Below are 136,894 nucleotides of genomic sequence, written 5' to 3'. Positions count from 1 at the left end.
TTTTGCTGCATTGTACTCAAAATCAACCATAAAAACTACTCAGTAGTTTATTTAAATGACTTACTCATAATAACCATAAAACACAACTAGCACCGATATGAGTGGGGAATAATTGGTAGAAGACAGGACAGAGCAGGGAACCACAATAACCACTCATACTGAAGACACACAAATATCACAATGGAAGATCTAAGAAAATAAATACTCTTCAAAAAAAACAATTAAATGCAAGGCCAGATGGATTGACCACAGAACATCATAAAATTACACATTTTACAAATTAATCTTTACGACAGGCTAACCCGTTGCCAAATTATGGATTTTTCCAATCTTCAAAATCTTCACTTTGCTACATATACTGTACAACTTGCAGCGCCAATCACCAACAGTAAGCATATCTGGTTTAAATAAAAGAACACAAAATCAATCAGTATGCAGATGACATACTCTTTTACTTAACAAAGCCTCCGGGGTACGGGACGTGATCTTATGCTTTAGTGGCTAGAGCTGTCATGAAAATCAAAATACTACATAAAATATGATGAACATGAAACTGGTCAAGTCACTGTTCAGCCTGGTCTTCCAGAAAATTACGTTCACATTCAACAAAACTGCTTTGTCAATTATGGTTTCCTGGGAATGTGCTTTGACCCGAATTACGTGCGTTTTTGACATCTCAAAAATACTTCTATTCATAGTCCGCAGATGTCTACACACGGAGGAGGTCGGGGTGGCTGGGCAGGTCACACAAACACAGGACTTTCACCCAGGAGACTGCTGTTTGTGTCTAGAGTGAAACCAAAAGTCATCGTTCGTTTATTTTCATTTACGTCCCCAACTTAAATAACGTAACAAACATACTTATTTTAAGTCAAACCATGATGTTTTACTAAACCTGACCATGTGGTTTTGTTGCCTTAACATAATAAAGTAGTTTGTTTGGTTTTTGTTTGGTTTTGTTTGTAATTTATAATGTTAACCACCTGTTTTAAACTGCGACAGGAGAAAATATACCCAGAAACGTGTAATGTGTAATTGAGAATGCAGTTAAGTTGTATGGTAATCTTGTTTTACAGGAGACAGGCATGCACTATTTAACTTTGTGAGTGTTACAATACAATAGTTAGACTAAATAAATGTAATAAACCACACTGAAGAATACAGGCCTTTAAGGGAATTTCTAGAATAATGTCATTAAATACACAAATCCTCAATAAATATTACTAATAAAGGTACCATTTCTTGATAAGACAATTACAAAACACACCCTTTCTTAAACAACGACTGATTTTCTTTGCATATAAGTATCTGTTGTCAAGCAATGAGGTCTGAATCTGACCCGAGATTGAAATCAAATCATCAAGGGCCACATATGTGCAGAAACAAAAGCATTTCTCAATGTGGCTGTATTTTTGCAAACATCTCATTTGACTCCTGGTGTCAGCAGCATACACATGGAGCTGAGTTCGCCTTGATGTGCATGAAGAGAGGCATGTCAGTGCACTGTGGTTGATGTGGTGGGGGGCTTGCAACCTTCTCCCAGGGGCTGTCAGGGAGAGCAGACGAGAGTGGTGCAGGGAGCTGAGACGGGCTGGTGGGTTCGGTGGGTTTCTGCCTCATTTGTTTTGGGGGGTTCAGGGGCTTCTTGTTCTTGTTCCCCTGATGGTGGTAGAAAACTGCCTTTCTAGGAACCTGAAACTCTGGGAGGAGGAGGGGGAGATGCTGGTGTGACTGTCGTCAAAAGTTCATTTTCCTATTGCTTTGTTTCTGATGTTCACTCACCATGTTATGTAGTATATCAAGTGGGAGGAATGTGATAAATGTGTGATATGACTTACTTGTGTTGAATATATACATGAATAAATGCTACTATTAATTAACTATAATTGCTTTTTCTTTTGAATTATAACATTTAAGAAATCCCAAATGTTTTTGTGTAGCGGAAAGCTGCCAGCTGCCATCCAACCATCAAATGACCATCCTAACATTAACTATTTTAACCAAATGATGGGGTGCAACATTTATTTTTGGTGCTAACCCCTTAAAAACAAATACTAGCATGTGAATTCTATTAACTTTTGATTCTCAACCAGTGATCCAAAAAAAGAGGAAACTGATGTCTTACAACCCTATCTCATTAAAGAGGCCACTTTTACACATTCAAGTGAGACTGTAGCTTTGGAAAGAACACACACCACTTTCTTTCTCTAAAAAAGCTGCAGCAACTCCTGTTTTGTATTTCACACATGGGTTGCTGTTGTGCTTCTGTGAAAGAAGGTCACACTCTCTCTGTTCTTTGGAGGAGGCGAGAGATCTGCTGCACAGCAGTTGCTTTCTGAGACGCTAGATTAATGACATCGGCCTATTAGTGTCGTTACAGTCAGCAGCTAGCTCGTGACGTCCGTTCGTCTGTTGTCAGAGGAACAGCGGGTGCTTCAGACATTTTGTGTCCGTGCTTTTCTTTTCTTTTACAAAGCAGGAATTATGGCAAAATGGGGATTGTGTGGCGATTGCTTTAGCCCTGTTTGAATCAGTAGGGAGTAGCTACCTAAACACTGCGGGGAGAGTTTGTAGCGTGTGTGCTGCTGTTGGTTTTCCTGCTAAGCTAGTTTAGCATAGCGCGCATCCCAGAAAACACGTGCCTTACCAGAGTACAATGTACAATGTACTTGGATAGCGCTTTTCTAGTCTTTCTGACCACTCAAAGCGCTTTCACACTACTTGTCATCATTTACCCACTGATGGCAGGGGCTAAGTGCCATCTGCCTATCAGACTAACTCATTCACACACTGTAGGCACAGCTACGGGAGCAATTTTGGGGTTAAGTGTCTTGCTCGAGGACACTTCGACATGCGACTAGCAGAGCCGATCGAACTGCCGATCCTCTGATTGAAGGACAACCCTGCTCTCAACTTAGCCACAGTCGCCCCTAATGTTGTTCTTCCGTGGTGGGAGTGTCAGACAGCACGTTGTCTGTTACGTCGGGTGGGTTGCCATGTTGAGCGCAGTGGCTCCACCGAGAGAACATTATATTTCCCACAATTTAAGCTTCCGCATTTTCCAAATGCAATAGTATTATTCAAAGGTATTGTTCGGTTCGTAATGCGTATCGAACTGTGAGCCTCGTACCGAACGGTTCAATACGAATATGTGTATTGTCACACCCCTAATAAGCAGTGACATGCAACCTTGCTTAATTCAATACACTCAAAGGTTTGGCTGCTACAAATGTATTTGGTCTGGTATGACCAGTGGCCTAGGGTGACTAAAGGTAGCTATTGTTTGTGAACTTTTGATAGATATTGATGTATAACAGAATAACAGAATTACTGAGTCAATTGACTCTTCTTTTACCTGTTCTACTTTGTTTTAGCATTTACAGACATCCTGTCATTTTCAGTTGAGGCCACCGTGGCTGCTGCTCAGCAAAGGTTACATAGTGTTGCTTTAAGATACGTTTTACACATCGTGGGTCATACTGCTCAGCCTGTGAAAACAGTTTCACAACAGTACAATGTCTGCTGTGGTTCTGGAGAAAGCTTTCTAAAGTCTGCAAAATTAGCCCTGATGATGTCATCAGGTGAAATCAAGTGAAACAATATATGCGCTGGAGCGTACCCCTTTAAGTTATTGCAAGGCATGTATGCCGAGTAGAACACATGCAACAACTGAGAGAACACATGCACAGATACCATCATAACACAGAAGCATGATACATTGTTGTATTATATTTTAAGACACAGAACACATCTAGGTGAGTGATATCTGTACTCATTGTGTACTTTCTCAATATACTCCAGAAGAAATAGTGTAGGTGTTTTGTGGTACAAGTACTACATTAAATTACATCATTTGATCAAATGATTACGGAAAGTGAAGCATCAGATTGTCAGGCCGCAGTCTCAGCACTTTGGTGTTTATCTGTGGTGCTGTTGTGGCTGGTGGCTGACAGTGGTTTTAGTCAGAGGACTTCACAAAAGAAGCGCTGTGCCACTTTCTCACGGCCAACAGCTTCTCTATCTTGCTGTCACCAGTTCGCCCCCACCCACCCATTCTACACTCATTTCTTGACAGCTTTTCAATTTTCTCTCATTTTGGTTGGCAAAAGGACAAAGGTTAAGGGCAGTGCAGGGCTTTCTTTTCCTCGTTAGAGAAAAGAGAGGAGAAAAGTCTGAGAGCTTAGTAAGATTTTGATGTTGGTAATGTCTATATGTGTTAAATGTATATATTTATATATGTTGATATATATTTATATATAAATGTATATGATATAATAGAGTCAGTGATAACAGGAAAAAGAGCATTTGCTTTGCAGTACATATGTATAAACTACAAATCTACATCCACTATAGCCATGGGAACCGTGGACTACATTTTCTCTCGATATCACACTATATCAAAGGGTCATGTTCAAGAGCGAAGCCACATCACCATCAACACTGCCTCCCACTGAACAGGAAACAAGTATGTTGCTGAGGTATTCTTTCTTTCTATCTTACAGCTTATCACATCCTCCTACTCTTTTCAATCAATGGCTGTCAGATTGAAAAACCAGAACTGTCAAAAGTTCATGTAAGGAAATAATGATGACGGTGATTATGATGATGATGGCAATGACGGCATTTTCTCAAATTCAGTCAACTGATGGGCATCCTCACTCCCACAACCAGCCAACTCACTGAGAGTTGTATCACAATGCAGGGTGTCAGAGAGATCAGGGGGTGTGAGAACTCCAAAGAGATATGGTACCCAAGGAAGCCACTGCCTACATCTGCAAAATCAATGGTGCTGGTAAAGAGAGAGAGCCTAAATGTATAACCACAAGCCAAAATGATGAATAAATGTATGATTATATATTACAGCAGGCCCACTCTTATTGTCATATTCACCACGACAGCAGCAGAGGGTAAAAAAAGAAAGTCTACATGCTAGCTAGAGTACTTAACGGTGCTTAAGTAACATGAGCACAATGACAACTTGCTGATGTTTAGCAGGTATGCAGGTACAATATGTTTACCACGTTCGTCATAGTTAGTTTAGCATTTGCTAATTAGCTAACAAAGTAAAAAGTACAGCTGTACTCTATCAGAATGACACCAGTTTTGCAGGTATTTGGTCATAAATTCAGTTTGAAATGATAATGACGGTGCTGGCTAAAAAGCTTTCAATTCATGAAAGCTTTCAACTTTCAAAAAATTTCAACTTCATGTTGACACGAGAGGTAAAGTCAGTGTCAAGTGGCACGAGTCTTTGTAAAATAAACAACTTCATGGCAATCCATAGTTGATGAAATACTTCAGTCTCGATCAAAGTGGGCCGATCAACCAATCAGACACAAATTCATCCAAAAACACACTTTATTGGCCAATCCAAATAATGTATGTATATTCCGTGTATTTTCAAAATAGATTGCTTTGTAAATCGAACTAGGCCTACTTCTATTGTTTGCCTCCGTATCATCAGGCCAGAGGATATACTTGTCTTAGAATGTTATTCATGGTCATGTTGTTGGCTCGTGTTTTGAATATTAAAGTGTAACTTCACCCCCAGGTCTACGCCTAAGTCCACCCACCGCATCATATTGAAAAATGCTAAAAAAGGGAGCAAGGGGCTAAGAGGTTCAACCCCGGCCACTTCCAGTTGTTGAAAGCCTAAACACAGCGTCGAAGTTTTGTTTTTTTATGACAGGAACGTGTGAATCTTGTCACATAACACAACCCCACCCGAAACATCCCTGCCTATGGGCACGGTGGTGTCAGTGCCTGTTACTGAGTTTGTGTGTGTTGCAAACGAAGAGGTGTGAAGCCGCAGGCCTTTTCGCAGCAGAACTCTGAAACCAAGGGTGTTGATATCGGCCCCCTTCTAATGTTGAGCTTGCCACACCACAGCCCTGCAGTCTAATTTTAAAGCCATATTTCCCTGAAAGAGATTTTTTTGTTTTTGTTTTTTAACTCCATCAGTTACTTTTGCAGTGAGATCATGGAACCTCATTGTCCTCTTAAAACCAAACCAAACCGACTTTTCAGTAAAATATTTAGTTGTTTACCATGTTTAGTTGAGTCAGCGCCCATCAGCTCTCTGGAGACCAAAACCGTTTTTGAACTGTGCTGTAAACATGTTTGTTTGCACTGTAAAGTTGGGCATGTGGTCTTTTGGGGATTGAGTGTATTTGGAAGCCAGCCTCAAGTGGCCATTTGAGGAACTGCAGTTTTTGGCTTCATTTCTCAGCACTGGAGGTTGCCGCTTGGTTAATAGACAACTCTTTGCTAACTCTTAAGCCATAACTTATCAAAGCTGTATAATATCAGTTTTGTGTTTTCAGTCTGTTGCACTGCGCCTGAGTGGCCAAACAAATTAACTAATGCATGTTCAAGAATATAGTGATTAAATGATTGATGATTTTGATTTTTGATTTTGTTCACAGAAATAAAATGCCTTCTTTGCTGAATCCACAATGTCACTGTAGTCATTGATGTCTGACTTATTAAATGTTTAGTGATGTTTTGTGTGAAAAGTCTTGACTACTATTGGATGGATTGCCATGAAATTTAGTTCAGATATTCATGTTCCCTTCAGGATGAAATGTTTTAACTTCTCTCTAGCACCATCATCAGGTCAAAGTTTTAATTTGTCCAACACTTTGAATTATGACAAAATACCCGCAAAACTAACATCATTCCCTTCGGCCAGTTGCACTTTGTGTTTTGTGCTAATTAGCAAATGTTAGCAAGTTAGCATGCTACCACGCTAAACGAAGAGGGTGAACAAGGTAAACACTATACCTGCTTAACATAGCATTGTCATTGTGAGTATGTTGGTATGCTGAAGTTAGCATTTAGCTCAAAGCTCCACTCTGCTTGAGTACAGCCTCTCAGATAAAGCAGCTCGTTGTCCTGCGTTGGACTCATCAGGACACTCTGAACCCATGTGAATGACTTCATACGCACACAGAGAATCGGAGACACACATGTGATGTAAAGTCTACAACAAAATTGAATGCAGTCAGACTGTTTGCTGTTTATCCGATACTGAAGATTGCACTGCTGATTTTAGCTTTAACAAGTTTCAAAAGCCCAGTAATCCCGGTTCAATAGTAGGTTTGACTTTGTATGTAGCAGTAGGCCTAGATGGTGATAATACCTCATCTAAGAAATTGTCCCTGTCCCTCAAAGTTACGTCCTCACACCTCGTCTTCTTTGTGGCGACAATAAATGCCACTCACTCACTGCTCACCACACCACTTTTCTTTTTTCCTAACCTTAACCTAATCATGACCTTACCCCAACCTTAGACCAAGTCTTCACCCTATAATGTAGCAATTTACATTATGGAAATGTGCATTTTGTCCCCATTTGGTCCTCAAAAGCAAAGCGAGTCCCCACAAGACAAGTAAAATACACATACACACACACACACATTTTCACACTCGCAAATACAGTACAGACACACAGAAAATACACACACCAGCTGTGTAGAGTAGATCACGATGTGGTTCATTGTCAGTTTGAGTCTTTGCTCCAGATTCTTCTTGACCCAAATACAAAGGAAACAGCACCCCAAGTTACATATGACATGCCTTTGCGTTGACACACACACACACACAAACACACACTCACGCAGTAATATAATCAACTGTAATATAACAATGCTCCTGGTCATCAGACCTCTGGAAGCTGTGTGGAGTCAGATGTTGCTGTTATGTGTAACTCACAGTACAGTAACTTCAGCAGCCCCTGCTGGATGATGCTGGATACAACGTTGTAAAACATTTAGGGTTCATGAAAAGAGGCTAGAGCAGTGGTTTCCCCAATTTAGTGAGTTCATAAAATATGACAAAACGTTAAAGATTAAACTACCTAATAAAAGGCTTTATGAAGAAGTTCATTTCGGCACATAGAGCTTCATCTTAACCTGAAGGCTGAAACTCTGAAAGGGGCCACTCTGCATAGAAAGTATCTTTACCTTCGATATAATATATTGTTCTAATAATTAGTATTTTCTTGTGACTGTAATGTCATTTGTGTCTAATATTCCTCTGATGTTTTCCTCAGAGTCCGTTCTGAAGGAGTTAAAGTAAAGGCCCCCTCCCCCCCCGGGGTCGGTCTTGAACGGGCTTCTAGCGCTGAATTAGATTTTTCAGCCACACATCCTCCGCTGCCATGGCAACCGTTGAAAAGCTGTGTGTCGGCCAGCTGAGGAGGAGTTTGTTGTAAGTTTCACGGCAGAACCGGACAGCACCGGAATTAAGTTTGTGTAAAGCGGCTGTGGGCTGATCGGAGGAGAGAGCGGGGAAAGAGAACAAGTTATTTACCCAGGTATGTGAAAGTTAATCCAGTAGCTGTTTGGTTGTGATTTGTATTTTTGACAAGAAGTCGACTTCAGAGATGTTGGCCGACAATGGAAATTGTGTTTGATGTTGTACCATTTTATTTAGTTCACTCTAAATTAGCGACCGCTTATCAAACGATTTTTAAAGGTCCAACTGTGATCGCTAATGTGAAAGCTAAAAGATGTCACGTCTGTTTTTAAATTGGCTCTTTTATGGAATTGTGGAATGGCAGTTTTCCCTGAAAATCTATGTGTTTACTGTTCTATGTAATATTCATAATTGGAAAATAAACTCCCTTACCATTACTTATTAAAAGTTTGATTAGATTTGATTGACAACATAAGCAAACAACCACCATCACATTGTGATTAAAATATTTCAAAATCCTGATCAGAAACACGGAAATCTCTCATGTGAAATAAAAACAAACTTCTCTGTACCACAACATTCATAAGAACAAGCTGATTTAGAAACTATCTTTTTAGGGCAGAGTCCTCTTATTCTGTGACCTTATCAGGAACCTTCTGGATCAGGTCCTGGTCACATACGTACTGTAGTTCAATTGCTGTTGGTTTAACCCGTGGACACTGACAGTGAAAGCCAGACTCATCCTTGTACATCACTTCATCAAGTGCGTAGCCCAGATCTTTCTTTACTATTTCACTATTATTTTTACAGTTATCCCTGTGGGACCCAGAGGTCGCCATGTTTTCCCTGTCGGAGCTGGTGCCTCTGAACCAGCATCAGAGTCGGTGTAAACTGTTGAAGCCCTGGTGGGAGGTCTTCATGGACTACCTGGTGGTCCTGATGCTGATGGCATCTGTCCTGGCTTGTACAGAGCAGCTGTCCAGGGATCGAGTGGTGTGCATTCCCATGGATCCAGTTATCACTGCGAACACCACTAATCACAGTCCTTCAACTATCGGGCAAGCATTGACTCTATCTTCAAAGCCCCTAACTCATGTTCCACGCAACGTCAGCCCAGATCTTCACTCTACAGGCCGGGGTCGACGCACACATCTGGCCTACCAGCAGTACGTTTACATTAGCCAGGTACTGTAATACTAGCCTGAGTCTTTGACAATTATGCAACAGAAGATGTGAAACCCATTAAAATGATTGACTGTTAAGTCCCTTTAAACAGTTATAATCACATTTTGTATTTATTAACAATGGATCAAATGAATACTTGAATGTGAAAGGAGTTGTTCATATTGAGGAACCTAGAGAGAATGATCATTTCAGCACTATGACCCGCAACTTTTCTGTTTTTGGTTCAGTTTCATGGCTCTAGTGTCGTTTTAGGCCGCAGGAGGTGCTTCTTGCGCTTCTTGAAAAGCAACAAAGCTCTAAAAACAAACTAAACGCTATCACTAAACAGCAGATAGATCAAGTTAGCAGCTAGCTACTGAAGCATTTAGCTGCTAAAGAGCTAGCTATTTCCACCAGGAGTTGGTAGAGACCAAAAACAGAGCTAAAAGAGAGTGAAATTGGACTTAAACTCACCAGGTGGTCAGAGACACTACTCCAAATAAGTGATGATGTTGCTTCGTATTGGCTGAAAGTGTAATTGAGTAACTGTTTGCTAACACGTTTGCTTAAAGTATGATGATATATAATATGCAATGTTGTGTTCACAAACTTCAAGTGGACAAAGAAATCAGTTATTGTCGGTTTAAGTGTCTATCTTCTATCTGTCTAGGTGTGCTACCATAAGGCTTTGCCTTTGTGCTCCCGCTTCTTCCCGTACATGGCCATGCTGCAGTCTCTGGTGCTGGTGGCCAGCGGCTCCTTCTGGCTCCACTTCCCTCACACCTCCGCCCGCATAGAGCACTTTCTGGCCATTTTGGCAAAGTGCTGCGAGTCACCCTGGACATCTCAGGCCCTGTCTCATGCCGCCCGGCAGGAGAGCATCCAAGAGAAGGAGGTGGTGGTGGAGGAGAGACGACCGCCCCAGCCTCCTCTCTCTTCAGCTTCATCTTCACCCCCGGTAACCCGCACGAGACGAACAAGCATAGACTCGGGCACAGACAGCCCGCTTTTAAAGAGGTCGGTTAGTGCATCCTATGGCGCCCCTCCCTCCCCGTGCCCCTCTACACTCTTCTGTAGCTCCGCCATGTCGTCGATATCCCTCGGGTCCCAGGTGAACTTTCCTTCCTCCAAGCACTTCATGGTTGACATTCCCAGGCAGGTCATGAGTCTGGATAAAAGTGATGGGGAACAGGCCAGGGCGCTGTTCGAAAGGGTCAGGAAGTTTCGGTCACACTGCGAAAGCTCAGATGTCATCTATAAGGTGAGAGATCCTCTAGTCTAGATGGTTTATATATGATATCATCTATTTGTCTTTTGTCTGTTAGCTTAACTGGTGAAACATTTCCTTTGAGTTTTTTTATCATCCAAAAATGTTTTATGATGTGATGGTATAGGACTTTATAGTTATAGCAACCTGCTGTTTTTTATTTTAAAGGTCAAGTGTGTTGGATTTATGGGGTATCCATTGGCCGAATTTAATTAGAATATTATTAAGTATGTTTTCTTTAGTGCATAATCACCTGAAAATAAGAATCGTTTATATCATTTATATCTACATACGGAGCAGGTCGTCATTATAGTTCCCAGAACGGTCAAATCAAACACTGGTTCTAGATAGGGCCATTTACTTTGTTTTTGTTTTTGTGTCAGCTACCATAGTTCTCCTATACGGGAAAATACGGGGTTCACGGGAAAAGTTTCAGTTAGTTGCTATCTGCAACCTCACCACTAGACGACGCCAAATCTTACACACTAGAGTAGACCTTTAAAAGTGCAGGAGTTTAAACTCACAAAACAAGTCAATGTTTGATCAGGCTTGATCGAATTATGTCAATTTGTTCATTATACCTCCCTTTTATCTATTCAGGTCTACTTGGCTCAGACAATATTGAAACTGCTGATGGTGACGCTGATCTTGAGTTACACCATCCCTCTTCTGAGCTCCCTCTCCTTTACCCACACCTGTCACCCTGAGGAGCAGGCCTTGGTGGGCTACGCTACCTTCGAGTGTATCCATGTGCTCTCCTCCCTTCTACGCAAACTGCTGGTGGCTTACCTGTCACTACTGGGGCTGTACGGCCTGCTTAACTTTTACACCCTCGGCTGGATTTTACACAGGTTAGTGTATTGGTGTCACTCTAACCCAGTATACAGGGATATGTGTAAAAATACCCCAAGAACTGTATATTTTGATTAAAACTTTAAAGCTGCACTAATTCATATATATATGTATATATTTATACATAAAAAAACGATACATTTACTACATGCAGTGTTGAAGGGGTGGTTTGCAATGAAGGACCCACATAGAGTTAGCACTCAACTCTGCAAATTCTGAGACAAGGTTAGCTACTAGCTGGTTGCCAGAGTGAAGCATTTAGCTGCTTGAGGGCCAGATATTACCTTGATGGAGTCGGAGGAGACCAAAACAGAGCTTAAAGGACAGCTAAATAATGAACTTACATGCAACAGGTGGCCAGAAACTCGACCCTAAAATGAATACAAGTGTTGCTCCATGTGTTCTGGAATGCGTATAGATTAATTGCTGTGAGTTTCAACTCCGGACGCATTGATGATCACACTTGATGATGAGCTTTTGAAACGTATTGGCAGCGATTTGTAGTAACTTGGTTTAGAGCATGTGAACTTTTGAATCATTTGAATATGTAATTTGTTGCATATGAACAAAATGAACATGTAAAATGGTTGATTCAAAATGTGTTGAGACTTGAGTGATTGTTCAAAGGGCCTTCAAGGCATACCAGAGGCCTGATAATAGGATTAGAGTGTAAAGCTGTGTTTGGCGTGACTGTGTGATATATTTCTTATTCTGTGCCCTACTTAGCCCTCTACGGCAGTATTCATTCCACTCACTGAAGGAGTTGTGCTCCCTGAGAGATGTTCCTGACCTGAGAAATGACCTGGCCTTTCTTTTACACATGTTGGACCAGTATGATCCTCTGCTGGCCCAGCGTCTGTCCGTCTTTTTGTCTCCTGTCAGTGAGAGCAGGCTGCTGGGGGAAAGCTTGGAGAGGCGCTGGGGGGAGGAGAAGCTGCGTGCCATGACTAGCGTGGACGCAGAGGGCTTCTCCAGACTGCAGCTGGTGGCCCTGCCTCGTCTCCCTCCGGCCCTCTTCACCCTCAGCCAGCTTCAGGTCCTCCAACTGGAGCTCATCACAGATGCCAGGTTCACTGCGCAGGTGGCCAACATGACCTCACTCAGGTGGGTTTCGCAGTGCAGTCAAGCTTCACATATTTTAAACAATGCAAATCAAAAGCTATAACTAGACATTTTGTTAAAAAGCAGAACGCTGTGACGTACATACGCAAGTCTTTTATTGTTTATTTACCCAACAGGGAGCTCCACCTCTATCATTGCACAGCAGCAGTGGATCCCGGTGCACTCAGAGTCCTCCAAGAACATCTGGAGGTCCTCCACCTCACCTTTACTCAGGCGTCAGAGATCCCCAGCTGGGTCCTCTCCCTCCGCAGCCTGCACGAGCTCCACCTCTCTGGCCGCCTGAGCAGTGACGGCGGGGTGGGCCGCAGCTGGGCGTTGGGGAGCCTCCGCCTACTGCGTCACCTCCGTGTGCTGGTGATCCGAGGCATGTTACAGCGGATCCCCGGGGAGCTGTGCGAGGTGGCTGGCAGCTTGGTGAGGCTGGAGATCTACAATGAGGGCACCCGGCTGCTCGTGCTGACAGGCCTGAAGCGCATGGTCGACCTGACCGAGCTGCTGCTGCAGGACTGCCGGCTGGAGCGTTTGCCCTCGGCCCTGCTGGCTCTCGCCAACCTGCGGACGCTCGACCTGCAGCACAATAACTTGAGGACGCTGGAGGAACTGCTTAGCCTGGCTCATCTGCGGCGTCTTTCTTGCCTCAGGCTCGCCTACAACCGTGTTCTGGCACTGCCGGCCAGCGTTGGTGTGCTGCGAGGCCTGGAGATCCTGGATCTATCCAACAACCAGCTTCAGAGCCTCCCCCCAGCGCTCTTCACTCTCCGCTGCCTTCGCAGACTCCTGGTGGCTGGTAACCTGCTGGAGGTGCTGCCCGCAGACGTAAAGGCACTGCAGCTGCTTACAGAGCTGGACCTCAGTGGGAACAGGGTGGAGAGCCTCCCCCCTCAGCTCTTCAGTAGCTGTTTGGAGCTGCACATCCTTAATGTGGCTCGCAACTCTCTTAACTCATTACCTAGGGGGATCGCAGCTTTAAGTCTGTTGTGCAGGTTGGACTTGCGCAGTAACAGTCTGGAGGATCTGCCTGCTGAATTGGGCTGCTGCACAGGGCTGCACGGAGGTGGTCTCCTAGTGGAGGACTGGCTGTTTCTTTCTTTGCCTCCACAGGTCAGGGCCTTCCTGAGTCGTTCTTGCGCCCCCTCTGGTACTCACTCAGAGGGTCATTCCCGCCCAGATTCGGACAGTTTCCCATACTTCTCTCCGACACAGTGGAGTTTCTCTTCCGCTCTGGAATCACAGATATAAGTATCCCAGCATTGATTTGCGGGATTTGCTTTTGCAATGCTTTCGGCAAAATGTTTACCAGCACGTTCTTTTAGAAGGCAGCTTTCCTGTTGATCATTTTAATGTGAGGCTTTAACAACCATTATCAGTACACATTCTGCACATTGATTTTTATACCACACTAATTACTAACTAAATTAGTGGCAACCAAAGGCTTGCAGGAATGGACTGAAACATGCTAAATACACCACCGCTGTTTACCTCATTACTATTTTTTTAGAATGTTTTGCACTTAGGCTACTATAGACAACTTATTTTTCCTGAGATCGATGAGGAGACCATCTGCGGGTGTTGTAGGGTTGAATAATGATTATGAATAAATAAGGAGAAAAAACATTCACAAAGGTAGTATTTCTTGCAGAGTAGGATCTCTCTGAATATAACATGGCAAAAAGATTTGTGTTGTTTGATAACAAAGCATATATTATTAATACAGAAACTACTCAAATTAGTATTGACATGAAAATAAATACACTAATTTATATGTCCAAATAATAATAATACACAGTATAAATATCGGTATTATTCCCACTGAAGAGTGTGAAGTTGTTTCTAACTGCAACCACTAAAGAACAATAAACGTGTTTATTTTTGATGCCATTGTTTGGTCACTTTATTGTGAAAAGTACTCACCAAAAGGGTTAACATGCTATCAAGTCCGACCTGATGCTGGTATAACCATTTCTAGCAGGTCATGGTCTCCAAACCACAAAAACGTAAAAATCAAACTGCTCTTTATTAACACAATTATTAACAATACTGACGTTTCTGTTGTTTGCAATAATCACTCTTATAATGAGTTGTGCGCATTACTAACAATGTTACCGATATTAGCACTGTGGTGTTAGCCAGGAGTTTCTCACTGTGACCACTTGAGGGGAATTTTTTTCCAAAAATATTTGTATTTACCTTTTTGGCATAACAGAAGGAGGGGAGAAGAAACTGAATGAATGAATAAATTCAATAAAATAGATACAAATAAAATGAATACCAGTCACAGTGCTGGTTTTATCAGAAATATACATCATGTACAGTGGTTTCTACAGTAAGGCTTCCATAGTTTATTAAATAAGAAAGGGTTGTCCTTCAGAGCTGAAAAGACTCAAGTGTAAGAATGCTCTCTCTCTCTCTCTCTCTCTCTCTCTCTCTCTCTCGCTCCCTCTCTCTCTCTCTCTATATATATATATATATATATATATGAATTATATATAGTTTATTGTATATATATATTATTGTATATATATATATACAATACATGCACACATTATATATATTGTATTGTATACAATACAATATATATATATAATGTGTGCACAACATTAATGTGTTTATTTTATTTTGCATAATGTATTTATCTATTATTTATCTAACTACCGTGGTCTTCCATACAGCTGTATCCCGCTTTTTTATACTGCGGTGTACTGCGACACACTTTCTGTCCAATCGCTGGCTGCCCCTTTCGATGGTCGTATGAATCCACCAATGATATCAACACCGTTCAGCATGGGCGGGACTTCCGGTTACTCGTATAAACCAACTGAGGCCTCCCCATGCGGTTTTGATCTTCAGGTTGACGCGTAGCTAACACCGACAAGGTAATAATTCAATATCTGTTCATTGTTGCAACTAGAAAGTTCTCAAAACTTCGACTGGCGTCCAGGAAGTCACAAATTAGTTTATTTCGACATTGTGGCTAGCCTGGAATGAAATAGCTTCCTTTATTGTTTGCATTAGAGTGCTAACCGTAACTGAGCTAGCTAGCGTTTTGTAGTCTAGCATTAGTTAGCTTCGTCAGCGCACCCTCTCCCTCGTATTTGCTAATGTTCAGAGTGCGTAGTTATCCTTTTTATATTTCGCATATTTCTTTTTTTTTAAAGTTACTTAATTCACAAGAGGAATGTATGATGCAACCGGTCCATTATCAAAATAATTGCTCCCGTATAGCGCGTTAGGTTGCCACATTAGCAATTGTTATGCAACACAATAGCTTCCCGGTGTTGTAAACGTTTCAGATGATAACCTGTTTGGTCGGCTAACGTAAACTCCGAGGCTTCGCTGGACCAGGTTTGTACGCGAAGGCAGTTTTTTCTTTACATACGGAGCAAAAACTGTAGCGTAAACTTTTATGTGGACCCTCTTCTTTGCTAAATTAGCTAGCGTAGCTCATTCAATGGCCTCACGTCTTACAATGGGCTTTGCGGGTGAACACAACGATGCGAGTGTTTACAGCAGTACTAGTACCACAGTTTACCAAGCTAAACTTATAATGAATACAAACGCATCTTTTCACACAAATCTTATCTGGATGTACTTTAAAACGTGCTGTGAAACCTGGCACAAAGAGTGGCAACAACAGCTGGGCTCAGTTAAAAGCCCCCCCCCCCCCATTTAAACCAACAGGAGAGACGGGGTTCAGCCATGGTATGAGGTGAAGGACCTGATTAAAGACAAAACCCTTTTCTGTTTTCCCTTGTTTCAGACAGACACAATGGCAGAGAATGATGTTGACAACGAGCTGCTCGACTATGAAGAGGATGAGGAGCCTCAAGGAGCCCCAGAGAGTGCAGCCCCCGCAGGCAAGAAGGAGGTGAAGGGCTCCTACGTCTCCATCCACAGCTCTGGCTTCAGAGATTTCCTGCTCAAACCAGAGCTCCTCCGCGCCATCATCGACTGTGGTTTTGAGCATCCGTCTGAAGGTGGGGGACATTTTATTCATTATTTTATTAGAATTCATTTTTTAAATGCCATGTCCCTCACTGTATCCAAGTTACACAAACTGCCTGTATTTGTGTCTCATAAATACAAATATAACAATACTAGCAGGGCTGTCCCATGTCTGCATGCTCTGTTCAGTAGCTTGAGATACTTGGTGTTCTAATGACAAATACACTGGCTTAAAATGTTCTTGTGTTGTTTTTTTTCCATTTAGTCCAGCATGAATGCATCCCACAAGCTATCCTGAGCATGGACATTCTGTGTCAAGCCAAGTCTGGTATGGGCAAGACGGCGGTGTTTGTGCTGGCCACACTACAGCAGATTGAACCCGTTGATGGACAGGTCAGTATGCATATTCAAAACACCAGGTCTATGTATTGGATTAAGTGAAGGAAGCCTTACCGTGGGCTGTCTTCAACTTTAAACTCGCCTGCATTATGTAGAGCCCACATGTCCGGTTGCATTGGATAATATACCGGAATGCAAAGTGTCTGAATCCGTTTCTGTACGTCTAACCCCCAGGTGTCCGTATTAGTCATGTGCCACACGCGAGAGCTGGCCTTCCAAATCAGTAAAGAGTACGAGCGTTTCTCCAAGTACATGTCCTCGGTAAAGGCGGCCGTGTTCTTTGGCGGCATGGCCATCAAGAAGGACGAGGATGTCTTGAAGAAGAACTGCCCTCACATCGTGGTCGGAACGCCGGGCCGCATCCTCGCTCTCATCCGCAACAAGACCCTCACCCTGAAGAACGTCAAGCACTTTGTCCTGGATGAGTGTGACAAAATGTTGGAGCAGCTCGGTGAGGCGTATTTCTTTATTTTTGTGTGTGTTGTATGATGGCTGATTTTTTTTTTCTTTCTTGATTGTCATAGATTCCGCTTCAGGGTATCTGGTTACTCTATTTAATTCTGTATTCATTTGTATCTATCTGGCCTCTCTTTGTGAAACAGACATGAGGTGTGATGTGCAGGACATCTTCAAGATCACACCCCATGAGAAGCAGGTCATGATGTTCAGCGCCACTCTGAGCAAGGAGATTCGACCAGTCTGCCGCAAATTCATGCAGGATGTAAGTGTTGTTACTTCAGGACTTCACAGAACACTGTTTTATCAGCCAGAAAACTGCCTCTGCATCAAAGCTGCTGCACATTTGGATTTGACACGTTTTGCCCACTTGCTGATGATGTAACTAGAAACTCAACAAGTTTACCGAACCGTCTCTTATCATCTTATCCGTTGCAGCCCATGGAAGTATTTGTGGACGACGAGACCAAACTGACACTCCACGGCCTGCAACAATACTACTGCAAGCTGAAGGACAGCGAGAAGAACCGCAAGCTCTTTGACCTGCTGGACGTGTTGGAGTTCAACCAGGTAAAGCGATGGCGCCATCACACGGTGCACGACCAGTAGCATATTACATCACTTGAATTTTTGTTCGCTGTTGTCAAACATAGCAGAATATATTGTATAAGAAATCATTTAATTGTATCACTAAATGCCTGGGTTTCCACAGAAAGTCCCGTAATTTGGGATTACAGAACTAGGAATGTTGCTTTACAAGAAGACTGTAAAATATGTTACAAACGGTAACAAAATCCACCTACCAGCGCCTCCTGAACAACGGACACACATTTCAATACTTTATATCGGAGCACCTTAATAGCTGAATGGCTTCAGCAAATGCTTCTTGACCTCAACATCGCTGGTTAAATTTCGTCTCTTTCCTCCCGTTTCCTGTCGGCCTTTTACTCGTCACTATCCAGTAAAGGCAAACATGGACACACAACCTTTAAAAACATTGTAAAAAGGATGCATGTTTTTTGTGTGCTAGGCTAACCAGCGGAGACTCCAGGAAGGTACTGTTCTAATCAAAAACACAGTCCAGGACACGCATCTCATTAAGAAGCAAATCGTTTTTGTAGAAGGAACGAGCTACAACACGTAAACTGTCTTTTAGATGAGCTGGTTTCCCCGGTTCCAGTCTGCTCTCCTGTTGCTCAGCTAGCTGGCCGTAGCCTCATATCAAACGTGGATTAAAAGATCCGTACCACTTTCATGTCTTAACTCTTGGCAAGAAGTTTGAAGCTTCTCAGTCACTGCGATAACTTCCACTGTAATTCTGCACTTGTCCATGCTCTCTCAGCAGCCATATTTCAATGCCTTTGCTTTGCCTCTAGGTGGTGATCTTTGTCAAGTCAGTCCAGCGCTGCGTCGCTCTGGCCCAGCTCCTGGTGGAACAGAACTTCCCTGCCATCGCCATCCACAGGGGAATGGCTCAGGAGGAGAGGTGAGACACACACACACATCTCCCCACTGATATGCCCACTCTCATAAACATAAGCTCCATTGAGCTCTGAATGCTGAGTATGTTTATGGAGCATGAGGCCTCATCAGTTAACTCAACACATCGTTGCCTTCAAAGGGGTGGGGGGGGGTACGGTCCAGTAATGCCTACAGCAGCTGTGTTGATAACTTCCCCTCGGGCTCTGCCCATTCTTACTCCACAGGCTGTCTCGCTATCAGCAATTCAAGGACTTCCAACGGCGGATCCTGGTGGCCACCAACCTCTTTGGCCGAGGGATGGACATCGAGCGGGTCAACATCGTCTTCAACTACGACATGCCGGAAGATTCTGACACCTATTTGCACAGGGTGAGAACTGCAGAGGAGAAATACAGAGGAGAATACCGGCACACCTTAACGTTTGTTCTTTGTATGAAGCTCTGTGAAGTTCTTTTAAAGAAGGTTATTTTTGAATAGTCTGGTGCCATAAACAGTTTTGTATTAGTTGCTCGTGTACGGTTTTACATTTTTGTGACATGCGTTTCTCTGCACCCGTCAGGTTGCCCGTGCCGGTAGGTTTGGCACAAAGGGCCTGGCTATAACCTTCGTGTCGGACGAGACCGACGCCAAGACTCTGAATGATGTGCAGGACCGCTTCGAGGTCAACGTGGCCGAGCTGCCCGACGAGATCGACATCTCCTCTTACAGTAAGCCCTCACGTTTCCGAATGCCTGTGGGGCTGCCCTGTTGGAATGTAATTTGTGGATAAATGGGCTCAAAGCACTTTGCTGTCGAAACAACTGTTAAATCCAGGGAGATCTTCCCAGCTAAAGATCGCCCCACAGATAATAAGCCGGTGGAACAAACCTTTTAGAGTCATCTCGGCAACTAGAGCCAGCAGTTGGTGCTGCCATGTAACTGTGGGGCTCTCGTCAAAATGGAAACTGCCCGCACGCGTTTAACCTGTTGCTGAAAAGTTGGTATGCTCAGCTGTCGCTCGCTGCGCTGATCTTTTACACGCTCAACTCGTGTCTCTCCTCCTCTCTCCTCTTTTAGTCGAGCAGTCCAGATGAGTCCTCCAGCCAAGCCGAAGTCTCGTCTTCATGGACCTTGATGTTGGAAGTAGACGTGTTTCACCGTTGATATGAAAGCTCTGCTCGTTCCCCAAACCTTTATTTTTATTGTCAGTTTTTGGGGGCGGAGGGGTATGGTCGATTTTAATTTGTCTTTTACTGTTTGTTTGGGGGGGTTGTTTTTGTTTTTTGCTTAATGGAATTAAAACTTTTTATAAAATGCCCTTTTTACTGTTGTGGTCTCTTGTGAGGCTATTGTCTCTACCCCCATATCCATGGAATTTAATCTCAAGCAGAGCTGCAGGGGAACATGTAGAAAAATAGTTCTGAGGAACATGTAAAAGTGATTTTTAGCTCTTTTTTTATTGTTCAAACTAGTTTGTATAGTAGGTTTGGTGTTTTGTCTTTCCCCCCACTGCCGCAGGTCTTTACAAAGTCATGTAGTGACATGACAGTTAATTAATTTGGCTCACGTGGCAGCTCTTTCTTTGAATTTCCAATTGAATGCCTCCAATAAATGAAGTCACTAAAAATCCTAGTGGTGCGTTTGCCAGTTTTGATCATGATATTGTCATTAGCCCCTCGTATAATGAAATAATTGTTACTTAATGTGTATCTGTTGGTATTTTGAGGATTTAAAAATATTTCACTTCAAATTGTCCTGTACTTTGTTTAGTGCTAATTATCAAATGTAAGCATGGCTAACCCCCAACCCGGTTTACAGTAGCATGCCGATATTAGCGTTTAGCTCAAAACGCACTCAATGTACCAAAGTACAGTCTCAAAGCTGTTAGTGTTCAACACTGTGTGGGGAAATGTCTTTATTAAAAATGGAAAATGATGAACTCATTCCAACTCTTCAAAATCCAGCACGTGCTAGACGACCGGTTTCCAACAGAAATATTTATGAGTAACTCATGAACAGGTTTCTTTTTGTTTTTTTAATTAGACCGTAAAAAGCATGACTTTATCATTGCAGATGGTGTTAGAGTACACAAGTAGACATACAATCATCATGCTTTCAAATTGGCACCTAACGCTCAAAGGATCTGAACCCCGCTTTGTTCAGTGCTAAACTATACATGGACTACTTCAGTATAACTGTAAAAGGTTTGGCCCTTATACAGCAGATGGAACTAGAAAGAAGGTAACGATGCATCTGTACATAGCTGCTCTATTGTGTCCTTTAACAAAACTAGACATACAGTACCAAAACCACAGCATCTACAAAGGCAAATAGCAATGACAACATGGCGAACAATTACAATCGCATGTGAAGTTTAGGCAAAAAAAAAAAAAAGCCTAATGTAGCCAAGATGGTAGAAAATGCAAATATTTTCCAGTTTCACAGCAAACTGAAAAAGAACGTCTTAGCCACTTTCTTAGGACACAAGAGAATCCAGGCTGTCTTAAGGTGCGCGAACTTGAACATGAGTCCCAGTTGAGTGAGACCACATAGGCTCTTCAGTCATAGTAAAGGACTATGGCAGACAAATGAGAATACTACAGAATTCCCCCTCCTCCAAATGGTCCTTAGGAATAGGTTTTTGCTGACGTCCGGTCGCTGTGGCCCCGTCCTCATCGGGGCCGTAAAGCTCCTCTCTGCCTCCGTCAGTTGACGTCAACTGACAACACGGCCTTCGGCAGCATTCCTCAGAAGCAGACGCCACTATAAAACATGAAGCATGGACTTTTTTGTTTGGCGTGCTGCTCGATTACAGGCCCAGAGCCCTGCGGTTTTGCCCGCAAGTCACAAATTACACGTTTACCTCATTGCACGCCATTTCCAAATTTTATTTTTACAGCAAAACCGGAGAGTGGCTGATCTTCTGTCGCCGTCAAGAGTCAGGATTCTAATTTGCGCAAGGATCGGGCGGTCGACGTCTCGGCGCCAGAATCCCAGGCTTGTTCTTCTGGTGCTTGCTAAATGTCTCACTTTCTTGCCGAGGCAAAGCATGGGATGAGTCCAGCTGTGTCAACAACCTTATGCACATATTCCCCGCTAATGCTACAAAGCTTCGACCCTTCAGGTTCAACTCTGTCTTTTCCGAGTACATACCTCCTCTTCTACCGTGGCCTTCATTGTCCATCATTAGATACAGCTTTCTGACCGCTGTGACCTCGAATGCGACCCTTGGGGAGGGGTTGGGGGGGGGGGGGGGGTCAAGCCCCGGATCTGTGAGAGTCCTCTCATGACTGACAGCTCTCAGCTGTTTTGTCCCTCTCTTATCCCCCCCCCCCCCCCCCCCCCCGTTCAGCCACACTGGTGCTCCAAACATAGCAGCTCCGCCCTTCCCTTGTGGCAAGCCACCGTGTCATTGCGTCTGTATCAACAATAAATACCAGTGAATAAATACCATAAAAAGACACAAGCTGCGCTCCTGGAAGAGACATCCGAGATGCTCCTCCATTTTCTCGCCGTCACAACCCCAGTTTTTCGCTGTCAAGTCTTCTCCGAGAGTCTTCATTTGGTTTATCAATACTGCGGTGTTGGGAGTGCACGGACGCATGATTCCAGCGTGTTTCATATTTGGCTCCGAAGCAACGTCGGACCAGCTCTCTTAGTGGCCAGTCGGACCTGTTGCTCGGTGACTGATGATGTGAATCAACGCCCCCAACAAGAGAAACACCAACAGTTATGCCTGTGTGTGTGTGTATGTGTATGTGTGTGTCAGCTCTTGCTCCAGCGTCCCCGACAAAAGTCTCAAGAGTTCAGGGGACATTTTTGGTGCACTGCAGCAACATGGCGGCTGGTTGCGTCCATGTTTTGCATTAAGGTTTTGTCACAGTCTGTAGCAGTCTGGCCAGGCCAGAAACAACTCTTTATCTACACTAAAGCAGGCGCTGGTCACTTTGCTCCCGTCTGATCCTCCTTCTTCTCCACGTTCCTCCCGTAATAAGCTCAAAGAAAAGCCGATTCGACTTGTTCACCTCGCTTGCGTCTACTTATAGATACACTAAGGACAGCTATTCTATCATGGGGATCACTATGGGGGAAGTTGATGTCTTTTGTTTTATTGTGAGGGAATGTAGGTCGGGGTGGGAGGTGGGGGTGATACCGCTAGTCGATGAACTTGTGCGTGTCTCCGTAGAGCCACCGCTGAGGAGGCATGGCGGCCTCGTTGAGGTGGTTGCACTCGTCGCTGCACTTGCAGGACTGGATGAACATCACGGACCTGCTGAAGCGCTCGCCGTCGGGGCAGGCGAAGGCCACGCTGGCGGTGCGCGTGCGACGCGGCGAGCAGCAACGGCCGTCCCTGCACACGCCGCAGTAGTTGGGCCTGTACAGGCGGGTGCTCCTGCAGCCCGCGTAGGACAGGCGGTGGGGCTCAGGGGCCTTGTGGGTGCGGGAGCACTTCCTTCCTTTCTGCGGAGGGAGAACAGAAGAGAGGATTCAGTTTTTAGTGTATTATAAAGTTTCAAGGCAATCCATAGTTGTTCAGTCTGGACCAGAGTGGTGGACTAAGTAACCAGTGTCATCCCTAGTCATGCAGTTAAAAATCTTTTCTGTGGTGCAGCTGTGATGCAGGTCGCTTTCCAATGAAACCGCCACACCGCACAGCAAAATGAAATGACTCATCACTCAAGCCCTTAGATGTGAAAATCAAAGTTAATGCAGTTAATTACAGAGACAGGGAAAAACAAAACAAAGCGCCTGAGAGGAACATGCCAGCACATTAACACCCACAGCAGCTCTGCAAACATTGGGAGGAACAGGTGCGTAACAACCCATCAGCCTCACGACGAGAGGCAAAGTGTTTTTGAGGGTGTTGCATTTTTGAAATGCGAGAGAGCAACACAGTGGGCGAATCAAGTGCTCTTCAAATCACAGAGCAAAGAGTCCGCGAGTGCAGCTGACAGCCGCAGGTTCGGCGTGGGCGAGCTCCAAACCCCCACAGACAAATGAGGAGATTTCTTTGTCACTTCTCTAAAAAGTTACGGGATTTATGTAAATTAAGTTTTTGTTGTATTGGAAACAAGTTGAACAATAACTTTTTTTTTTGCAAATAGATTGGGTTTCGAAAAGGCACCCAGTAGAGACTCAGAAGTCACTGCCCCCGCCCAAGAAATGGTCCGGCACGTGAACCCCCTTGTAAAATGTAGAAATGTAATTTTTACACTTTAGGTTTAAACAAACAAGATATACAGTTTTAATTAGCACTGCTTTAGTGCTTCAGAGGTGATGGTAGGCTGATTTTGTCACCTTCCGGACAAAGCCGGCCTAGCAGTTTCCCCCTGTTTCCATTTGTTGTGCTAAGCTAACCGACTGCATAAAAGATGTGAGAGTGGAATCAATCTTCTCATCTAACTCCAGCGGCAGAAAGTTAATACAAGTGTTTCCCAAAATGTGGAACTAATCGTTTAAGCAGCGGGCCAACCATGAACTGAGCAAAGGAGTCGTGGTCTGAAATCGGCTCCGTCGTCACCCTGCTGAGGACGTTTCCCCACACAGCAACAGAACCGTGAATAGAACGAATGGACCAGAAAGGGCTCCAGCAACAGAGGGGGATCCAGGGGCGGGGGGCTGTATACATGCCGTGATATTAATACCAATCTGACCCCTTAAGAACAATCCTTTCCTGAATCTATTCAGCATGGTGCAATCTATCCATCCCTTTACGAGAGTCTTAAAAGGCCTCCACACACATTCCTCACCTTGACGGGGATGGACATGGAGCTGCAGGGCCGAATGTTGCACAGACGCGTCTCCTTGATCAGCTTACACCGGGCGTTGTCGTTGGTGACACGAGAGGAGATGCCCATCCCGCAACTCCGAGAACACTGGGACCAGGAAGTAGTCTGAACCGCGCACTGATCTCCCACCTGCCTCCAGGCTACGAGAGATGAAACAAAGGACGTGTGAGAGGACAATGGGTGATGCGAAACTATGGAGAGTCGGAGAAAGAGGAGCGAGATCGGCAAAAGTAATGGGGGGGGGAGAAAGGGCCAGTGGGAGAGAGAGGGTAAAGGAGAGGTCCGGAGATGCGAAGCACACTAGCCTCATTCACTGAACAGGCAACACTGACGCATAGAGAGGGCGATTACAGAGAGGGGAAAGCTGGGTGACAGAGGTATGTGCTGTGTGAGAGCACCTCTGGTGTGCAAGGAGCCAGTGGAAAACAAGCCTCACGTAAATGCTGACACACACACACACACACACGTAGATGCAGAGGAAAAGGCTCACAGTGAGGCCGTTTGTGCATCAACGGGGCTAAAACGGCTAAAACGTAAACATGATGCTTTACTGCATGGAGGAAACAGACGGCACTCTGAGGCAACACAGCGGCACCCTCTCGCTTACCCGCCATGTGCTTGTTTCCACGTAGCTTGTCCCACTTGCGTCCCACCTCCACCAGCTCGTTTCCCAGGGCGTCCTTCTCCTTTTTGGGTTTGTAGGGGTACAGCTTCCGGTAGGGTTTCGGGTAAGGCTTCGGGAAGGGGTAGGCCGGGTAGGGAATGAAGGGGTAAGGCGGGTAGGCCGGCGGATGAGGTCGGCGGAGCACCGGGGGCACGACGGTGGTGCCCCTGTGGCAGTCGATGGTGAGACAGCACTGGCCTGGCACCTTGACCAAATGTGGGGTGGGACAGGAGGGCGACGCCAGGGGCACGTGGCTGGGGCAGAGGGGCACGCAGCCCACCGCTCCGTCGATGCAGGTGCACTGGTGCTTGCAGCCCGCGGGGAAATTCTCGCTGTTTTGATAAATGCGCCCGTTGTATTCACACGAGCGGCCCTCCGCCTTTGCTGAGGGAAAAGGAAGAAGACGGGCAGTTTGGTCAAAAAACATGATTTTCAGATATGAAGTGTTTTTGAAAGTCACCAGAAGGAAAGATCAAACAGGAAGTGGCTCAGAAGAGAGAGGGAGGGACACACTATCTCCAGATTTATGAAGCGAGCTCTATTCTTAGATCCGAAAAGGAATTTTGACTTGTTTACAACGTCCTACCCCTTCGCTGTCCTGAGTGGGACTCCCCATGCAACACCCCCAGATACCTCCCCCTTTATATAGAAACAACCCGAAATAAACACGCATAAAAAAAAAAACGCAGTGCAGTTTGTGTACACACTGAACTACTTATATAAAACCCTGGAGTTGGCCGGGTTTCAGTCGCAGCTCATGAAGGTGCTCAGTTTTTTTTTTAAACGTGGCACGGGCTTCAAACCTGATGCCCCCCTATCAAAGAGGAACCCCAACCGCTTGGCTCGGAAGTCAGCATCCCCACCCTGAAGTTACACATTCCCTCGCTCAACCCCGAGCTAAACCCCAAACCCGACGTCCAATCTAAACCCAAAAGCTCCCCCTGCGTCTGACCCTCCCTCACCCCTCTCTCTTTCAGCCTTCCCCACCGCCTCTGTGCTACCCACCCCTGCAGATTCCATGAATACGGCCCACATCGTTGCCGTAGTTGCACTCCAGGCCTTTGTGGTGGTCACAGGGCCGTCCCTCGTGGCAATCCTGGTTGAGCTGACCGGCGCACACCTTGCAGCAGCCGCAGCCATCCGGTACCGAGCTGACCCCTGGGGGACAGGATGCGGGCCCTGACGGACACTTGCACACCACCGGGCAGCCGGCAGTCACCTACAGGAGGGGACATAGAGAGCACTTTAGTTACCATCGATGTTTTCCATGTGAGGAAGAACTGGAACCGAGCAGGACAATAGTTTGACTCATGTTACACAGATCACAGAAATTCCTCAAAGTGTGCGAGGCTTAAACATTTGCTGAATACCCAGCACTGTCCCGAACCCCGCAGGGATATCTGTGACCCTCTGTCGCCTTCCGCTTGGCATTCGCCAGGCGAGCGGGGATGAAAGGTACGTCTCTCCCCCCCCCCCCCCCCCACACACACACTGCTCCCATCTTTTGTCACACACACACACACACACACACACACACACACACACACACACACACACACACACACACACACACACACACACACACACACACACACACACACACACACACACACACACACACACACACACACACACACACTCTGGCTGTCCACAGTCAGATCACCTAAAGGGATCCCTTCCTGACTCTGCTGCCACTGTCTGAACCCAGGCCAGGTCCCGGTGTGCCTGCCGTTGCAGCTCGCTCCCGTGGGTCTCGTGTGGGTGATATGACATTACACGATGCGGTGACAATAGCTATCCATTTTTAGGAGTTACATCGTTGGTACTTGAAACATCCCCTCACTAAAAGTCCCATAACACTTATAGTGTGCAGTGAGTTCATATCGGCCTTAAGTGTATTTTTATCTCCATTCGTATCACTGTTGGGTAATATTACTGCAGTGTAATTTTGGACCTACAGAGAGATGGAAGCTCATGTGCATATACTTTGTAAAAGAGGGAATTGGTGACATTTGTTTTCGGGTTAAGATGCCCCTTGAAATACTCGAAACGTTTCATCAGTTTATTTAGATTTTAGTGAGTGTCTAAACTGTGGAGGTGGATTGAAAGTACACATTGCTCAAGTGTACTTTTTACTCCACTTGATTTAATTTGACAGCTTCAGTTACTAGATACTTTACAGATTACAGATTTTACTTACTAAACGTGTGATGCTCTTATAAAACACGATGCATTATTACCGAATAAACTACCCAACATCACCTTGACCAACAACAACAGCGAAATTATATTTGACACATTCATTTATCATAATATAGTACAAAACTCACTTTTTATTCAGTACGAGTAGTACATTTTGCCAGTAATACTTGTATACTTTTACATGAGTGACATTCTCAGAGCAGGTCTTGTATTAGTGTATTTGTATATTGCAGTATGTTTTCTGAGCACCCGATACTCTATTTTGCCTCGGACCCCCTGAGACATCCCTCAAGGACCTCTGGTGTTCCCCGAACCCCCACTTTGGAAGCCACCAAATATTACCACTTATTCTGCAAAAAATGACAATCAAACATTTAGTCATGGACGGAGAAATGAAGTGTATAGCAGGTCATTTATCACTCGTGTGCAGCTGAACAGTGGGCAGGATCTCACTCGACCGCTCCGCTCGAGCTGCTGTTGCGGTTGAGTGCGGGCACGTGAGTCTGTATTCCTCAGTGTTTACATAGTGACAGAAAACAAACTTACCAAGCCGACTGTCACCCCTTGTAAGACGGCGAATAATAGCAGTATCCCCATGCTGTCAGCTGATTCCCATAGAAGAGAAGATGTTTTAAAAAAAAAACACTTTAGATCACAGAAAAATAAATCCTCCACCGGCTCAGAAACAATAGCTTTTGTCCACAGAGAATAAATCCGACATGCACGACGGTCCTCGAATCTCTCCCATCACTTGTAAACTTTCATCGATCAAAGTTTGAGGCTTGTGTTTTATATCAGCCCCGTGCTTTTTATGGCGGCCACGCCCACCGCGGACCTTCCTTCAACCAATTAGGAGGCAGGCGCGCGGCCAAGGTATCCCGACAACGAGGGGAGGAGGAGGGCGGGGCCTGGAGCTCCAACACGGGAGAGCTGAGGGTTCCGGGGAGGGGGGGGGGGGGCGTGGCCAAGCATGAATGCAGTCATTCATAAAAATTCAGAATTACTACATTCCAAAGAGGACCTGGCTTCTGGGTGTTTATTTATTTATGTTTGAGCGAAAATAATATTTTTGATGCTTTAAAGTCCGTTTCACACACATACCTCTGTCCCGGCTGCTGCTTTGTGAAAAATAAAATAAATATACTCAGCTGCTAGCCTGTGCTACATTAATACTCGGGGCCGGCCATGGAAAACAGCGAGGAATTTCCTTCCCCCCGTTTTATAAAAATACTTTTAGACAAGAGCTGGACAGATAAAGTACATGCACAAGGCGAGCAGAGTGTTCCTTGGAGCCGGTCATGACTGCATGATTGAGTTTATAGTGATGTTGAAAATGATTATGATAATCTCCCGCGCAATTGGTCGCTCTCTCTTCCTCCCTCCATATCCTGTCTTTAGCCCCCACATCCCTTTTACCTACTCAGAGGTTCCCAGGCCACCTCTCTCTGCACACACACACACACACACACACACACACACACACACACACACACACACACACACACACACACTCAAGCACAAACAGCTACCCATGTAAACAGAAGATAATTTAGTCCACTTTGGTTTGAAGGTTTTTTTTCATTGAAGAGTGCAGAGCGGAGGTGAGCACCGCCTGGATAATCTTCCTGTCATCCCCGCAGACACGCACACAGGAAACCAGCCATCTGCACTACCTGAGCTGGTGGCTGACGCACACACTGATGCTCTGTGTGAGGGGGTTAAATACGTATTCTCATCTAGGCGCTCTCAAACGTTACATTAAGGCATGGGGCACACGCAGTGGGCAGCCTGTAGAAATTCAGTGAGAGGGCTTGTGGGTGGTTAAATTGTTGTTTTGCCATTGCAGTTTCCCTAAAATGTATCACTAAGCAGAGGCGTGCCTGCGGTTATTTGTGCTAACAGAGATAATGTCGTCCCCCTTCATCCTCTATAAATTGCCCCCTGCACTTAACCAAATGGTCGCATGATGGTGCGTTCAGCACAGACGTACACATACACCCCTGCATGCACCTCTAGCAAGCATATACTCACATTTGCATATCAGCAACACACACTCCAAAGGCACTTGACGCACACATACGAAAGCCCACACACACCTAGCTCCATTCGGTGCCTTTCATGTATTAGACTGAAGCATCCGATGTTTCTACAAAATTAATATCCAGCGATGTTTGAAAAACCCAGACTGTCTCTTAAAAACCCCTTACCGCTGTCCTGAAGATATTTTCAGAATCGTCTAACCACCTGGGTGTGTTGCATAATAACAAATATTTTCAACTAAATTTTCCAGTTGCAGCTTCCAGTTGTAAATTTAATTAAAACATTTTTTTAAGCATTACATATATTGCTAATTGCCAACATCAGCATGGCTGCATGTTTACAATGACAATGCCAACATCCTGATGTTTATAGTGTTAGGGTTAGTTTAGCTCGTTAGCATGCTAACATTTGCTGATTAGCATTTAACACAAAGCACGGCTTAAGCTGACATAAATATCATTAGCTTTGCAGCCATTTGGTCATGATAAAGGATCAGGTCAGGATTAGATAAATCCAAAGTGTGACCTGATGGTGGCGCTAGACAAAAAGTCTGCAAAGTGATTACGTCCATTCAAAATTTAATAACAGTGCATCAAATAACTGTTGAGACGTTTCATTAAAAACCACGGATGTGAACTTGCTGGTGGAGAGAGGATCACCAAAGTCACTAGCATACATCCTCTGGGGACCATGAATGCTCGTACAAACTTTCACAGCAATCGACCCAGTAGTTGTTGAGATAAACAGAAGGATAGAGATTTTATCCATGCCGACAGTAAATACAGTTGCAACTTGAGAAACGGGTGAAAAAAAGTTTTTCATGCCGCAAAATGTTTCCATTCAGACGACTAGAAGAATCTTGAGGATTCTGGAAACACCTTCAGAATAGCAGTTGTTAAACAACTGCTTTTTTTTTCTATGTTTCAAGCTCGATTGTAACGATAATAATACTGACCTGAAGCACACACCGTCTGCTGTGTACAGAATGTGCTCACACAGAGGCCTACACAGGGAGCAAAATTATGTATTCACCAAACTTCCATCCTCTTCCCACACAAACCGTTTCTCCCTGTCAGTCTGCGGAGGTAATGTAACAGGCCTGTGTAAACAAGCCCAGCATGTACAGAGACAAAATGAAGCAAGAAAAAAACAAAAATACCCCGGACTTCTCCGAAGCTTGTGTATGTGTTGTTTGTATGCACCGCCCTCACAACACAAACACACATAGACAGAGAAATATGTTTTTTTCTTCGTATTCATCTCTAAGTTCCATTGACTCATCAAAGAGCGTGTCCTTTTCCACTTCGGTCTCGGTGGCTTCCATCCTAGACATAATAAACAAACATGCAGAGTTTTCCAACACACCAGAGTGGAGGCTTTCATTGGCTCTCGGGGGTACTGGACGCTTGGGAGGTTTCCCCCCCCGCGTGGTGACCTTTACGCTCCGAGCTGACGGAACACGTGTCAACTCGCAACGGTTAAAGTGACACAGGTCTGCTTTAAGAGTTCGCTGGACAACCTCCCTGACGCTACTATAAAAGAGTCATAGGAATGGTGACGGGGGGGGCAGATACAGAACAAGTCAGTGGAAATACAAGACTGGGGGTGAGGGAGACAGAGGTGTAGGCCGCATGCATGGAGCCAAGGAAATATTAGGCAGTGAGAAGAAGAAGAAAAAGGAAGTAGATAGAACAAGAGAGGAAAGTGAGGTCAGTGGAACAAAAGCGGCTCACTTTTCACATCTGATTCTTTTCATAGCTCACAGAAAAGTGGCTTTGTGTGTCTGTGGGGACAGGTGTGGAGTGTTTGTTTAGCAGAGCTCCTGGCCGCACCTGCTGCGACACTCCTCCAACTCTTTTATGCGCCACAAACACACACATAATTATAAATATGTACCACAGGTACACGCACGCACACACACACACACACACACACACACGTACATCTTAAATGGCAAAGCATTGTTATGTCACGGCAGCGTAACAGCCTGAAGCTGCGGCCTCTGTCCACTGTTGGAAATATTACTCTGGACTTCTCAGATGAAAGAGGACAGGTGTCTTTGTTGTCCCTTTGTGGGAGCGGGGGTCACACAAGAGGGGAAGGTTGTTGTAATTTGTTTGTGTCTGACTTTTATGGCTGAGCGTGGGACGGCCTTTTAGTGTTTTCTCGTCCTAAATTTAAACTCTATGGGTGTCCTGTATTCTAATGGTTAAGGTGCGCACCACATAAGCACAATGTCCACAGTTCAATTCCTGTCTCTATCTTCAATAAATATTACATAAAGGCAAAAATTATTATATATGTATAATATATAAAATATCACAGTCTTTCTCGTATTTTCCGATGATTTAGCTTTTAACCCTCATTTAGGCTGTGCTGCTTTGCTTGCGCCACCAAATATTTGACTTGTACTTTGCGTTGAATGCTATTTCGCAAATGTTAGCATGCTAACATGCTAAAAGAACATGCTGTAGCACTCCTGTATTCTATGTTCTTTTTCCACTATTGCCGTATGGTGTTTATTCACTTTTTTATGCCTCCGCGCCGGCGATAGCTTTACGATTTTCGGGTTGTCTGTTCGTCCGTCCGCTCTGTTCTTGTAAACGCGATATCTCTGGATTGTCTGGAGGGAATTTCTTCAAATTTTGGTACAAATGCTCACTAAACTCAAGGCTGAACTTATTAAATTGTGGAGGTCAAGATCACTGTGCCCTCACGTCCGTCCCATTTTCGTGGTATCTCGGGAATGCCTTGAGCAAATTTCTTCAAACAGGTCCACTTGAACTCAAGGTTGAACTAATTAGAATCTGTTGGTCAAAGATCACTGTGACATAAAAAAAAACGTTTTTGGCCATAACTTAATAATTCATGTGCTAATAATGGCAATTTCACACAAATATCTAATAGAATAAAGTGATGATGTGATGAAACCTTTGGACAGACATGGTTGGCAGAGGCCTACAGCCGCGAAGCAGTAATTCTAGCTCTATAAATGTCTCATTGTTGTCTGTGCTTGTGCTTTGACAACTATGCTCTTTCTGAAAATGGCAATAAAACATGTTTTTAAAAAGGAGACAACCACTTTGGCAAAGTGAAGTAAATTTTGTTCTGTTATTACCATCATAGTTATAATCACCATAATTTTTCTCCATGAATCTTCCGAGTATGTGCACTATATGTGCTTGAGTGTGTTTGTGTGCTTGTGTGTAGCATGGACGGCTATAAGGTGACTGAAAGAAAAAGAGAGGGCACAGCCTGTTCCAAAACAAGAAATAGGAAAGAAAAACAAGCAAAGGGAGAGTGCCAGTAAGAAAGGATGAGAGGGGGGATTTAAGTAATTTAAGTCATAAAGTTATTTTTAAACCAAGAACAGGAACTCCACTGTTGACTTCCCAAACACTGAAACACGGATCGGTTTAAGAGTAGAGCTTGGCGGAAAAGGAGACAGGAAGCGTGTAAACTCACATAGCTGTCAGTTGTGTCATCCCATACAAGTGTCTGCGTCCGCACATCCAAACACATTCCAGTCAGTGTTTGCTACGTTCCATGCTCACAAATTCACACTCTCATCAGGACGTGTTGGCTGCGTTCTTTCATGTAAGCCTCGGTGTGTAGCGCTGCGTTTTAAGATATTCAAGACGTCAGAACTTCAAGGACAGATGAAAAAGGCGTTCGTTTGAATTTCTGTTTGTGCAATTCCTGTTTTCCCAAGTATTTATATATAACTACTGTATATATATGTATATGTATGACTATAATTGAAGACATGGTGTACATAAAGAACATAACTCTCAGGATATCTCAATTACAGGCCAGTGGTAAGCCTCGACAGAAAGAGAGGCGTCACAACATTTAAAAAAAAGATGACCAGCAAAAGGATGTGAGGAGACTCACAAAATCACTGTGGGTACAGTTTCACACTAATTGAGATAAACACAAGGTCATCAACTGTAATTTTCCATCTTCTTGGCGCAAACTGCTCAACAACAGGCTTTAAGCTGTGTGCTTTTCCACCACCGGGGTGTTATTGTCAATTAAAGACGTCTGGGGAGTGAGCTGGGACAACACTTCACACACAAAGGCAGGTTGGGGGGGGGGGGGGTCTGTATACGCAAAAGAAAACACACCCTGCCATTCATGCGTGCTTTGTCCCGACGCCTCAGCTTCATCAATGGCTGTTGTATTCCCAACTCTTGCAGCTGAGACGGGAGCGGAAATACACAGCCACAGGAGGACAGCGATCAGGTGCGGCAGTTACGACGACCCCAGGAGGTCATCGTCTGTTAGGACAGTTTGCCGTGCGTCTCTCAGAGTATAGTTTCCTCTCGACCTTTAGCCCGGGGTCAGGGTCCTCTGTGATTAGCGAGGTCAGCTTTAGCAAGCACGCCGCGCCCTGATGGGGTCAAAGGAAACTGGGTCACCTGTACCTGTTCGTCAGTGGATATGCTGATGCTGCCCACTTCACCAACCACCCAAGGCAAGGTCACGCCCTCCCCTCTGGATCCCCCCCCCCCCCCCCCACCGACTCCGTCCGCGTCTTCGCCCTCCCCTCACCTCCGAGGTGTCACAGAGAGCGCCCTTGTTCTAGTCCTCTCCTTCTTTCCACCGGACCCCTCAAAAATCCCAGATATCCCTGCAATTTCCGGTGCAATGTTTATTTGGCGGAAAGAGGGCTGGGGGGGGGGGAAGGCAGGCCTTGAAAAAAGAGCCTCACTCACAAACAGTTTGGGCTGCGTTCGAGGGTAAACATGTGCGGGAGGGGTACGCGCGGGCGAGCGGTAAGCGGGACTGAGGCTGGTGTGTTCTGGTCCTGAGACACAGATCCCACCTCAGCAGGGACACAGAGCACCGCTCTGTTCGGGCCCCAACGGCCACAGTCTAATAAACATCCCCCCACCGCCTCCTGTGTGTTACATGCACAGCGCCCTCTGCAGGAGAGATGAGAACGTGACACAGAAAAAACAAACACCAAGAGCCTGAAATAAACGTTTCTCTCAACGCCGTAATTACTTAACAAGTAGGACTTGATAAGTAACTTCATGCATCGCAGTTAATACAGAGGACAGATGCACATAAACGCTTCTAGAACTGTGGTTCATAACAAACATTACTTTTTGCCTTTTCACAATTTACTTTAGGCTAATTTTAAGCTAACTAGCTAGCAAACTATTTATTCTCAACTTTTTATCCATTACATTTCAGGTCCCTCGAACTCTATTTTTTCTTCAACTGTTTATAGACTGCTTTCAGCTATTCAGCTACTTATTTTATTTTAGCCTTTTGGCAACATATACATTTCAACTGTTATCCACGGCTATCTAAAATGTGGAGCCATTACTTTTGGCTTACAAAAATGTGTAGGCTAGTCTTTAGCCTAGCTATCTAAAATGTTTATCATCTTTTACAAAACAAATTGTGTAGGCTTTTCATTAGCGTAGCTACAGTATTTAAAATGTGTATCACATTTAGCTAACAAAATAGTGTGGGCTATCCGTTAGCCTAGCTATCTTAAATGTGTAGGGTCCATCCATTACGTTTAGCTAATGTACATGCGTATCCATTCATATCAGCTACCTTAGGTGTATCCATTACTTTTTGCGATATATTTAAACCATTTATAAAGTACTTTTAGCTAATTGATTAGACGTCTTTGCTCACTTGCAAACTATTTGTCATGCCCTTTCAATTGCAACACGTGTATTACAGTTGTTACAACTGAATCAATATCGCTACATGTAGTCTACTGCAGAGGTGCAAGTAACCCTGGCTGGTAGTCTCTGCACATAGGCTAATGCAAACTGTTTAGGTTATTTTCCCCCTGTATGAAAAATTAAAAGTTAAAAAAAATATGTTAGGATTAAAAAACATAACGCAGACACAACTCCACAAAACCTTAACATCTTCACAGAGCTATAATAAACCAGATTGCATCAGACTATATAGCTGTTCATGTTATTGTGTCCACCTTGATTAATCCAATTTAAAAACTGATTAAATGAATGTATAGGAGAACAATATAGTGGGAAAAATTAAGACGGCATGGAAATATTTAGTAAGAAATAAGAAAAGACATAGAATTAAATCAAGAACCCGTTAGAACATAACAAGACTAAAACTCAGATCAGTACACAACCAGAGCCTCTGAACCTGAGCGAGTCAGTGGCCTCCCCTCTCTGGCTGGTCGACAGCCTCTCACTTCCTCCTCGACGAGAGCGGCTGCAGCAGCGGCACGGGTAGCTGGTGGATGGGAGGGTTTGGATAGGTGCAGGGTGAGGGCGGGGGGGAGTTCTCTGGGAGCAGGAGAGGCACGTGCAGCAGGGAGCCCGACTGACAGAGGGGAGGTAGGAAATGGGGGCGTCTGTCTCGCCTGTGGCTCGCTGCTGTCCCTTGCTCTCTGCTCACCCCGCTGCGTCTGGATGCAAATAGCCGCTGCTGGTCCTTTGGAGTGACAGAATCTCCCTCTTTGCTACCTGCGAGGCCCAGACTTTGTAACCACTCACAGAGTCTGGCATCTTCCTCTTTCTCGCTGTGTGACGGCGCTGCATATTTCTGTTTGCCTGTGCAGTCCACCTTGAAGCTCCTCTTCCTCCCCTTTGGCTGCTGCTTCTCTTTGATCGCAGGATCCTCTGATGTCTGAGGCGGAGTCACCCATCTGCCCTGTCTGCCCCTGTTTCTGCCATTGGCTCTTGCGGGCGGACAGAGGTGAGAACACAGCTGTCTGTCCTGCTGCTCGCTTTGCACCTGAGTGCTTGCTGACGCCAAAGACCGTGTGGCAGCAAAAAACCCTGACCTGAACACAGCTCCCGTGTGTAGATCTGAGTCCACTTCAGGCTGATGTGCAATCAACGCTGTGCCAGACTTAGTATCCTCTGAGAGTGGGCGCACAATCGTACCAGCATGGTTGCCCGTCTGGATGTTCGTAAAGGCATGTGCATCCGAAGCTTCGATGGGGTGCACGTTTGCAGGCAGCACAGCTCTGGACCTGCAGAAAATAGAGCGGAGTCGTCGGTGTGGGGGCAGACCGGCAGAAGGACCAAGCGGTCCGATGCTGCGAAACAGCGGAGGAGGCCGAAGGGTGAGAGAAGGTCTAGAAATTTCAACTTTCCTCTCAACGCTTTTACTCATCCTGTTTAGAAGCCTTCCGATCCAAAGTGAGGGTGATCAAAAAGACCTTGCACTGAATTTGTAGAAGCAATCTTCTTTCCAGCCCCGCTTTCCAAATGGAGGTTGTTTAGTTTCCGCAGTGGCAAAATGTGGCACAAAGAAAGACAAAACAGAGGGAGTCTGACTCTTCATCCCTACAGGATACTCACGGTTGTCATGACAAAGGACCATGCCTCTTGGTAAAAATGAATCAAAGAACAGAGGCTTCTCCTCCGCACTCCTGTCCTCATCTCTCCAGTCTTTTTGAGCCTGACTTCACTGAGCCCTGGATGACAACCATCTCTATTCCAAACAGCCCACCCACCTTCCATCCCTTTCATCCTGCTGCCCTCTCGGACATGAAAGGCGCAGTCCATCGACCATTCCATCGACCATTCCATCAACCATTCCATCTCAATGAATTATGAATTAATCGCAAGCAGCGGTCAGGGGACGACATTCATTTACGGAAGAAAATAGGATCCACACACAAGTTATTAGGCCACTTGTTTATTGTTTATATTCATAATAACACAAACAATTTTTCTTCCTTTCTTTCTTTCTTTCTTTCTTCAGACCGTGTTATCACAGGCCGGTCTTACAGCAACAATGTCAGTCTACAATTATATTGTCCTGCTCATGTCACGAGGCAGTGCCTGACATAGAAATTAAATTGATGGCCTATAAATTGACATATTGGGAAGTACTCTAATTTGCCATAATGAGTATTAGAGGAGAGGATTGATACCACTCTCACATTTATGTGTGCTATACATATGGAGCTAAACCTAGGAGGCAATTAGCTTAGCTTAGCATAAAGCTAGGTTTTCGTCAAGAAAGAGTTGCAGCATGTAACTTCAAACCAAAAAATTGTTGTTTTTACATTTCTGTTTGTGCGTGGATTACACTAGCAAGATATAATGTATGTTTACTACTAAGTTTAGAGTTGTTATTATATGAAGCTACTGGTTAGCGTAGCATAAGACAAGGGGAAACAGCTAGCCTGGCTCTCTCCGAGGATAACAAAATCTGCCCCAACACTTTTGCGGCTCAGTGATTAATTTGTTATATCTTCTTAAAGGAAAATATACAATCTAAATATACTATTAATTAATTAAAATAATGAATTTGTCAGCTTTAATGGTGTTTGTAGGTGGATTATGTCTTCTTTACATTAGCCCAATGTTTTAGCGGTCAGGTCCTTCTGCCCAGGATCAATCTGGGAGAAAATAAGAAAAAAAAAAAAAGTTCTGCAACACAAATCTGTATTCATTTTATAGAAAATTTTACATTTTAATTTTAAATAGTTATTTAAATGAAACCATCTGAGAAGTTTAAAGGGGAACTGTCTCTTTGGTGAAACTCCTAATGACTCATAGACATCTTAAATGGGACACGCAGCCCCAACCAGACACTGTTTTCTCTAAAGGGTCACAAGTAAAAAAGGTTGGGAACCAATGGTATCATTTTAAACAATATATTTAATTTTATAAAGTTATCATATGTTCTGTAATGTAAAATGTTTAAGTTTAAGTTTCAAGTTTATTTAATTTATATAGGACTTTAAAAAGCAAACAGGTTTAGACATAAATGTTTACACATACGAGCATAGAGACATATTTGTGTGTATATATGTGGAAACAAAGCAAGATTAAAATAGATACAATTCTAAACACAATTTAAACCCAGGGATTTGGATAAAAACAGAAAAACAGGTTACACAGAATTAAAAGCAAGAGAATAATAGTGGGATTTAAGGTGTATCTTAAAAGCAGACAGGCTTTTCCAGACCAATCAGCCGCTACCATGAACAAACAGGGCCAAGCCAACAGGCCACAGTGGGCGGATCTCAGGGGTCTTAATCTATACAGTGACATTTACTGAAGTACTGTACTTGTACTTTATACTTCTATTTAACTTTATTTATTTGACAGCTGTAAATAATTAGATAATACATTTTCAAATCAAAATTTTACAAACAAAACATGTGATCCATATATAAAACAACATGCTGTGTTATAAATTGAACTACCCAAAATAACGCATTTGAAATCAACTCCACCTAAACCAGTTATAGAATTAAACATTGACATGTTAATGCATCAATAATGGTGTCCCAATGATATAATCATCTCAGTATGACAAGGTTACTTTTGGTTACCTTGAGTACATTTTTCTTATAATACTTGTGTATTTCTACTAAAGTTAAATTTTTTAATGTAAGATTTTGACTTGCAATAAAGTATTTCTAATGATTTTAAGTCAATCATTTTAATACTTCTGAATTGAGTAGAACTATAAAGTATATGGAAAGTATCAAGTACAAGTACTTCAAAACTGTGCTTACACAGTACTTGAGTAAATGTGCTTGGTCACTTTTCACTGCTGACAAAATAAATACTACCTGGCTGTGAATTGTTTTCAAAGATGTATCCCCCTATTGCGTCTCTTAAACGCACGGCCCTGTACTTCCTTGGGTGGCCATGAGATGGCGCTACTCGCGGTACTGCAGCCTGAAGAGACGATAAAAAGCTGCTCGGTCCCCTGTTTCTTTTTTCCATCCGCGGCACCAAAGCGGAAGTACTTCAGTGGTCAGCCGAGGCCGAGATCAACGCCAGCTAAGCAGCAAGGTAAACACGGAAAACGCACCGTATTGCTGTAATTCGGTAATGCCGCGCGTGACATTTGGTGTTGAGTCGCGGAACTGTCCGGTTTGAGTGTTTGTGTGCGTCTCACGGCGCGAGGAGGCGACGGCGTCGTGAGGTGAGGTTAGGAAGCGAGGGAACGAGGACGAAGAGGGCAAAGTCATACGTAACGTAGGACGAGCCGCCGGTAGATACGCAGCAAGCATAATACACCGTGAATACACCGAGGTATTCGTTTTTTACTTTGTTAATATTCATAAAGAAAACATTGAGTGTTTTTTTACAGCTCCTTGTAGTGTTGGTGTGTCATAACAGCTGTGCAACATGGCTGTGTTAAGGAGACACGAGCTGTTTACCTCATTTAACCGAGCTAACTTCTTAAAGACGCACACTTGATTTATGACGTTACTAGCTAATAGATACTAAAGTGTGTGTGGCTGAGTAACGTTTCTCACGAGACATTCCTAAAACATTACAGACTGCTACAACTAGAGGTCCGGAGTTTAAGTAAACTGTCTAAGTGATGGATAAAACCACTGTGACAGATGCTGTTGTATGTGGATGACAGATGGTCAAATGTTTATGGGGCCGATGTCTTCCGTCAGCTGATCACATGTGAAGCTCTTCAGGGCAACGATCGATACGATTAGTTAAGTAATCACGTAGTCCAATCCACAGAATATTAATCTGCAACAGGTTTCATAATCGATTCATTGCTTCTCTTTTTTAAAGCAAAAAAACAAATTCTCAATTGTGAATATTTGCTCATGTTTGTTTTTAATGACGACTACAAATATATATTTTTAGGTGTCCGAATGTTGGTCTGTTCAAAACAACCAGTTTCAATACTTTGCTTAGGTTTTGGGAAAAAAATTGTTGGGCTTTTTTCACCATACTTTTTTTTTTTTTTACACCTAAAGACCAAACTGTTAATAAATGATCTGCTTAAAAAAAGAATCGGCAGATTAATCAAGAAGGTGTTTTGTCTGTCAATCAGCCCAGATCCCAAAGATATTCAATATACAATAACAGGAAGCTGTGACATCACACCAAACCAGCAAATGTTCACATCTGACATGCTGGAACCAGTGAATTTCTAGCATTACCGTAACCTCACTTCATAAATAATTGGATTGTTGCAGAATCGATGAATACGCACAGGCCTAGACTTGCGTATACATTTTCAATAAAAAAACACATCTTACCATTCGTCTCTCTCTGAAATGCATTACTTGTGTTGTGCTTTGATGTAACTACCTTCTTAGCTTACATAGAGCTGGCTACTATGACATGTTCGTGTAGAACGGCTGTAAGCATGCCGGCCTCACATCCGTCTCTTGTAAGTTCAAGATCTTTCTGCGTCAAACTGGCCTGAAATCACAACAAACTCTTATTAACCAACATTCTCCTTCTGTTTTTTTACTCTTACGTCTTCCACGCAGATGGCTCACAGGCTGCTAGTGCGCAGAATTTGGACGCTCTCTGCGAAAGACATCCGCTGCCTCCCAGCATCCGCCGGCGCCTCTTCTTTTTCCACCTCTTCTCTGCAGTCCGCCGCCACCCGGGCGTCCTTCCTCTCGCCCTCCCGCTCTCTGACCCGCTCCCTCCCTAACACCTGCCGCCGGGAAGTCTCCTTCAACGTCCAGGACCACGAGGACTTCACGGTCAGGGTGATCAACAGTGATCTGCCCGTGCTAGTCGACTTCCATGCACAGTGAGTAGCGCGGGGAGGGCTGGTAGTAGGTGACTGTCCACCTATATGACGGTATACACGCTAAACTAAAGTGAGTAACTGTAACGTCGGATTGGATTATTTCTATGTTTTCTAAAAAAAATGAAAAAAGGATTTTCAAAAAAAATAAAGAACATTTTTTTGGCGCTGACCTCGAGAAAGAGCTTGTTTTCCAGCTGCCCTGCCTCTTTAAATGACTAGAGGTGTTACATACAGGGTGTGTTAAAAATAAACACACGTGTACGTAACTGACCCGGGGGTATTCCACTCTCTAGTCATGTGAGGTTGCACAACACCTCAATGTTCTCTGTCCAGTAGAAAGGTCTCCATCTCCCTAGCTGTAGACATGATTTGATGCATTCTGATGTCTGATTTAAACTCAAATTGATCTCATAAGGATCGAGATAGTCGGGATGCTTGCTACATGGACTCAGATTAGGTGTCATGTAGACGATGCTTATCGCTATTTTAAAAAAAAGATGGTTCACCTTCAATAGCAACCATTTAGAGCTGAACTGAGAAGGTAAGAAATTAAAGGTAGGAGTGTTCATGGCCAACAGTTACAATTTAAGTCACTCGACCTGTTTTACTGGTCGCAGAGAGAGAGAGAGAGAGAGAGAGAGAGAGAGAGAGAGAGAGAGAGAGAGAGAGAGAGAGATTACAACGGACACGAAAGAGATGTATAACGATCAAAAAAATATTGTACGTAAAATCTATCTGAGAAACAAAGTGAGTTTTCAGGATGATATTTTGGGACTAATGATAAACACATGGCTGTTTTCAAGAAATTTATCTAATTTTTCCTGTACGAGGAAGAAAAAAGCGTCGCTTAAATGTTGCCGCCGCAAGGAATTGTGGGACGGCATTTTCTCCTTTCCTTTGGTAAAGGAGGGCGACCAGAACCCCGGATATATCGGCCGTTATCACCAAAGGCTAAATTGTCGTCAGACCGATAGCTGATTGGTTCTGACCTTAATTGAATTGTGAAGTGCATTTTAAGTGGTTTGCTCCATTTTTTTTTTTTTAAAGTCTCAAGTAGCTTCTAGTGGTTGACCCCTCCTAGTGGCTGTACTTATTACTCATTAAGTTTGTCTTTGGTTCTGTTTGTGTGTGTTTTTAGGTGGTGCGGTCCCTGTAAGATCCTCGGGCCGAGGTTGGAGAAGGCCATTGCGAAACAGAAAGGCCGCGTTGCCATGGCAAAGGTGGACATAGACGATCACACAGACCTGGCCATCGAGTACGGGGTGAGACTCGCTCTGGAGCATTGATGTACAATACTTGATGTAAATGGCCGGCCGTTTCACTTAATAGACCAGTTATGTATGTGTTGCAGATATCCTTAATTCAATTCAGATATCCAAAATTACATTCTTGATATATCCAATAGATATCTTACTCCAAAAAACTCCCATTTCAGATATCTATAACCTAATTGTTACTAGTCATCATTTTAATTTCAGATTTCCACAATTGTAACCGGGATATTTTTCCTATCCAAAAATGGCTTACGTCAGTTTTTCCTGGTAAAATTCTATTGTAGAAATCAGAAATGCAATTGCTGATATCTGAAATTGAAAACCCCATACACACCAATGGCAAAAGTGATGTCATTTTTCCTACAAAGAATGACGTTGTGGATATCTGAAATAACATTTATGGATAGGAAAAATATCCCGGTGGACATCTGAAATGTTTTTTTTTTTTGTTTGTTTTTACTGTATTACGTTAATCTAGTAATTACATGTTAAAACAGCCACTTATTGTTTTTAAGGATTTATAGATATCTTGAAATAAGATTTCTTCTAATAAGAATGTTACGGTGGATACTTTTAAATACCATTTGGACTTGTAAGGATTGCCATTATGTGATTACAGATGGAATGTGGTTTGAGTAAATGTTAAAAAACGGCTCGCCATATGATTTATGTTGATTAGTCATAATATGATCGGTGTTCTAACATGTGACTCTGGCTGTTCCCAGGTGTCTGCCGTCCCTACGGTGATCGCCATACGGGGCGGTGACGTAGTCGACCACTTCGTGGGGATCAAAGACGACGACGAGCTGGACTCATTTGTTGGCAAAGTCATCGGACAGTAACCCAGCTCGTCCCCGACCCGGCCATTCACCGCCGTCGTGTGTGTGTGTGTGTGTGTGATTACAGCCGCCATCTTCAGCCGGTTTAAAAACAAAAAAACCTTATGGCGATCCCAGGTGGCAAACACTCAAAATGCTCACACCCATCCCTAGAGGAACTGCTCCGGCTTTGCATCGTTGCTTCTGTCTCTGTCTCCTTTTATTTTTGTTTGTCTAGGGATGGGTGTGCGCTTCCATTTGTTTAGTTTTTTTGCAGCGGTTTCCATTTCTCTTCAATAATGTGACGGCTCTACTCCTCACACTCTTTATGCGTACATGTAAAAGTCTGCAGAATGGAAACTACTCTGCCGCACTGCACGTATACTGTAAAAACATGAGGGATGAACTTTATTTTTTTTAGTTTTAGCGGGTGGATAGGATTCAACTTAAAAGCTGACTATACTGAATGAGGCTAGTGACGGCGTTAACCTGTAGTTCCTGCTTTTGTCCACAGGGTGGTGGCGTTTCTCTTCACATCGCAAAAAGCCACACATGGGTTGTTTTACACCATTCTGCCTAATGATGTGAGAGAGGAAGGTGTATGTATGTGTATGTGTGTGTGTGTGGGGGAATTGCAAATACGAGTTTGATTTAGTTTATTACTCAAATTAACTCTATGTACCGGAAACATGACCAAGTGAAGTAATAAAGGAGTCAGATGTTCTGTATTTGAATTGTGTTTTTGACTGAACCCCCCCCCCCCCCCCCCCCCTAAAAAAAACAAGATGGTCCTAGCTTTTATTGTCCCAAATGATACTGGTTTAATATAATAGCTGTGTACTTTCCCCGTGTATTTTCTCACGAGGGAAATGAAGGGGAGCTTTTCACGAACACCACATTTGAATGACGAAGCTGAAGTAGCCCTCAATTATTCCCTGTGTGATTAAAGACGTCGGCGTCTTGTGTCCTCCATATGTCTCGGCCTTCTGTCTGAACATGGAGGTGTTGCTCATGCTGACACAACCCCTCTCATCTGTGACACTGAGACACACAATCCTCCACTTATTGCCGCCCTTTAAATTACCTCCATTCTCTTCTCTCCCTCAAATGGACAGCGTCTGTCTCTAATCGTCACTATAATGCCGCGAGTCTCGCATCAAACCTCCTCCACCTTTCTCTCCTCCATCAGAGTCTATGATAGACGGACTCTGACCCCATTCAACCTCTTTAATGTCGGTGTGTCGAACCACTGTGATTTCAGTCCTCTGCGGCTTGTCTTGGTTGCTAGGGTTCTTAGTTATAATAGCGATAAAGTGGCGTGTTATCACTAGGACATTGTCAACAGTGGAATGGTAGGCATTGGAAAGTCCTTTACACAAGATAAATTCAGTCATTTCCAACCAGGAAGTGCTGCTACACTGTGTGAGGACTCCCATGAGACCTTGCGCGCGCGCGTGTGGTGGAGAGCAGGATTAAGGCTTTTTTCCGTGTCAGTGCCCGTTAGAAACACCGGAGATAAATGAGGTCGCGCGAGGCTGAAGGAGACGGGAGAGCACCTGCAGCACAGCTTCTCTCCCACGACTCGCTAACCGACTAAACATTCCCAATCCCATTACCCGGCCTGTCATCACAGAGCCCCCGCGACTGACAGAATCATGCCGAGGGGCTCCGCACTGACTTGTTATTGTAACACCTCATTTGAAGTGTCTCATCTAGCGCTGCTAGCTCGGATTTGATCATTACTGATGATGTGTTCACGCACATTTAAAAAAGAAAGAGAGGGGGGATTCCACTGACGTTACGTAATCAGGTGATCCAGACGTACACACATGTTTGTTGTACGCTGGATGAAAGGCATTCCTGTGTGGTTTGGAGATGTCTGAGGCGATGTGTCGGCACTTTATTTTGTTAACGTTGACTACTCATCCTCTTTTGTCTGCCTCCTCGGTCAGAGGAGAGAGCGGCGACTGAGCAGACGAGCACGAGCTCCTAAGGTTCGAGAGCGGCACGTAACCCTACACCTCTTCCGCCAGGAACAATAGACCACACCTCCGTCCTCGCTCGCGCTCGCTCTCACTCACTCGCTCAACCTCTCTTGTGACCATATAAGGCAAAGAAAAAAGACACGGGGGGAAGCTAGGTTGCTGCTGCTGAACACACGAGCCGAGAAGCAGAGTTGCTGTTTTCTTCTGACTCTGTCCCGCCTGAAACTGTTCATGCGTGTTTGTTTGAAAGGAAATCACTGATATCAAAATGTTTTGCTGTGTGTGTGAGAGAGAGAGAGAGGTTCATGGTTGTGTGTGTGTGTGGTGGCGAGGGGGAGCGAGAGACTCTGCAACAACACCACCCAGATCTGCACACGTCCCTAGAGCATTCTGTGTTTATAGTAAATTCATAGCTGTATTTATATTTTAAACACAGCTGCCCTCCACCTTTGTTAGCTCTCTGTTCTGCCCCAGACCACAACATCAACCGGAGACGGACAAAGCAGTCACTGTTGCAACACACACACACACACACACACGGCTTGCAATAAACATATTGATTTCATTAGAGATGCTGTCAAATCTGCCCGGATTGTAATTTAACGAATAGACATCTTAGTGTTTTGCTTCTTTTTTTTACTCCACATTCCTGAGTGTGTTGCTGTGTGCTGATTACTGAGGAAATGAGGAGGATATAGGTGCTGGGGAAGGGGGAACTTGAAGGACAGAAGACATTGTTGACGCATTATCTCAAAAGCTGGATGTGCTCTTGATTGTTCTTTGTGGCTCTGGCCTTTTAGGTGACTCCCCTCTCACTCACACATACACACACACATTTTGTACATGCCTGGGGAGTGATGTTGAACAAAAAACACAAGGGCTCTAACCGATAAGTGTTTACAGCCAGAGGATCTGGGTCAGAGTGAGGGAACACGTTGAAGCAACCTATTTACTCTCAAGTTTGACACAGATCTGGGCTACTTCTACTATACATGTCTGTGTGTGTTATGCGATTACACAGCGAGAGTGGTCAGCGAGTTAACCATGCTGCAGCTGAATAGGTGCTTTTCTTTCTGACTGAATGATATAATGGCTTCAAACACCCTGAATTACAGACACACCCTGCTGCTATTACCACCGACTGAAGGAAAGGGAGAGAGAGAGACTAGGTCACAGTGAAAAGGAGAGAGGGAGGGGAGATAGTGAGGTCAGAAGTGTCCATATTTGGTAAAACATGCCTACGGTTTCAGTCCTACATTTCTCTCTCTCTGTGCCCACTTGTGTTTATTTTACGTCTCCTGCCATCGTTGTGTATTTTGTGTACTTTTCCCAGCACGCGTTGTTTTTTCAAATATTAACTTTTTTATTGTTTTAGAAATTTGTTTATTTAAAGTCTCTTTTTCCTCCCTTTTACTCCTCTCTCTGCATCTGGTCCCGCTCAACTAACGGGGGACGGGGACTGGGGACCTTTGACCTCCCCCCACTGAAAATTTGGGATATTTCCCATCCATCCCGGAGAGGAGAGAGAGTGTGAGATTTTTTGAAGTTTTCCAAGGCAGGCGCCGAGCGTTCGACGGCTTTGCTCCACGTGCATGTGATGCCCAGCTGCTAAACGTGTAGGAAAACACACACACAGACGCATTCCTTTCATGATGACACGCAGTGGACGTAAATCACAGGATTTTCCTGTTTGCCAGTGGATGCCGGCCATACCTGAGCCCCCCCCCCGTTACGATCCAACTTCTCCGGGTCAAGAGTTGCCCTTTGCGTGGCGTGCCGAACGTGTGGCGGTGCGATTTGATTTGATGAGGCATTTGCATCAGGTCTTGTCAAAACTTGATATATCCATGCAGCAGAGAGCGGCAGCATCTGTTTCTTGTTCCTGCGTCGCCTCCTAAATGTTTGGATGGGGAGACGAAACATAAAGAGGTCAAGAGTGGAGTGACCTTTACAATTCATCCAATCCAGTGCTTCTTCTTTCTCCAGACGCACTGTCAGATGAACTCACATAACCCTGACTCAATTTGTTTTAAACATAAACAACTCTCTATCCCAAAAACTAGAGTGCTAATACTCATATTTGTGATGTCATTGAGTATAGAGTGTGGCGCTGTCCCTTAGACGGTGAATTTGGAATATTAATATCGAGAATGTTCTGAGTTTGTGGGCACATTTTCTGCTTCAGATCTGACAACGCCACAATAGAATAAAGCTCATTTGGTTAAAAATAAAGATAAACAAACAGACATGTTACTTGATGACATCACAGCTTCTCTGTTTTCTGGCTTTGAGACTTGAACTTTGATCGGCAATGGAAATAACATATTTGAATCCTGAAAGGAGACATATCACGCCCCTTTTCTCCAGGGCTAGGCCTGGGCACATGTTTCCTTCCTGTCAGCTGATGTCTGTCACGTACACTGCAACAGGAAATAAACTGGGACACTTTAAGAATGTTTACATTCAAAACTGTGAGACGGTAAATATATTGTGTAGTTGTGACAGCACAACGGTACCTCACTTCAACCTGCTTTATAATAAATATGGGACCTTTAATTTAGGTGGTGCTCCCCTTTTTTCCCCTTAATTTACTAGTGGCAGCTAGACATTAAATGTATTATTATTTATTCATTGCTTTTGGCAAACTATTCAAACTGTTTATCCGTTAGCTATCTTGTTCATGTATCCGTTACTTTTAGCTAACAATTACAACCATTTATTTGTCACTTTTGCATTAACTGTTAAGACTTTTCTTCTTGCGTAAGTGTAACAGCTGACTCAATATGTGGATTTTTTTTAAAAATCTAATCATAAGTAAATCTTGTTCGTTGTGCTACTGACATTCTATCTCCGTAACAGTGGCGACTGCACGAGTGCGCCTGGTGTAAATGTTCCTGGTTGGGAATCCCTGCTCTAAGTTATCTTTCCATCTCAGTTTGGGCTGCTGATCAAAGCTACTGATTAAAACAATTCATGTTTCACACTGAGAAAGTGATTATTATTTTCCATTGCTAATGTCTCCTGTCTGGTTGTGGCAGGTGCATTGGCTCTGTGCCTTCAGCTCCACTCAGCAAACTGGGCTCAGATCACCCAGTTTGAATCCCAGGAGAGCATTTTAAAGCAAACAGCTTCACTTTGTACTGTTCCATTCTTCTGTGCAGACAGAACTTCCATCAGTTCACTCACCCTTTGGTCTTTGATTTCATAAACGTGTCGTGTCGTATGTCTCCCTGTCTTCTTCATTGCTTACACTTCTCAGGAACAAGTCGGGCCCTTTTTTTTGCCAATGAAAACAAATACCAGGAGTGATGTGAGGACTGAACACGCGTTTTCCCTCCTTCCCATTAATTACGTGATCGCCTGCGGCGGTTCCCACGTAGTGCCGACATGTCTGTTCACGATATCTAGGCTTACCTGTTTTGAGTGACGGACACCTGTGAGAGTAAATGTGTTCTGCATCTCACGTCTTGTTAGGTCTCTTGATGTAATCGTTTGTGGGTGAGATGCCCTGGTGGGTTTAAATAAAAACAAATGATCAATGCCAAATTCAAGTGCACGAGCATTGACAGAACATGCTAAAAAGAGCGGTTAAGGGTTTAGAAGTCTCTCTTCTTTATCTCTTAGTCTTTAAATAAACACATGAGATAGATCACTATCTAGTTTGCTAAGATGTCATCCAAATATTTTTTTCACTTGCATCTAAGAACTCTAGCGAGCATAAATTGTTTATATACGGTAGATAAACAAAATATTTGTATTCCCTTGGTGGACACAGGGGCCAGTAAGGGGAAAGGATTTATTTCTAACAGTGACATGATGTTTTGAGAGGTTCAAGGCCAATATCCATCCTGCCAAAGTGTCCAAGGGCCAGACACTAAATCCTTATAAATTATGCTTCTGACCTCTGACCTCCTTTTGGAACGGAGAAAGACAAACTAACATGGATAATTGAAGTGCTCTATTATCAATATTACACCTATGATTATATCATCTTTCCAATCAGATAGAAGTGTACTACAGTTTCAAAAAGGTTAAATTATTGAGTATATTGTAAAAAGAAGCTCCTTTAAGTGTGTAATGAAAGTATTTGATGTAACACAAACACAATGACATGAGTAGCAGTACTGGTGATTTGTCTGATATGCGGCGGCCTTACAGCAGAAAGAGTATCAAACAGGAGCCATCACCGCTACTTGTTTTCAAAGCAGACGGTGGTCAGACTAGACCATGTTGACACACGAGGGAGGCCCTGGATGATGCAGTCCATCCTGAGAGGTGACTGCTACTTATATGGTCATAAAAATCCTTAGTATGCACATACCGCTCTCATTAAACACAGCTTTATCTGTAGCCCTCTCCCCTCCCTCCTCCCTCCTCCATCCTCTTTCAAATTCAGCGTTTCCCTGCGCCCCTCGCCTGCGTGGCCGTCACCCCTCCAGCTATGCCCCGTCTTTGATTGGTCCAAAGTGTGCGGATTATCAAAGCGCGGCAGCCATTGGCCAGAGGGGCGGTGCACGCGGGAGGGGGCCCGCCTCGGCCCTGGACCGCGCCCCGGCTCCGGATGGCTACGTACTGAGCGTAATTACGCGAACCAGTTAACAGCCAGTAGAGGAGGGAGGGCAGAAGGAAGAGGGGGAGAAAAAAAAAAAAGATAGAAAGAGTGACTGGAGTGGAGAAAGAGAGGGAGGAAGCAAGCGCTGTAGTTTAGCCCGAACTCTCTGCGAAGCTGCTGTCGACGGGAACAGAAGTTTGACTCACGGAGAGCTGACTGAGCCACCCGGTTGTTGTTAGCTACCCCCCTCCTGAAAGGCGTCCTGCACACGAACAAGCAGGTAATATTTTTCAACTTGAACACTTTTGTCCGCCATGCTCTCTCCATGTACTCTTCCATAACTCATTCAGTCTGCCCGTCACTCCGGCAAGTGCAGCCGAACCAGGAAGCACGGTTGCTAGTTGCCGCAACTTCAGCAACCGTGAGGAAAGGGTGGAGTCTGACCTCCTCAACAGATTTAAACCGAGATTTCTTCTTTAAGGCCCGACTTAACACTTTATTGTTCTCAAAAACTTCAAATGAACGTACATTTACAAAGCGTGCGATATGCGGGACGTATGCCGTCACAGTATCCGCATTGTGGCAGCTGGCGAGAGGCTGAAAGCCATAACGGTGGAGGCAGGAAGTGATTCGCTTGAATGAGTTGCGGAAAAAGGCCGGTGGAGAGTTTGAGTGCGAAGAAAATGGAGGAAAAGTGAATTTTAGCCTAAGTGCACACCGGCATCGTGGAGACAGGGTAGTTTATGAATGCTATGTGGTTGTAGTTTAACTTTTTCGGTGTGTAGCGGTGAGAAACGGACGCTGTGTGTGGCCGCTGGTATTAAGTCTGGCTGGCGGCATGACGTCACTGGTTTACCGGTGGAGTAAAAAAAAAAACGGCGCTGTGCTTCTTCAGCGCGAGCTCACTGAACCAATGTCATACGCAGGTCTGTGAAGCATTCCGGGGCCCTCGAGGGGGCTTTCGAGGGGGGCCCCCCAGCAAAGGAGGAATACCGTTGACTGTGATTTAGTTTACCAGAGGTTAACATAACTGTTCAACTTCATCATAGTTTTACCACGACCTCTCTGCAGGAGGGCCTTCTTGATGGAAGTCACATGAGTTGGAGCATGTTTTGAATGTATATCAGCATTTATATGCAATTGCAATACGGGCTATTATCAACGTGTGTTGTTTAATAATGTAACCATAAAGTAGTTATCTTGTTTAAGAGAGAAGATGACAGCATAGAATAGATAATAGAAATGTACAACTTTCACATATAGGACAATATTGGAACAGAGAGGTCAAACATGTTTTGGATGTGGCATTTGAATGCCTGATATGAAGGCAGTGTTTAAAAAAAAAAAGGTTTCGCTTGTAAGTTGCTCCAAGCCCAGGGTGCATAGTACAGAAATGCAGTTTTGACCAGCTCAGAACACACTTTAGAGGATCTGGTCTGGTGATGGCTCAGACTTTATCTCACAGGGGTTAATAGGCACTGGTTGTTGTATGAATTCTGAAATCCACAAGAAAGAATGCCAGCTGAAAATGACCAGGTCCGTCTTGTAATTACAGTGCGGTCCACCGTGATGAACATCGGCTAGGCAGCATGAGAGATTTTATGGGGCGTATCAATATCAAGCCAAGTTGAGACCGTTTTATTTATATAGTCACAAATCACAATTTTGCGTGAGAGGGCGTCACGGACTGTGAAACACAGGACAGAACAGGGAGAAACCTCGGGAAGAGCAACAGAGGTGGGAGAAGGTGACAGTACTGGGTAAATAAAGTGCAAACATAATGTTAATGACATGTTAAGGTTCATGCGTTAAGAGTTTCAGACAAGTAAAAGTATTTGGAGTGAAGAACATCTGCTGAATATATTTTTTCCACGTATTACTTAACACATGTTCTTAACTTTGCAGCAAGTACATGAACGATCACAGGAACCCAACCTTCATTAATTTAACCTAATTAAAATAAGACATTAGATCAACCCACTTGATATTTTCATTCCCACTGGCCAATCGCAGACTCTCCTCCGATCCCTCAAGTGTCACATTCTCATCGTGCCTAACTGTGCCTCGTCTTTGCACACCTACACAAGTGTGCTTTCTTTGTCAGGGCAATTTGTGTTTGCTCTGTTAGACGGCACATCATTGTGTTTGCACTCTGGCAAGCAAACAGTCTCTGGTATGCCCGCGCCGCCCCGCTGACGTTCAGTGTGCGGTTGGCCGTGTGTGGCTTGTGCATTAGCCGTGCCGTCTCCGGGCATCGATGGCTGGCGTCCACTCACCCGAAACCTGCTTCTCGTTGCGGAAAAAGTGTTGGAGGCGTCCGGGAGAGAGCGAGAGCGGCACCTCTCCGCTCTCATTTGTAGCAATCAGAACCATACGCGTACGGTCAGCTGATGCTTTCTGCCAAGAAGCTATGAAACCGCAGTGTGAGATTACCTCACTGGATACTCGGACACAGAAATGATTATGCAAATGATGTTTCATGCTGAAAAGTTAACAGTAGCTGGGAAATACAAAGCACTGTCTGTGCGTATAGTCATATGCTGCTTGTTTTATCAAAGCCATCTCTCCGGAAGATACACCGTCATAGAACAGGCAGTCGTTTGCTGTGTGGCTTGAGAAAGAGACGATCAGTAAATATGTAGCCTTAAAGGGGCACGTTAAGTGACATGTAGTATGTCACATCCTGTTGTTGTGATTTGAGTCATGGATTAAGCACTTGCAATGCATTGTGCAACGGCTTCCCCGGAGGCCAGTATTCTTCTCACTTGTTGCCAGTTTCGGCGCAGTTATGGAGCGCCCTGTGGAGATCGTTACATTCCATCACTCGTGTGTCAGCAATGCCCCCCCCCCTCCCACCCCCCGGAGGGTTACGTACTGTAGGCTAGACGAAATGAAACCCAGGCGTCTTAAAATGTGAACAAGGGGCCGGTGTACGTTCTGTGGTTGTTTTAGATTTTTTTTTATTGAAGGTAGGTTCGTCGTGGCTGAGCCACATTACTTGCTGGCCCCCCTTTTTGCTTTTGTTGCAAATACGAGTGCAGCGTGACACAGTATGTCTCTCACACAACCCACAGTTGTCTTCGGGTATGAACTCTCAAGGGTCTTGTAACAAATGTGAGGTATTTCTAATCTTTTATATGTTGTCTGTGTGCCCGTCTAACTGCACTCGTAGGCTCGATTGTGCATTTAATTCAGATTATCAGGCTAAGAGGAGAGAAACCGATGATGACACAGGCTGGGGAAAAAAAAAAAAACGAGCTCGAGCTGTAATGATATGAAACTATCTTGATAATTGGTTAGTTGGTGGTTGTTTTCGTTAAGCAACGATGCAAAAAATTCACCGGCTGCAGCTTCTCAAATGTGACTCTTTTTCTGGTTTTTGTCTTTAAATGATTGTAAATGAAGTATCTTTTGGTTTTGGACAGTTGGTTTGACACGACAAGCTATTTGAAAGTGTCAGCAAGGCTTTGATTTGTTTTGGTGACATTTTGGCCAGTTGAACTGTGCCAATTGTCTTTTCTGGTGCATTACTCCAGCGTGTTCTAGTGATACTTGCCCCAATAGTGCTAGATGTCGTTGATAGATGTCGTTGATGATAGGTCGAGCAGCGAGGGGGTCATGCCTGGTTTTCCTACTCAGTCAGCTGAGATTCATTCATGCGGGCAAAACATTCCAGTCAGAGCGGAGAGTTAAGATTCTCCATTAACCATGGCAGAGCTGACGTGAGAGTTTGTGATGCAGACGGTATCCACCACAAGACTTGCACACATCCTGCATGTGCCGTATATCACTAATGGAGGCCTTTAATTCAGTTCTTTCAAGCATATTTCTTTTTCTTGAATGTCTGGTCTTTTTTTTTTGTCCTGCCCAAACCTATTTCTTCTAGTCGACATGAGCAGCATAATTAAGTTGCCTCAGTCAGAATGGTTGAACCAACTGGGCTCCAGGACAAATCTGCATTAATGCGTTCTCTGGGTTTCCCCTTTTAGCTGTTTATTCAGACCTTTCTTCCCTGTCTAGCCCCCCACACACACACACACACACACACCTATTTTCCTCTGCTTGTGTTTTTTTTTTTTGCCACCACCCAATCCTTTCCTCCCCCCCCCCCCCCCCCCCCCCCCCCCCCTCACAGCAAGCACCTGTAAGGTTTCAATGGAACAATACCAGGAAGTGGTTGCACTCCGTCTTCGACTATACACAGAAATGACTTGATCTGGATGGACGGACCTTGACCAGACCCGATGATTACTCGTGGCTCTGTAGATAATTCTGCTTTCACTTTTGTGGTACAAACGGTGAGGTAATCCTTCGTCAATGATTACTGAACTCTCTGCATTGCCGGTGTAATGCCTCGGCTTCCTGTCTGTTTAAGATTGATGTGATAGTTGCCACCGTGGCTCTCAATTTCCCCCACATAACGTCCTTGAAGGAAATAGTTTTCATAAGGTTCTGCTAGTTGGAAGTCTTTTTAGTGATTCAGGGCATTTGAAACGGGAAGTAAAGCCATACATTTTATTAGAGCTTCAGTGGTGATTTCCGAAGTTAGACTGTGTGTGTGTGTGTGTGTGGGTGTGGGTGGGTGTGGGAGCTGCACACCTGGCTTGTGATTCCATAGAAAAGCGTGGGCGAAAGTGTTGTGCAAACTCTAAGCAGACACATTCGCACGGTGAACTTTGAAACATGCTGCGCAACACGTCTATCTCCTGTCACCCATTGGATGCTTTATTCCCATGTCAGTCCAAATTGCATCGCGCACCAGACGCCCAGGTTGTCGATCCGGCATGTGGCTCTCGGGAGGTCGGCGATTGCATTGTTTGACGAGATAAGTCTGAGTCTATGAGTGACTCAAAGGGAGTGGAAGGTAGAGATAAGAGGTGATGTAGCTGAAAAGAGCCACATGGTAGTTCACAAAGGTTGAAGGAGCAGAAGTGAGCTGGTAGTAGCAGAGTTTCTTCACTGGGTCTGTTGGCCGTGTCAGCTTAGCATTCCTTAGAAAAAAAAGCTTTGCTGACATATTGAAATGTGTATTTTAACTCCCCTCTGCATTCTTTCACAGTCTGCTTAAAAAGGCTTACGTAACCACCTATCTATTTATCCAATGGTAAATACTGCAGAGTGCTCCAGTATTAGGGAATCCTGGTATCTGCTCAGTTTTATCAAATAACCAGTCAATAGTGCATTCAATGGTGTAACGGGATCGCTGTTTAACTGATGGATGTGGAATTTGTTCTATGACCCCGGAAATTATGTACTTATCACACCAACACCCTGTTCTCCCTCTCATTTAACTTAAGCGTTCAATCGGTCTGCCTTCTGACTCCCATTGGTCAGATTTAGTTGAAATGTATAAAACGTAATAAAAAATTCAGAATGTTTAAAAATAGCCTAACAGACTTGATATGCGCACTTGGAGCAGTTGTGTGTGTGTGTGTGGGTCAGTGGTTCCCAATCCTGGGTGCTGATCAAACAACTGACTTAACTAAGTAAAAGGAATGGATAAACTAAACCAGCTGTACAGTTCAACTGTATAAAACATTATTGTAACATCCCCTTTGTATATCTGCATTTGCATAGTCTTAATAGTTATAATATCTTGTTTATCTGGTACATGACTGGTGGTGTTGGGAGCCACTGGTGGTGTTGGGAGCCACTGGTGTAGGCGATGTGCCGAGAACTTCAGTCAGACCTGTAGCAGGGGCCTCTGGTTGTAAACGGTAGATGGCATCGACCAGCTTACAGTTCAAAGTGAAACCGGATCCCAGTCGGGGCAGGAATTTGAGAAGTAATGTGGAAAGTGATGTTGGATCTGTCGTGCAGCGCAGTCCGTTTTCCAGCAAGGGCTTAATTTTGCCTCTCCGAGCTGCACAGCGTGCACTCAAGTAAAAAAACAAAAAACCTCCCTCCCCTTTTTGAAAGACTCGCACACAAGTTCCACGAATGGCAAAATAGTTTTCTCAGTTTGTCATTTCCTCTTTTCCTCCCCTCTCGTGTCCTTGCCCCACCCTTCCCACTTCCGGAGAATGAGGGTGAAGGGGGGGGGGGAAGAGAGAGGGAGAGAGTGCCGACGTGTGAGCCCTCAATGAATTCTGACGGACTCTGTATTAACTCTCACTTTCACGAGAGAGCGAACTCTGTCAGTCGATTGTGCTGTGAGGGGGATAAACGTGGTAAAGCCAAGACTAAAGAGGGGCTGACACTTGAGTGGAGTGTTTGTTGGTTATCTAAACGGATGAAGCCAAACCAACAAGGGTGAATATAACATCCACAGCATGAGGAGGACGGGCAGCCATGGCTCTGATCGAGCCAGCTGGGATGTAGCAGTTGGTGGGGAGTGCAGTGTTATTGACTTTTCGGTCGTTCTATTAATATTCTTCCGGTCAATGGGGCAGTCGACACGGCACAGCTGCTTTGTGTGTTCCCTTTAGCTGGAGCAGGAGGGGCTTGACTGTACACGGTCATGCTTTGGTAGAAGTTGTCTCGTTTCCTGGTTTTTACAAGTAACTCGGGGAGAGTCCCCGAGGTATAAAGGAATGAGAGGGAGTCTGACTGCCATGTGGATGGCCTCAGTTTTATGAAGACCGAGGTTGACCTGCTTTCTAAACGGGACAACCAGGACTGAAAAGGACACTTTGTAGCTCTTTCCTTTTCCTCTCCTTGTTCTTCCTCCTCCTCCTCCTCCTCCTCAAAGTCCTGGCCTCTGCATCACTTCCTCTCTGTAACCACATTCTGGTGCCTGTGATGAGGCCGGTTCCTAAAAAGACGTTCTCGTCCTTTTACGGTTCCTCTTTCAAGAAGGCTGCTGCTTTGACAGGACACCGCTAACTCTGTTTTCATCCGGGCATTTGTTTTAAGACATAATCCTTTAATGGCATCTCAGTCAGGTTTCATGAAGTTCACTCAATTAATGAGTAATCCTTGTTATGATTATCTAGGCCGGCTAATCTCGTCGTAAACGGGTCTCGACAGAATAGATGGTGAACTCTTTTCACAGCTGAGCGTGTCGCAAAGCGACAAGGAATCTGAGAAAGCTTGATTCTCACAGGATTACGGAGGACTTGGCAGGAACCTGAGCCAAGCAGGGGTTCCTTTCAATGAAGACTGTTTCATCTCTAAGTCAAGTCAACGGTCAGCCTCCTCTAGGCAAGGCCTACGTCTGACATTGTCTGATGGGAGGTCTTTATCCCTCTGCTTTTTTTTCTTCTACTTTCAATTATAGAGCAGCACTTGTTACTAGAATAGCCTTTGGACTAATTTTAGACCTAGCGTTACTCTCTAGAGGTGGTTTGAAGTGTGTCACTTGAGTTATCTGTGGCAAATATGTGAGTCACACTGGGGCAGATATCAACAGACTTTGCTACAATTAATGTCCAGATTAGAGCTGAAATGCTCAGTTGATTGTCAATAAAGTTGCCTGTTCATTTTCTGACAATCATGTGTCATTTTATCAGCAAAAATGCCAAACAATCCCTAGTTTATAATGTATTGACTCTTCTTTTTGTTTTATGTGATGGTAAACTGAATATCTTTGGTTTTTGACCCGTTGGTTGGACAAAAAAACAAACCGTTCAAAGATGTCATCTTGAGGGTGACTTTTTCTTTTTTGTTGGCATTTTTCCTCATTTCCTGACATTTTAAACCATTAATCTGGAGAATGATTGGTAGTGGGTCTGGCCGATACGGAGAAAATCAAATATCACGATATATTTTTTACCAAATACCTCTATCGATATTGTTAAGGATGACAATTGGTGCTTTTACTAAATAAATAAACAATGAAATCTCTGATGTATAATAATCAGTAGTGTGGATATAATGACTAAGTGGGTAAAGGCAAATAATAGAACAGCTGGAACAGTCTGGGTACTTAAACATTTTAATCACTTTCCTGTAATGCAGCCTTTACAACCAGGAAAAGACAACACGTGTGCCTTATTATAATATTCAAAATCAAAGACGATAACTACTCTCATATCAGGATATATGGCCCTGCCCTAATTGTCAGATTAATTGATAATGAATGGCCGACATGCCTCCCTGCACCTTGACTATAACGATGGAACATATCGAGCTAAAAGCAGCAACAGAACTTTGGGCGTTTCCAGCCTCTTCGACGTCACTTATTGTTTTTGCCAAACAACAAAGCTACAGGGATTATAGTGAGTTATGGCTCGTATTCGACCCTGCACGGGGGCCAACTGATCCACATGTACTGGAGCGAGTAACGCGCATGTCAATTTTAAAGGAGCATGGGAACTTACTCACAGGGACTAATAGAGCATAGGTCTGGACCTCTGCAGCTCTGGGTGTGCTGACACTTGTGTGAGGTGATTTCCCCCCCCCCCCATAAAACTTCCAAAGGCACACATGGTCTGCTGCTGGGATGGGAGTAGGGGGGAGGAAATGGGAAGGAAAGCCAGAGAACAGGTCTGAGAGAAACGTAAGAGGGGAGGCACAGAGGACAGACATTTGTGGAATGCCATTGCTCGCCGTCTCTCCCTGATAAAGGGTGAGCACGGGAGGAATGCGACCCTGAAAAGACTGGATAAACAGTGGGGGGGGGGGGGGGTGTTAGGATTCTGGGGAGGGAGGGGTAAGGGAAGGCAGAGGAGGGGGTGCGGAGCCAGCTGAGAGGCGAAGCAGGACTAATTAGCGCCACGTTCCATTACGGGACGGGGTCGGTAAACGGGAGATGAGTTCGGAGGCGGGGTCGGGCGGTGACGGGCGTCGGCTGCAGCCCGACGGAGAGCGATGATGGAGGACGGCGAGAGGCAGGGGGTCATGAGAAGAATGCCTCTCCCTCTGCTCTCCTTCTCACAGATCAGGGTTAATGTACTGGAGCGGACGCGGGACATAATAACCTCGTTAAACGCAGCAACTAAGGGGCTTTCTTTTTCAGTGCGGACGAGGAATGTTTGCATTTTGTCAAGAGAACAGTTGTCAGAAGTACGACCGTGCCGATATGAACTCATTGTAGATATATCGCTGTATGTGTTGGCCAGTCAACAAGAATTTACTGTACTTTTTAAATGTACTTTAGGTCATTTAGAAAACGTGTCATTATTACATAATTTGTCCAACAGAGCACCGGAAGTTTATTTGAAGAGATTCATATTAAGATTATATTATAATCTTAATATAATTAATCCATATTTGTTTGTCAAAAAAATTACTATCGGCCGTTGTATCGTTTTCGTTAAGAAAATCTATAATCCGTTGGGCTGTACTTTGAAGTATCGATTAGATACTATAATAGGCCTAAAAAACATCAATTCCTCAACGCAAATTTGGATATTTTGACGATACTATTTGTTATGAAGTAACATTAGGATCATCCACTGTAATAAGCTTAGGGAATACCATGTTTAATAAAAATATAATTTATGTCTGTGATCAAGCTATGAAATGCGAGGCTTGTAAAAGTTTTCTCCCACATTGTTGACAGAAGAACGCCCTTTTTCTTTCACTACGAATCTTGCCGAATGCATCGTGCATTCTTCAATGAGTTTATTTCCGCGCTGTTGTGTGCATTGTGCAAGCAGTGTTGAATGATGTCGACCATGAGAGAGTTGAGAATTTGGCACCAGAACTTCATCTCAAAGGACAACATCGCGATGCAGAAATACTCTCATGGACACGTCCAGCTAATATTTCAATATTTCAGACACTATGATAACACTGGGCTGGACCCGACCTCAGCTGTGATTTTCCGAGTGTTTGCATACGAGCGACACGGCATATGCAAACTACCCTTTCTAGGGAAGCTCTCTGGGTTGTCAGACAGCCCAATGACACCGGGCGGTGCTGGGGAAAGGGTGTCATGCTCCCGCTGAGTTGGAATGATAATTGAAGACTGTGAAGTCTGGTGCTGTGAAAGAACATCACGTTCAGTTGATTGCACTTGCATTTTGGGCGAGTTGCCTTGTTGTCCCTTTTCCTCGTTACTGGTAATACTTGTCTGGTCACTTTCTATGTAGGTTAAACCGCAGCACTCCCTGTCACCAACATGTTGTGTGGGAGCTTTTTCAGAGGCGTGTTGAAGCAAGAGCAGCTTCAGATTCAAGGTTGTTTTGATCTGCAGTGTAGTCGCGTTCGATATTATTTTTTGACACGCAGCATTTAATGCCATATGTTTTTGTTGTGGCTAATTTTAAATATTGGGGGATAGGAATGTATTATATTTACTTCAAAGGAAACTTATACGACCATCAAAGTCTAACAAAAGGAAACTTCAAAAGAAACAGTCGGGTACCGAGAGAAGGCGTGACCATGAAAAACAACACTTTTGTTTACTGATTGTTTCAATGCGGTTCTGCACTAAAACAAAAAGCACCAGGAAATGGTTAATAGTAGTTCCAAAGAACATGATGCCTCTGTGGTGTTGTATACAAACAGAAAAAAAAAAAAAATCTGAAACACAACTTTCTTTTCAGTCCCTTGATCCTTTATCTTTATGGTTCCCCTGAAGCAGAAAAACAGTTGTGTAAAAAAAAGACTTTTGTTTCTCATTTTAGTTGCTGGGTTTAGTCCCCTGGAACTGTTTGGTTGACAAGGGCCATAAGTCATGCAGAGGTTTCAGCTATCTCTCCCAAGATCACCCGCATTAACCCCCCCCTCCCTCTGAGCACAACCAACCAGTAGAAAAGGACAACGAAGACACGCTCCCTCACAGGCTGCCCACCAGCGGACGGCCAGTGTGCTGGAGCGCTCGTGTCAAACTGGAGGCACCTCTGCTGGGCAAATGTTTCTTCTCTGTCCCCCAGATGGTCCAGCAGCTGGAAATGTGTGTGTTCACAGCAGTTTGCCAAGAAGTAACATAGAGCCTCGTCTGACAGGGCTGTGTTTCATGTCGACCCGACCTAACTATGAGCAGCCTCTTCCTGTTGTTCTTCCCGTCAGACCGTTTCATTCCACAGAGGTTGCATGTTGAACGTGGAAGGATAGCAACGGTCTGGTCCTGTTAATAAAACCATTATTGAGGACATGATTTTAATGTGGTGATGGATAACAAACATTTAAATCAGAATTTTATATTTTTAATATCTGCATCTCTGTCTATGATTTCCTTAATTTCCCAGCATTAACCACAAACAATCTTTCTTCCTCTCTCTCTCTCTCTCCTTGAAACAGCCACCATGTCCGCCGCAGACAAGTTCCTGTACGTGGACCGCAATGTGGTCAACAACCCGCTGGCACAGGCCGACTGGGCCACCAAGAAGCTGGTATGGGTGCCCTCGGAGCGCCTGGGCTTCGAGGCCGGCTCCGTGAAGGAGGAGCGCGGCGACGAGTGCGTGGTGGAGCTGGCCGACTCCGGCAAGAAGATCCGGGTGAACAAGGATGACATCCAGAAGATGAACCCGCCCAAGTTCAGCAAGGTGGAGGACATGGCCGAGCTCACCTGCCTGAACGAGGCCTCGGTGCTGCACAACCTGAAGGAGAGATACTACTCTGGTCTCATCTACGTGAGTATGAAGCCTGTCGGGGTGCAAAATGCCTTAAACAAAGCATATCTAACGATAATGTCGGATTTTACAGCTTGTGGGTATGATAAACGGTGTAGTGTTGCTATTTTCCTTACATTTGTCCACCAAACAGTCATCAGTGTGACTTGATCCCATCTGTTTAAAGCAGTTTCCTTTTTTTTTTATATATATAGTTATGACTCCCCCGATGGCTCATAGAAAACGATCTGTCATAGCCAGCCTCCAAACCAATTTATCTTACTAAGCCCCATTGTTGAAGACTATGCATTGTACTACAAAGTGACACAGCTAACATGCTCATGGTATGCAAGACCGTCTTGTGTTTGGAGCTGTCTTGTAAACAGGAAGCTGCAGGGAACAATGCAGTCCAGAGTACGAGAGATGTGGAGAGAGTTGTGTGTGTGTGTGGGGGGCGGGGCGTCATGGTCCAGTTTTTGCAACGCTGGACATGGAACGTAAATGGTGTTGTAACTGCAATTACTTCCCACATAATTCATGTTATTTATCCCCATGTGGTGTGGTGGGCTGGGAGTGATTTGCTCTCTTTGTTTGTGTGTGTGTGTGTATGACCCGGTCATATCACACAGCCCTCCAGAGATCCAGGCCCTGGTTTGGTTAGAGCGCCTCCGGGCTCTGTCGTCTTTTTTAGATCAACAGCTTCTCAAGGGAGAGCGAGAGGGAGACATGCCTGGTACAAAGATGTTGGGGAGGGCGGCGCAGGAATGCAGGACACTGAAAAAAGAAAAGAAAAAAATCTGGAGTTGCATGAGAGTCTAGATACACAAAAGAAACGTTCCTGTGGAGTTTATAGAGGGGAATGGAGGAGGGTTTTAATGTTCAAAGAAGACTGTTCTGCTGCGTAGACCTGACACATGTGAAGTGGCCGCAGTATCACAGCACCTCTGCCAATCATTTGTTTAAACATGCAGCAGGGTGCGGTTGAGGTTACGTAATGATATTGGAGGGTAACAAATGCAAAGTCATGAGAAACTTTTCTGCTCAGTCTTTATGATGGGGCGGCGGCATGTTATTGAATCGGTGCCGAGCACAAGTTCTGTATTTTATAGAGAAGCACATTTTGGGGAAAACACTACGTAGCATGTGAAGCATCCAGCATCCCAGTCATGATCTGCACACTAAATGGAGACTTTTTTTGTCATGTTTGGTCCCTTGTATTCGACTTAAAATAATAATATTTATCGCGCCTCCACTTCGTCTTATTCCATGTTCAAGTGCAGCTTTTTGTTTCTTTCTAAACGCCGCCTCCATCCGTCCCGCAGACATACTCTGGTCTCTTCTGTGTCGTCATAAACCCCTACAAGAACCTGCCCATCTACTCCGAGGAGATCGTCGACATGTACAAGGGCAAGAAGAGGCACGAGATGCCGCCTCACATCTACGCCATCACCGACACGGCCTACAGAAGCATGATGCAGGGTAAGTCGCGTCAACCGCGATGAGGTATCGCGTCATAAGGAGGAGAAAGAAAAAAGAAAAAAAGTCTGCGTTTTTGCTCTTATTAAAACCCTTTGCCAGATATTTTAGCAGCCCCCCGAGCTTGTAATAAGATTGTATAGTCAATGAAGCTACTGTTCTTCACTGTGCAGAGCTGTAAACTATAAGGCTCCCGAGAGATTAGGTTGTACATATTTATACTATTATACAGGCAGTTTATTTTATCAGTAACTGCGCTTAAAAAAAACCTGATACGAGGTGCATAGGAGTAGCTTGTATATTAAACTGAAGACAATGGGGACCGGTTGCTGCAGCGTATTGGCTGTGATGCTTGCAGAGCGTTGCGCATGATTTACTCGCCCCACCGGCCTCGGGAAATACCAGACGCTCGCAATTCTAGCTAAGAAAGGTTGTATTTTACAATACGAGGCCTGTGTGACGCCTGTACAGCTCACTGGCCACATTCTTTGGAAGAATATACAGAGGACGTAAAAATATAATCTTGCTGGTTGAGTTTGTTCTTGAGACTGATGCAGCTGAACTTTACCGAGGTCCATACACTTGTATGTGTAATGTGCCCCTTAGATGCGTTTACTAAATGAAATGTTTACTGCTAATGAAGCATTCTCCAAAACCGTGCCCTCAAACACAGAAAGTTATGTGACCCCAGTACACTTTCATTTCTTTAATACCACAGCTTCCAGTGATCATGTTTGAATCATATCCCGTTAAGTTCTCATCTTCCTTTCCATTTCCTGTGTCTGGCATATGTCATGTTTTTTGAGTCTCTTGCCACATCATCTAAATATGTAGTGTGTCTTTACTTTAATCAACATTTACAACGAAAGCTCAACATTACGAGTAGAGCTGGGCATTATACCGACATACCTAGGTGTCCTCTTGGATTTGAGAAATGTTGTCTTTTCCTGGTTTTAAAAGTGATGTCATCCTCTGAACTTACCAGAGGGTTATAGTTATATCATTATATATTATATACTGATGATTAATGCATTTATCAAAAATCTCATTGTATAAATATTTTTTTGAAAGCACCAATAGTCAACCCTACAATACATCATTATCGAGGTATTTGGTCAAAGATCCCCCGGCTCGAGCACCTGATTGGTGGTTCCTGGAGGGCTTTTGTATTGTAATACGTTCCTTTAGTCCATCTCCTCTATTCACTCCTAGCTTTGCAATACAGACTCATTTTAGGCCTGTTTTCCTGATGTGTTGTGTGTCATGTACACCACCCATAAAAAAAACCCCTCTGTCCCAGTCGTCCTCTTTTTTTTTTTCTCTCTCCACGTTTGGCTCCAGTGAAGGGTAATTGGCTGCTTACTTTGAAACCCAGCAGCACTTATGTTAACTTACAGTCACAGGAAGCCAGATATTGATTTCCTGTCTGTGGCCAATGCACTTCCTGTTGTGCACACTACAAAACCGTATGTGCCGCGGCGATAACGCATGCTCACTTAGAACAAGCGGCATAGTTGTTCTGCAGGGGTTTTGCATAATCGACATTTGCATCTTTTTCTGCAGATCGGGAAGACCAGTCAATTCTTTGCACGTGAGTTCCAGACGTCCACATGACGCGCTACAGTAACAATACTTCTGCTGTTTTGGTTTTTTGGACCTTCCTTCTCTAAATAATTTTTCTCTTTGTCTCATAGAGGAGAGTCTGGTGCCGGAAAGACAGAGAACACCAAGAAGGTGATCCAGTATCTGGCTCATGTGGCCTCCTCCCACAAGACCAAGAAAGACCAGGTCAGTCCTGCCTCTGATCCACACAGTTCCTCCCTCAAACGTTCCCTCCATTACTCTTTAAATCCCTCCCAGTCACTCCTTTTATCTCTCACTTCACCCCCTCCTGTTGCTTTTTATTAGATTTATTTGCAGGTGAGACACAATCCTTAAATTCCTCCAAGGCATTGGTCCTCCAGGAACAACATTTTCCATATCATTTTTTTCACGCTTGACCGAACAACTTTTTAATTAGTGACTGTGATGTGCATCGGCGTGCGTGTGCGCACTTGATTGTGCACATGATTGTTAACCCTTCATTACATTGTTATGAGCTGTATTCAAACAACTTATTTTCTGCAGAACACAAACTTCTGTCGCAGAAAAGAGCTTCAGTCAAAGGGAAACGGGCGGCACTCAAGATGACAGAGAGGCCAAGTCCCGCCCCTTCCGGTATCCACCACAGGACCTTACTTGGTAAAAGTATGAACAGGGGTCAATGGCAACAGATCCTGTTTGAATTGTGCTGTGAATTACCCATATGATGTTTGTCAATTTAAAATGTTGTTTTGCACGTCAAAGTTTCATTTTGTCATAGATTTGTAGCATCATTTAGTTTTGTGTGAAACTGCTCAGTGAACTACATCTCGCATTAAACAACGTACGTCACCAACACGTCCGTTACCTTCACTAGCTAGCTTGGCTCTATTCCATGCACAGATGTAGCGTTATCATTTCTGATGTGTTTTACCCGTTGTTGGTGTGACTTCATCCTGGTACGAAACACGCCTTCAGAGAGAGACACACGTCACTTACTTGACTTTTGGTGTAAAGTCTTTCTAGTTACATATTTATTACAGTGTAATACAGTTTTAAGACAAAATGCCACTTTCTGTTAGTGCAAAATGATCTTTTAAATTGACAAACATGTTTATTTCATGGCACAATTCAACGGAATCAAAAAGTTCTCGCCGTTGTACATATTTTTTTTGGAGATAAGGTCTCATGGCGGTGCACCGGGAGGGGCGGGACTTCCCCTCTCTATAGCCCTGCAGGCACAGAGAGAAACGGTAGTGCAGATTTTCTGGCACTCCTGACATTTCATACACACCAGAGGTGTGTCGCACTTGGCTTTGCTGATTTAACTGCACCTTCTCATCAGAAATACAACTACCATCAAGCAGTCGAGTGCTGGAAAAGCTGCACCGCTGTTATCTCGCCTGCCTGCTTTATGACAGAATGTCGCTGAAAGCAGCGTAGTGATGAAAACACACATCCATCAAACCCCCTTTTGTTGAGGTTGTCGTATTTCTCTCTTCCCATCAACAGAACAGCTCGATCCTGTCACATGTGAGTTAACTCTCTCCCTTCCATTCGCTCTTCCTCCCCACCTGCTTCTGTCATCACCTTCCTCCTCCTCCTCATCCTCCGTCCCTACCTCCCTTTCCCCTCTCGCTGGAGCGCACTGTTGTGAGAGTCACTTTGTAATCGAGGGCAGAGGTGACGTGTCCTGCCAGCCAATAGGAAGTAAGGGAGGAAGTTTGTTTGCAGATCGGTGGCAGCCTTTTTAATGTTCCTGTGAAAAATTCAGCCAGACAATGGAAGGATGAGAGGGTGGGGTCTTTGCTGAAGAAAAAAAAAACACAGCAATATTTGGTCTGAGAGACGTATTTATGAGTTTGTCTGGTTGAATTTTTCATCATCTGTATCGCTACTCTGTCCGAGTCCGACTGCTTTTCTCTTTTTGTATAATTTAATTTCTTTTATTGATCAAGAGGTTCAGTGAAAGAACCGTCGTCCAGAATCAGATTTGCAGCACAGTTTGAAATTAACTGATAATCCAGGTCCTTCACACAAATGCTTAGCAACCTGTTTTTGGGGGAAATAAAAGGAAAAAATTTAAAGTTTATATTGAAGCAGAAAATGATCGCTTGTTTGTTTTTTGTTTTTTGTGCTTTGGGTTCACTGGATTGTTCTTGCATTGGGTAACAGGTGACGGGTTACTGATGAGGGTCATGGGGTCTCTAGGTGTTTGCAGATTTGGGCACTAACATGATGATGTGGTGTGTGTGTGTGTGTGGGGGGAGGAAATGCTTGGGTGCAATGTGCGTGTTGCTTGTGTGTGTGTATGGTATCCCTCCTTTGATCACTTTATGTTTATATGTTTTCGCACACTCCGTGTTCTCCCTTCTCTTCAGACGTAAGTATGGCGGCATATTTCTTACTGCTCAGTTTCTTTCAATGAAATAACATTCAGTTAAATGAATGACGGATCACAATGAGGTTCTCAAGATGCATCAGAGGTTGGATCTGGAACCATGAGAGCCATCCTGGTTTATTGGTGGACAAAAGGAAAGTGTTCTTAAATGTTGCCTTGCTGTTATCTTCGTGTCCATCAGGGGGAGCTGGAGAAGCAACTGCTGCAGGCTAACCCCATCCTGGAGGCCTTCGGCAACGGCAAGACGGTCAAGAACGACAACTCCTCCCGATTCGTAAGACTTCGTGCTCCATCTTGCGATTCAGACGTCTTAACTGCCCATTTTCCTCCTGGACATTTCCCCACATGCCTCAATTTTTTGTTTTTTTCCTCTAGGGAAAATTCATCAGGATCAACTTTGATGTCAATGGTTACATCGTCGGTGCCAATATTGAAACTTGTATCCTCAATGCGGTCATTGCTTCTCTTTTTAGATTTGTAGACATTTTAGTGCTTGTTCTTTGTGTCTCAAGACAATTTGGAAATACAGCCGTGTTGGTATCGGGAAAACCTTTTCCTTGACAGGTTGACCACCAGACTTGCTGGAGAAATCCCGTGCCATTCGCCAGGCCAAAGACGAGAGGACCTTCCACATCTTCTACTACTTGCTCACAGGGGCCGGAGATAAATTGCGCGGTAAGCGACGTATTACTTAACTCTCTGTTTTAAAGACAGCAGACTGAGGGTTGTCTCTTTTGCCACCTAACTCATTTCGACCGTCCTTTCCTCTCAGATGAACTCCTCCTTGAAAACTACAACAACTACCGTTTTCTCTCCAACGGGAACGTCACCATTCCCGGTCAGCACGACAAGGACCTGTTTACAGAGACTCTGGAGGCCTTCAAGATCATGAGCATCCCCGAGGATGAGCAAATAGGTGAGGCACACAGCAAATTACCTTTTTTTTTTCTGTCCTACATTTACCATCAAGTTTCAACATAAAACCACATTTCTGCTCCTGTTTGTTCTTTTTGTGCAGGCTTGTTGAAGGTGGTGGCCTCTGTGCTGCAGCTCGGGAACATGACCTTCAAGAAGGAGCGCCACACAGACCAGGCCGCCATGCCCGACGACACCAGTACGTCAGAGCTTAACCTGAAGTAGCTGTCCGTCAGCATTGCGGAGAACCTTCATGAGTTGTCGATGATCCTGCAGTTCTATCTTAAATCTCATTTTCCCCCAATCTTTCAACTCTTCAGCTGCCCAGAAGGTGAGCCACCTCATGGGGATGAACGTCACGGACTTCACCAGGGCCATCCTGTCGCCCCGCATCAAGGTAGGCAGAGACTACGTCCAGAAGGCCCAGACCCAGGAGCAAGCAGAGTTTGCCGTGGAGGCCCTGGCCAAGGCCACGTACGAGAGGATGTTCCGCTGGCTCGTCATGAGGATCAACAAAGCCCTGGACAAGACCAAGAGGCAGGGAGCCTCCTTCATTGGCATCCTCGACATCGCCGGATTTGAGATCTTCGAGGTAATTGCGGCTTAAAAGTGTATTCTAACGCATGATTGACCCGTCTGTTTGTATTTGTGCTGTTGATCGAACGGTGTTCTTCTCTCCTGTGCCCCACCCCAGCTCAACTCATTTGAGCAGCTGTGCATCAACTACACCAACGAGAAGCTGCAGCAGCTCTTCAACCACACCATGTTCATCCTGGAGCAGGAGGAGTACCAGAGGGAGGGCATCGAGTGGAGCTTCATCGACTTCGGCCTGGACCTGCAGCCCTGCATCGAGCTCATTGAGAAACCCGTGAGTTTTGGAAATCCCTGTTTCCCCAAGTGACCCGGCATAATGTCCTGCATACTTCTGTGTTAAGAACTTCACTGTGTTTCTATCTCATGCCTCAAGCTCTGCACTCTCCCCTCTGCTCGCAGGCCAGTCCCCCCGGTATCCTCGCCCTGCTGGATGAGGAGTGCTGGTTCCCCAAAGCCACAGACAAGAGCTTTGTGGAGAAGGTGCTCCAGGAGCAGGGCACTCACCCCAAGTTCTTTAAGCCCAAGAAACTGAAGGACGAGGCTGACTTCTGTATCATCCATTACGCTGGCAAGGTAAATGGTTCATCGGGATGCGTTCTCATTATCGGCATTTCTTTTAGGGCTAATTTGTCCATACATTGTCCCCTATCGTCCAGTTCTCAAGCTCTATGATAATGTCCCAGAGGTCTAAGAGAGAGTCTTCTTCCCTAATGTCACTCCTCAGGTGGACTACAAGGCAGACGAGTGGCTGATGAAGAACATGGACCCCTTGAATGACAACGTGGCCTCACTGCTCAACCAGTCCACCGACAAGTTTGTGTCTGAGCTCTGGAGGGACGGTGAGTTGAGGCAGATGAACCCGGGAGTCACAGCTTCCCCGGTTGTGACGCCGGAAGTGGGAATATATATATATATATTTCATGTCGGCTTCCCGTTTTACATTTCATTTTTTTTTTTTTTTTTTTTTTTTTTTTTTTGCTCTTTTATTGTCTGGTGTGTGGACCTTTGTTTTTACCTTCTCAAATCCCACTTCTTTCCATCCATTCCTCTGTTCGGACCCGTTTTTGTCTGTCGTTCTCTCTTTTTACTGGGTCTCAGAGGTACAGAAATGTCAGAGAGCCTATTTTTATCACCGTTTTCCTATTCTACACTCAGACTCAGGTGACGAGGTTTCTTTTTTTCATTTATTTTGTCCTTTCCTCTTATTCTTATTCCTGCTGTCTGTTTTTAAACATGCTTATTTCCCCACCATGAATCCCTTACTGCCATCCATCCATTTCTCCTAAATGTTTAATGTGTTTTGGCTTTAAACTTTCAGTAGATTAGGATTGTGTCTGAGTCTTGTAGTAACAAAAACTTCTGGTCACCACTTGTTGCTCTCATTGAACTCTCCTTTTCCCCCCCCCCCCCTGTGTAATAGTGTTGTTTGGGGACTCCTGCTGTTGGTCATGGGTACTGCAGCGATGGGTATATACTGCATGGGTTTGGTGTGTTTTTAAAAATAAATCACCACAAAAAAAACAACATGCACACTGCAACCGCCTCAGTTTGCCACTTTCCTGACACACATACATTCAGTCGAACCATCACACGTACGTTTTTCACTCAGACCTACAAACCGGCAGCGTCAACAGTTGACCAGCTGCTTCCATTCACTGCACTGACTTGTTTTCGTTATGGTGTGTAATCTCTCCACGCTTCACTGGCTTTTTGTTTTTTTTTGGTGACTCCTTTGTTGTCCTCCTACGCCTGACTCCCGTCTCCCTCAGCATTCACTCTGTGTTTGTGTGGTGTTTCACTGGTCCTGGTGTTATGAACCGCCTCCACTCTCTCTCTCTCCTGGTGTATATTTACCCAAAAGGAAGAGGAGACACAATGGTCATTGTCATTCTTGCATTTGGTTTGAGTTTGCCTGTTTAAATATTCAAATGCTTGAATTTTAAAATCCACTGGCTTCTTACATAATGTCTCTCCTTATTGTTTCTTCTTTTCAGTGGACCGCATCGTGGGTCTGGATAAGGTGTCCATGTCTGACATGCCCGGTGCCTTCAAGACCCGCAAGGGTATGTTCCGCACGGTGGGCCAGCTGTACAAAGAGCAGCTGTCCAAGCTCATGGCCACTCTGAGGAACACCAACCCCAACTTTGTCCGTTGCATCATCCCCAACCACGAGAAGAAGGTACCCGAGAAGTTCTGGCATCTGCATCTGGCATTTGGGGTGTTTGTACTGCAGGAACTTTGCCCAGAGGACCCAAAACCTTTTTGAGGAACTCAAAAGGTCTTTTCAGTCCTTGGGGACTAAATGTAGTTCTTGTTCTATAGTTCCAGGGGTAGGGGAAAAAAATGAAAAACGTCCCTGTGCCGGTTTTAGTGCTTTCTAATGTTTAAGGGTGGAGTTTGAAGGGGCTGAATGGTGCGGATCGGTCAAGCACAGACGCCAATGAAAACTACAACTTGCGTACCACAAAAAAACCTAAAAACTAGGGCTTTCTCCTCCTAGTCGACTAATCGTCATTTTGTTAGTTGACTAAGAACTATAGTCCATTAGTCATTCTTTATTCTTTTTATTTCCAAGAAACCTTTGACCACAGCTCTTGTAAACGAGATGAGATTTAAAGTGGTGCTTTATCCGTGATACTTTGTGGAGAAACTCAGTTTTACAGATCTGTCGATTAAATCCACTGATATATTATTAGTTGACAAAATTGAGTATGAGTGTTAGTCGACTATGAATTTCTTTATTTGAGCTTTACTGTAGGTTTCCTGGCTAATAAAAAAAAAAAGACAGTTAACCAACAAGCTGAGAGCACGAGTGAATAACAAAGAGGGAACTCGGGGGTGATTATTATTATTAATGTTATTATTTTTTATTAACAGTCGAGTTTCAAACGCTGCCATCACTTTTAAATACTTAGAGCTTCAGATGCAGTGGAAAAACAATCTTATTGTGCAAAAGGGACTTTTAGTTCCTCTGGTTCCATGTTTCCTGGGCCCTTTTATGATTTTGATCCACTGTACTATACTTTTTTGATAATTCACTGTTGAATAGAGCTGTTCACACCGCTTATCAGTAAATGTTCCTTGTTCTCAGGCTGGTAAACTGGACCCCCACCTGGTCCTGGACCAGCTCAGGTGCAACGGCGTGCTGGAGGGGATCCGTATCTGCAGACAGGGCTTCCCCAACCGCATCGTCTTCCAGGAGTTCAGACAGAGGTGACTGAACGATAACACTGTTCCCAGCATGCCTTGTTCTCTGGTAGGTGTGTGTCAGGAAAGACAATAAATCCTATCATCTGCTTCCCCTCCAAGGTATGAAATCCTCACTCCCAATGCCATCCCCAAGGGCTTCATGGATGGAAAGCAGGCCTGCGTGCTCATGGTAAGGGCCCCACAAAATTCTAGCCAAGCTCCGTGCTAACAAGTCCCTCTGCAGTTTAATTTGATCCGTGCTCCTCCTGTCCCGTCAGATCAAAAGCCTGGAGCTGGATCCCAACCTGTTCCGGATCGGCCAGAGCAAAGTTTTCTTCAGGGCGGGAGTCCTCGCTCACCTGGAGGAGGAGAGAGACATGAAGATCACGGACATCATCATCAGCTTCCAGGCCTGGTGCAGAGGCTACGTGGCCCGCAAGTAAGAGAGGGACTCGACTGTTTGCAAGATCCTGTTTAGTCGCTTGTGCAAGAAAAGATTTTATTTATTTGTTTATTTATTTTTAAATCTGCACCTCGTCACTAATATTGCTTCGTAGGGCTTTTGCCAAGAGACAGCAGCAGCTGACCGCGATGAAGGTGATCCAGAGGAACTGCGCCGCGTATCTCAAACTCAGGAACTGGCAGTGGTGGAGGCTCTTCACCAAGGTAAACTCCAGCCTCTTACTTTAACCCCCCCCCCCCCCCCCTTTCTTTTTTTTTCTTTTTTTAAGTTGTCTTTTCTAACTTCCATTATTTTGTCTTCAGGTGAAGCCTCTGCTGCAAGTCAGCAGGCAGGAGGAGGAGATGCTGGCCAAGGATGACGAGCTGGTGAAGGTGAAGGAGAAGCATTTGTATGCCGAGCAGCAGCTCCAGGAGATGGAGGACAAACAGCATCAGGTAGAACTTAAGAAACCACAACCTCTGTTACGTTTTATTGTCGTCATCAGGAAATTAGTATGAAATGTAGAACAAACATCCATATATTATTCATTGATGGATAATGAGGGAGGATGCTTTGTTTGAACATCATATAAGTGCCGTTGCGACATTAAAGTAATTTCTTTGCACATTCACAGCTGAGTGCCGAGAAGATAGCCCTGCAGGAGCAGCTTCAGGCCGAGACGGAACTCTGCGCCGAGGCGGAGGAGATGAGAGCCCGTCTGGCCGCCAGGAAGCAGGAGCTGGAGGAGATCCTCCACGACCTGGAGGCCCGCGTGGAGGAGGAGGAGGAGCGCGCTTCGCACCTCTCGTCTGAGAAAAAGAAGATGCAGCAGAATATCGGAGTAAGTTCTACTCGCCTCCATTCCGTTGCCGTTTGATTTGCGCTGCCAGCCCTCCTGACGTTTATCTGCTCGCAGGACTTGGAGCAGCAGCTGGACGAGGAGGAAGCGGCCAGACAGAAGCTTCAGCTGGAGAAGGTCACCTTGGAGGCCAAGATGAAGAAGATCGAAGATGATGTCATGGTTCTCGACGACCAGAACAACAAACTAAACAAGGTTAGGACGAGAAGAACCGATTGACACTTAGATTGGTCAACTGGAGTAGTGATTGCTCGTTATTGTTTTTGGTGCAAGCGCCCTGACAAACCGAAGACGGAGCTCGATTTAACCCTTTCTGCTCAGGAGAAATGAAAGTGTCGTCTCTGGGGATACCTATTGTTGACCCGCTTTATTTTTGTGAATACAGGAGAAGAAGTTGATGGAGGAGAGGATCTCCGAGTTCACCACCAACCTGACAGAGGAGGAGGAGAAATCCAAGAGCCTGCAAAAACTCAAGACCAAACACGAGGCCATGATCACAGACCTGGAGGGTAGGGCGAGAACACGATCACTTACGTTATAGCTATTATAGATCCCACTTATCCTAAACGGGTGTTACTATTTTTTTTCCTCTCGATAAACTTTTTTTTTTTTTAATTTCTGTCAGACCGCCTGCGCAGGGAGGAGAAGCAGCGCCAGGAGCTGGAAAAGAACAGACGCAAGCTGGACGGCGACTTCAACGAGATCCACGACCAGATCTCCGAGCTGCAGGCCCAGATCGCCGAGCTCCGCGCCCAACTCGCCAAGAAGGAGGAGGAGCTCCAGACAGCTCTGGCCAGGTCTGTATGGGACTTTGCCGCTCCTTGTTTTTATTAATCGCTTGTCATTTTACTTCCATTTACACATTTTGTTTTTGTTGACCTATTCCTCCCGTTAGGATCGAGGAGGAGGCGGCGCAGAAGAACCTGGCGCAGAAAAAGATCCGTGAGTTGGAGGCTCAGCTCTCTGAACTGCAGGAGGACCTTGAGCTGGAGAGGCAGGCGCGCACCAAGGCAGAGAAACACCGCAGGGACCTGGGAGAAGAGCTGGAGGCCCTCAAGACTGAGCTGGAGGACACTCTGGACTCCACCGCTGCTCAGCAGGAGCTCAGGTAGAGACATCGGTCTGGAGACCGCCACGTCGGCTAAAGTAACGCCGTGCAATTTTTTTCAGTCAGTTATCCATCTTGACACAAGATTAAGCTCCACTCTCCCTTCTCAGGTCCAAGCGCGAGACCGAGGTGTCGCATCTCAAAAAGAGTCTGGACGACGAGGCCAAAGTTCACGAACAGCTGCTGGTTGAGATGAGGCAGAAACACGGCCAGGCCTTTGACGAGCTCAACGAGCAGCTGGAGCAGGCGAAGAGGGTAAAACACGCCATCAGTCTTTTTATCAGAACTACTTTGATTTCACCATAATGCACATTTGTTATTTTGACTGCTGAAACCATTAATGCCACCCCCCTCCCTTGCAGAACAAAGTGTCCATGGAGAAGGCCAAGCAGGCTCTGGAGTCGGAGAGGAACGAGCTCGCCATTGAGATGCAGACGCTGATGCAGGGGAAGGGAGACTCTGAGCATCGCCGGAAGAAGGCCGAAGGCCAGGTCCAGGAGCTGCTGCTCAAACACTCGGAGAGCGAGCGCCAGAGGCTGGAGCAGGCCGAGAAACTGGCCAAAGTGCAGGTGCGTCTCTTTGCAACCCTTTGTCACTGATGTTTACTTGTTCTTTTTGTCAGTGCTGTTTGATTGCTCTGTGCGTGCGCTCCGAATCCCGTCTGTGGTCAGGAAATGATCACTTCTCTGCGATGCTAAGCCTGAGTCTTTATGAAACCGGCTATTCTATGTCCAGACAGATGGAACACTGATTAGGTGATGTGTTGTTTCTGTTCACTGGTTCACTCGTTGCCTTTTGTCCACAGGCCGAACTGGAGAGCGTCAGCACCGTGCTGTGCGACGTGGAGGGCAAATCCATCAAGGCAACGAAAGACTGCTCTGTTGTGGAGTCCCAGCTGCAGGATATTCAGGTACGCACCGACGCACCCGCTGTTTCTACCCGCCTGTATGTTCAGCGACAACACTACCGTGGTCCAAAACGTTCCCTTCCTCCGCATGCTTTGGCCAAATTTCCATATGTTTGGGGCTACTGGACCCTGCCTTGATCAAGTGTCGTCAGAGAACGCATCGCTGCAGCTTTTCAAGAGCATTTAAGACAAAGTGTAACAGTAGGTTTCATAATGGACCACGACCCTCCAAAATCCTGCTAATGTGTATAATGTCTGAGAATCATATTTAAGGTGCAACTTTTACCCCTTCGGCAGATGAATTTGAAAATGTTCTCGTGTCAAACTGCACATTCATCATTCTGCACAGCGAAGCTCAAACAACAAAGAAAAATACATTTTTGAGTGGAGGGGGACTTTAATATAATTATTTCTAAGAATGTGTCGTATGATTGATCAGGTAAATTGCTCACATTTTAAGATATTAAAATCGTTGACATCACAAAAATCTAAATGATCTGCTGCGTCTAATTTGCGTCACATGCCCATGTTCACAACAGGAACTGCTCCAGGAAGAGACTCGCCAGAAGCTGTCCCACAGCACACGTCTGCGCCAGCTGGAGGACGAGCAGAACAACCTGAGAGAACAGCTGGAGGAGGAAGAGGAGGCCAAGAGGAATGTGGAGAAGCAGCTGCAAACCGTTCAGGCTCAGGTAAGAAAAAAACCTGAGACGCACACAGCTCAAACTTCATTTTGAGTATTGCTGCCTCCATTGGGGATATTTTATGAGGCCTTGCAGCATTGACTGATCGAGTGACACACTGCCTCTTTCCGTACAGCTTCTCGAAATGAAGAAGAGGGTCGAGCAGGACGCGGGTTGCCTGGAGACCACCGAGGAGGGGAAGAAGAGGCTTCAGAGGGACTTGGAGGGTCTGAACCAGCGCATGGAGGAGAAATGTTCCGCCTTCGAGAAGTTGGACAAAACCAAGACTCGTGTCCAGCAGGAGCTGGACGACCTGCTGGTAGACCAGGACCACCTCCGGCAGATCGTCTCCAACCTGGAGAAGAAGCAGAAGAAGTTTGACCAGGTAAGATGTGTGTGTGTGTGTGTGTGTAAAGCATGTGTGTAACACTTTATTCATGGACTTCTAAAGATTTGACACGCGTCATCCCAACTTTTTCCAGATGCTGGCGGAGGAGAAGAACATTTCTGCCCGCTATGCAGAGGAGCGTGACAAGGCTGAAGCCGAGGCCCGCGAAAAGGAGACCCGGGCACTGGCTTTGACCCGCGAGCTGGACTCTATGATGGACATCAAGGATGAAGTGGACCGCAACAACAAACTGCTCCGGGCCGAGATGGAAGACCTGGTGTCCTCTAAGGACGACGTCGGCAAGAGCGTGAGTGTCGAAAATGTGTTTTCAGAGGATTCTTTGTACCCGTAGTGTCCGCGTCACAAAATCCTTTTTTTTTTTTTTTTTTCCTGCAGGTCCACGAGCTGGAGAAGGCCAAGCGTGTGATGGACCAGCAGCTGGAGGAGATGAGGACTCAGCTGGAGGAGCTGGAGGACGAGCTGCAGGGCACCGAGGACGCCAAGCTGCGCCTGGAGGTCAACATGCAGGCCATGAAGGCCCAGTATGAGAGAGACCTGTCGGGACGGGACGAGATGGGCGAGGAGAAGAAGAGGGCGCTGGTCAAACAGGTATGAAAGGGATGAAGACTGAAGACCAAATCTTGTTTGTATGGTAACTGTTTTCTGCTTCCTGTGGGAAGCTGGTTCTAGACTGGTGAACAATCTGTATATAGTGTCCTACAGTAGTTTGGTTACAGACAGAAATACCATGTGTACTCGTGCAGTTCCTTCAAACTTCTTGACAGATGTTCTTTAGAAACAAAAAGCGTAAGCTACGTTTACGGTCAAGTATTTTTATGCTCATTTTTAAGTATCGTGTTAGACGAGCTTCATTGAAACGGCAACATTCAACAACTTCCTCAATTGTGCAAACAAGTTTTTACGCTAGTTTGAGGTGTTTTTTGCCTTGATTATTGAAATGAGTTATTGAAAGGGCTTTGCTTAATAAATACGAACGTAGCAAACATAATCACATGGCTGATCAGCTGTTTCTGCGTCTTCTCTGGTATTGCTATAACGCGCAAAAGAACGTTTAATAAATTAAAGATCGTAGATGAGTTCGATCGGCCAAGTTGTCTTGTTTTCTGATCGCGACCTCTACTTCTTCTTCTTCTACTCTGTTTACTGGCATACTACAGACATGCGTAGACTATAGCGCCAACTTCCGACCAAACTACGCTGTAGCCGAGTTTATTTGTTCGTAATCAGTTGATGGAAATGCGGCTAATTCACATTTTGGCGACATTTCAAAAATACACTTAAAATGTGCTTAACATTTGAATGGAAGCAGTCAGAGCCTGTTTTTCCACCATGACAATCGTTTGAAAATGAGCATGACATGAAAGTGCACGTGCTGTTGCCATATTCAGAGCTAAATTAGTACATTTCTAACACAGTGGTGCTTTTTAAATAGCTGCTGCAGTAGATCTTGTACATTAGACACAATTTAAATGGATGCAATTAACTAATTTGAACTCAATGATGACTTCAAATCATTTACATTAAATGTGGTTACAGCTTAGAGGGTGTAAGCGTGCAGGTGCAGTGTCTTGGTTTTGTGTATTGGGAAGTAGCTGAACTCAAACTGGCATCCCTCAGGTGCGGGAGATGGAGATGGAGCTGGAGGACGAGAGGAAGCAGCGCTCCGCAGCCGTGGCCGGGCGCAAGAAGCTGGAGCTGGACCTGAAGGAGCTGGAGGCGGGCATCGACAATGCCAACAAGAACCGCGACGAGGCCCTGAAACAGCTGAAGAAAATCCAAGTGAGTCGATTGTTGAAATGTCTTCAACACGACAAAAAAAAAAAAACAGCTTCCTCTGACTCGGTTTGACTGACTCCCCTTGACTCCGCAGGCCCAGATGAAGGATCTTATCCGGGAGCTGGAGGACACTCGCATGTCCAGAGAGGAGATCCTCGCTTCAAGCAAGGAGACGGAGAAGAAGCTGAAGGGCATGGAGGCTGAGATGATCCAGATGCAGGAGGTGGGCACGCGCTCCTCTCTGACTCTATTCTACTCCCTGGCCTCTGTTGCACACTGAATGTTTTTGCTCTTTCCTCGTTCACCCCTGTGCAGGAGTTGGCGGCTGCAGAGCGAGTAAAGAGACAGGCCCAGCAGGAGAGAGACGAACTGCAGGATGAGATTAACAACCAGGCCAGCAAGAAGTAAGGCATCCCTCAAGTAAAATAAAAGCCCAACTGTCTGTTGTGTGCATCACCTGTTGTTGACCGTTTTCCCACCTTTCTCGGATCTACCTCTCAGTGCTCAGGCTGTAGAGGACAGGAGACGGATGGAGGCTCGCATTGCTCAGCTGGAGGAAGAGCTGGAGGAGGAGCAGTGCAACACTGAGCTGACCAACGACAGGCTGAAGAAAGCAGTGCTGCAGGTTTGTGGACACGAATATTCAGCAGCTCATTATAGGGTCATTCCAGAAGAAACACTTTTCCATTTGTGGTGTGAAAATAGTTTTATTTTAAGTTATTAAATCGATCAAACCCCCAGGCTTAGAGAACAGACCCTGTCCAACTGCTTTTGTCCTTTTTTGTTTTTTAGTCTGACCAGATGAACGTGGAGCTGACAGCGGAGCGCAGTACTTGTCAGCGTGTGGAGGGGGCTCGGTGCCAGCTGGAGCGTCAGAACAAGGAGCTGAAGCTGAAGCTGCAGGAGCTGGAGGGAACGGTCAAGTCCAAGTACAAGGCCAATATGGCTGCCCTGGAGTCAAAGATCGCTGCGCTAGAGGAACAGCTGGACATGGAGACCAGGTGGGAGCCTCAGCCAAGGCTTTTATTCTGCATTATATTTACACCTAATGATACAAAGAAAATGTTCCTCAATGCCCCGAAAAGTCTCAAATTCTATTAATGTCCAACAAAGCACTTTAAAGTGGACATCTCATTTGTCTGTTGAGTCACTATCACTTAAAGCGGTAACACATTGGTGACTGAGCCTACGGCCCACTGATGAAAGTATTGCAGTATTTATATATCTGTAGTATTACAAACTGGGTGTAGCGGCAGAGAGTGAGGAGGAGGGAGTCTTAGACCCAGCCCGTTGTTCATTTTCTGTAACCACTGTAGCATTAAAGCATGGTGGAATGAGCTAGCTAACTAGCCTGCTCCCCGCTACTTAGCTAGCTAGCTTGTTAATTCCACCCGGTTACAGAAAATATGTTAAGATGAAGAAAGTTGTCATCTGGCAATAGCGATGTGCTAAGAGTGTGTGGATGAAGCATTAAGTTAACTTTTACTCTCTCGGTAATATAACCCAATGATATTAAACCTACAAGCAGGTCCATGCACCCGACCCAACCCCACCGTCATAGATCGTCTCTGCATTAGGAGTACATTTATCCTTCATACTTGAAGTGCATTTTTATGGTATTACTTCATTGCAGGACTTAAATCTTTTTTTTGACACAAGTCGAGGTCTAAATAGTTCCTCCGCCACCAGGTTACACCAGCCCACATTATGTGACGTTAGTCTGACCAATGCTGTGCTCTTGACTCAGGGAGAGACAGGGTGCCACCAAGCTCGTGAGACGCACCGAGAAGAAACTGAAGGAAGTCATCCTGCAGGTGGACGACGAGAGACGCAACACGGAGCAGTACAAAGACCAGGTCAGAGGTTCTCCGTCACCGCTGTCGAGATGATAACGGTCGTAGCCCACATCCGGGAGAACGGACATCGGTACTCTTCTGTACGTCTAACGCCATCTGTGTCCAAATTGCAGGTGGACAAGTCGAACTCTCGTATGAAGCAGCTGAAGCGTCAGCTGGAGGAGGCTGAGGAAGAGGCCCAGAGAGCCAACGCCAACCGGAGGAAGCTGCAGAGGGAGCTGGAGGACGCCTCCGAGTCGGCTGACGTCATGAACCGCGAGGTCTCCACCCTCAAGAACAAGCTCAGGTGGGAAAAGGGTCCTTTCATTATTATCCATTCTACACAGATCTGTTGACGTTGGTGAATGTATCATTAATCCTAGTAGACTGAAAGAACTATATACAAGAAGCTAAATGCAAGACGGTGCCCTTTAAAGTGCCAGCACATTATTTCAAGCGTGATGATCAAATTGAGTTTTAATGCAGTGAACTTTCCATCACACCAACGTCTTCAAATGTGTCTCACAAAAAAGTGTAGTTTTAATCTCTTCTTTCTTTCCCATTATATCTTTTTAGGCGCGGCGACTTCCCCTTCACCGTGCGCCGCACCGTTACCCGCGCGGGCATCGAAAGCGACGAGGACAGCGAGGCCAAGCCTGAGACCCCCGAGCCCAAGCCTGAATGAACCGCCACAGTGCCACTCGACTCCTTAGAACCGCATCACGAATAGGCCGATCCAAACACACTTAGGAGCACACATTACTGTACCTACTGAGCGGGCAGGAACACACGAGTCAGACTTAGAGACAGGGATTCGACCCGCTCCTCCAAGTTCAGCCCTGTGACAGTCTGATCTCTTTACCATTGACAATCTATGCATTCTTAACACACCTTCACACATACAGAAGCCAGTAAACTCGGACAATCGCCATGCTGACAAGGTTTTTTTTTTGGGGGGGGAGCCAAATTAGTTTTGTTTGCTTCATTTTTTCGTTCTCTGGGAAAAATCTAATATTTTTGTTAGGAAACATTACAAATATATTAGTCCTGATTTGGGATCTATTTTTCTAATTGAAGAAAGAGAAAACAAAGAAAGAAGTAACGTAGATGAAGACAGATTACTGGAAGGGGACCAAAGTAATATCTCAATCTATAGAATTGTATTTTATGCCGAAGTTTTTTTCAATGATAATGGTTAAGAATGGAAGTGCTTCATGTTTATTATGCTCGCGCTTCAGTTTATAATGAAGGTTTATACGCGGAAATGTATCCTATCAATTTAGCTGCAGTTAGTACTCGTGACTACGCTTTTTTGGGCTTAATAATGTTATACACACACGTTTCTTGCGGAAATGAAATTGAAGGCGGATTCCAAGTGACACAATTGGGGACTCATTAACGCATACTGAAGGCATTTGATTGTGACTGTGCGGAAATTTCTTAATTTTGCACTGAGTTGAGAAAACAAACAAAAGAAACACTTAAGCCTAGACATTATAAACCACTGCATTTCTGTGTTTTTTTTTCACTGACACATTGGCGGAGAAGCTTGGAAGTTTTGGCTTGGCAGTGCGTGTTTTCAGTCAGTAAGCGCACAGACTGCCAACACACACTAAGGCCTTAATGCAGCTGAATTCTACTGGGCGGGGTTTTGTTGGCTTTTTTGGTTTTTTTTCCTGGACATGCATTGATTCTTGTTTTTTACATTTATTATCACTATCAGTGTTTTTGTTTATGTTCAACAAGTTTAAATGGGGTGACGGGGTAGTCTATTACTCACAGCACACACTGTATTCTCAGAGCACAGCTGGCTGAGGGGGAAGTACTTCATCACTGTAACCAATGTACACTGTACTCTGGCTGACGGGGCTTCATGTAGACATGAGTCAACATGTGGTCAAAGTATTGAGCAGAAGTATAGGATGAGCGGTTTGATCTGAGATGCTAGCTCTGCTAGAGACCCCTCACAGGCTGTGCTCGGGGCTGCTTTCGGCTCACACTGCTGGGAAGTGAGAGGAATGTGTTGAGAATAACAGCTCACAGATAAATAAATAAAAAAACACAAAAAACGATCGCGCTTTCGCACTTAAAAAAATCAAAGAAAATCCAAAAAAAGAAAACTGCATCTCCTCAGTTCTTTTGTAATGTTTGTCTGTCTGCACCTCTGGAATGGAAAATCATGTTGGCATCATTGCAATTAAAGAGGCTTTCTAAACCGCTACATGTTGTCTACCTGTGTCTTTATCGTTGGCTCGTACTGATGTTTTCAAGTCAATACTTTGGGGATTACGTGTTTAGTAAAGTCAGGTTTGAAGTCCAAAACTTGACTCCTCTGAGACTGAAGTTGTTGTTTATGAAATGTATTTTCACCAGCAGAGGGCAGTAGGGGGTTCTCCAGAAGACACATTAGGACACAGTCTGAGCACAGCGAGTCAGAACCGGTTTAAGTGAGTAAAATATAGTAAACGAGGACTGCGTGAGACATTTGGGTGAGAACGTTTTTCATATGACGCACGTTTGTTCTATAAGACATGACCAACCACGACTTCATAATACGTTTTGTTTGTTGGTAGTTTCTGTTTCTAGATTTACATTTGTGACAAAGGTGTCAGATATAGACAAACATTTTCTTTATAGCTAGTGGTGAAAAGTGACTCGGTACATTTACTTAAGCACAGGACTATAAGGTACTTAAGTGTTTCTATTTTCCACTTCACGGGATAATGTACTTTTTTTTACTCCAGTTATACATCAATATTAAAAAAGGGAAACTTAATATTGTTTCACTTGCAAAACAAACTCATTGAAGCATGAATACAAGTGATGCAATGCTATAATAATTGTACAACGCTTTATAAGGACTCATTCGGTACTTTTACTTATTTGCCGATAACGCTTCTGTACTTTTACTTCACTAAAATGCCGACTTTTACTTGTAAAAGAGCAATTTGTGGTGGTGGATACTTTTACTGGAGTAAAGACTGAGTTCTTCTTGACTGAATGTACGTTCAGAAATAGTCTTTGTTGATCTCAACTGCATAAAGTCTCTACCAAGCAGCAGTGTTTTCATGATATATATATTTTTATAATAAAGGATAAAAGACTCTTCTCACATTTTTTTTTTAATCTCAGGTACTAAGTATTATGCGGTGCCCCTTTAATAGTGACACAACGGCCCACTGTTTAACCAATCAGAAGCCAGCCCCTCCAAGATGGGCGGGGCTTTGTCACCGTTATGATATGCCGCGTCATGGAGCAGGAACCGGCCGGTTTGAGTTTTCAAGAAGACGGTCAGAAACAAAGTCGTGTTTTAATGTCGCAGCACAGAGCTTTAGTGAGGAGTAGAGTTCAGGTGTGCGGGAGGATTTTCGCTGACATTTAAATTCGTCGGTGTTAATTTTCAAACTCCTCGGCGGAGAGAGAACTTGACTGTGACACTAACTGGTAAGGTGCGGACCCGCGCGCTGTCCTTTCAGAGGAAGAAGAAGACGTGTTTTAATCACACAGGAGGCGCTCTGTCAAAGAACCCTCTAGTCTTTTCGTCACCGTGTCGTTTATGTTCATTGAACACTTTCGAAAATTGCCACATTGAAGGAGGGTAAGTTACAGAAGAACACACCTGAAGTATTTCTAGACTGTTTCGTATAAATAGATAATTCTGGCCCTGCATGTAGCTATCACACAGTGTAACATACCATTAGCCCCATAGGTCTGTTAATAATCATGTGTTGAGCAAGAAAATACTGCAGACTGGTTCTGTCTGTTGAAACGGTTGAGCTGCATGCACCCTATGAATGCATGGTCAGATGATATTGGTGTTATTTGGCCGTTAATGGACTACATGGGGTCAAATTCAATTATAACCAAAACTGCGTGTGTGATTTGGAGACATTGCTCAGAAAAGAAAAAAGGTGGCGTTATCAGACTTTGTAGACCTTAGATAGATGCAGCTCTCTCACACACACACACACACACGTTGCGTTAAATCATGCACCAGATCCATCCTAATATGTAGCACGATCTTCGGTTAGTCGATAAGTAGTTGTGTGTTGTCTGTCCGGTGGTCGCAAATAGGAAGCACATTGTCGGTCATGTGATCTGTATATTTAGCCTACTGTGTGTGTGTGTGATATCTTCAGACAGCAGGGCACATGCACCTGTGTGAGTGTCTCAGTATGGAGAACTGAACGACGACATCTCATTGTTTCCTCTTTTTTTCCAGGTGTGCAGACACTTCAGAGTGGACAGCAGCAGAGCGACAGATTGGCAAAGGAAGACGAGAGATTTTGCGTGTGGAAAGAAACTATGGAACTGTCACTGGTGAGTCTTCCAAAGCTTTTTAAATTGTTTACACTTTTGTTTATCTGATTATCATAACCTTTTGGGGTTTTAAGCAGAAGGATCATTCTTGTAGTCGCGCCTGATTTTAGGTCAGGGGCATCCTGTCTGACAGATGACACCAGTCTGACATACTTATGACCTATTCTACCCGCCTTTTTCACTTTAACTAGATTCTAGTGAACGTGACAAGTTCCTGGATTATTACATTTAGGGAGGCAAACCGTGTTACATCACAGCTGAATAATACAGCGAGGGTGGACAGTTTATTTTACTGGCACAGTGTACGCTGTGAAAATACAGTCAAAAAGGTGGGTTAACCTGTGTGATTTGATTTGAAAATAACTTTGCTTTGTGTCACAAATCAAGCTTCATTATCTGTAGCACGCGATTAATAAAGCTGCGTATGAATCAAATGTTTCTTTTTATTCCTCAGGCCCACCCGGCCATCAAAGCCTTCATGTGTGGCTCCGTCAGTGGGACCTGCTCCACGCTGCTCTTCCAGCCTCTAGACCTGATCAAGACCCGTCTGCAGACTCTGCAGAGCAGCATGCAGCCCGGGTGAGTCCGCGCACACAAACGCACCGTTGCATCACATGTGTTGTTTCCTTTACGACCTCCCAAAAAAACCTGCCGTGTTGACTGGACTAACACAATAGTACGTTTGACCTCGGCTAATCCTTGTTATCACACATGCAGCGTGAGGCCCCGTGCATGAAGGCAGCATTCATTATGTCCCCATCGATCAGCTCATCTGAGCATTCCTCTTTCAGCTCTGGCAGAGTGGGGATGATGACGGTGCTCCGGAGCGTGGTGCGGACAGAGAGGCTGCTGGGACTGTGGAAAGGAGTTTCACCGGTTAGGACATCTTTATTCTGTCTTTACTCCCCCCCCCCCCCCCTCGTCCCGTTGAAAGTCTTCTCAGTGTGTTAAAAAAAAAGTCCCCTCTCCTGACTCTGCCCTCTCATCCATCTGCTGCTCCTCCAGTCCTTTGCTCGGACCATCCCGGGAGTGGGGATCTACTTCAGCACCTACTACTCTCTGAAGCAGCACTTCTTCCAGGACGGCAGCCCAGGGGCCATGGAGGCCGTGCTGCTGGGAGGCGGGGCCCGGACGGTGGCAGGGGTCTTCATGCTGCCGGTCACTGTCATCAAGACGCGCTTTGAAGTAAGCACAGACAGACAGTGCCGTCCCGATAACATGACCAGTGGTTCCCACCTTTTTTCTTTGATGTACTCATCATCAACACCACCAGTCATGTTCCAAATGTGTTCATTCGAACCAATTTCAAACCGGATGTTATTTCACACTATGAATCATATAAAAGTGGATATTGTTGCAGTATTTTTGTCATACAATTGTGCTGTCAGTGTTTAGGTTGCTTTGGTCAAGTTTGCATTCGTCCTAGCTACCACTTGGAGTGTCAGAAGTTTAACGTTTTGTCCATTTATCCATTACTTATGGCTCATTGACTTTTAGCCAGCTATTTAAAATGTTTATCTGTTGCTTTTTAGCTAACTAATTTGTTTCCGTGCACTATATCAGCATGCAATGTTCAGGTATTATTGTCTGACTCAGTATAAAGAGTGTAAACCAGACAAACGAGCTGCACAGTGTGCTTTTCCGTTTTGTGTGTTGTCTGTGTTGAGACGAGTGTGTTGAGTGCATACTGAACTAAACAAACTGTGTTTCAGTGCGGCCGGTACAGTTATGGCAGTGTGACCGGCGCTCTGCGCAGCGTGTGTCGGACTGAAGGTCCTGCCGCTCTGTTCTCTGGCTTGATGGCCACTCTGCTCAGAGATGTTCCTTTCTCTGGAATCTACGTCATGGTCTACAGCCAGACCAAGGCCTCGCTGCCAAAAGGTAAGCGCATACCCCGAGGTCATTCAGCAACAACCTGCAGCATGTCATTGTTTTAAAAAAAAAATCCCAAATTAAGGATACAAAAAACAGTAACTGTTAGTCTTGCTTGGGCTATTTATTTTAATTTGAATTAAATACCCACCGTCTATCGTCCTTTAAGAAATCAGCACATCTGCTTCCGCCCCCCTGGCTAACTTCAGCTGTGGCGTCCTGTCGGGGATCGTGGCCTCCCTGATCACCCAACCTGCTGATGTGGTCAAAACACACGTCCAAGTGAATCCACAGCTGAGGACGGCCGAGGCGATCAGATACATCTATATGGTAACTGTCTGCCTCCTCTTTTTGCTTTTGGGCAAATCCGTTTGAACAGACTGTTTTTAACTGTCCTTGTTCTTCCGTCTCGTCCTCTCTCGCTCTCAGGAACACGGACTCCAGGGGTTCTTCAGAGCGGCAGTTCCACGGGCACTGAGGAGGACCATGATCGCTGCCATGGCATGGACTGTGTATGAGCAGATGATGGCCCGTTTTGGACTCAAGTCCTGAAGGGGAAAAGTCGATAAGAGCCTTGTGAGTGAGAGAGAAGAGCTCAAACTCAAATCCCAGAGTGAGGAGGCTAATATGAAACAGGAAGCTACTCATGAAGAAGTTTCACCACAACACAAGAGGTGCAGACCGGTGAATGAAGACGGTCTGCACTTGTTGTCTAAAGACTAACGGGCACATTACCAAACAGGTGAGGAGACTTTGCTCCATGAAATGTGCTCTGCTGGCTTATGGCGGAAGTTCAGGAAGCAGATTTTTGGCCAGTGCTTCGTCAGTCTGGAGAGAGTAATTTAAAATACCACCTGCACGATACGACGCCCTGTATTGCACATCAAGTTTTAAAAATAATTCTGATTATTTAGCCTCTGTGAGAATTCCTGTCTCCTGTTGTCACAGTTGTGATCTCTATAAGACTGCATTACTCAAGACGGTGTCCCAGATGCAGCTCAGACTTCTGCAACGCACTTTGACCCCTGCGGTTCTGTCGCACGCACAGGTTAAAACCTGGAGAGACTCTTGAAAGCCTCTCCAAACACACAATGTTGTTTATATTCTTACTTTATTTTTCTTCTGTAAAACTACATATGTGCATTCATCTGCCTTTTTAAAATGTGTCTGAAGTGTACTTTCATGTAAAGATGTTTACCGTTTTAAGGATTTTACAGAGAATAAAGCACTGTGCAGTGTAACTATGTGGAACATGAATCTTGGTGTATCCATTTTATCAGCATCAGTGATCCAGAGGGCACCCGTGTCTCATGACACACTGAATTATTAGCCCAGGCTGTGCAGGGTCGCTGTGACACGACGGGCCTAATATTCAGCTTATTTCCAACCCGACGTTTCATCTGTGTGCAGAACCAGAAATAAGCTGCGCGTCCATCATTTTGATACTTTTGATTATCTTTGATCTATTTGATTCCCTTCCTTTTAAAAATCAAAGTGATCTTTGTAAAAACTCATGTTCAAGTACCTGAACTGCATGATATGTACTTTGTTACTTTTCTCATTAATTGGACGGGATATAAAAACGATGCAATCACAAGAAATAGATTAGAAAGACGTATCAGTCAGCACGTTGCAGCAGAGTGTCGGAAAAGAAAGGCCAACGACTTTATCACAGCGCTGTGAGACGGAGATAAGCAGCAGAGGGGGAGTAGTGACATGATGTCAAATAGGGTTAGGGTTAAAGTAAGACAGCGTGAGCTATCTGCTGAAATGATTAATCAGAATCAGAAACTCTTTATTGCCACGTTATGTTTGCACATACAAAGAATATGACTTGGTGCATGACAATTACTAATAAAAACGTGAAAATAAAATGCATCTTCTTAGAGAAATATATGCTGACTAAACTTTATGACTTTTGTTGTTTTTTTCATCTAATTTGGTTGATGTATTTCTATTAGACACATACACTTCTCTGTGAATAATATAAAGCTTGGTATCAATCTTTGTCTTTTAAACTTCATTTGCCTGCAGGCTACACACCTCATTTGTGCCACATGTGGATTTTCCAACTGATTTACAGACCATAGTTGGAAAGGCTGGATATAAAATGGCAGCTTGGCCAATGGAGCATAGTAAATCAGATAGTCACTGTATGGTGAGTGACCAACACGACTCTACATGTGTTGGCAATCCAGATTGTTTTCCTCCAGAAAACAACTCAAAAAACATGTTATTCCAGCGTGTGACACATCACTCTCACCTTTTTAGCCTTATTTGTAGGCTAGACATATTTCCCAATCAACCCACCTATCTACCTTTTTATTGAAATTATGTCTCAACTCGTAGTGACATTGTGTACATATTGTGTTCTGTTTGCCTGGAACTCATTATCTCGAGCAAATAGAGTTGCAACACGGGTCAGTCTTTAACCGGAGAGTCAGTGTCTCGGCATTGTCTTAATATGGTCTTTCCATCATCACTGTCTTAATATGGAACACCCATCCGACCCGTGAACCGACCCGTGGTTACCTCTGCGCCCATCGTTACATCATATGGCACAACACCACCCCCTAGTGGTGGATTTAGGGAAACGATATCCGCCCCACACAATAACCAACCAATCACAGGCTTTGAAATCGGGTACTTATACTACGTCATTTCCTCCCAGCGCCCTCTTTTTCACCGTGTGGTCAGATTTCCATACGGCGTTGTTTCGTGGTGAGTTTTTAATCCGTTTTATTTCGATAATAAAACTTAAAATGACGCCTAAAAGACGAAGTAAAGACAGACTGCCCGTTAAGCACGCTATAAGTCGGTACAACCCCGACCTATCGTGTCTTTTTCGTGTTAAATTATCCCAAAGAAAATATGCTAATATGCATAGCTAACTTGCTAGCCGCTGACACGCGCTCACCTCGTAGTGTTCCCCTCACGCATGACTCTTAATACTTCTATGAGATCACATTGGCAGCTAACCGAAATGAAATACAATTAGAAATCTGCCATTAGAGATGTAAGAATACAATTACGTAGACACACACTTGGTTTGCGTTTTGGTTTACGCTCTTCCATGACCCGGTAGTGTCTGTGCCTAGTTGGAAGTAAGCTGAAGCATAAGCTTCAGCTTTTTGCCCAATTAATGATATAATAGTTTTATATTATATATAGTGTAATGCATCATATAATTCAAGACTCAAACTGCTTACGTACTAGCATTAAGACACAACCCGGCCACTGTTATCTGACCTGTGCTTCTCCTTTATCCAGCTCTCCTATCACTCGTAACTCAAGGAAAGCAGTCACGATGTCCGGAGGTCTAGATGTCCTTCAAATGAAGGAGGAGGATGTGCTGAAGTTCCTGGCGGCAGGAACCCATCTGGGAGGAACCAACTTGGACTTCCAGATGGATCAGTATGTGTACAAGAGGAAAAGTGACGGTGAGTGAAGAAAGTGAAATTATGTTGAAAAACTAACCTGCCAATAAACTTTTTTTTTTTTATGGCCATCTGCACCGTGGTTGTACTCAAAGTTCTAAATGAAGTTGGACCTTCTCCTCATGCCTTGGGGCTCTCCCTCAATCACCAGGTGTGTACATCATCAATCTGAAGAGGACCTGGGAGAAGCTGCTGCTTGCTGCCAGGGCCATTGTTGCCATTGAAAACCCAGCTGATGTGTGTGTCATCTCTTCCAGGAACACCGGACAGGTAAAGTAAAACTCTCTCGATGAATTACTTTCAACACTGGTACATCAACTGTGATAAGCACTCTGTTAAAGCCGGGCACTGATGTCGGTGTTCAGGTGTCGGATGTGTGCAAGAGTGAGCCGGCCGGGTTTTCGCTAACATCAGTAGGACAGCTGTCCCATGACTGGAGTTTGATAGTGACCTGTGCCACACTTCAATTTGTTTAACTAGAATAACGATCAGAATTTAACTGAGATCCTGAGTGTAACTTGTTCTTTCTGGTCCCCTTCAGAGAGCAGTGCTGAAGTTCGCCTCTGCCACCGGTGCCACCACCTTCCACGGTCGGTTCACTCCCGGTACATTCACCAATCAGATCCAGGCGGCTTTTAGGGAGCCCCGTCTCCTGCTCGTGACAGACCCCCGTGCTGACCATCAGCCACTGACTGAGGCGTCCTACGTCAACATCCCCACCATTGCCTTGTGCAACACTGACTCCCCACTGGGATATGTGGACATTGCAATCCCCTGTAACAACAAGGTGAGACCAACTGAAGAACTAACATATTCTGATTTTTTTTTTTTTTTTATTACTTCAGCAAATTCTTGAATGTTGCACGCCGTTAGAGCCCGGCGCTGTCTCGTCTGTGCAGTGCTGGGTGTAGGACGTGTGCTAAATAATAATGCTGGTCCTCACTCCGTCCTCTCTAAACCACTCAGAGGGGGTGAGAGTAGAGGTCTTGCCACAAAATGTTTAACTTTTTAATATATCGTCATGCAGCTGTGGACCTTGTGAAACATGCATATATAATGCAGATTTTCTGATGCAATATACTTTTCTGCGACTGTGCAGGGTCACCACTCTGTGGGTCTGATGTGGTGGATGTTGGCCAGGGAGGTTCTCAGGATGAGGGGAACCATCTCCAGGGAGCACCCATGGGAGGTCATGCCAGATCTGTACTTCTACAGGGATCCCGAGGAGGTAAGACGAACACGGTGCACCTTGAGAACTGTACAGTGGCTTGAGGTTGCTGCAGCATACGTGTTGCATGGGTTGATTTGCGCACTCTAATGCACACATTGTCTATGCAGATCGAGAAGGAGGAGCAGGCCGCAGCTGAGAAGGCTGTTGGGAAGGAGGAGTTCCAGGGTGAATGGAGCGCCCCCGCTGCTGAGTTCACCCAGCCTGAGGTGGCCGACTGGTCTGAGGGTGTTGCGGTGCCGTCTGTGCCCATCCAACAGTTCCCTGCCCCCGGTAAGATCACTAGTTTCCTTTCGGTAAACAACCTAATCGAACCTTCCACTAATGTTTGTACTTTATTTGACACTAAACTGTTTTTTTTCTTGTTACAGCTGCTCCAGCTGTTAAGACAGGTGAGATATTTTTGATTAAGTTTAAAATGAATCTAAAAATTAGCTGAACGCTTCAAAGTGTTCATTTCACGACTTGATGCTAAATCCATTTTATCTTTTTTCCCCTTGCAGAGGACTGGAGCACCCAGCCAGCCACGGAGGACTGGTCCACTGCCCCCACTGCCCAGGCATCCGACTGGGGCGGCGCTACGTCCGACTGGGCTTAAATTGATCGCTATGGCAACAATAAACAGTGTTTTCACACTTTGACTTTGTATTTCTGTTTATTTAATGGACATTCACTGAAGGTTACTGTTGGCTGTAATGTTCCGGTCACAACATAAATCGCTGCTGAAGGCAATGTGATAAAGCCAGTGGAACATGTGACACTTTGAATATTGAAGAATGATATTGTGACAATTTGTTGATTCAGCATCGTACAAAGCAAATCCTTCATACTGCTGATATAAGAGGAATTTATTCACTACATGTATCTTAAGGTGTAAAAATGACCACATGTCAAAAGACATTGATAAGGTTTAGTGAGAACTATAATAGTGTAAAATGGTATCATGGTGAAGATAAGCTGACCATAGGGTAATGTGGTAGTGCAGCCGGTCAGCCCAGTACAGGTGAAAGGAGACGTAGACATGACTGTGCTTTGTGTTGGGCATTATTTAAACTAAATCATCTTGCATGTTGCAACGGCCTTTCAAAATGTTGCAGAAAATGAAGTAAAGTGAGTTGGGTCTTTGCAGCTGATGTACATCAGGTTAATATAGAATGCAGCAACACATTGTAGACCTGTAATTGGATGAAATTGCACGGTGTGGCTGTATGTACATGCATACATTATTTGTATTTCATTTCCAGAGAGCAAAATGTCATTCTTGAGAAGCTTTAACCAAAACAGTTTTTTTTCTCTTTTTTTTTTACTGATTGACTAAAGATCTCGGTAGATAATTGAGAGTTAATGGTTGCTCAGGAGAACCATGAAAGAAAACAGGCTTATGGTAATTGAGCCAAAGTAGATTTAAATATAACTGAAATAAATGAGGCTGTTTCGGTGTAACACTTTTACAGTCCCTGTTCTGTTCAAATGAAAATATTAAAGTGGTTAATTTGAATAAGATTGATACATGAATACAGATACAATCTTTGTGATCTGATGGCATCATTACTCATACAAAGACTAGCACTTAGGCTGGACAAAAAGTATGACATGTAATCATATTTTCATATTGCAAAAATTAATTAAATAACCCGCCAACTCAACCTGCAATGCTGTCTCTGCATTAAAAGACGCCTCATGCTTCAAGCGTTATGACCAAAAATATGTTTTTCCATAATGTTGTGTTCATTTTGAGTGCATTTATTGTAGCGTATTCATATCTAATTGCTATGAAATCACTTTATTTGAGAGATTTTTTTAAACGTATCAAAACACTGCATTTTGCAGCACTGCATTGATTTTTCTGCGTGTTGTCAAGTTTTTATTTTCTTCAATTTGACCAGAGCAGACAAGCACATAGAAATATACCAACACAAATACTGAAATCAGAGTAATCATATATCTTGTATAGCAAATGAAGATACTTAATTTAAAAAAGCTGTTTGTATAAACGAATGAATGAAACGTTTGTAAAATAATTAAACTGTTTATGAGAAGTGCAATATCCCCGTTCTTAAAACGCAATTCGAACTTGGCATGTATAGTTTAAAAAGTGTTAACTGCAGCATTAATTCAAACTCCCAAATCTCAATCTGTACTCTCTGCATCTGAATTACATAATTGTCGACTTTATTTTATAAGAGTACATTGCAACGGTGAAGTTCACTCATACTTCTGAAGTGCACCTCTTTACCTTCAGGGGGAAGATGGAGGATGTATGGTTTCATTTCCGGATTTTACGAGCAACCAGGGCAGAAAAAAAGCATCATACGTAATCCCTGCCTGTAGTAAACAGTGGTGATGCGTTCAGGGGTCGAGACATCCCGCCCGTTGTAAACAGTGATGATGCGTTCAGGGGTCCGGACATCCCGCCCATACAGAACAATCGTCCCCCTGCACATTCGCGCTTGTCTGTCAGGTGGGCGTGTTTCAGCGCTGCCATTGGACAAACACGGTTCCTTTTCCTCCCCGGCTTCCGCTTTCCTTTCATACGCACGCCCAGCCACTGAATAATGATAATAATGATCAAGATGGCTACTACAGAATCCTCCTTGCGGTAGCTAACCTCCAATTTCATGGAACCGCTCAAAACTGTTATTTCTCACAGTTTAAGTCCCTCGGGTGTCGGGGGCTCTGCCGGGGACACTACTGTATGGATTAATACGGGCCGGGAGGAGATAAAAGTAATTGTGTTGCCCGCCGCACACATTCTGAGGAAGCTAGCTAGCAGAGCAACTAGCTAGCTCTAACGTTACTTGTCGACCATCTCCAGATCTCCAGCCAGCGGGCGGCTCGAGAGGAGTGCCGCGTGCCCGGTCGTCGGACCGACAGCGTCAAATGGCAGAGCCGAGGAAAGTACCGTTCGTCACCATCTCGTCCTTCAACACCCCAACGCCGACCCCGGAGTCCAGCAAGAAGCGCCGCCGCGAAGACGAGGCCGTCGACATCACTTTTGTGAAAGATGGAGATGGAGGTGGCGGCGGTGCTGCTGCTGCTGCTGCTGCTGCTGCCGCGGCGGCGGCGGCGGTCGGGTCGGGAGGTGGTGGAGGTCCGTTCGGTAACGTGAACGCGAAGGGATGCGACGCCGAGACCGGGGAGGCGAAACCCACCGTCCGCCTCCACCTCCCGCTGTCCGAGCCAAGTGACCGCGGGTCCTCCGAGTTCAACTACGGCGAGCTGGTCAACACAACTCTTACTCAGGTTAGAGCGCACAGTAGGGCACCATGATGGCACCATGATGGGAGCGGGAGGGGCCTAACCTGGCATACCTTCGGAAGTGCTGCGCTGGTTGCTGTTGTGAGGCTGAGGTGTCAAACTTTGGATGTGTTGTTAATCGCGCATAAGTGGCGTTAATAAGGCTGTTACCCAGTGAATAACTGCTGTTATTATGCGCAATCGTGATTTATTTGTTTATTACACGGGGTATTAAAGTCAGGAAAGTGTTTAAAGGATTAATCCGGGGATTTTTTTCAATTCCATATCCATAAACTTGGGGGATTTACAAGAGACAAAAAAAAAATGCTGAGAAGATATCGTGACTTTTAAGTTCCTTGTGTGAGTGAAGCCCTGGACCCTCCATGCTGGGTTCAAGTCATATGGGAAGTATGGCAGAGATTGTTTACTGCAAGCGTTCATGTCACAGAGTGACCTAAGTGTGACTTCAGACACTATATCTATATATAAGTTACTTTGGCTGATGTGAGGTGTGCAGATTTGTTTTGATTGTAATAAAGAAAGTGTCAAGCCAGATGTAGCGGAGCTTTCAGAACAGGCAAAAGTTTCCAAGTTGTAATTACAACTTTGTGTTGTCGGAATTACTCAAAATGGATGCGGAATAAAACTCCACGCCCTCATTCAGTAATTCAGACTCCCCCAGATGTTTAATGGCTCCGTCAAGAGCCACAGGAGACTTTAAACAAGTGTTTTCACAGTTGTTGTAGTGACTAGTAACCCGATCTTCATGTAATAGAATTTCATTGCCCCTTTTAAAGACATCCGTCATTACTTTCTCATTTTTCCCCCCTCAGGTAAAGCCTCCAGGTTCAACAGTCCCCAAAGGACTCGCTCCTCCCCTGGACCCCAACGACCCGTTTGCCGACGATGACCGGGAGAGACGGGAGGTCGAAGCGATGGCCAAGAAGTTTGACAACAAATATGTAAGAGTCGTGTTCTCAAGATGTACCAATCTGTTGTGACAGCTGTAACCCCGTGCATGCAGAAGGATGTCTGATGTATGCATTTTAAAATGTTTGTGTGTTTTGCAGGGCGGTGTCCCAAAGAAGAAGAAGAAGGACAGGATGCAGGATCTCATTGACATCGGCTATGGCTACGACGAGACGGACCCTTTCATCGACAATTCAGAGGCTGTGAGTTCCCTTTTTGACAAAACACACACACGTCACTCTCTGCATTACTCATATGGGTCACTTGTATTCCTTAATAGTCAGCAAACTGCCTAGACTTTATTTCATTTGCGAAATATATAATCTCCAGGAAAACATATGTTGCTCTTCAATCGTAGAAATAGTCGTCTGATGTTCCCGTTTGATCACGTCTTGTATCATTATCTTCTTGTATACTAACAGCAATAACAAGATACTGCAAAAGTATAATGTGCGTGCACAGTTAAGTATCATGTTGAGTAAACTTGGGACTTTTGTTGTTATTCTGAGCTGTGGTGAAAGCCTGGCGCAGCGCGCGGTAGTAGAAGGAAAACTAACGGTAATTATGCATCTCTCCTGGCCTCAGTATGACGAGCTGGTCCCGGCCTCCCTCACCACGAAGCACGGAGGCTTCTACATCAACACGGGCACTCTGCAGTTCAGAGCGGCGTCCGACTCCGAGGGAGAGAACGCCGGCGCGGACGACAATCGCTTCAAGGTAAAATCTCATTCCTCACACGCAGGCAGATTGTCAACAATACGCAGCCAAATATGTCCGTTTTGTGTTTTATTCCTCTGACTATAAACGACCGCTGCACCTGTTTTGCAGAAGACGAAAGAAGGCGAAGAGCGGGTGATAAAGAAACGTCGGAAAAAGCCAGATGGTGGAATTCTGGAGGACAAGAAACCCAGGAAGAACAAAGTACCAAAGCCTGGGTGAGTGTTTTTACCACGGGCTTGTTGCACACAGCAATGCAGCTTAATGAGTAGATTGTCGGAGCAATAACTCAGTCAGGTGGCTAGAAAAAATAGGCTGAAACTATAAGTTGAGTAATTGTTTAGTTGATCAATAGAAAATCAGTGAATTGTTTGTCTTTGATCGTGGAAAAATGTCAATTGCAGCCTTTGAAATGTGAGGATTTGCTGCTTTTCTCTTTGTGAACGCTGTTAACTCCCTCGCTCTTAATTTCCCATAATTCTTAATTCATATTCTCCGCGTGAGTCCATTAACCGTCCTTCTCCTCGTTATGCTCCCGTCCTGGCAGAGTGTCGGCCCTGAATGTCCATCGGCCGGAGAAGAAGAAGAGGAAGAAGCTGATGAAGGATTCCATCCACCTGGCCAACATGCTGCGTCGCTTCACCCGGGAGAAGGAGGAGTTGCGCAAGAGGACCGTGCCGACTGTCGGTTTGCCGCGTCCCGTAATCGCCGTCGCCGCCAAAGCGCCCATCGCCACCAGCGCACTCTTCAGCGCCCAGCCCAAGGCCGCCGGCGGCACCGAGTGCAACATTTCCGACCTGACCGCCGACCCGGTCGTGATGTCGCTGCTGGGCTCGGCCAACAACGACATCCTGCAGGACATGATGGGCGACCTGGACTTCGGGATGCTGGACTCCCCTCAGCCCTCCAGCCCCCTGCAGGGAGAGAACGGCTCCTTTGGGATGGGACACAAAGCCGGCGGCAGCAGAGTGTCGCAGGGCACCGTGATGGCCCCTCCCCCTCTGCCCAGCGGACTCCCGGCGCCGCTCGCCAAGCGCATTGAAGACCTGAGATCGGTACGAGCTTCAGCACTCCGCTGGATCACGTGTTAGATCAGAGCTGTAGCTAAGAGTTATTTTCTTTGATTAGTCGTTCTGTTGACAAAATAGTGAGGAAAAAAAAGAGCATCATGATTACCCAGAGCCCAAAATGATGAATTCAAATTATTTCTTCAATCTGACCGACACCGAAACCTAAAGATGTTCAAGTTTTAATGCTATAAAGCAAAAATATATGAAAAATCCTAAACATCTCATCCTCCTCACAACCTATGAAATATGAACACACTGCTTGTCCCTTCACACAGGCGTCCCGTCTGTTTGACACGGAGGGCAGGAAGAAATTCTTCACACTGGACATGAACAACATCCTGCTGGAGTGAGTACCGTGCCAGATGTTCATGTTTTCAACAATAATAAGTTTTACATCTCTCACACTCGTGTCTTCACTCGGCGGCAGCATCGAGTTGCAGGTTCAGGAGCAGCCGGCGGAGGTGCGCGCGGTCGTCTACTCCCACCTGGAGGCCTTTGTGCCCTGCAATAAGGAAGCTCTGCTCAAACGCCTTAAGAAGCTCAGCCTCAACATACAGGTGCGCTGCTTTCTGCAGTTTGCTCTTCATATGTCGGTTTTGATTTGCTTTAACAATGTGCAGGATTCAATGGTTGGAAGTCGCAGGCTTTTCTATAGTAAAGGGAAATGTTTGGCCAGAGAATAATTCACCACTTTGTTTGTTTTTGATGTAATTGATTAGCAGATGATGCTAAAAGGCTTCTGTCGCCCAGAATTGATGACTGTGTGCTGGCAGGTTCGCGTTATTTTTGACTCTGCTTGTCCCCGTCTCCCAGGACGACCGCCTCCGAACGCCGCTGCTGAAGCTGAAGCTGGCGGTGTGCAGCGTGATGCCGGAGCAGATCGCCCGGTACAACATGGACTGTATCGCCAAGGTGGCAAAGTGAGGACGCTTTGTCGGGCCGGCTGCGGCTCACAGTTTATCGCAGCATCTGTTTGCCTTTTCTTTTCTTTTTTTCTTATCGTATTTCCATCCTCTCTAAAGGTGTTTATCTCTGTGCTCACAGGCAGCAGTCGGGGGAGGGAGAGAAGAACGGGTCAGAGGATGACGACGAGGAGAAGCCAGGGAAGAGGGTGATGGGCCCTCGGAAGAAGTTTGTGTGGGACGACAAACTCAGGTTAGTTTCAGGGAGGGAGGGAGGTTCGTCTCTTGTGGAAGTGGCAATAACAGGGGAACCCATGCGCACTGGGAAACAGTTTTCAAGTCGTGGAAAAATGAGAGAAAAAGTCAAATGTTCTGGAAAAAGTATTTTAAAATTCTACTATTTTCCTTTAGCTGAGAATGAACTTTTTATCTATCAGAGCTCCCCAGAGTTTATTGTAATATTGTCTTCTGAATCTTATCACAGATTGATAAATCTGATTTCCACAGAGAGGAACATATTTCAGTGAATGGTGCGACGTCCGTCTGTCATACCAGTTCGATCATCACTGAAACTGTACACAATGTACCTGTGATGCTATATATTGTTTCGTTGTGACGGAGTATTTCGATCGCGTGCAGGTTACTGCTGTGCAACCTGGTGCGGGTGAAGCTGGGCTGCTATGAGCTGGAGGGCAAGAACTCTCTGTCTCTAGAGGACTACCTCAAAGCCTTCATGGAGACCGAAGTCAAACTTCTCTGGCCCAAAGGCTGGATGCAGGCCAGGTACGTGACCGCTAAGTTAGTATTCACAATAGATAACCGCTGCCTTGTATGTCTTCCACGACAGCTTGAACTTGATTTTAGTAAACTTCCTCCACATGAATCTCTCTGGAACTGATGTCTGTGACTTGTGTTTTTCTGTTCGCAGGATGCTGTTCAAAGAGAGCATCATGGCTCACGGTCACCTCACAGGCTACACGTGAGTCACGTGACTTTTTTTATTAACCGGTATCTTCAGAACTAACTCTGTCTGGCTTGTTCTCACTCCTTTTCTGTTGTTTTTTTGGGCTCCAGAGCAAAGAAAAGGATGGTCACTACTCCCAAGGCCAAGCCAAAGGTGAGACTTGACTTTTATATCGACAGTAGAGTTTAGTTTTTGATAAAGACGTGACTGTCATTGACGGACACTCATCTCTAGACATGCAAACCTTTCCCTTTAACATGACGTGAAAGTGTGTGGTACATTTCGGTTATGATAAATACAGCTTGTGTTGATGTTTCTGTGTAATGTGTACTTCCAGGAGGCCGTGTGGGTTCAGCGGTCCACACCCTCAGCGGGCACCACGCCCTCCCCCGTGGCCCAGGTTGCCAAGCGACCGCCTCCGTCCGAGCCCATATGTGTGGACTCGCTCGACGAGGATCTAACGGCCCCCTCCCTGGACTCCATCTCCCAGGCCCTGGCCATCCTCGGCAACGCAGCCAAGGGCCTGGCCCACGGGGACAACCCCCCGTCCCCCGACGGACCCAAGGCTGCCGCCAAGCCCTCCTCGCTCCACGTCTCGCCGCTCATCCAGCAGCAGAAGAAGAACTCCGTCGGCACCCCCAGCTCCAACGCACCTCACTACATCTCTACCTCTTCGTCCATCTCCACCCCTCTGTCTCGGCCCCTCTCCGTCACCTCGGCCCCTCTGTCTCGGCCCATCTCCGTCACCTCGGCTCCTCTGTCTCGGCCCCTCTCCGTCACCTCGGCCCCGCTGCCCTCGGTGCGGGCGGACGGGATGGGGCTCGTCAAGGGTGCGGCGCAGGTGCACAGACACTCAGTGTTGAACACTCAGAGGACGTTGGCTGTGGGCATGGCCAAGGCCAACATGCCTGGCTCGGTGTCGTCGCCTAAACCGCGCCCGCCGCCCACCGCGTCCCCGCTCGTGGCCCCGAAGGCGGGGGCCCCCACTTCCGGCCTCCTCAAAGGCAGCAATAATAAAGGCAACGACGCTCTCATCATCGTGTCGCCCCAGCCTCGGTCGCACACCCTCATATCCTCCTCACACATGCTCCCCAAAACCTTCCAGATGCCTCGCCTGCCCCACACCTCGCTGAGCAAATCCTCCCCCTGCCTCACTCAGACTCTCTCTGGGGTTCAGGCCCGGCCGCAGTCCAACTTCATCACCCCCATGCACGCCACCCTCACCAAGTCGGCCCACAGCAGCATCCCGCCGATCGTCAAGCTCACGCCGCGCACCCTCAACCCCACCACTACCACCTCAGCCTCGCCCTCCATCTCCATCGGCCCCAGGTCTCAGGCAAACCCCCCGATACACCAGTACTCTGCCAAAAGCGCAGTCGGGTACCGCCCGGTGTTCTCAGGTGTCCAAGGAGGAGCGAGCAAGCAGGTGCAAGTTAGCTACACTCCTGTTGGCGGCCAGAAGACGCTCAGCAACAACAGCACCACCAACGCCAGCCTTATTAACACCATATCCATAAGCAAGCTTTCAGGATCCAGTGCCTCCCCCACAATAGCCTCTGCCAACCAGGGCCAGCGTCAGAGGCTGGGGGGCGGGACACCTCAGGGGGCCAAGCCGGTCGCGTCTGTCCCAGCGTCATCCGTCTCTTCTCAGTTGCCCCAGGTTTGCACCGCCAGCATGTCCAGATCAAAACCTGTAGTGAGTGCTTCCTTTTGTCTGAATGAATTATTTGTACTAATTACATGTACTGTGCCGTAGTAGTTTGATCATTCCACACTTTAGCTTTGTGCTACTTATCCTTTAGTAAAGAGTACTACTGAACAGGAAGATATTTTATCTTGATTCAGATGAACTGAAAGTCTCATATGTGGGAAAGAGTTTAGGCTGCATTGTGGAGGTGTTGTCCACTTTACAGCCCTGATTTTTGGGTTTGCATACAAACGTAGCTAACGTGTTTTTCTTTCCGACACAACATCTACCATCTCCTGCTCAGGTCACCACGGCGGGCGGCGCCAGCAGTCTGCTCGGCTCGGCCTCGCCGCTCCCCCTGGGGTTCGGGATGCTCGGGGGCCTGGTGCCCGTATCCCTGCCCTTCCAGTTCCCCCAGCTGCTGAACCTGCCCCCGCTGGGCTCCAGCACGGTGGCCGGCGGCTCGGCGGCCAGTAGCAACGCGTCGTTCTCCACCCTGACCCAGAGTGAGTGGGGCAGAAACATGGACGCGGCTGAAATTTAAACATCGCACCACGCGTACATTTACTATCTGTGGCAGGTTGCTAAATATGATGTAATGTTTATTGAAGTGAAATATTCATGTTTACACATTAGGGCAGGCATTGCCTTGTCTGGTGTTCCTTCATAGGCTTTGTTTTGTGTTTTATGTCATAGCACCGTTTGTTTTATCATATCGTGTGTCAAATGTAAGCTTGTGATTTTTCTCCTGTTTGACATTATTCCATTCTGTTTGCTTCATTTCTCCCCAAAATGTCTCCCTTTTCCTCTACCTTCTCTCCCAAAACAATGCCCAATCCTCTATTGGTTACTCCCCCCCCCACCTCACCTCATTCGCCCAATCCCCTCCTCCGTTTGGCTGTCATCACCCGCCCCCTTCACCTCTGTGCCATCTCGCTCTCTCTCTCTCCTGCCCCCACCCCCTTCTCCTCCCCTCTCCATCATCTCCCTCCTCGGTTCTTGTTCCCCTGTCCTGTCTCCTCAGATCTGTATAAGAGTCTCCAGGCAGGGTCTCAGGTTGCTCTGCCTCCTCACTTGCAGCTCGCTTTCTCAGGTAAAATCTGAACACTCCCTCCACCCTCAAAAGCCTGCTCCATTTACTCCCCCGTCCCCCTCCCCTCCTCTTCCAAGTGTCTGGTGTTCTCTGTCTCAGGGTTGTCCTGTTCTCTGCTCGCCTGTTGGTGGCAGCATGCCTTTCTGTGTAGTCATTTTTATCTGTCGTCCGACCTCCGTAATATGTTTTTCTGTCTGATGCTTTTCACTGACATTTCAAAAACTATCATTCCCATCCAGATATCAGTCAAAACCAGGGAGGAGACACTAAGAGGAAGACGCTATGATACAGCTGGATTTCAAAGCCCCCAGGAGGGGCGCTGTCTAATGAAATGACCATGTGACGTGTTGGGACGTGAACGTGACTTTTGGTGACTGAATGGACAGGTCTGAAATGAGGACTTTGTTACACTTAAAGATACTTGATCTGAAAAGATCGGCTCAACATTTCACGAACACCGCAGTTTAAATATAACTTTTTCAAAAAAACGATTTGATAACTTTTAAATACTATTCATAGAATTGTTCAATGAAATGACAAATACAGGTTGTCAATGTTTACAACATAGACCTATATCACTGTGGACAGGGAGAAGGAACGAATGGGATTTTTAGGTGTGTGTGTGTGAATGAGTTTGGTAGGTGGGATTGAACGTGTGCCTTTTGTATGTCTCCCTCTCTGATGCATGGTCACTGTCTATTTGGTGCTGTTTTTATCAGGATGTAATTATCACTGATACCTGTAAGAAATGTAAACTGCAAATAGAATGAGCTTTGTCTTTTCTCAACGAGAGCTGTACACTTTTTCATTGTACTTGAATTCTTGAATGAATTCTGGTCTGTATAGAACTCAAACCTACTTTTAATTAAAATTCTTTCCCTTCAAAATGGAGATATTTGGTAAGTTTATACTTTTAACAAGAGTCTCGCAGTGAAGTCAAGTGAGACTATTACAAACCAACACAAAACTGAGGCACAACACCACACATTAATGGGCAGTGTAGATTTAATTGACACCTTGGTTTGACTATTAAATCAAATCCAACTGCTAATGAACCCTAACTTAACCCAGACATGACAAATTAGAAAACATTTAACAATAATGAATGCCAAGTTTCCAAAACACCTTTTGACATCAGATTACCAGAGTCCCAACAAAGAACAAGCAACACAAAAATAAAGAGGGAAAAAGGCCCTTCAATCTACGCAGTTTGTGAAGAGCTTTCCGCGAAGGGTGACTTGAGCTGGCAGTATGAGAAGGTTCAGGATTGGCCGGCCGTCCCGGAGCTTCTCCCAGATGGTCGTCCACCTCACAAACACTTTGTCGCGTTCGCGTCATGGAACCCTACTTGACCAGAGGCCTGGTCTTATCGTCGTCCCCACACTCGTGGGCTTTGTACTTTTTTACCTCGGCCATATACGATGACCAAGCATCGCTCTTGCCTGGCTTGCTCTGCGGGAGAGGAAAACACAAAGTGATTAAAGTCAGAAGTCCAACAACAAGAATATTTCAAATTGACACCCCCCCCCCCCACCACCATCTCCACTCACTTCTGATTCGTTGTTCTGCTTCTTTGCAACCACGCCGGTCTTTAGGAACACGCCGCCTCTGCGCTTCCCCACCTGGGTTAGGGGATAGAAGACTGAAACCGTTATAGGAGCCCTTGCAGATGGACTGTCAATGAAGGAGACTACACCAGAGCAGACGGTCTACATTTAGTTTCTCGCCGCACCACCGGCGAAACCATCAGTAAAAAGGAGCATCCATAGTCTTCGCTGGTCTACAATTATTGCCACAATGTGTTCAGAACACATGGAAAAGTAAAACAAATCACTGGCAGGTACTAGGCGAGTACTACTGAAATATTGGCCATTATTTCAGGATGTAATAGCTTTAGTGTCAGAGCGAGACTGTCAATGGTGCTCCACTTTGGATGCGTGTTGAAATACTGCTATCTCATCTTACAACTGCCAAACCCCTTACAAAGCTCGTCACGGGAGGGGGCTTCTTTTCCACTGGTGTCAGTCCTTGCTCGGTGTCTCTCGCCTCTCCACCTGTCTGCTGCGTCTCCTTTTTCCTCTTCGCCTCCGCCTCCATCTTCTTCTTGAACATCTCCATGAAGCTGCCGTCGTTGGCGAACGCGTTGCCCCCGGGCACCGGGGCTCTGCTCGCCGCCGGCGCGGGGCTGCTGGAGGGGGACGCGGGGCTGCCGCAGCTGGAGTCGCTGCTGCTGCCGCTCGTCTGAGGTTTGCCGTGTGCGCGCTTTGGATCCATGTTGCAGGGCGCAATGTTCAGAGGCAGTTACGGTCCAGCGGCTCGAGTCGAGTTAAGTGTCCGTAGTCTGCAAAGTGTGGCTTTGTTGCCAAGTTGGCCTTGAATGAACAACACCGCTAACACGCCGCTAGACAGGCTGGACCCCACCCGCAACACGATACAAAAAGCCCCGGAATCAGTCCACCTAAACAGCTACAGTCCAAGGCGGGGAAAAAAAGAAAAATAATTTTAAAAGGCTTCACAATGTCAGCCCTCTGGAGCACAACCTCCCGACAAAAACAAAAGCAGGCGCTGGTCCGGCTGCTAACGTGGCTAACACCGCGGGCTAATGTCCGGTTTAGTGAGGTCTTTACAGGCGAACAAACTCAACTTGAACCTCCAATTCATGTGTGAGACGTATCCAAATACACAGATACAGCAAATGTGTACCTCGAAGTTCAAATGCCTGCAGCAAAGTCTCAGAGGTTCGTCGAATTTACACACGCTTTTCGCTAATTTCAGCCGTCTAGCGCCTGCTGTCGGCCATGTTTAATTTCCCCCTGATGACGTCACTGTGTGGCTGTAGCGTCCGCTGCTGTGCCGGAAGTGACGCAGATATTTAAGAATCCTTACTGGAAGACTACTGTTGAGCTTTTGCTTGGGTTGAATCATTCAAACATGTACATTGCATTTGTCCCTCACTTAAATAATCAATGATAATCCCTGACTACAAAAATACATGGAAACAAGCGTTTTAATTATGAGATTTTCCATTGTAAAAGTCAGATATTTCTACTGTGAAATAGCTACATTTCTGAATACTTGAGGTACTATAAAAACCCATTGCTCAATAATGATTGTCATATTTGATTTCAGGACATCTCTAAATATGAACATAGTGAAATGACTTATATCTGAAAAGAAATGTCTGACTTTTACTTTGGAAAATCTCAGAATTGATATAATATTGATTTTTTTTTTGTCTTTATGTTGTCAGAGATTTCTTCAACTCAAAGGCATCAGTCATTGCCAGTAATAACTCATTTCATTTTTTTTCACCAAACAAAGATCAAAGACTAAAGCTAAAGACATGTCCCTCACAATTTTGTGGTATTTTTGTTTTAAATTTATTAGGGACACATAATTCATGCTTGTGAGTAATCCCCTTGACCTTATTTACAGCTACTTTGAAGGACTGCGGTACATGGCCTGTTAGTAAAGACAGATTGATCATATCTAGTAAAGACGTGCTAATTAACGGTAACACTTCTTTAAGCAGCCTAGTCGGTATAGGGTCTAAAAGACAGGTCGAAGGTTTAGACGTAGAAATTGTCAAGGTCGATGGGAGTAAAGCCATCTAAATATATATCAGGGTTTACAGCTGTTTATAAGGTTACTATATTTGAGGATAGATATCGACAAGATCATCAACCTGGGACAGACTAAAGTTATCACAGGAGTCCTCTGTTATATTGAGACATGATATTGAATTAAATACAGACGGAATCGTTTCTTTAAATTGAGCTACAGCACCATCAGAGACATCTGGTGGAGAAACGTTTGCCTAATTCAAAAGTTATTAGATAATGGTCCGATAAAAGAGGGTTCTGTGGAAAGACTATTAAATCTTCTATTTTAATGCCATAAGTCAGAACCAGGTCGAGGGTTAAAACAGTGAGTGGGTTTCTGTACACAGACAGAAGCCAATCGAATCTAATAATAAGATAAATGCAGTACTAAGGCTATTGTTCTCGACATCCACATGAATATTAAAATCACCTACAATAATTACTTTATCTGTTTTAAGAACTAGACGTGATAAGAACTCTGAAAATTCCGATAGGAATTCAGAATACGGACCTGGGGCCCGGTACACTATAACACATATAACTGGCTGTATTGTTTTACAGGTTGGGTGTGAAAGACTAAGAACCAGGCTTTCAAATGAGTTATAATCTAGTTTAGGTTTAGGGTTTAGTAATAGGCTTGAGTTAAACATGGCTGCTACTCCACCTCCTCGGCCGGTGCCTCGAGGAATGTGAGTATTGATATGACTTGGAGGAGTTGATTCATTTAGGCTGACATATTCTTCATTACACAGCCAGGTTACAAAATAAATCAATATGATTATCTGATATTAAATCATTTACTAATACAGCTTTAGATGACAGAGATCTGATATCTAAGAGTCCACATTTAATTCTCCTATTTTGTTGCACTGTTGCGTTAGTATTAACTTGGATTAAGTTATTTAGTTTAACTCCTCGACTGTTTACTTTTAATTTAATACATTTAAGTGGCCGTGGGGCAGACACAGTCTCTATATGGTTTTGGGTAACTGCTCGAATGGAAGCGCAGAGAAGTGTGTAAGACTGCAACTCTGCTTCCTGGTCTAACCTCACGGATTAGGTCCACAAAGAAACTGGGTCAGATTTACAGAAATGAGATCCGCTCCATCCAGAGTGGGATGGATGCCTTCACTCCTAAGCAGACCAGGTTTCCCCCAGAAAGTCTGCCAATTATCTACGAAGCCCACATTGTATACTGGACATGCTGGAACGATGACATGCGGCTATACAAAAAATGTGATGATTTTGTAAAAATGTAATGAAAAAATTAAATATAATATTCATATCTATGTTTTCATTTCCTGCAACAAAGACGTGTTGTGTTCTCGTTGGCTTAGAATGAGCCATATAGCTACAAAGGGAGCTGGTCGTCTTCACGGAGTCCGCAGTGTTGCACCGCCATGTTTCTACCGCAGCCCAGAACGGACAAACTACATTGTGGCTCTCTCAAGAGCCTTTTGTGTTTTTCCGTTACCTGAGGGCCTGAAAGGGAGGGGTGATTGGAGGTGTATTCATCAATCAATCTTTATTTGTATAGCAAATTTCATACATGTTAGTGCAGGTCAAAGTGCTGCACAGATGACTGACAAGCCAAAAATACAACAGAACAAGTGTGGACTGAGAAAACAACGGATGAAGCAGAAGAAAAACAACTAAAAGTAAACAAAATAAAAATGTTTAGCACCCTAAACGGAGGAGTTTGAAAACACCCCCGAGATTGGAGGTGTTTGAAAACTCCGGGGTTGCGTTTGAGTGTGGACGGTCGGAAACTGATGTGTTTAGAAAAAATGACATTTTCATGCTCGTATTTATCCCTCTTCTCTTGCCGTAGTTAGTGCCTCGTTGTTTTTAGATTCTAATGAGAAGACACGCTGCACTAACGTTTTACTTCTTCCGTTTGGTAGCCTTGAGAGACCTTAGTCTGTAAGTATTTCTTTATGAAGCATGAAAAGATGTACGAAGATATATTATATTTGCTCTTTTAGTATAGCATTTGTGTTGTATTAAATGCTAATCGCGGTTAGCATTTCTCCATTGGCGGTAATGTTAGAATTAGCTTAGAAGCTAGCTAGTCGGACATGTTACATGATGGCTAAGCAAGAGCAGAATAGAGTGAGAGACGTGTGTTGACCACATTTATGGACCATAATCTAGTAAATGTTTACGTGTAAGTGTTGATTTTAAAGTAAATTTGATGTGAGAGAGAGAGAGAGAGAAAGACCCGCAGCGCTGTAACTAAGTCTGAAAAATAAAACTTCTAAAACGTTCCACGAACTGTGTCTGTTTGAGTTTATAGAGGAAGATTTTAGAGGAAGATCTTAAGTATCAAACACAACCTTTCATTATTAAAGACTACTTTATTACTCCGTCGTATTTTTTTAAAACTCAGCAACCAATCTACTTCCTGTTTACACCGTCACACGCATGCCCAATGTACGTTAATGGTCACGTGCTGCCCGTCTTCGAAGGCTGCCGTGTGGATGCAGATCAATTCGAGAATGATGCTGAAATGCCCGTGTGGACGGAGATCGTTTCTATTTGACAAATCTGCTTCCAAATAGAAATGGAGTAATGTGGATCAGTCAAAAAGAACAGTTCTCATGTAGGGGGGGACAAATCTGTACAGTATTGCATTACCATATTTTTACAGGCCACTGGATGGTGCTGAAGTTCTTCCTGGTGCGGTCGTTGGTAAAGTCTGTGAGCTTGGACTTTGTATAACTAAACTATACTTAAATGAGTTTGACATACTTTGACCATTTCATAAATGACACTCTTAGCAATGAATTATTTCTATATGCTTTGCAAGTTATTTCTTTAAATACTTGGCTGCCACAGTAAAAAAAAAAAATAAAAGATTCAGACCCTGCTGTACAGAGCCCCTTGTGGCAAATTTGTATAAACTAAATTGGATATATTCTGTACAGTTTCCTTCTAACAAAGCAGGCCAATAAAAACATGTAATTAAAACTCTTAAACTCATGAGGATTTCATAACAGTTATGTGGCAGTGTGCCGTTTCAGAATTCCTTTGTTTATTCAGTAATAAAAGAAAATGTAGCCTGGGAGGAATCAGGACTTTAACTTCGTTGAACTGTGGGGAAAATAAATATAAATGTCCTGCTGAGAAGGAAAAACCAGAGAGTAAAGCTCTGGTGACTTGATGGTAGTTATTGTAGATTTAAAGGCGGTGCAGTCATTCATGAGCATGTACACTTTATAAGGGAAAGAGTTACAGATTAGCTCCATTTAGGAGTTACCGACTACTAACCAGCACTTTGGTTTAATAAACGATGGTGTGTAAACATAACAGCTTTTAAGTCAATATGAAAAGGGTGCGTAACAGATGCAGATCAGACAACAGAGTCCAGCTCAACATGTTTATTCAGATTAAGAACAGATCAGAAACAGTCGTTCAAATGTCACACAAGAGGAGATTTATAGGTAATGAGGGCAAAGTCATCACCTTATAAATATCTATCCTTAAATGACATTTAAAAAACCCGGTGACACCACCAGAACTCATCAACTCCACAGGTCAAGCAGATTAGATTTAAATTCACGCTCACTGGAGCAGAAGGGTGCGTTTAAAGCCTGTGTGCCACATCTTCCCTCCAGGCTCAACCCTGAGACTTTGCATATTTAGCTCTTTGCCCCCAGGGTGTGCTTGTCGAACAGGTACTCCGCCATCTTGTTTTTGTTGGCGTCCATGCGGGAGAGGTTGGAGATGTAGTCGCCCAGCTTCTTGATGGCCTCCACCTGCTCGTTCAGGTAGTGGGTCTCCAGGAAGTTGCACATCTGAGGAACGGAGACGAGAGAGAGAGAGAGAGATTACTACGCGTACAGACGAATGCCAGAGCACACAAGTTTGTGGTGTAGCCGGGACCGTCTTTGGCAGACCTCGCGGCACTAATTCACACTTACATGAGGGTCTACGTTGTCAGAAGCCAGTTTGTGCAGGTCCAGCAGGGCCTGGTTGACGTTCTTCTCCAGCTGCAGGGCGCACTGCATGGCCTCCAGCCCGCTGCCCCACTCATCACGGTCTGGTTTCTACGGAGGGAAAAACATTCAATTATAGCAGACTGAACGGTCATGATAATAATTGGTGGTAAACGGGAGGGACCGAGTGTCCCACTGCTGCAGGTTAATCCCAGTTTATTTGTCCTAGACAGACAGGGTGCAGCAAGACACGTCTCAACGGGGCCAGTCCTCCAGTGTGTACCGACCTTCAGGTCCTGGAGGAAGATGCGTCCTCCCCTGTTGTTCTGGAAGGCCAGCAGCTTCTGGGCGTGCTCCCTCTCCTCGTCACTGTTCTCCTTGAAGAAATGGGCGAAGCCTTCGAGGGCCACATCGTCACGGGAGAAGTAAAAGGCCTGTAAACAAGGGACAAGAGGGACAAGAGGGAAAAAAAAGGTTGTGACAAACAGTTCGGCAGCAAAGTAGTGGTCAGGCACACGAGTCATGGTTTTGAAAGGACTAGTTGGTTTGGACACAGACTGGCATCATGTTTGAAGAAGTAAAAAAAAAAAAACCCCAGCATAAACATGACTCAGCATGTTTGACTCAATGTGGTGAGTGGGGGATAAAACACTCCTTATCTGGCAACCATCAGATAAACAAGTGAGAGATGCAGAGAAACAGTGCTGCCATACTGCATTACTTATAAAACACAATCAATTTAATGACAATTGTATTTTATATTTATTCTTTTAACAGCAAATATTTTTTTATATCAAGACATACAATAGATGCAGATACTTAGCATACATTAATACATACTACGAAGATACAATAAATTGAAGTGTTCTTCTCACCATGGAAGTGTAGGTGTAAGAGGCGAACAGCTCCATGTTGACCATCCGGTTGACGGCGGCCTCGCAGTCGCGGTGGTAGTTCTGACGGACCTGAGACTCCATTGTAGCTGGCGTTTCTTGCGGGTTTCTTCTCTTGTTTTCTTAGCAAAACGGTACAAAAAATAGCTTAACGGCGACTTTCTCGGTAGTGTTCAAGTAATAAAGGTTTGTCGTGTCCGGAATGCAGAGTAGAAGAAGTAGTACGCGGGACGAAGGAAGAAGTTCCGTTCAAACACTGTTGAAGCAAGAACTCCTTGTGGTTTCTCTCCCTGGTGTGAATGGTAAACGTCTCGCTCCGCGGTTTTATACCCTTGCCGGAGCTCGTGACACACGTTACGTCACTCCACGCATTTCCGCCAATCACTGAGCTCAGACAGCGGCAGAGCTGTGAGACTAGGGATGAGGTCGCATCCCCCTTCCTCATTCGGGGAAAAACAGGTTTTTCATATTCCATTGATTTATTCACACGTGCAATGACGAAGCACTTTTTGTTATTATCTCAAAAGACAATAAACTGAATTATATTTGAATGTAAATTCAAAGACTGAATAGGCTGAGTGTGTAATATATGTGTGCAAAGGTGGGTTGTGAAGTTATAATTTTCCCTTTATACAAACAGCATAAAGATATAAAACTGTACATTTAGATTTAGAAAACTGAATACTCCTACATATAGACACAAATCCTCTACTGTTGTATAAACTACAATACATCAGGACATATTTAAATACAAATAGAAAACTGTTTCTGGTCTCAAAATCGTTGAATGCAAGTACTTGCAACTGCAAATGATAAACATCAGAATAACTTCCAATCCTCTGTTTAATAGTGCTCTTGACTTTTTTATGAATTTTGTTAACAGAGATTATATACTGAGTTCTGGCCTTGCCTTCTCTCTATAAAGCGACCCAGCACTGGATTGTTAAAAAAATTAAAATAAATACGTTGTTCACTATACATGCACGCACAGAAGTACAATGTATGTACTACAAGGATCATTGTTAAAGATAAAGTACAAGGCTAAAAACTAAAGTGACGATGTGATTTTTAACAGCTTCATTTCATTCCTTAATCACACGAATCAATCCTCTGACAACAAAAACCATCATTGCTTCAGATATTTCAGGCTAAATGTAGATAAAACTGTGAGATCACAAAGGCATCGCCCACTGTGGGCTGTTCAAATGCACCCAGGGTTACTTTCATTAGTTATGGTTCATGAAGGTACAGCAAGGCTAGGGACTCGGTGGAGACCGGCCTGTGGCAATAACTGACTGTTCACTAAAGCCCTCCCCTGAAAAGCAACTGTCCAATCACCGCTTAGCAACCGTAACTGGGCACAGCAGGTCTGTGAAGCTTTGGCTAACTAGCATACTGAATATTTCACAAAATATGGTTTGATGGTAAATTGGAACGGATTGATGTTACTTTAAATAAAGTATTTAGAAATTTGGATAGAAAACATTTATGTCACTGAATCACTGGTGTCTGTCAAGGTTCAAGGTTAAGTTATTGTCATTGTCCAACACAGGGTTAGCAACAGAATGCAGTTGTTCCTTTCTGCTACATGAGTGAAACAAACAAACTACTTATTATGGTGAGTGTTCCACCAGCTTGCTGGTTGAACAGTGAAGGTGAGCTGCTGCAGGGAGCTGTACTCAACCATCTTAGCACAATTGACACAAATGAACATGTGACACCGAATGGAGACGCGTTTTTCAACTAGTGTCACGAAGTCCCCCAAAGAAGTGTATCATTCTATAAGTTTCCCCTCTCTCCTTGCATAGATATGTGGGTGGAATTTAGAGTATTCTTGAAACCTATTTTTGTTAAACAGTTGGAGAACAATTAGATACTAAATAGGATGTGGGCTCTGCAGGATGACTGTTTCCTTGGAAACTGCACATCATTCCCAAATGATGTGCAGATTTTTAGGCCCTCTTTTTATCTCATAAGTCTCGTAAAATAATGTATATAGCTGCCATGAATGGTTTACAATCCCTCCCCGGCCCCCCTTAGGTTTGGGCTGAGCCCTGGATGGCTCCGCCCCTGCTGTGGAGTCCTGCAAATGTTACCTATCAACACAGTGAGTTGGTGGTGAGTTGAATAATTCTAGAAACTAAATCAAATCGAAAGCATAAATTCTTTGAATTTCTATAATAAGACTGCCACATTGTAGCCGACACATAAAACCACTGTGAGAGCCAATGTTTCCGAACGGACCTCCTTGACCTGAAAACCCCGATCCCCATCCGCAACACACCTCCTCTCTTCACCCCTCCCCTCCAGCCTGACCCGGTCACATGCACTGTGCAGGTAAATAAAAACCTCCCGAGAGAAGTTGCAGAGGAGCCTCCGGGGATTCACACAAGCAAAGCCTCTGTGCCCTGCTCACAACAGGCCTTCTCCTTCCCCACACGACTCACAGAAGCAGGTAAATATGCACCTCGGACTCTTCTTTCATGCAAAAATGTTTTTCATCACAGTAACATGGATGAATTATTTAGTACAACAATACTACAAACCTGTTTGTTGTTGCAACGCATGTTTTCAGTTTATACTGTCCAAGCTCACATGATCCCATCCCAATGACATCACTATGACATCATGGGGGTCTTGTTCTCCTCCAGTGGCACTGAAGACATACAGCTGTTCTGAGAGGTATTTAAAGTAGTACTTCCCATGCAGGGCTCTACTATAAGGATTCTTTAAACCAATCATGACAGGGTGAGTGAACTTACCAAACTATAACAGGAAACTACAACCAAATGCCAGGACACTGACATACTATCATTGTCAAATGATTGGTGGAAATCAAATTCCACCAAACTGTGATGATTGATTGATGGCTTTTTGAGACATATTTTGACTATTTCATGAATGACTTAGCAATGAATTATTTCTGAATGCTTTGAAAGTTCTTTAAATACTTGGCTGCCACAGTAAAAAAAAATGTAATTTCAGACCCTGCTGTACAGAGCCCCTTGTGACAAATTTGTATAAACTAAATTAGATATATTCTGTACACAAGGTTTCCTTCAATGCAGGCCAATAAAAATGTAATTTAAACTCTTAAAATCATTTGAGGATTTCATAATTAACAGTTATGTGGCAGTGTGCCGTTTCAGAATTCCTTTGTTTATTCAGTAATAAGAGAAAATGTAGCCTGGGACTTCATTGAACTGTGGGGAAAATAAATATAAATGTCCTGCTGAGAAGGAAAAACCAGAGAGTAAAGCTCTGGTGACTTGATGGTAGTTCTTGTAGATTTAAAGGCGGTGCAGTCATTCATGAGCATGTACACTTTATAAGGGAAAGAGTTACAGATTAGCTCCATTTAGGAGTTACCGACTACTAACCAGCACTTTGGTTTAATAAACGATGGTGTGTAAACATAACAGCTTTTAAGTCAATATGAAAAGGGTGCGTAACAGATGCAGATCAGACAACAGAGTCCAGCTCAACATGTTTATTCAGATTAAGAACAGATCAGAAACAGTCATTCAAATGTCACACAAGAGGAGATTTAGAGGTAATGAGGGCAAAGTCATCACCTTATAAATATCTATCCTTAAATGACATTTAAAAAACCCAGTGACACCACCAGAACTCATCAACTCCACAGGTCAAGCAGATTAGATTTAAATTCACACTCACTGGAGCAGAAGGGTGCGTTTAAAGCCTGTGTGCCACATCTTCCCTCCAGGCTCAACCCTGAGACTTTGCATATTTAGCTCTTTGCCCCCAGGGTGTGCTTGTCGAACAGGTACTCCGCCATCTTGTTTTTGTTGGCGTCCATGCGGGAGAGGTTGGAGATGTAGTCGCCCAGCTTCTTGATGGCCTCCACCTGCTCGTTCAGGTAGTGGGTCTCCAGGAAGTTGCACATCTGAGGAACGGAGACGAGAGAGAGAGAGAGAGAGAGATTACTACGCGTACAGACGAATGCTAGAGCACACAAGTTTGTGGTGTAGCCGGGACCGTCTTTGGCAGACCACGCGGCACTAATTCACACTTACATGAGGGTCTACGTTGTCAGAAGCCAGTTTGTGCAGGTCCAGCAGGGCCTGGTTGACGTTCTTCTCCAGCTGCAGGGCGCACTGCATGGCCTCCAGCCCGCTGCCCCACTCATCACGGTCTGGTTTCTACGGAGGGAAAAACATTCAATTATAGCAGACTGAACGGTCATGATAATAATTGGTGGTAAACGGGAGGGACCGAGTGTCCCACTGCTGCAGGTTAATCCCAGTTTATTTGTCCTAGACAGACAGGGTGCAGCAAGACACGTCTCAACGGGGCCAGTCCTCCAGTGTGTACCGACCTTCAGGTCCTGGAGGAAGATGCGTCCTCCCCTGTTGTTCTGGAAGGCCAGCAGCTTCTGGGCGTGCTCCCTCTCCTCGTCACTGTTCTCCTTGAAGAAATGGGCGAAGCCTTCGAGGGCCACATCGTCACGGGAGAAGTAAAAGGCCTGTAAACAAGGGACAAGAGGGGAGGAAGAGCGGAGGTTAGAACTGTGATTAGCAGACGTCACCATTATTTATATAAAAAAAAAAAAAAAAAAAAGGTTGTGCCAAACAGTAGTTATGCAGCAAAGTAGTGGTCAGGCACTGTGAGGAATTACAGTTTTTAAACTCCTAATTATGGAATTATGTTACAATGCTTTTACTTTAGGAAGTTTTGACCAAGAGGTGTGTTGTAAGAGTGGGGGTTTGAGGAATGGGTTGGAAGCCGGGGGGGGGGGGGGGGGGGGGGGGGGGGGGGGTTGTAAAGTGGCTGGGTGAGGTGTGAAGTTTAGGACAATGGGTCAAGGGAGGGGCTTATTGGACTTCAGCCAATCAGTGAGGTGATCGATGAGCTAAGAGATGTAACTTTGGAGGGACAAAGGATCTTGAGGGGGGAGGGTGGGGAGAGAGAGAGTCAGACCTCCTCCGTTTGTTTTGTTATTAATAATGTGATTCGGTTTGTATCTGTTTTTATGCTTCTTGGCTAATAAATCTATTTGAGTTTGACTTAAACCTGCTGTTGTGTTTTGGAGGCGATTGAGAGCACATGGCTGCAGGAAGGAGGGAGGAGGGAGGGATTTCTCCCAGTGTCCAAAAATTATGGACCTAACAGCACATGAGTCATGATTTTGAAGAGTCTAGTCGGTTTGGACACAGACCAGCGTCATGTTTGAAGAAGTTAAAAAATCAAAAACAAAAAACAGCATAAACATGACTCAGCGTGTTTGACTCAATGTGGCGAGTGGGGGATAAAACACTGCTCATCTGGCAACCATCAGATAAACAAGTGAGAGATGCAGAGAAACAGTGCTGCCATACTGCATTACTTATAAAACACAATCAATTTAATGACAATTGTATTTTATATTTCTTCTTTTATCAGCATATTTTTTTATATCAAGACACACAATAGATGCAGATACTTAGCATACATTAATACGAAGATACAATAAATTGAAGTGTTCTTCTCACCATGGAAGTGTAGGTGTAAGAGGCGAACAGCTCCATGTTGACCATCCGGTTGACGGCGGCCTCGCAGTCGCGGTGGTAGTTCTGACGGACCTGAGACTCCATTGTAGCTGGCGTTTCTTGCGGGTTTCTTCTCTTGTTTTCTTAGCAAAACGGTACAAAAAATAGCTTAACGGCGACTTTCTCGGTAGTGTTCAAGTAATAAAGGTTTGTCGTGTCCGGAATGCAGAGTAGAAGAAGTAGTACGCGGGACAAAGGAAGAAGTTCCGTTCAAACACTGTTGAAGCAAGAACTCCTTGTGGTTTCTCTCCCTGGTGTGAATGGTAAACGTCTCGCTCCGCGGTTTTATACCCTTGCCGGAGCTCGTGACACACGTTACGTCACTCCACGCATTTCCGCCAATCACTGAGCTCAGACAGCGGCAGAGCTGTGAGACGAGGGATGAGGTCGCATCCCCCTTCCTCATTCGGGGAAAAACAGGTTTTTCATATTCCATTGATTTATTCACACGTGCAATGACGAAGCACTTTTTGTTATTATCTCAAAAGACAATAAACTGAATTATATTTGAATGTAAATTCAAAGACTGAATAGGCTGAGTGTGCAATTTATGTGTGCAAAGGTGGGTTGTGAAGTTATCATTTTCCCTTTATACAAACAGCATAAAGATATAAAACTGTACATTTAGATTTAGAAAACTGAATACTCCTACATATAGACACAAACCCTCTACTGTTGTATAAACTACAATACATCAGGACATATTTAAATACAAATAGAAAACTGTTTCTGGTCTCAAAATCGTTGAATGCAAGTACTTGCAACTGCAAATGATAAACATCAGAATAACGTCCAATCCTCTGTTTAATAGTGCTCTTGACATTTTTATGAGTTTGTTAACAGAGATTATATACTGAGTTCTGGCCTTGCCTTCTCTCTATAAAGTGACCCAGCACTGGATTGTTAACCAATACTCCCCATAAGGCATCTATAGACCTTGCTTATCTCTGTAGTTAACTTTGGCCCGATACAGCAGAACTTGTTTTATCTCGTTATACAACACGACATCTCAAAACTGCTGATTATGTGTTTTCCACCGAGGTGTTCTTCTTTTTTGTATTGCATTACTCAATACCACAGCACTGTTGTGAGACACGACAGAGTCTGAAAAGCCTGAAAGGTCTTCGCTTTAAAATAACATGGGGGAGCCAAGGAAATGCTGTACTTACATATTGTTTGTGATCGTTTTTGTTTTTAATGAAAGTCGTGCTTCTAAAAGCCTCAGTCCTGTTTCAATGCAACTTTTTCTTTATGCATGCTCATATCTGTTCAATGTGAGTCAGATAAGTGACATCAGGTCTCCCTAAAGAGTGCGGTTTGGATGATGGTGTTTAGTTCAACTGTGATTTGATCACTGTTTGGAACTGACTTTGAAATAATCTACATGCTCTGTTATTTATCGGCCTCTGAAACACACACTGAGATTTTGGGTTGAGGTTTGTCCTCTTGTACACTTGAATATCATGCTTTTGTTAATAACACAAGAGATCATCTTTAATAAAGTGATACAGCACTTTCAGCCAATAGCTTTCCACTTGTATAGTGCCAGGTGGACGTCAAGGGTCACAACAATTATTTCATTCCTAAACTGCTGATTTAATGCTGCTGGTGAAGATCACTTGTGCAGATTTTTTCTTTTTCTTTAACTAGTATAAAATTGTGGTAGTTATGTATCAGCTAAAACTACAGTAAGAATGTTTGCAGTGCTGGCCAACGAGAGGGCGAACGTGTAATCATGTCAGGTCTTAAGAGTTGCTTCCTTTAGGCCTCTCGTCTCATCTGGCACACAGTAAGTATGGCGCCATGAGGGCTAGCGTACCACTAACAGAAACACTTACAGGTGCAAGTCAGCGATTCTAATCCAATCTTTGTCAACTCCAGTGAGTATCTCCTCACGGTCCGCTGAGCTGTTCAGGGGGTTCATGCCTGTGCACCGGACAGGTGAAAGGTCACGGCGAGAGAAAGGCTTGTGGGAGCATGAGGGACGGTAAAAATGAATTAGTATTGAAATTTGAGTGTTGACTTCAAAATATAAATAATCTGTCTCCAGTGTTTTTTTATTTTTATTTGACAGAAATTCAACAAAACACATTGCATGTTGCGACATGTTCGCTTTTCAATATATTCGTCCCATCATGGCTGGTAGTTAGCATAGCATCCAGGCTAGTTAACATAACTGCTACATTCCAGCTGTCTCTGTTTACATTTTTTATTTTTAAAGATGACGTAATCACGTAACACATTCCAGACTTTTATGAGGAGTGGCACCATAGTTTCCAGCCAGGTGTTAATCTTGATGAGAGTGTAGTGTGGTTGGTTTGGCCGCAGTGCAAAGGGCCACACTTTGATTTGAAAAACAACACGCTCTCTGAAGATGCATTCATTTTTCAAGAAACACCTCGACTACTTCGCCCTCATCACATCTCGTCTAAGCCAGATTCTTTACATTGTAGTATTCAGGAGGCCTTCGTTCTAGGAACTTCCAGGATCGCTCATGTGGTTTGTTGTTGGCTTCAGAAGCAGATGACTCAGCTCTTTTCACAGAAGTTGCATCACTCTTGTATACAGGATCTCAACCTGCATGGCATGCATCGTTGAACTGTGGGTGAAAAAAATAAAAATGTCCAAGCCCGAGCTCATATGATCCTAATGACATCATGGGGGTCTTGTTCTCCTCCAGTGGAACTGAAGACATCATACAGCTGTTCTGAGAGGTATTTAAAGTAATACTTCCCATGCAGGGCTCTACTATAAGGATTCTTTAAACCAATCATGACGGTGAGTGAACTTATCAAAATATAACAGGAAAATACAACCAAATGCCAGGACACTATACGAGATACTATCATTGTCAAATGATTGGTGGAAATCAAATTCCACCAAACTCGGTCATGATTGATGGCTTGTGACATACTAAACTATACTTGTTTTTATGACATACTTTTACTATTTCATGAATGACACTCTTGGCAATGAATCATTTCTGAATGCTTTGAAAGTTCTCTTTAAATACTTGGCTGCCACAGTAAAAAAAAAATGTAATTTCAGACCCTGCTGTACAGAGCCCCTTGTGGCAAATTTGTATAAACAAAATTAGATATATTCTGTACACAGTTTCCTTCCAACAATGCAGGGCAATACAAACATGTAATTTAAACTCTTAAAATCATGAGGATTTCATAATTAAGTTATGTGGCAGTGTGCCGTTTCAGAATTCCTTTGTTTATTCAGTAAAAAAAAGAAAATGTAGCCTGGGAGGAATCAGGACTTTCACTTCGTTGAACTGTGGGGAAAATAAATATAAATGTCCTGCTGAGAAGGAAAAACCAGAGAGTAAAGCTCTGGTGACTTGATGGCAGTTCTTGTGGATTTAAAGGCGGTGCAGTCATTCATGAGCATGTACACTTTATAAGGGAAAGAGTTACAGATTAGCTCCATTTAGGAGTTACCGACTACTAACCAGCACTTTGGTTTAATAAATGATGTTGTGTAAACATAACAGCTTTTAAGTCAATATGAAAAGGGTGCGTAACAGATGCAGATCAGACAACAGAGTCCAGCTCAACATGTTTATTCAGATTAAGAACAGATCAGAAACAGTCATTCAAATGTCACACAAGAGGAGATTTGGAGGTAATGAGGGCAAAGTCATCACCTTATAAATATCTATCCTTAAATGACATTTAAAAAACCCGGTGACACCACCAGAACTCATCAACTCCAAAGGTCAAGCAGAGTAGATTTAAATTCACGCTCACTGGAGCAGAAGGGTGCGTTTAAAGCCTGTGTGCCACATCTTCCCTCCAGGCTCAACCCTGAGACTTTGCATATTTAGCTCTTTGCCCCCAGGGTGTGCTTGTCGAACAGGTACTCCGCCATCTTGTTTTTGCTGGCGTCCATGCGGGAGAGGTTGGAGATGTAGTCGCCCAGCTTCTTGATGGCCTCCACCTGTTCGTTCAGGTAGTGGGTCTCCAGGAAGTTGCACATCTGAGGAACGGAGACGAGAGAGAGAGAGAGATTGCTACGCGTACAGACGAATGCTAGAGCACACGAGTTTGTGGTGTAGCCGGGACCGTCTTTGGCAGACCTCGCGGCACTAATTCACACTTACATGAGGGTCTACGTTGTCAGAAGCCAGTTTGTGCAGGTCCAGCAGGGCCTGGTTGACGTTCTTCACCAGCTGCAGGGCGCACTGCATGGCCTCCAGCCCGCTGCCCCACTCATCACGGTCTGGTTTCTACAGAGGAAAAAACATTCAATTATAGCAGACTGAACGGTCATGATAAGAATTGGTGGTAAATGGGAGGGACCGAGTGTCCCACTGCTGCAGGTTAATCCCAGTTTATTTGTCCTAGACAGACAGGGTGCAGCAAGACACGTCTCAACGGGGCCAGTCCTCCAGTGTGTACCGACCTTCAGGTCCTGGAGGAAGATGCGTCCTCCCCTGTTGTTCTGGAAGGCCAGCAGCTTCTGGGCGTGCTCCCTCTCCTCGTCGCTGTTCTCCTTGAAGAAATGGGCGAAGCCGTCGAGGGCCACATCGTCACGGGAGAAGTAAAAGGCCTGTAAACAAGGGACAAGAGGGGAGGAAGAGCAGAGGTTAGAACTGTGATTAGCAGACGTCACCATTATTTAAAAAAATAAATAAAAAGGTTGTGACAAACAGGCAACAAAGTAGTGGTCAGGCACATGAGTCATGGTTTTGAAAGGTCTAGTTAGTTTGGACACAGACCAGCATCATGTTTGAATAAGTTAAAAAAAAAATCAGCATAAACATGACTCAGCATGTTTGACTCAGTGTGGCGGATAAAACACTCCTTATCTGGCAACCATCAGATAAACAAGTGAGAGATGCAGAGAAACAGTGCTGCCATACTGCATTACTTATAAAACACAATCAATTTAATGACAATTGTATTTTATATTTCTTCTTTTAATAGCAAATATTTTTTTATATCAAGACATACAATAGATGCAGATACTTAGCATACATTAATACGAAGATACAATAAATTGAAGTGTTCTTCTCACCATGGAAGCGTAGGTGTAAGAGGCGAACAGCTCCATGTTGACCATCCGGTTGACGGCGGCCTCGCAGTCGCGGTGGTAGTTCTGACGGACCTGAGACTCCATTGTAGCTGGCGTTTCTTGCGGGTTTCTTCTCTTGTTTTCTTAGCAAAACGGTACAAAAAATAGCTTAACGGCGACTTTCTCGGTAGTGTTCAAGTAATAAAGGTTTGTCGTGTCCGGAATGCAGAGTAGAAGAAGTAGTACGCGGGACGAAGGAAGAAGTTCCGTTCAAACACTGTTGAAGCAAGAACTCCTTGTGGTTTCTCTCCCTGGTGTGAATGGTAAACGTCTCGCTCCGTGGTTTTATACCCTTGCCTGAGCTCGTGACACACGTTACGTCACTCCACGCATTTCCGCCAATCACTGAGCTCAGACAGCGGCAGAGCTGTGAGACGAGGGATGAGGTCGCATCCCCCTTCCTCATTCGGGGAAAAACAGGTTTTTCATATTCCATTGATTTATTCACACGTGCAATGACGAAGCACTTTTTGTTATTATCTCAAAAGACAATAAACTGAATTATATTTGAATGTAAATTCAAAGACTGAATAGGCTGAGTGTGCAATTTATGTGTGCAAAGGTGGGTTGTGAAGTTATAATTTTCCCTTTATACAAACAGCATAAAGATATAAAACTGTACATTTAGATTTAGAAAACTGAATACTGAATATAGACACAAATCCTCTACTGTTGTATAAACTACAATACATCAGGACATATTTAAATACAAATAGAAAACTGTTTCTGGTCTCAAAATCGTTGAATGCAAGTACTTGCAACTGCAAATGATAAACATCAGAATAACTTCCAATCCTCTGTTTAATAGTGCTCTTGACTTTTTTATGAATTTTGTTAACAGAGATTATATACTGAGTTCTGGCCTTGCCTTCTCTCTATAAAGCGACCCAGCACTGGATTGTTAAAAAAATTAAAATAAATACGTTGTTCACTATACATGCACGCACAGAAGTACAATGTATGTACTACAAGGATCATTGTTAAAGATAAAGTACAAGGCTAAAAACTAAAGTGACGATGTGATTTTTAACAGCTTCATTTCATTCCTTAATCACACGAATCAATCCTCTGACAACAAAAACCATCATTGCTTCAGATATTTCAGGCTAAATGTAGATAAAACTGTGAGATCACAAAGGCATCGCCCACTGTGGGCTGTTCAAATGCACCCAGGGTTACTTTCATTAGTTATGGTTCATGAAGGTACAGCAAGGCTAGGGACTCGGTGGAGACCGGCCTGTGGCAATAACTGACTGTTCACTAAAGCCCTCCCCTGAAAAGCAACTGTCCAATCACCGCTTAGCAACCGTAACTGGGCACAGCAGGTCTGTGAAGCTTTGGCTAACTAGCATACTGAATATTTCACAAAATATGGTTTGATGGTAAATTGGAACGGATTGATGTTACTTTAAATAAAGTATTTAGAAATTTGGATAGAAAACATTTATGTCACTGAATCACTGGTGTCTGTCAAGGTTCAAGGTTAAGTTATTGTCATTGTCCAACACAGGGTTAGCAACAGAATGCAGTTGTTCCTTTCTGCTACATGAGTGAAACAAACAAACTACTTATTATGGTGAGTGTTCCACCAGCTTGCTGGTTGAACAGTGAAGGTGAGCTGCTGCAGGGAGCTGTACTCAACCATCTTAGCACAATTGACACAAATGAACATGTGACACCGAATGGAGACGCGTTTTTCAACTAGTGTCACGAAGTCCCCCAAAGAAGTGTATCATTCTATAAGTTTCCCCTCTCTCCTTGCATAGATATGTGGGTGGAATTTAGAGTATTCTTGAAACCTATTTTTGTTAAACAGTTGGAGAACAATTAGATACTAAATAGGATGTGGGCTCTGCAGGATGACTGTTTCCTTGGAAACTGCACATCATTCCCAAATGATGTGCAGATTTTTAGGCCCTCTTTTTATCTCATAAGTCTCGTAAAATAATGTATATAGCTGCCATGAATGGTTTACAATCCCTCCCCGGCCCCCCTTAGGTTTGGGCTGAGCCCTGGATGGCTCCGCCCCTGCTGTGGAGTCCTGCAAATGTTACCTATCAACACAGTGAGTTGGTGGTGAGTTGAATAATTCTAGAAACTAAATCAAATCGAAAGCATAAATTCTTTGAATTTCTATAATAAGACTGCCACATTGTAGCCGACACATAAAACCACTGTGAGAGCCAATGTTTCCGAACGGACCTCCTTGACCTGAAAACCCCGATCCCCATCCGCAACACACCTCCTCTCTTCACCCCTCCCCTCCAGCCTGACCCGGTCACATGCACTGTGCAGGTAAATAAAAACCTCCCGAGAGAAGTTGCAGAGGAGCCTCCGGGGATTCACACAAGCAAAGCCTCTGTGCCCTGCTCACAACAGGCCTTCTCCTTCCCCACACGACTCACAGAAGCAGGTAAATATGCACCTCGGACTCTTCTTTCATGCAAAAATGTTTTTCATCACAGTAACATGGATGAATTATTTAGTACAACAATACTACAAACCTGTTTGTTGTTGCAACGCATGTTTTCAGTTTATACTGTCCAAGCTCACATGATCCCATCCCAATGACATCACTATGACATCATGGGGGTCTTGTTCTCCTCCAGTGGCACTGAAGACATACAGCTGTTCTGAGAGGTATTTAAAGTAGTACTTCCCATGCAGGGCTCTACTATAAGGATTCTTTAAACCAATCATGACAGGGTGAGTGAACTTACCAAACTATAACAGGAAACTACAACCAAATGCCAGGACACTGACATACTATCATTGTCAAATGATTGGTGGAAATCAAATTCCACCAAACTGTGATGATTGATTGATGGCTTTTTGAGACATATTTTGACTATTTCATGAATGACTTAGCAATGAATTATTTCTGAATGCTTTGAAAGTTCTTTAAATACTTGGCTGCCACAGTAAAAAAAAATGTAATTTCAGACCCTGCTGTACAGAGCCCCTTGTGACAAATTTGTATAAACTAAATTAGATATATTCTGTACACAAGGTTTCCTTCAATGCAGGCCAATAAAAATGTAATTTAAACTCTTAAAATCATTTGAGGATTTCATAATTAACAGTTATGTGGCAGTGTGCCGTTTCAGAATTCCTTTGTTTATTCAGTAATAAGAGAAAATGTAGCCTGGGACTTCATTGAACTGTGGGGAAAATAAATATAAATGTCCTGCTGAGAAGGAAAAACCAGAGAGTAAAGCTCTGGTGACTTGATGGTAGTTCTTGTAGATTTAAAGGCGGTGCAGTCATTCATGAGCATGTACACTTTATAAGGGAAAGAGTTACAGATTAGCTCCATTTAGGAGTTACCGACTACTAACCAGCACTTTGGTTTAATAAACGATGGTGTGTAAACATAACAGCTTTTAAGTCAATATGAAAAGGGTGCGTAACAGATGCAGATCAGACAACAGAGTCCAGCTCAACATGTTTATTCAGATTAAGAACAGATCAGAAACAGTCATTCAAATGTCACACAAGAGGAGATTTAGAGGTAATGAGGGCAAAGTCATCACCTTATAAATATCTATCCTTAAATGACATTTAAAAAACCCAGTGACACCACCAGAACTCATCAACTCCACAGGTCAAGCAGATTAGATTTAAATTCACACTCACTGGAGCAGAAGGGTGCGTTTAAAGCCTGTGTGCCACATCTTCCCTCCAGGCTCAACCCTGAGACTTTGCATATTTAGCTCTTTGCCCCCAGGGTGTGCTTGTCGAACAGGTACTCCGCCATCTTGTTTTTGTTGGCGTCCATGCGGGAGAGGTTGGAGATGTAGTCGCCCAGCTTCTTGATGGCCTCCACCTGCTCGTTCAGGTAGTGGGTCTCCAGGAAGTTGCACATCTGAGGAACGGAGACGAGAGAGAGAGAGAGAGAGAGATTACTACGCGTACAGACGAATGCTAGAGCACACAAGTTTGTGGTGTAGCCGGGACCGTCTTTGGCAGACCACGCGGCACTAATTCACACTTACATGAGGGTCTACGTTGTCAGAAGCCAGTTTGTGCAGGTCCAGCAGGGCCTGGTTGACGTTCTTCTCCAGCTGCAGGGCGCACTGCATGGCCTCCAGCCCGCTGCCCCACTCATCACGGTCTGGTTTCTACGGAGGGAAAAACATTCAATTATAGCAGACTGAACGGTCATGATAATAATTGGTGGTAAACGGGAGGGACCGAGTGTCCCACTGCTGCAGGTTAATCCCAGTTTATTTGTCCTAGACAGACAGGGTGCAGCAAGACACGTCTCAACGGGGCCAGTCCTCCAGTGTGTACCGACCTTCAGGTCCTGGAGGAAGATGCGTCCTCCCCTGTTGTTCTGGAAGGCCAGCAGCTTCTGGGCGTGCTCCCTCTCCTCGTCACTGTTCTCCTTGAAGAAATGGGCGAAGCCTTCGAGGGCCACATCGTCACGGGAGAAGTAAAAGGCCTGTAAACAAGGGACAAGAGGGGAGGAAGAGCGGAGGTTAGAACTGTGATTAGCAGACGTCACCATTATTTATATAAAAAAAAAAAAAAAAAAAAAGGTTGTGCCAAACAGTAGTTATGCAGCAAAGTAGTGGTCAGGCACTGTGAGGAATTACAGTTTTTAAACTCCTAATTATGGAATTATGTTACAATGCTTTTACTTTAGGAAGTTTTGACCAAGAGGTGTGTTGTAAGAGTGGGGGTTTGAGGAATGGGTTGGAAGCCGGGGGGGGGGGGGGGGGGGGGGGGGGGTTGTAAAGTGGCTGGGTGAGGTGTGAAGTTTAGGACAATGGGTCAAGGGAGGGGCTTATTGGACTTCAGCCAATCAGTGAGGTGATCGATGAGCTAAGAGATGTAACTTTGGAGGGACAAAGGATCTTGAGGGGGGAGGGTGGGGAGAGAGAGAGTCAGACCTCCTCCGTTTGTTTTGTTATTAATAATGTGATTCGGTTTGTATCTGTTTTTATGCTTCTTGGCTAATAAATCTATTTGAGTTTGACTTAAACCTGCTGTTGTGTTTTGGAGGCGATTGAGAGCACATGGCTGCAGGAAGGAGGGAGGAGGGAGGGATTTCTCCCAGTGTCCAAAAATTATGGACCTAACAGCACATGAGTCATGATTTTGAAGAGTCTAGTCGGTTTGGACACAGACCAGCGTCATGTTTGAAGAAGTTAAAAAATCAAAAACAAAAAACAGCATAAACATGACTCAGCGTGTTTGACTCAATGTGGCGAGTGGGGGATAAAACACTGCTCATCTGGCAACCATCAGATAAACAAGTGAGAGATACAGAGAAACAGTGCTGCCATACTGCATTACTTATAAAACACAATCAATTTAATGACAATTGTATTTTATATTTCTTCTTTTATCAGCATATTTTTTTATATCAAGACACACAATAGATGCAGATACTTAGCATACATTAATACGAAGATACAATAAATTGAAGTGTTCTTCTCACCATGGAAGTGTAGGTGTAAGAGGCGAACAGCTCCATGTTGACCATCCGGTTGACGGCGGCCTCGCAGTCGCGGTGGTAGTTCTGACGGACCTGAGACTCCATTGTAGCTGGCGTTTCTTGCGGGTTTCTTCTCTTGTTTTCTTAGCAAAACGGTACAAAAAATAGCTTAACGGCGACTTTCTCGGTAGTGTTCAAGTAATAAAGGTTTGTCGTGTCCGGAATGCAGAGTAGAAGAAGTAGTACGCGGGACGAAGGAAGAAGTTCCGTTCAAACACTGTTGAAGCAAGAACTCCTTGTGGTTTCTCTCCCTGGTGTGAATGGTAAACGTCTCGCTCCGCGGTTTTATACCCTTGCCGGAGCTCGTGACACACGTTACGTCACTCCACGCATTTCCGCCAATCACTGAGCTCAGACAGCGGCAGAGCTGTGAGACGAGGGATGAGGTCGCATCCCCCTTCCTCATTCGGGGAAAAACAGGTTTTTCATATTCCATTGATTTATTCACACGTGCAATGACGAAGCACTTTTTGTTATTATCTCAAAAGACAATAAACTGAATTATATTTGAATGTAAATTCAAAGACTGAATAGGCTGAGTGTGCAATTTATGTGTGCAAAGGTGGGTTGTGAAGTTATCATTTTCCCTTTATACAAACAGCATAAAGATATAAAACTGTACATTTAGATTTAGAAAACTGAATACTCCTACATATAGACACAAACCCTCTACTGTTGTATAAACTACAATACATCAGGACATATTTAAATACAAATAGAAAACTGTTTCTGGTCTCAAAATCGTTGAATGCAAGTACTTGCAACTGCAAATGATAAACATCAGAATAACGTCCAATCCTCTGTTTAATAGTGCTCTTGACATTTTTATGAGTTTGTTAACAGAGATTATATACTGAGTTCTGGCCTTGCCTTCTCTCTATAAAGTGACCCAGCACTGGATTGTTAACCAATACTCCCCATAAGGCATCTATAGACCTTGCTTATCTCTGTAGTTAACTTTGGCCCGATACAGCAGAACTTGTTTTATCTCGTTATACAACACGACATCTCAAAACTGCTGATTATGTGTTTTCCACCGAGGTGTTCTTCTTTTTTGTATTGCATTACTCAATACCACAGCACTGTTGTGAGACACGACAGAGTCTGAAAAGCCTGAAAGGTCTTCGCTTTAAAATAACATGGGGGAGCCAAGGAAATGCTGTACTTACATATTGTTTGTGATCGTTTTTGTTTTTAATGAAAGTCGTGCTTCTAAAAGCCTCAGTCCTGTTTCAATGCAACTTTTTCTTTATGCATGCTCATATCTGTTCAATGTGAGTCAGATAAGTGACATCAGGTCTCCCTAAAGAGTGCGGTTTGGATGATGGTGTTTAGTTCAACTGTGATTTGATCACTGTTTGGAACTGACTTTGAAATAATCTACATGCTCTGTTATTTATCGGCCTCTGAAACACACACTGAGATTTTGGGTTGAGGTTTGTCCTCTTGTACACTTGAATATCATGCTTTTGTTAATAACACAAGAGATCATCTTTAATAAAGTGATACAGCACTTTCAGCCAATAGCTTTCCACTTGTATAGTGCCAGGTGGACGTCAAGGGTCACAACAATTATTTCATTCCTAAACTGCTGATTTAATGCTGCTGGTGAAGATCACTTGTGCAGATTTTTTCTTTTTCTTTAACTAGTATAAAATTGTGGTAGTTATGTATCAGCTAAAACTACAGTAAGAATGTTTGCAGTGCTGGCCAACGAGAGGGCGAACGTGTAATCATGTCAGGTCTTAAGAGTTGCTTCCTTTAGGCCTCTCGTCTCATCTGGCACACAGTAAGTATGGCGCCATGAGGGCTAGCGTACCACTAACAGAAACACTTACAGGTGCAAGTCAGCGATTCTAATCCAATCTTTGTCAACTCCAGTGAGTATCTCCTCACGGTCCGCTGAGCTGTTCAGGGGGTTCATGCCTGTGCACCGGACAGGTGAAAGGTCACGGCGAGAGAAAGGCTTGTGGGAGCATGAGGGACGGTAAAAATGAATTAGTATTGAAATTTGAGTGTTGACTTCAAAATATAAATAATCTGTCTCCAGTGTTTTTTTATTTTTATTTGACAGAAATTCAACAAAACACATTGCATGTTGCGACATGTTCGCTTTTCAATATATTCGTCCCATCATGGCTGGTAGTTAGCATAGCATCCAGGCTAGTTAACATAACTGCTACATTCCAGCTGTCTCTGTTTACATTTTTTATTTTTAAAGATGACGTAATCACGTAACACATTCCAGACTTTTATGAGGAGTGGCACCATAGTTTCCAGCCAGGTGTTAATCTTGATGAGAGTGTAGTGTGGTTGGTTTGGCCGCAGTGCAAAGGGCCACACTTTGATTTGAAAAACAACACGCTCTCTGAAGATGCATTCATTTTTCAAGAAACACCTCGACTACTTCGCCCTCATCACATCTCGTCTAAGCCAGATTCTTTACATTGTAGTATTCAGGAGGCCTTCGTTCTAGGAACTTCCAGGATCGCTCATGTGGTTTGTTGTTGGCTTCAGAAGCAGATGACTCAGCTCTTTTCACAGAAGTTGCATCACTCTTGTATACAGGATCTCAACCTGCATGGCATGCATCGTTGAACTGTGGGTGAAAAAAATAAAAATGTCCAAGCCCGAGCTCATATGATCCTAATGACATCATGGGGGTCTTGTTCTCCTCCAGTGGAACTGAAGACATCATACAGCTGTTCTGAGAGGTATTTAAAGTAATACTTCCCATGCAGGGCTCTACTATAAGGATTCTTTAAACCAATCATGACGGTGAGTGAACTTATCAAAATATAACAGGAAAATACAACCAAATGCCAGGACACTATACGAGATACTATCATTGTCAAATGATTGGTGGAAATCAAATTCCACCAAACTCGGTCATGATTGATGGCTTGTGACATACTAAACTATACTTGTTTTTATGACATACTTTTACTATTTCATGAATGACACTCTTGGCAATGAATCATTTCTGAATGCTTTGAAAGTTCTCTTTAAATACTTGGCTGCCACAGTAAAAAAAAAATGTAATTTCAGACCCTGCTGTACAGAGCCCCTTGTGGCAAATTTGTATAAACAAAATTAGATATATTCTGTACACAGTTTCCTTCCAACAATGCAGGGCAATACAAACATGTAATTTAAACTCTTAAAATCATGAGGATTTCATAATTAAGTTATGTGGCAGTGTGCCGTTTCAGAATTCCTTTGTTTATTCAGTAAAAAAAAGAAAATGTAGCCTGGGAGGAATCAGGACTTTCACTTCGTTGAACTGTGGGGAAAATAAATATAAATGTCCTGCTGAGAAGGAAAAACCAGAGAGTAAAGCTCTGGTGACTTGATGGCAGTTCTTGTGGATTTAAAGGCGGTGCAGTCATTCATGAGCATGTACACTTTATAAGGGAAAGAGTTACAGATTAGCTCCATTTAGGAGTTACCGACTACTAACCAGCACTTTGGTTTAATAAATGATGTTGTGTAAACATAACAGCTTTTAAGTCAATATGAAAAGGGTGCGTAACAGATGCAGATCAGACAACAGAGTCCAGCTCAACATGTTTATTCAGATTAAGAACAGATCAGAAACAGTCATTCAAATGTCACACAAGAGGAGATTTGGAGGTAATGAGGGCAAAGTCATCACCTTATAAATATCTATCCTTAAATGACATTTAAAAAACCCGGTGACACCACCAGAACTCATCAACTCCAAAGGTCAAGCAGAGTAGATTTAAATTCACGCTCACTGGAGCAGAAGGGTGCGTTTAAAGCCTGTGTGCCACATCTTCCCTCCAGGCTCAACCCTGAGACTTTGCATATTTAGCTCTTTGCCCCCAGGGTGTGCTTGTCGAACAGGTACTCCGCCATCTTGTTTTTGCTGGCGTCCATGCGGGAGAGGTTGGAGATGTAGTCGCCCAGCTTCTTGATGGCCTCCACCTGTTCGTTCAGGTAGTGGGTCTCCAGGAAGTTGCACATCTGAGGAACGGAGACGAGAGAGAGATTGCTACGCGTACAGACGAATGCTAGAGCACACGAGTTTGTGGTGTAGCCGGGACCGTCTTTGGCAGACCTCGCGGCACTAATTCACACTTACATGAGGGTCTACGTTGTCAGAAGCCAGTTTGTGCAGGTCCAGCAGGGCCTGGTTGACGTTCTTCACCAGCTGCAGGGCGCACTGCATGGCCTCCAGCCCGCTGCCCCACTCATCACGGTCTGGTTTCTACAGAGGAAAAAACATTCAATTATAGCAGACTGAACGGTCATGATAAGAATTGGTGGTAAATGGGAGGGACCGAGTGTCCCACTGCTGCAGGTTAATCCCAGTTTATTTGTCCTAGACAGACAGGGTGCAGCAAGACACGTCTCAACGGGGCCAGTCCTCCAGTGTGTACCGACCTTCAGGTCCTGGAGGAAGATGCGTCCTCCCCTGTTGTTCTGGAAGGCCAGCAGCTTCTGGGCGTGCTCCCTCTCCTCGTCGCTGTTCTCCTTGAAGAAATGGGCGAAGCCGTCGAGGGCCACATCGTCACGGGAGAAGTAAAAGGCCTGTAAACAAGGGACAAGAGGGGAGGAAGAGCAGAGGTTAGAACTGTGATTAGCAGACGTCACCATTATTTAAAAAAATAAATAAAAAGGTTGTGACAAACAGGCAACAAAGTAGTGGTCAGGCACATGAGTCATGGTTTTGAAAGGTCTAGTTAGTTTGGACACAGACCAGCATCATGTTTGAATAAGTTAAAAAAAAAAATCAGCATAAACATGACTCAGCATGTTTGACTCAGTGTGGCGGATAAAACACTCCTTATCTGGCAACCATCAGATAAACAAGTGAGAGATGCAGAGAAACAGTGCTGCCATACTGCATTACTTATAAAACACAATCAATTTAATGACAATTGTATTTTATATTTCTTCTTTTAATAGCAAATATTTTTTTATATCAAGACATACAATAGATGCAGATACTTAGCATACATTAATACGAAGATACAATAAATTGAAGTGTTCTTCTCACCATGGAAGTGTAGGTGTAAGAGGCGAACAGCTCCATGTTGACCATCCGGTTGACGGCGGCCTCGCAGTCGCGGTGGTAGTTCTGACGGACCTGAGACTCCATTGTAGCTGGCGTTTCTTGCGGGTTTCTTCTCTTGTTTTCTTAGCAAAACGGTACAAAAAATAGCTTAACGGCGACTTTCTCGGTAGTGTTCAAGTAATAAAGGTTTGTCGTGTCCGGAATGCAGAGTAGAAGAAGTAGTACGCGGGACGAAGGAAGAAGTTCCGTTCAAACACTGTTGAAGCAAGAACTCCTTGTGGTTTCTCTCCCTGGTGTGAATGGTAAACGTCTCGCTCCGTGGTTTTATACCCTTGCCTGAGCTCGTGACACACGTTACGTCACTCCACGCATTTCCGCCAATCACTGAGCTCAGACAGCGGCAGAGCTGTGAGACGAGGGATGAGGTCGCATCCCCCTTCCTCATTCGGGGAAAAACAGGTTTTTCATATTCCATTGATTTATTCACACGTGCAATGACGAAGCACTTTTTGTTATTATCTCAAAAGACAATAAACTGAATTATATTTGAATGTAAATTCAAAGACTGAATAGGCTGAGTGTGCAATTTATGTGTGCAAAGGTGGGTTGTGAAGTTATAATTTTCCCTTTATACAAACAGCATAAAGATATAAAACTGTACATTTAGATTTAGAAAACTGAATACTGAATATAGACACAAATCCTCTACTGTTGTATAAACTACAATACATCAGGACATATTTAAATACAAATAGAAAACTGTTTCTGGTCTCAAAATCGTTGAATGCAAGTACTTGCAACTGCAAATGATAAACATCAGAATAACTTCCAATCCTCTGTTTAATAGTGCTCTTGACTTTTTTATGAATTTTGTTAACAGAGATTATATACTGAGTTCTGGCCTTGCCTTCTCTCTATAAAGCGACCCAGCACTGGATTGTTAAAAAAATTAAAATAAATACGTTGTTCACTATACATGCACGCACAGAAGTACAATGTATGTACTACAAGGATCATTGTTAAAGATAAAGTACAAGGCTAAAAACTAAAGTGACGATGTGATTTTTAACAGCTTCATTTCATTCCTTAATCACACGAATCAATCCTCTGACAACAAAAACCATCATTGCTTCAGATATTTCAGGCTAAATGTAGATAAAACTGTGAGATCACAAAGGCATCGCCCACTGTGGGCTGTTCAAATGCACCCAGGGTTACTTTCATTAGTTATGGTTCATGAAGGTACAGCAAGGCTAGGGACTCGGTGGAGACCGGCCTGTGGCAATAACTGACTGTTCACTAAAGCCCTCCCCTGAAAAGCAACTGTCCAATCACCGCTTAGCAACCGTAACTGGGCACAGCAGGTCTGTGAAGCTTTGGCTAACTAGCATACTGAATATTTCACAAAATATGGTTTGATGGTAAATTGGAACGGATTGATGTTACTTTAAATAAAGTATTTAGAAATTTGGATAGAAAACATTTATGTCACTGAATCACTGGTGTCTGTCAAGGTTCAAGGTTAAGTTATTGTCATTGTCCAACACAGGGTTAGCAACAGAATGCAGTTGTTCCTTTCTGCTACATGAGTGAAACAAACAAACTACTTATTATGGTGAGTGTTCCACCAGCTTGCTGGTTGAACAGTGAAGGTGAGCTGCTGCAGGGAGCTGTACTCAACCATCTTAGCACAATTGACACAAATGAACATGTGACACCGAATGGAGACGCGTTTTTCAACTAGTGTCACGAAGTCCCCCAAAGAAGTGTATCATTCTATAAGTTTCCCCTCTCTCCTTGCATAGATATGTGGGTGGAATTTAGAGTATTCTTGAAACCTATTTTTGTTAAACAGTTGGAGAACAATTAGATACTAAATAGGATGTGGGCTCTGCAGGATGACTGTTTCCTTGGAAACTGCACATCATTCCCAAATGATGTGCAGATTTTTAGGCCCTCTTTTTATCTCATAAGTCTCGTAAAATAATGTATATAGCTGCCATGAATGGTTTACAATCCCTCCCCGGCCCCCCTTAGGTTTGGGCTGAGCCCTGGATGGCTCCGCCCCTGCTGTGGAGTCCTGCAAATGTTACCTATCAACACAGTGAGTTGGTGGTGAGTTGAATAATTCTAGAAACTAAATCAAATCGAAAGCATAAATTCTTTGAATTTCTATAATAAGACTGCCACATTGTAGCCGACACATAAAACCACTGTGAGAGCCAATGTTTCCGAACGGACCTCCTTGACCTGAAAACCCCGATCCCCATCCGCAACACACCTCCTCTCTTCACCCCTCCCCTCCAGCCTGACCCGGTCACATGCACTGTGCAGGTAAATAAAAACCTCCCGAGAGAAGTTGCAGAGGAGCCTCCGGGGATTCACACAAGCAAAGCCTCTGTGCCCTGCTCACAACAGGCCTTCTCCTTCCCCACACGACTCACAGAAGCAGGTAAATATGCACCTCCGACTCTTCTTTCATGCAAAAATGTTTTTAATCACAGTAACATGAATGAATTATGTAGTACAACAAAACTATAAACCTGTTTGTTGTTGCAACGCATGTTTTCAGTTTATACTGTCCAAGCTCACATGATCCCATCCCAATGACATCACTATGACATCATGGGGGTCTTGTTCTCCTCCAGTGGCACTGAAGACATCATACAGCTGTTCTGAGAGGTATTTAAAGTAGTACTTCCCATGCAGGGCTCTACTATAAGGATTCTTTAAACCAATCATGACAGGGTGAGTGAACTTACCAAACTATAACAGGAAACTACAACCAAATGCCAGGACACTGACATACCATCATTGTCAAATGATTGGTGGAAATCAAATTCCACCAAACTGATGATTGATTGATGGCTTTTTGAGACATATTTTGACTATTTCATGAATGACTTAGCAATGAATTATTTCTGAATGCTTTGAAAGTTCTTTAAATACTTGGCTGCCACAGTAAAAAAAAAATGTAATTTCAGACCCTGCTGTAGAGAGCCCCTTGTGACAAATTTGTATAAACTAAATTAGATATATTCTGTACACAAGGTTTCCTTCAATGCAGGCCAATAAAAATGTAATTTAAACTCTTAAAATCATTTGAGGATTTCATAATTAACAGTTATGTGGCAGTGTGCCGTTTCAGAATTCCTTTGTTTATTCAGTAATAAGAGAAAATGTAGCCTGGGACTTCATTGAACTGTGGGGAAAATAAATATAAATGTCCTGCTGAGAAGGAAAAACCAGAGAGTAAAGCTCTGGTGACTTGATGGTAGTTATTGTAGATTTAAAGGCGGTGCAGTCATTCATGAGCATGTACACTTTATAAGGGAAAGAGTTACAGATTAGCTCCATTTAGGAGTTACCGACTACTAACCAGCACTTTGGTTTAATAAACGATGGTGTGTAAACATAACAGCTTTTAAGTCAATATGAAAAGGGTGCGTAACAGATGCAGATCAGACAACAGAGTCCAGCTCAACATGTTTATTCAGATTAAGAACAGATCAGAAACAGTCATTCAAATGTCACACAAGAGGAGATTTAGAGGTAATGAGGGCAAAGTCATCACCTTATAAATATCTATCCTTAAATGACATTTGAAAAACCCGGTGACACCACCAGAACTCATCAACTCCACAGGTCAAGCAGAGTAGATTTAAATTCACGCTCACTGGAGCAGAAGGGTGCGTTTAAAGCCTGTGTGCCACATCTTCCCTCCAGGCTCAACCCTGAGACTTTGCATATTTAGCTCTTTGCCCCCAGGGTGTGCTTGTCGAACAGGTACTCCGCCATCTTGTTTTTGTTGGCGTCCATGCGGGAGAGGTTGGAGATGTAGTCGCCCAGCTTCTTGATGGCCTCCACCTGCTCGTTCAGGTAGTGGGTCTCCAGGAAGTTGCACATCTGAGGAACGGAGACGAGAGAGAGAGAGAGAGAGATTACTACGCGTACAGACGAATGCTAGAGCACACGAGTTTGTGGTGTAGCCGGGACCGTCTTTGGCAGACCTCGCGGCACTAATTCACACTTACATGAGGGTCTACGTTGTCAGAAGCCAGTTTGTGCAGGTCCAGCAGGGCCTGGTTGACGTTCTTCTCCAGCTGCAGGGCGCACTGCATGGCCTCCAGCCCGCTGCCCCACTCATCACGGTCTGGTTTCTACAGAGGAAAAAACATTCAATTATAGCAGACTGAACGGTCATGATAAGAATTGGTGGTAAATGGGAGGGACCGAGTGTCCCACTGCTGCAGGTTAATCCCAGTTTATTTGTCCTAGACAGACAGGGTGCTGCAAGACACGTCTCAACGGGGCCAGTCCTCCAGTGTGTACCGACCTTCAGGTCCTGGAGGAAGATGCGTCCTCCCCTGTTGTTCTGGAAGGCCAGCAGCTTCTGGGCGTGCTCCCTCTCCTCGTCGCTGTTCTCCTTGAAGAAATGGGCGAAGCCGTCGAGGGCCACATCGTCACGGGAGAAGTAAAAGGCCTGTAAACAAGGGACAAGAGGGGAGGAAGAGCAGAGGTTAGGACTGTGATTAGCAGACGTCACCATTATTAAAAAAATAAATAAAAAGGTTGTGACAAACAGGCAACAAAGTAGTGGTCAGGCACATGAGTCATGGTTTTGAAAGGTCTAGTTAGTTTGGACACAGACCAGCATCATGTTTGAATAAGTTAAAAAAAAAAAAATCAGCATAAACATGACTCAGCATGTTTGACTCAGTGTGGCGGATAAAACACTCCTTATCTGGCAACCATCAGATAAACAAGTGAGAGATGCAGAGAAACAGTGCTGCCATACTGCATTACTTATAAAACACAATCAATTTAATGACAATTGTATTTTATATTTCTTCTTTTAATAGCAAATATTTTTTTATATCAAGACATACAATAGATGCAGATACTTAGCATACATTAATACGAAGATACAATAAATTGAAGTGTTCTTCTCACCATGGAAGTGTAGGTGTAAGAGGCGAACAGCTCCATGTTGACCATCCGGTTGACGGCGGCCTCGCAGTCGCGGTGGTAGTTCTGACGGACCTGAGACTCCATTGTAGCTGGCGTTTCTTGCGGGTTTCTTCTCTTGTTTTCTTAGCAAAACGGTCCAAAAAAATAGCTTAACGACGACTTTCTCGGTAGTGTTCAAGTAATAAAGGTTTGTCGTGTCCGGAATGCAGAGTAGAAGAAGTAGTACGCGGGACAAAGGAAGAAGTTCCGTTCAAACACTGTTGAAGCAAGAACTCCTTGTGGTTTCTCTCCCTGGTGTGAATGGTAAACGTCTCGCTCCGTGGTTTTATACCCTTGCCGGAGCTCGTGACACACGTTACGTCACTCCACGCATTTCCGCCAATCACTGAGCTCAGACAGCGGCAGAGCTGTGAGATGAGGGATGAGGTCGCATCCCCCTTCCTCATTCGGGGAAAAACAGGTTTTTCATATTCCATTGATTTATTCACACGTGCAATGACGAAGCACTTTTTGTTATTATCTCAAAAGACAATAAACTGAATTATATATGAATGTAAATTCAAAGACTGAATAGGCTGAGTGTGCAATTTATGTGTGCAAAGGTGGGTTGTGGAGTTATAATTTTCCCTTTATACAAACAGCATAAAGATATAAAACTGTACATTTAGATTTAGAAAACTGAATACTCCTACATATAGACACAAACCCTCTACTGTTGTATAAACTACAATACATCAGGACATATTTAAATACAAATAGAAAACTGTTTCTGGTCTCAAAATCGTTGAATGCAAGTACTTGCAACTGCAAATGATAAACATCAGAATAACTTCCAATCCTCTGTTTAATAGTGCTCTTGACTTTTTTATCAGTTTGTTAACAGAGATTATATACTGAGTTCTGGCCTTGCCTTCTCTCTATAAAGTGACCCAGCATTGGATTGTTAAAAAAATAAAAATAAATACGTTGTTCACTATACATGCACGCACAGAAGTACAATGTATGTACTACAAGGATCATTGTTAAAGATAAAGTACACGGCTAAAAACGAAAGTGACGATGTGATTTTTAACAGCTTCATTTCATTCCTTAATCACACGAATCAATCCTCTGACAACAAAAACCATCATTGCTTCAGATATTTCAGGCTAAATGTAGATAAAACTGTTAGATCACAAAGGCATCGCCCACTGTGGGCTGTTCAAATGCACCCAGGGTTACTTTCATTAGTTATGGTTCATGAAGGTACAGCAAGGCTAGGCACTCGGTGGAGACCGGCCTGTGGCAATAACTGACTGTTCACTAAAGCCCTCCCCTGAAAAGCAACTGTCCAATCACCGCCTAGCAACCGTAACTGGGCACAGCAGGTCTGTGAAGCTTTGGCTAACTAGCAGACTGAATATTTCACAAAATATGGTTTGATGGTAAATTGGAACGGATTGATGTTACTTTAAATAAAGTATTTAGAAATTTGGATTGAAAACATTTATGTCACTGAATCACTGGTGTCTGT

At 44.3% G+C, this 136,894-nt stretch overlaps 15 protein-coding genes across 23 annotated transcripts; 7 read left to right on the top strand and 8 right to left on the bottom strand.

Moving 5' to 3' along the window:
* Window positions 1-9,035: 9,035 nt before the first annotated feature.
* LOC142938443 (volume-regulated anion channel subunit LRRC8D) lies at window positions 9,036-13,842 on the top strand. The gene is made up of 5 exons (XM_076081678.1): window positions 9,036-9,383; window positions 10,033-10,623; window positions 11,230-11,480; window positions 12,208-12,585; window positions 12,720-13,842. The coding sequence occupies exons 1-5, from the start codon at window positions 9,036-9,038 to the stop codon at window positions 13,840-13,842; spliced, it is 2,691 nt and encodes an 896-aa protein (XP_075937793.1).
* A 1,552-nt stretch (window positions 13,843-15,394) lies between these two features.
* On the top strand, window positions 15,395-20,611 carry ddx39ab (DEAD (Asp-Glu-Ala-Asp) box polypeptide 39Ab). Its single transcript, XM_076083139.1, has 10 exons — window positions 15,395-15,476; window positions 16,361-16,577; window positions 16,811-16,938; window positions 17,119-17,395; window positions 17,547-17,665; window positions 17,839-17,970; window positions 18,777-18,886; window positions 19,107-19,251; window positions 19,442-19,589; window positions 19,939-20,611. The coding sequence occupies exons 2-10, from the start codon at window positions 16,370-16,372 to the stop codon at window positions 19,953-19,955; spliced, it is 1,284 nt and encodes a 427-aa protein (XP_075939254.1). The 5' UTR covers window positions 15,395-15,476; window positions 16,361-16,369; the 3' UTR covers window positions 19,956-20,611.
* A 2,405-nt stretch (window positions 20,612-23,016) lies between these two features.
* LOC142936088 (CCN family member 1) lies at window positions 23,017-28,301 on the bottom strand. The gene is made up of 5 exons (XM_076080040.1): window positions 28,063-28,301; window positions 26,320-26,533; window positions 25,258-25,698; window positions 24,612-24,790; window positions 23,017-23,322 (listed from the first exon to the last, which is right to left on the bottom strand). The coding sequence occupies exons 1-5, from the start codon at window positions 28,111-28,113 to the stop codon at window positions 23,017-23,019; spliced, it is 1,191 nt and encodes a 396-aa protein (XP_075936155.1). The 5' UTR covers window positions 28,114-28,301.
* A 10,913-nt stretch (window positions 28,302-39,214) lies between these two features.
* Window positions 39,215-43,878, top strand: txn2 (thioredoxin 2). Of its 2 annotated transcripts, none has more exons than XM_076083109.1 (4): window positions 39,215-39,329; window positions 40,787-41,058; window positions 42,197-42,320; window positions 43,058-43,878. In XM_076083109.1, the coding sequence occupies exons 2-4, from the start codon at window positions 40,787-40,789 to the stop codon at window positions 43,172-43,174; spliced, it is 513 nt and encodes a 170-aa protein (XP_075939224.1). In that variant the 5' UTR covers window positions 39,215-39,329; the 3' UTR covers window positions 43,175-43,878. The 2 variants fall into 2 exon arrangements, with proteins under 2 accessions (XP_075939224.1, XP_075939228.1); XM_076083113.1 differs by having other exon boundaries at window positions 42,197-42,359; window positions 43,058-43,197.
* Window positions 43,879-49,733: 5,855 nt separating this feature from the next.
* Window positions 49,734-81,524, top strand: LOC142940771 (myosin-9-like). Of its 3 annotated transcripts, none has more exons than XM_076083098.1 (41): window positions 49,734-49,967; window positions 60,818-61,149; window positions 62,451-62,607; window positions 64,168-64,195; window positions 64,299-64,392; window positions 65,698-65,718; window positions 66,768-66,860; window positions 66,962-67,025; window positions 67,163-67,261; window positions 67,359-67,502; window positions 67,605-67,700; window positions 67,822-68,093; window positions 68,196-68,369; window positions 68,495-68,668; window positions 68,820-68,934; window positions 70,090-70,274; window positions 71,187-71,308; window positions 71,405-71,474; window positions 71,563-71,723; window positions 71,842-71,950; window positions 72,050-72,181; window positions 72,361-72,567; window positions 72,643-72,780; window positions 72,971-73,094; window positions 73,211-73,382; window positions 73,481-73,693; window positions 73,804-73,948; window positions 74,056-74,262; window positions 74,499-74,603; window positions 75,140-75,292; window positions 75,420-75,668; window positions 75,766-75,978; window positions 76,068-76,280; window positions 77,310-77,471; window positions 77,563-77,691; window positions 77,784-77,872; window positions 77,970-78,093; window positions 78,261-78,469; window positions 79,216-79,324; window positions 79,438-79,610; window positions 79,880-81,524. In XM_076083098.1, the coding sequence occupies exons 2-41, from the start codon at window positions 60,823-60,825 to the stop codon at window positions 79,986-79,988; spliced, it is 5,880 nt and encodes a 1,959-aa protein (XP_075939213.1). In that variant the 5' UTR covers window positions 49,734-49,967; window positions 60,818-60,822; the 3' UTR covers window positions 79,989-81,524. The 3 variants fall into 3 exon arrangements, with proteins under 3 accessions (XP_075939213.1, XP_075939215.1, XP_075939214.1); XM_076083099.1 differs by lacking the exon at window positions 49,734-49,967 and adding an exon at window positions 55,815-55,939; XM_076083100.1 differs by lacking the exon at window positions 65,698-65,718.
* Window positions 81,525-81,745: 221 nt separating this feature from the next.
* Window positions 81,746-86,752, top strand: LOC142940870 (mitochondrial glycine transporter A-like). 2 transcript variants are annotated; one of them, XM_076083107.1, is made up of 8 exons: window positions 81,746-81,792; window positions 83,526-83,623; window positions 84,078-84,202; window positions 84,415-84,499; window positions 84,629-84,808; window positions 85,336-85,504; window positions 85,665-85,825; window positions 85,925-86,752. In XM_076083107.1, the coding sequence occupies exons 2-8, from the start codon at window positions 83,609-83,611 to the stop codon at window positions 86,045-86,047; spliced, it is 858 nt and encodes a 285-aa protein (XP_075939222.1). In that variant the 5' UTR covers window positions 81,746-81,792; window positions 83,526-83,608; the 3' UTR covers window positions 86,048-86,752. The 2 variants fall into 2 exon arrangements, with proteins under 2 accessions (XP_075939222.1, XP_075939221.1); XM_076083106.1 differs by lacking the exon at window positions 81,746-81,792 and adding an exon at window positions 82,552-82,901.
* Window positions 86,753-88,077: 1,325 nt separating this feature from the next.
* rpsa (ribosomal protein SA) lies at window positions 88,078-90,801 on the top strand. The gene is made up of 8 exons (XM_076083105.1): window positions 88,078-88,216; window positions 88,766-88,935; window positions 89,084-89,202; window positions 89,474-89,719; window positions 90,032-90,160; window positions 90,271-90,433; window positions 90,532-90,552; window positions 90,664-90,801. Exons 2-8 carry the CDS (start codon window positions 88,803-88,805, stop codon window positions 90,756-90,758), a joined length of 906 nt encoding a protein of 301 aa, XP_075939220.1. The 5' UTR covers window positions 88,078-88,216; window positions 88,766-88,802; the 3' UTR covers window positions 90,759-90,801.
* A 1,906-nt stretch (window positions 90,802-92,707) lies between these two features.
* ubn2b (ubinuclein 2b) lies at window positions 92,708-101,690 on the top strand. 4 transcript variants are annotated; one of them, XM_076083102.1, is made up of 18 exons: window positions 92,708-92,886; window positions 92,976-93,403; window positions 94,231-94,359; window positions 94,468-94,569; window positions 94,952-95,083; window positions 95,195-95,301; window positions 95,631-96,138; window positions 96,429-96,499; window positions 96,581-96,710; window positions 96,967-97,073; window positions 97,198-97,308; window positions 97,695-97,838; window positions 97,984-98,034; window positions 98,130-98,172; window positions 98,357-99,715; window positions 100,011-100,212; window positions 100,731-100,799; window positions 101,039-101,690. In XM_076083102.1, exons 2-18 carry the CDS (start codon window positions 93,041-93,043, stop codon window positions 101,083-101,085), a joined length of 3,675 nt encoding a protein of 1,224 aa, XP_075939217.1. In that variant the 5' UTR covers window positions 92,708-92,886; window positions 92,976-93,040; the 3' UTR covers window positions 101,086-101,690. The 4 variants fall into 4 exon arrangements, with proteins under 4 accessions (XP_075939217.1, XP_075939218.1, XP_075939216.1 ...); XM_076083103.1 differs by having other exon boundaries at window positions 92,708-93,403; window positions 98,357-99,679; XM_076083101.1 differs by having other exon boundaries at window positions 92,708-93,403.
* Window positions 101,691-101,767: 77 nt separating this feature from the next.
* trir (telomerase RNA component interacting RNase) lies at window positions 101,768-103,636 on the bottom strand. Of its 2 annotated transcripts, none has more exons than XM_076083123.1 (3): window positions 102,765-103,636; window positions 102,350-102,421; window positions 101,768-102,251 (listed from the first exon to the last, which is right to left on the bottom strand). In XM_076083123.1, the coding sequence occupies exons 1-3, from the start codon at window positions 103,071-103,073 to the stop codon at window positions 102,144-102,146; spliced, it is 489 nt and encodes a 162-aa protein (XP_075939238.1). In that variant the 5' UTR covers window positions 103,074-103,636; the 3' UTR covers window positions 101,768-102,143. The 2 variants fall into 2 exon arrangements, with proteins under 2 accessions (XP_075939238.1, XP_075939244.1); XM_076083129.1 differs by having other exon boundaries at window positions 102,783-103,629.
* Window positions 103,637-108,042: 4,406 nt separating this feature from the next.
* Window positions 108,043-109,316, bottom strand: LOC142945250 (ferritin, spleen middle subunit-like). The gene is made up of 4 exons (XM_076086670.1): window positions 109,215-109,316; window positions 108,627-108,773; window positions 108,325-108,450; window positions 108,043-108,198 (listed from the first exon to the last, which is right to left on the bottom strand). The coding sequence occupies exons 1-4, from the start codon at window positions 109,314-109,316 to the stop codon at window positions 108,043-108,045; spliced, it is 531 nt and encodes a 176-aa protein (XP_075942785.1).
* A 3,667-nt stretch (window positions 109,317-112,983) lies between these two features.
* Window positions 112,984-114,826, bottom strand: LOC142945249 (ferritin, spleen middle subunit-like). The gene is made up of 4 exons (XM_076086669.1): window positions 114,725-114,826; window positions 113,572-113,718; window positions 113,270-113,395; window positions 112,984-113,139 (listed from the first exon to the last, which is right to left on the bottom strand). Exons 1-4 carry the CDS (start codon window positions 114,824-114,826, stop codon window positions 112,984-112,986), a joined length of 531 nt encoding a protein of 176 aa, XP_075942784.1.
* A 3,786-nt stretch (window positions 114,827-118,612) lies between these two features.
* LOC142945248 (ferritin, spleen middle subunit-like) lies at window positions 118,613-119,911 on the bottom strand. The gene is made up of 4 exons (XM_076086668.1): window positions 119,810-119,911; window positions 119,195-119,341; window positions 118,893-119,018; window positions 118,613-118,768 (listed from the first exon to the last, which is right to left on the bottom strand). Exons 1-4 carry the CDS (start codon window positions 119,909-119,911, stop codon window positions 118,613-118,615), a joined length of 531 nt encoding a protein of 176 aa, XP_075942783.1.
* Window positions 119,912-123,575: 3,664 nt separating this feature from the next.
* On the bottom strand, window positions 123,576-125,414 carry LOC142945247 (ferritin, spleen middle subunit-like). The gene is made up of 4 exons (XM_076086667.1): window positions 125,313-125,414; window positions 124,164-124,310; window positions 123,862-123,987; window positions 123,576-123,731 (listed from the first exon to the last, which is right to left on the bottom strand). The coding sequence occupies exons 1-4, from the start codon at window positions 125,412-125,414 to the stop codon at window positions 123,576-123,578; spliced, it is 531 nt and encodes a 176-aa protein (XP_075942782.1).
* Window positions 125,415-129,200: 3,786 nt separating this feature from the next.
* Window positions 129,201-130,494, bottom strand: LOC142945246 (ferritin, spleen middle subunit-like). The gene is made up of 4 exons (XM_076086665.1): window positions 130,393-130,494; window positions 129,777-129,923; window positions 129,475-129,600; window positions 129,201-129,356 (listed from the first exon to the last, which is right to left on the bottom strand). Exons 1-4 carry the CDS (start codon window positions 130,492-130,494, stop codon window positions 129,201-129,203), a joined length of 531 nt encoding a protein of 176 aa, XP_075942780.1.
* A 3,666-nt stretch (window positions 130,495-134,160) lies between these two features.
* LOC142945245 (ferritin, spleen middle subunit-like) lies at window positions 134,161-135,465 on the bottom strand. The gene is made up of 4 exons (XM_076086664.1): window positions 135,364-135,465; window positions 134,747-134,893; window positions 134,445-134,570; window positions 134,161-134,316 (listed from the first exon to the last, which is right to left on the bottom strand). The coding sequence occupies exons 1-4, from the start codon at window positions 135,463-135,465 to the stop codon at window positions 134,161-134,163; spliced, it is 531 nt and encodes a 176-aa protein (XP_075942779.1).
* Window positions 135,466-136,894: the final 1,429 nt, after the last annotated feature.

This window comes from Anarhichas minor, unplaced genomic scaffold (assembly GCF_050575085.1).
Source record: "Anarhichas minor isolate MPS153535 unplaced genomic scaffold, ASM5057508v1 ptg000007l, whole genome shotgun sequence".
Taxonomy (NCBI): Eukaryota; Metazoa; Chordata; class Actinopteri; order Perciformes; family Anarhichadidae; genus Anarhichas; species Anarhichas minor.
Note: the sequence above shows the minus strand (reverse complement) of the source record. Positions and strands in the feature narration are given on the sequence as shown.

Coding starts and splice junctions, on each gene's coding strand:
- LOC142938443 (XM_076081678.1), top strand. CDS start 9,036: ATGTTTTCCCTGTCGGAGCTGGTGCCTCTGAACCAGCATCAGAGTCGG. Junction 10,624..11,229: donor GCTCAGATGTCATCTATAAG/GTGAGAGATCCT, acceptor TTATCTATTCAG/GTCTACTTGGCTCAGACAAT. Junction 12,586..12,719: donor GCCAACATGACCTCACTCAG/GTGGGTTTCGCA, acceptor TTTACCCAACAG/GGAGCTCCACCTCTATCATT.
- ddx39ab (XM_076083139.1), top strand. CDS start 16,370: ATGGCAGAGAATGATGTTGACAACGAGCTGCTCGACTATGAAGAGGAT. Junction 17,666..17,838: donor GCCGCAAATTCATGCAGGAT/GTAAGTGTTGTT, acceptor TATCCGTTGCAG/CCCATGGAAGTATTTGTGGA. Junction 17,971..18,776: donor ACGTGTTGGAGTTCAACCAG/GTAAAGCGATGG, acceptor CTTTGCCTCTAG/GTGGTGATCTTTGTCAAGTC.
- LOC142936088 (XM_076080040.1), bottom strand. CDS start 28,113: ATGGGGATACTGCTATTATTCGCCGTCTTACAAGGGGTGACAGTCGGC. Junction 25,699..26,319: donor TATTCATGGAATCTGCAGGG/GTGGGTAGCACA, acceptor CTTTTCCCTCAG/CAAAGGCGGAGGGCCGCTCG. Junction 23,323..24,611: donor CCATGTCCATCCCCGTCAAG/GTGAGGAATGTG, acceptor CTCCCTCCGCAG/AAAGGAAGGAAGTGCTCCCG.
- txn2 (XM_076083109.1), top strand. CDS start 40,787: ATGGCTCACAGGCTGCTAGTGCGCAGAATTTGGACGCTCTCTGCGAAA. Junction 41,059..42,196: donor CTAGTCGACTTCCATGCACA/GTGAGTAGCGCG, acceptor GTGTGTTTTTAG/GTGGTGCGGTCCCTGTAAGA. Junction 42,321..43,057: donor ACCTGGCCATCGAGTACGGG/GTGAGACTCGCT, acceptor GGCTGTTCCCAG/GTGTCTGCCGTCCCTACGGT.
- LOC142940771 (XM_076083098.1), top strand. CDS start 60,823: ATGTCCGCCGCAGACAAGTTCCTGTACGTGGACCGCAATGTGGTCAAC. Junction 71,724..71,841: donor AGAGGCTACGTGGCCCGCAA/GTAAGAGAGGGA, acceptor ATTGCTTCGTAG/GGCTTTTGCCAAGAGACAGC. Junction 73,383..73,480: donor CTCCAGACAGCTCTGGCCAG/GTCTGTATGGGA, acceptor TCCTCCCGTTAG/GATCGAGGAGGAGGCGGCGC.
- LOC142940870 (XM_076083107.1), top strand. Junction 85,505..85,664: donor CAAGGCCTCGCTGCCAAAAG/GTAAGCGCATAC, acceptor TCGTCCTTTAAG/AAATCAGCACATCTGCTTCC. Junction 85,826..85,924: donor CGATCAGATACATCTATATG/GTAACTGTCTGC, acceptor TCTCGCTCTCAG/GAACACGGACTCCAGGGGTT.
- rpsa (XM_076083105.1), top strand. CDS start 88,803: ATGTCCGGAGGTCTAGATGTCCTTCAAATGAAGGAGGAGGATGTGCTG. Junction 88,936..89,083: donor GTACAAGAGGAAAAGTGACG/GTGAGTGAAGAA, acceptor CTCAATCACCAG/GTGTGTACATCATCAATCTG. Junction 90,553..90,663: donor TGCTCCAGCTGTTAAGACAG/GTGAGATATTTT, acceptor TTCCCCTTGCAG/AGGACTGGAGCACCCAGCCA.
- ubn2b (XM_076083102.1), top strand. CDS start 93,041: ATGGCAGAGCCGAGGAAAGTACCGTTCGTCACCATCTCGTCCTTCAAC. Junction 94,360..94,467: donor AGAAGTTTGACAACAAATAT/GTAAGAGTCGTG, acceptor TGTGTTTTGCAG/GGCGGTGTCCCAAAGAAGAA. Junction 97,839..97,983: donor AAAGGCTGGATGCAGGCCAG/GTACGTGACCGC, acceptor TTCTGTTCGCAG/GATGCTGTTCAAAGAGAGCA.
- trir (XM_076083123.1), bottom strand. CDS start 103,073: ATGGATCCAAAGCGCGCACACGGCAAACCTCAGACGAGCGGCAGCAGC. Junction 102,422..102,764: donor TTGTAAGGGGTTTGGCAGTT/GTAAGATGAGAT, acceptor CCCCTAACCCAG/GTGGGGAAGCGCAGAGGCGG. Junction 102,252..102,349: donor AGCAGAACAACGAATCAGAA/GTGAGTGGAGAT, acceptor CCTCTCCCGCAG/AGCAAGCCAGGCAAGAGCGA.
- LOC142945250 (XM_076086670.1), bottom strand. CDS start 109,316: ATGGAGTCTCAGGTCCGTCAGAACTACCACCGCGACTGCGAGGCCGCC. Junction 108,774..109,214: donor CTTACACCTACACTTCCATG/GTGAGAAGAACA, acceptor CCTTGTTTACAG/GCCTTTTACTTCTCCCGTGA. Junction 108,451..108,626: donor TCTTCCTCCAGGACCTGAAG/GTCGGTACACAC, acceptor TTCCCTCCGTAG/AAACCAGACCGTGATGAGTG.
- LOC142945249 (XM_076086669.1), bottom strand. CDS start 114,826: ATGGAGTCTCAGGTCCGTCAGAACTACCACCGCGACTGCGAGGCCGCC. Junction 113,396..113,571: donor TCTTCCTCCAGGACCTGAAG/GTCGGTACACAC, acceptor TTCCCTCCGTAG/AAACCAGACCGTGATGAGTG. Junction 113,140..113,269: donor CTGACAACGTAGACCCTCAT/GTAAGTGTGAAT, acceptor TCCGTTCCTCAG/ATGTGCAACTTCCTGGAGAC.
- LOC142945248 (XM_076086668.1), bottom strand. CDS start 119,911: ATGGAGTCTCAGGTCCGTCAGAACTACCACCGCGACTGCGAGGCCGCC. Junction 119,019..119,194: donor TCTTCCTCCAGGACCTGAAG/GTCGGTACACAC, acceptor TTTCCTCTGTAG/AAACCAGACCGTGATGAGTG. Junction 118,769..118,892: donor CTGACAACGTAGACCCTCAT/GTAAGTGTGAAT, acceptor TCCGTTCCTCAG/ATGTGCAACTTCCTGGAGAC.
- LOC142945247 (XM_076086667.1), bottom strand. CDS start 125,414: ATGGAGTCTCAGGTCCGTCAGAACTACCACCGCGACTGCGAGGCCGCC. Junction 123,988..124,163: donor TCTTCCTCCAGGACCTGAAG/GTCGGTACACAC, acceptor TTCCCTCCGTAG/AAACCAGACCGTGATGAGTG. Junction 123,732..123,861: donor CTGACAACGTAGACCCTCAT/GTAAGTGTGAAT, acceptor TCCGTTCCTCAG/ATGTGCAACTTCCTGGAGAC.
- LOC142945246 (XM_076086665.1), bottom strand. CDS start 130,494: ATGGAGTCTCAGGTCCGTCAGAACTACCACCGCGACTGCGAGGCCGCC. Junction 129,601..129,776: donor TCTTCCTCCAGGACCTGAAG/GTCGGTACACAC, acceptor TTTCCTCTGTAG/AAACCAGACCGTGATGAGTG. Junction 129,357..129,474: donor CTGACAACGTAGACCCTCAT/GTAAGTGTGAAT, acceptor TCCGTTCCTCAG/ATGTGCAACTTCCTGGAGAC.
- LOC142945245 (XM_076086664.1), bottom strand. CDS start 135,465: ATGGAGTCTCAGGTCCGTCAGAACTACCACCGCGACTGCGAGGCCGCC. Junction 134,894..135,363: donor CTTACACCTACACTTCCATG/GTGAGAAGAACA, acceptor CCTTGTTTACAG/GCCTTTTACTTCTCCCGTGA. Junction 134,317..134,444: donor CTGACAACGTAGACCCTCAT/GTAAGTGTGAAT, acceptor TCCGTTCCTCAG/ATGTGCAACTTCCTGGAGAC.